The sequence below is a fragment of the Anas acuta genome, chromosome 9 (assembly GCF_963932015.1).
Source record: "Anas acuta chromosome 9, bAnaAcu1.1, whole genome shotgun sequence".
NCBI classification, from domain to species: Eukaryota; Metazoa; Chordata; class Aves; order Anseriformes; family Anatidae; genus Anas; species Anas acuta.
The window spans coordinates 21458967-21603145 of record NC_088987.1 but is presented as its reverse complement, the minus strand read 5'-3'; the positions used below and the strand labels follow the sequence as shown (position 1 = coordinate 21603145).

Here is a 144179-nt window from a genome sequence, read left to right as displayed (position 1 = left end):
CCATCGCAGGATCCCGAGGGAGATTAGCACCGTAACAGAGGCACAAACTAATGCAGATAGCTCTGAGTTGTTAGGCATATTGTTTACTGCTGTTTTGAACATGCTTTCTTAATCCACCAACAGCAAAAAGAAACTTTTGCCTCTGATCTCTGAGCTGTTTTCTTTTAGCTGCTGCTAGGAGATGCAGCTTGCAAATTGGGATGTTTTGGCATTTCACTAGAATGGATGGATTCAGCTTGTCTGAAATACAATTTCTATCGGAGCCTATCAAGAGGAAATACCCATTTATCTTCCCTTCATGCTGGCTGCTGTGTCACGCACTGAGGACAGCATGTTTTATTAGCCCAGCCTTGTACCATTCCTCGCTTGAGTCAATCATGCGAGTTGTGGTGGCTTGATTATGAGCAAGCAATCCTCTGCTCGTGCTCGCAGTTTCATTTCTGCCCAGAGAACAACCTGGGAAAATGTAAAATAAATGTCTGTGTGCAAAAAAGTCCAGCAACGCACTTTGTGTTGCGAAAAAGAGACAAGAAGTAAGGTACGGTTCTGGGGATTGGGGAGGGAAAGGCTGATGCCCCAGGCTCTCTGGCAAACCATAGTGAGGGAGGACAGCACCTGCCCCTCTGCTGCTTTCTCTCTGCCTGTTCACTGGGGCTGGAATTCGGTCAGGGGCACTGCTCCATGCTGACGGGCATACCGGGAGGCAGGTGCTCAGACCACAAGCTCTTCCTTGACTAGAGTCTCAGCTTGCCTGTCCTCTGACGTGTCGTTGTAGGGGGAATTTTCATAAAGTTGAGACCCTGGGACTTAATAATATGCTTTGAAGGGAAACAGACCTAAGAGAGGATTTTTGTGGTCACTGGGGCCATGGCAAAGTAATATGTATGGATGAGTCTTGTTGCCACTGGGGAAATAGCTAGGATTTTTTTTATAGCTTTCTCATTCAGATTTTGTGGGTAGCTGAAGGCCTCCATTTCCAAGGAGCTGTGTAGGTTTTGTCTCTGTGGGACAGCCTGCGCTTGTGAGAGGCTGCAAAGTCCTTTGATGCCAAAACATTGCAGCGAAAGGTGTGCCCTGGGAGGCAGGTGGGGTTCGAGGTGGAGGGGCTGGGATGCTGCTCCGGGGCCTGGGGCTTGCGTGGAGCTACAGCACTTTGTCGCCTGCTGTCCTCTCCTCTCCCACACCATGCAGCAGGGCTGTGGGGGAGAGAAAGCTCATGTACCCCACTGGTGTGTGAGGGCATGTAAGTGCCTGAGGTGCCCGACCCGTCCCAGTAGGCCCCAGGACCTGAGTCAGCTCTGGTCCAGCATCCACAGAGCTGTGTTAGCCCCGTGCTGGATCTGTTCCTTGGCAGACACACGGCTGCACCTGCCTTCAGCCAAATGAATTGTCAATAAAAACCCAGCACACCAAATTCCAGTCGTGAGAACTGTGAACTAAAAGGCAACCCCTCGAGAAATTCTAGATTTATTCTTATTTTTTACTTGTTGGTTAGTATTTAGCTATCCCTTGCTGAGCTTGAGCATGCTCGCAAACACAAACTGTGAGGCAGGCAGAAGGGAGAGGCTGATCTCATTTTAACCCCCTTTAATTAGTGCAGAAGGTAGCCTGTCGACCACGTCTGGCGTGGAAGGGCTGCCCACTGAAGCGTTGGTGGGGATGCGCTAACACGTGAGTGCAGGTGGAGCTGTTCCTTTCAGTGCTGTCAACAGCGAGCCCTGGGGAGTTTGCTCTTTCAAGGCAGATGACAGCCAGTGACAGATTTCTTAATATTTGTTACAGTTTTGATGCTTTTTAACTGTAGGGCGCATCAGGAGAAAAAGATTCACTGTTCTGAATAGCTGAACCTGGCCTTTTTGTTCCCAGCATTTTAGCTTAAAGGGATAGCTTTTAAATGTAAAACCTGTGACAGGAGATTATTTAATTAAAATTGAAACAGCTGTATTTTGAATTTGTCATGTTTCAGAGCTAGAATCTACCTTAATGTCATGATGCTGCAGAACACAGCGATTTTTGCAGATAACTTCTGTACAAAACCACAGAAAACTGTCTTCAGGCACAGTATGGAGGGGCTATTCTGCCACATTTCTCAGTTTTTATGCTTTATTTTCAGCAGCCTTCCACCCTTTGAGCTGTTTTCCCTCCCACCCCCTCAGAACCTAATGAAAATTTTATGCCGTTTTTTGACAGCAAACAGGCCTTCTGGTTTTCAGTGCTTAACCCTGTGGTGGGCAGGGAAACCTAACTCTGGTGCAGAGAAGGGAACCAGGCACGGAGCGGCCCTGCGACCTGCAGAAGTCCCTGCAGGAAATACGTGGCAGACTGGGGAAGACGTGTTCGTGGTTGCTGATCTGCGTGGCAGCCCTGCTCTCCCACTCGCTGCTTGGACTCGAGTGTTCGTTGTCCCTCATGCTGAACGTGGGGCTCTTGCTAGGAATGAGCCCTATGCCCAAACAAAAGACAACAAACCCTAGAAAGAGAAAAACCACGACTTAGGACAGATGTGCCTCCAGATACAGTGCCACAGTGACAGGGTGCTGTCTTTTCCACCGTGCTGGAGATGTCCCTGGGTGCCCAGGCAGGCTCTGCAGCCGGCTCCGTGACCCGACAGGCCACTGCTGCGCACTCCCAGCCTGGAGCCTCGCCATCATTTAACCTCAGAAATAGAAAAATGGTTGTTGTGTCTGGAAATCTTCATCAGCTGCTTTATTTTCAGTGACTGGGTAAACTTATTGCTGTATTTGTGTTATGGAGGAGAACCTGCTTTCTGGCTTGGGTCTTCCTCTTGTGGACTGTCAAGTGTTAGCAGAGACCAAACGAAAGCAACTCCTCACAGTATTTCTTTCTGCTGGGATGGAAATAACAGGAAAAGGATGGTTGTAGGTGTTCAAGACTGTCTGTTGGACCTTACATTGACAGATGTAGTACAGGCGAAAAGGTTATAATCGCTACTTAGTTTATTCAAAGTTTGAGATCCTTGGCCAGGAGATGAGTGTTGATGGAGAAGAACTCTTTTTTTTTTTTTTTTGGTCTTAATTAACTAAATTGCTATTTGTTCTAGCTAGTATTTCAAGGTGTTCTGTCCCTTCAGCACTATTGCGATGCAGTGTCAGAAGATAGTGATTTGCAACCATTACTCAGAGAATTAGGAACTTCTTGTGGATGCTGAAGCCAGTTTCATTAAAACGGCTTCTACATCTGGCTCCAAGAAATTCCTGGTGATGGTAATAGAAGCAATAGTTGATTTTTGTATTGATTCTTTTTAAACCTTTTTTTTTTCTTTTTTTTTTTTTCTTTTTTTTTCCCTGTACCAGGAGGAAGCAAATACTATGGGATAATATTATAGCTTTTCCTGGAACTTAATTTCAGGAAAGTACATATGTAAGAAATGCTAAATAGTGAGGAAGGGACTTTATCAGCAGATAGAAGATACAATTGTTATTGAGAAATAGAAGAAGCCCAAGAAATAGATGACTGGAAGTTTAATCAGATAGTAGGAGAAGATGGTAATTGAAAACAAAAGTCTCCCGGTTACAGACAATCAGTGCACTTCCAGTGACCACCTAGCTCAGCCTGATGAGCATTGCTGTTAGTTTTGAAGTGTTTTTGTCCCTCTGACCCACCCGAACATTTAAATTTTCCTGACCTGTTTACAGCAGCATGAAACAGCAAAGTGTGTACCTTAGGACACTGCACGGAGCTCCTTGTCCTGGGATCCTGGCTGTAGGTCACAGCCTGGAGCACCGACAGCTCCCAGTCATGAGGCAGTGCCACGTCAGACACAACCGGCTGGGTTATTTGTAGCAAACAACTGATTTAGTTTCTTCCCCTCAGTCCCTGAATGATCTACTGCGAGGTTTTGACTGCTGGAGATCTGCGTGTGTGAAATGAGAATGACTGTTTTATGCAAATGGGTTTCATGCTCTGGATTGCCTATAAGCGATTGAGGGAAATTATTTCTTATTATTTGCTATTTCAGCTGAATGACAGGCCTTGCAAGCCACAGGGTGTTGAGTCTGATCCCTGACTGAATAGCTCCCAAACGCACGTGGAGCACTCCATTTAGCCCACACAAACCCTCATGAGAACACATTTCCCATGCTCTCCTCTTTGTACTTTGTTCTTGTCAGTGTGTGTTTGTTGCTGGCAAGGAGCAGGAGTGCTGCCCAACCTGTAGGGCAGCACATTGTCTTCAACACACTGTGAGTACTTCCCAGCAGCATCCCCTTGATGGCAAACACGGACCCATTGGCACGGTATGGTGGGGCCAGCCTTGCCATGGTGCTTGTTGAGGGACACGGCACGGGCACTGGTGGGCTCCAGGAGGTGTCCCTGGTCCTGCAGTGGTACGGCCACACGAAGTGAGGCTCTGCCTGTGCCCAGGTAGGAATCAGCTTTCGTTGTGTTGTTTGTGTGCGTCTTCAGCAAGGCGTTGTGCAAGGGAAGGCGGCATCATTTGTGACAGTTGTAGCTCTAAATAGGAAATGATTAATATTTCATGATTATTTTTCTGTAAGGCATGATTCTGTGGAGAATGCATCAGTCTGACTCGCTGCAGAGAACGATCCTGCCTTGCTTAGCTTTCTAAATGTAGTCAGGCGCTGCATGCTAATATACTTATATTAAATGAGACCTCTCTGGCTGTCTGACTAATGCTCCGCTGCCAATACGTCAGTACAAAAGTGAGCACTTAACTTTTGGAAACTTCTGTTTCATTCTCCAGTCTCCCAAGTTAGCTGTTTCTCACTCTTTCTCTGTGCTGAGTACCTTTGATCTAGGTTTAACAAAAGGAATAATGCAAGGCAGTTCTGTGAGGTCATGAATGTTAACCGATTCCATCAATTGCAACATCTTGGATTCTGCTGAAAGTTGTTCCTTTTTTTTTTTTTTCTTATTTATTTTTCCTTTTCTTGAGTCATGAGCAAACCTCCTTTAAAATATTCCAGACAGTTTTAAAGAAAGGCTTAGCCATAATGTAGCTGGGTGCTGTTAAGTGCCATAAATTGGGATGAAAGAAACTGAGGGACAGATTCCTACTTAGGTGTATGGGTTCCATTCATTAATCTGAATTCAGTCAGACCAGAAGAAAATGAGACTAAAAGATGATGTATTTTCCCTCAGACTATTATAATGGCTTAATCCTTGTGCAAACAGCAATACTGGAACATAAATAATTCACAGCAGATTCTTCTGGTCCCAATCAGGGTTCCATTCTGTTAGACACCATAGAGAATACTACAAAAGCAGGACGAAGGAGAGTTAAGACTGCAGAGAAAACAGATGTTAGGAAGTGTCATCATTAAGGTGGTCTGTGAAATGTTAATTTTACTCTCCCTTCTACTCCCTTGCATGTGCTACACTTGTTCTTGATCACATTCATGTTTACCAGCTCAGTCTATACAATGGAGTGGGCATACTTATTATAATCAAGCAAAACAAAGACTTCTGATTCTTTCTAGGATGCCATTTAAAAGTTGGAATTTGTTTTATAACCCAGCTGCTCCAGGTCTATAAGGGCTGTCTATAGACTCTACATAAGGCAGAAAGGAGTGTGTAGGAATACAAGCCAGTTCTGCATTCATATGATGCTTGGAAGTACGTTTCGGAGAGAAATAGTTTGCCACGTTAGAAATTCTTTGCAACCTCATTGTGACAGTGTCATCCAAGAACTTTTATTTTCAGTATCCAAGGATTCAGGGATTTCGAAAATTACATAGCTGGATTTGTTTTTATTTTATGTCAAAAAAAAAAAAAAGAGATAAAATAACCCCTTTGAGGTGTGTGTATTTTTCGGTAGATATGGGCATATACTGTGTTTATTCAATGTTCAGTCTTTTCAGGCTAGTGCAGCTGATATGTCAGGCAAGACTTGCTCAGCACTATTAAAATTCATATTGCTTTATGAATTTAAGATTTACATCAGCACAATGCAAACTATGAATGCAACAGATATTCGGTAGGTCACAGCAGTCTTCAGATAATAAGCAATATTGCCATGGGAAGATACTGTATTTATCAGTGGGTTGTAGGTACTGCCATAGATGATGATCTTTGTGGCAATTAAATTTGCATGCTTGCTTTACAAATTGAGTGCCTGAAAGTCATTGTCTGGTTTGTTTGTTTTTCTTTCTTTCTTTATTTTTTTTTCCCTTAAAGAGTCATTCTTGTTAAGAGCAGTGATTGAACTTGGTTTTAATAACTATAAAAGGGAGGTTTTGTTTTGTCTGATAGCACTGGCACAGAAAAGCCTCTGCAGTTCTTTTTGGTTTCCAAGTTAATGCTGCCTTGATGCTGCTGACTATCAATGCAGTCTCTGTGCCATGGCTGCCTAAGCAGCTGTGAAAAATAACAACATAAACTTAGATTTAAGAATTTTCAATAATAATTTAAAAGTACAGCTAAAGGTTCTCATTCACCAAACACTGACTGCTTCTCAAAACGGTTAGGCACACATTTAATTTTGTGCATATTCCGAATGAGTTCGGTCTTAATATAACCGAAACATGTACTTCCAATTCTCTTGTTTTACTGCTTTTTTTTTTTTATTTAAAGCAAATAAATAGCTGTGATTCAGATACGTGTTTTATGGATAAAAATCAGGGGACACAACTGCAGTTGTGTGCCCAAATTTAATCTTAGGAGCAGGTTTTGTACTTCTGCTTCCCTACAGGTTAATTGTGCTGGGATTTGCTCTGTTATGCTTCTCACTTCGACTGATTTTTCCTAGTATTTCTCTTTTATTGCAAGCCTCATTTCATACATTTAATATCACTGTTCATCAGCCTAATTACCCCTTGGTCCCACCTCTTTGGCACAGACCCTGGAAGTGAGACTCATGATTCCTGCCTCAGCCGCCGGCCCATCTGCTTTTTCCAGTTCAGAGGCTCTGGATGTGGTCTCCAGAGGAGCATCTGTCTTCTCAGCTGCCTGGGCTCAGGTACTGCAGCTGCATGGCTGAGGACTGAAACGTTTTGTTCTCTTCCTGATTTCTACCCCATCTCCTCATGTTACAGTTCTTCCTTCCCATTTCTTCCTGTCTTGTAAAAAAAAAAAAAAAAAAAAAAAAAAAAACAAACAACTCTGTTCTACTACGACCACCACTACTGCTATTGCTACTACTAACAATAATACTAATACAGCAGGATTTGATGCCCTTCACAATGCTTAGCAGTGAGAAAGGAAATCCTTCCAAAATTGCTCACGGAGAACTGCCGCTGCACGGGGCTGAATCTGTACCCACCAACTGCTGCTGCCTCCTCCAGAGCAGAGTCTGGGGGAATGAGAAAAGCACTGTCATGTGCTTGGGTAAAAACACCCAGTGGAGGCTTATACAAAGAGTCGGTGAGCTGGGACAGCTTCTGCAGCCCTGGTCTGAGAGAGGAGCCTAGCAGTGGTGTAGTGCTGCACGGAGCATGATGTACTCCCACTGCGATGGAAACCAGCCCATCAGGAGGAGCTGAAGAAGATACCACTTCTACAGACATCTGTGGCGGTGACTTCCTGATTACAGGCAAGTGACACCAACCCAGAAGGGTTGTCATTTTGTTTGGTGGTTGTTGTTGAATGTAAAATATCCTGAAACAGCTATGTAAAATTGAGTACCTCATCAATATTACATCTGCGACAGATGATGAAAACCTCCCTGCATGGACAATAATCCATTTAGTTCATCCCGCAAGATCTCCAGTGCCAGATGCAGTATCTGGCCTTTTGATTCAGCTTTGAGATTCACTAGTGGAAAACCACAGGCAGCCAAACAAATCCCTGTTGACTACATATCTACGCAGGAGCATACGCAAGCCACGCTCTAGGTAAGGCTGACAGTAATTCATTGCTGTGCTTTGCGACCTGATTTTAAGCAGCTGCAATGAATTGCTTTTGCCTTGAATTACAAACAATTTATTTGGGGCAAACCAGGCCACTTCCATGGGATCATGCTGAATGTGGTAGATAGATGACAGAATGCCTGCCATGTTTTGGGAGATGACCACTGAGTCCTCGGGGGAGGCAGCTCACGTTTGTGAGCAGCTCCTGCTGGTGGGAGGCCCCCAGGTGACGGCACTGCAGCAGCAGGACTGCCCCGCAGTCACGTTAAGAGCTACAGGTCTGGTGGAAAACATATCGTGTGCTGACCCAGACCCTTCCCCATCACGTTGCATTGCACAGAAGAGAAGATCACTGAAAACTGGGTTGGTTTTAGGCATGGGCAAACTAGGCAATTTCCTAGGGTGGTGAAATGGAACAGGTAGAAGAATTGCAGCATTAAGTGCAGAAAGGGAGAGGGCCTGACTCTGTGAGCAGCTCAGGCTCTGTCCCTACATGGTGTCCCCACATCTGGGAAGTTTGCTTGGTCTTAAAGCTGTGGGATATGGAATGAAGATACATGTAGTGCTGGGGAAGCTACTGCCACCATCATATAAATCAATGCTGCTGCCAGCAGGCAAAGGCAAAATGACATTACCTTGTTATCACTACCCTCATTTGATGCATGTGGCAGCAGAAGTCAGTTTGCCCCACCCAGTTGAAAAGCCCTGGGTGAATGTGGGGTCTTTTTCAGTGTAAAGCAGTCTCAGCTGGAGCTTGTGCAAATGGGATCCAAAAAAATCGGTCCCACCCTGCTGGAAAAGTGCATTTCCTGCAGCCAAAGCTGTGCTGGCAGGTTGTGGCTGAAGAAACAGGAGTAAACAGCATCTATGGAGTTTATGGTTGGCTTTAAATGTATCTGGCAGCAAATTTCCGGAGAAAGGATGCTGCAGATATGGGGTGAGATGCAATAACGTGTCTGTTTAATTTCAGATATGAACCCTACTGGATCTGAATTATTAGCCCAGCACTGAAACAGCTATTTTCATGACAAGCCTTCTGTCGCCTGCAGGGATCCCTGGATACAAACGGTTTGTTTTGAGTACATTTCATTCAATTGGAAAAATAGCTTATGTTTAATATTTTATAAAAGAGGCTGTGTGTTTTATCTCTGCTGTTACAGGATCTATGCTGTCCATCTTCCATGTGTACCCATTCTTTTATGCAACTCTTCTGTTCTGAGGCGAGAAAAAATATCCTGCACCACACAGGGCTATCTTATGCTTAAGCTAGGAGCGCCCAGCAAGTCGCTCGCAGTCAAAAGCCATTTGCACTGATCTTCAGACAAGACAGCGGGCAGGCTGCTTTCTTAGGGGGCATTTGTCCCTTCCTCAACTGATTTGCTTGGTATCCTTTTCCTTCCTGAATTATAACAAGCTCTGAGACACCAATGTTGGGGAAGCATGGCAGTCCCTACACCCACTGCCCCTCTTTAAGGCCTTGCAAGGAAAACCTGCTTCATCCTCATGCCCTCCCTGGGGCTCCCCGTGGGACTCTCGCCCAGGCCAGAGCAGCTTTCCCGTCCTGTGATGTTATCTCAGCGGCAGCCTGGTGCTGGGAAGGGCACGCTGCTTCTCTGCCGCTTACCAGCCTTGTGTAGCACACAGAGAGTATTTGCCTTAGTGGAAAATTGTGGCATTTTCTCCTAATTATATGGGTTTTACTTGCCAGTCAAGGCTCTGATAGCTGAGAGAGAGAAGCAAGGCTGCTATCTAAAACCACGTGGAGGTCCAAGACAAGCGTTCTTCGCAGCTTGCAGAGGTGTTGCTAGGTGTCATTTAGTTTTCAGCCTCTTTGGAGGACTGAGGGCACTGTTTACTTTTTTGTATTTGCTGGAGAGGGGAGCAACCCGCCTAGCACTTTTTCCCTACCCCATGAGAGCCACTCAGGACCAAGCGGTCACAGAAGCATTTTCCAGATGTTAATATGGGGAGAGGAAGTCTCAGAGAAAAATGTTTCTGGTTTACTTCCAGAGGTGAATGCTGCATGTTCCTGGTTGTGATATATACATACATATTTTGTTTTAAGTAGTTGCTTCTGAGGCACTGTGGGATGCTTTGTGCCCAGCTCTATGCACCCTCGGGCTCCCACCTGTGTTGGGAGGAGCACAGGAGCCCACATGCACTTACAGGAGGCAGTGGTGGTGCTTTATTCCTGTGCCTCTTGCTGTTCAAGGCCTCTGAGGTTCAGGCCTTGCTTGATCCTCCTGTCACTGTCCCAGGGAAGCTGCCATGAAGCCGGCCAGCTCTCCCAGGCTGTATATCCTGAAAGGCAACGTCAGTACGGGTCAACCCTAAAAATGCAAACCCTCAACTGTAATGCTCATGTGACAAATATTACTAGCTATAAGTGCATGGGACAGTATGAATTTGTGCTCTCCTTCTGATGATATCATTCAGGCTTATTTTGAATTCACCTTTAAACTTTAAATAAATGGACACAAAGTGAGGCATTTCTGCCTTGTCCACGGGAGCTAATTTGGTGGTTCCAGATCCGTTTGCCCTCTTCTTGGTAAAAGTTTTATTTGGGGAGAAATTCTACACCGCTGGCTCTGCGCTGTGCTTTGCAGTCAGTCTCATTTTTTTTCTATTTTTATCACATTCGTGACCAAATGCTAAATTTGGTTTTGACCCAGCTCTATATAAATTACTGTAGCAATAGGGCTGGAACCTATGAAGTTACATACTAGGCAATGAAGGGCAAGCCTATGACCACAGAAAATGCTGTAATGGCACTGGTGGAGGTAATGATGCTAGCAAAGACAATGCAAGAGAAAATGGTAATAACTTTTTATGACAAGGAAGCAGAGCATGGCTTATTGCCCTTGTAGCCTTGGCAGATAGACCCTCACATGCTGTGCAGCTAAAGCACCCATTGTCCTAATGGCTTGGGAATAACATTTGCCCCCATTAAGCATGCAGGTGTGTGATTTCGTGCTTTGAGAATGGCTGGAGCCTCAACAAATGAATAAGAAAAGGAGTGTTATCTAATAGGTGGCAATTTTGCTGCTCTAACCCCTATCCTGCATTGTCAGGCAAGTAAGCAGGTAACAAAGCAAACGTTTGATGCCAGAGGGAGAGGGATCCAAAATCACTGAACTTTTCTGTGTTTGTGAGTAATAAATATGAAAATTAATGAGGCTTTGATGTAATTTTGGACTTGGTGCTTAGGGACGTGGTTTAGTGGGTGGTATCGGTGGTAGGGGGATGGTTGGATGAGATGATCTTGGAAGGCTTAGCCAACCATAATGATTCCACAATTCTAATTAAGGAATAGAAATGGCTTAGCCCCAAAATCATGAAGTTTCTGCAGAGCAGAATCGCAGGAATAATTTAGCAAAGGACTAAATAATGTAACTAATCCTATGTCCAACAGTGAAGCTGCTTCTACCCAGTTATTTAAAATGAAGCATCATGTAAATGTGTGAACATACCGCTCTTGCGGTAGCATCATTCACTCCCACATAAAACCTTTGTGCTTTTGTGAAAGCATCACTGCAGGTCACTTCTGGAGGACACGTACTGCAGAAACGCCACGTTTCCCTCACAGAAACGCCCATGAGCTGGGACTGGGTTGTCCCCTGAGCCCCAGGGTGCCCTGGCAGTGCGGTGCTGCAGCCTCGGGCCTGCTGGCTGCCATTTGTTCCTTCTCCCACCTAAACATGCCGGCCTCAGCCTGCTCTCTGCTCCTGTCCTCTCCTGCCAGGCTAGCTTTGCCTGTGAGGGTTATGCCCTGTGTAGAAAAGCATGAATTAAATCCACAGCCTATCTACAAACCAAGAGCTCTGACCAGGTTCTCCTGTCTGCCCCACACCCCTGCTGTCGGGGCAAAACACAAGTACAGCTCTCTTCTGTTTACTTTTTATTTTGGAGTGAGAGACAGTGCCCAGTGCTCCTGCAGTCACCAGGCCCTACCTGGGGACAGGGAAAGGGAGCCAGACCTGCACAGAGCCCTGGCTCACATCCAGGGCTGGTGTCTGACGGAGTAACTACATCAGAGGGAAGGGCTTAGGAGGGAGAGTATTATGGGAAAATGATGCAAAGGGAAGGACAAAGTAGTACGTAGCACAGGACAGAGAAAATAAAAGAAAGGCAGTAAAGTGCTCTGTGCCCTTCCCCGCTGAACCTGCAGCAGGGAGCGGAGCAGTTCCTTGAAAAGAGGTGAAAGTGAAGTGGTCACCCTTGTTTTTTTCTGAGTCAGTTTTGGTGCAGGACACGTGGCTGGGATGGAGCTCGGCCGTGTTGTGCTGCTGGCATGGCCCCGCGGGCGATGCCTCACCAGGGCGCCGCTGCCCTGCGCCCCGCTGCTTCTGGTCTGCGAGGGGCAGAGAGCCTGGCCACGCTAATTAAAACTCCTTCCTCAGTGCTCCTTGGCAAGGTGCAAAGAAATCCTCTTTTCATCCTTAATGACTAAAAATAAATCCTATTTTGGGTTTAAGAAGGAGCCGCGTGACTGAAATGAGCCGTTCAGTTTCATTCATGTTTGCTGTCTATTAATCTGTTCTCTTCACCCTCAGCAGGGTATGACTCAGAGCTTCTCATTGTCTTCCTCCCTAAACTATATGTGTTTTGACTTTAAATTCTGCCGTCTGACGCACAGCAGTGCTGAAATCATGACAGTTTGATCCAGCCAGCTCCCCGGAGACTCTTGATCTTTAGTGCCTGGTAAACGTAACACCCCTCACAGCTATGCAAAGCAGATATTGATATTTTTACACCAAATGTTGGTAAGCAGATGTCACAGGCTGGTGAAGATCTTTGAAACTCCACGGGAGGAAATACGCGTGTATGTACGTGGGGGAGGCCTGGAGATAAAAATACTATGGTGGTTATGGGAGAAGATATACATTCCTTAATCTGTTGGTGTTTTGCTATTCTTGTTCGTGGTGATCAAAGTGGAGGCTGCACTGGAACAAGTACAACAATAAATTCATTCCCTGTTGATTCATCTGCTGCTTTTACACCCTCCTGCCAGCCATGGCTTCTTGCCTCCTCTCCTGTCAGAGGCAGTGGCTGACCCCAGTGCCCCCGTCTTTGCTGGCTGCTTTTTGGGACCCGGGGCCAGGTGTGGCAGGACCTCAGAGTCTGGGTCATGATGGCAGGCTCCAGACTGGCCAGGAGCAGGGGAGGACCCAGCACTGTGCCGAACGAGGCCCAGCAGGAGACAGGGGGCACTGGCCATGCCTGGAGCCGTGCTGTGGACATGCCTCGGGCATGGCTCTCCACGGGCCGAGCTGTGCCTGCAGAGCTGTGGGACCCGCGCTGCCTCCGTGCTCCTCGTTTTGTTAATTCTTTTTTTTTTTAAGTGCAGGCAGTATGAAATCCTGAACAGGTTAATTTTGGGGTGAAAGTCCAAGTTTATTTTCTTGTTGTCCATAGCAAAACCTGTTCTTGAGGCATCCCTACGGGGCATGCAGCACCACTTCAGGGAGGTGTGTTGGGCAGGCTCGCTGCGGGCCTACAAAGCCTTCCTGCGGCGTGGAGTAACGCACAGAGGCCTGCAGCCACCATGGGCCCCTGCCTTGGCACCCATGCTTTTAAAGAACTGTGTGCAAACCACAAAGTCCCTGATTTCCTTACAGTGTTACATTTTCCCTGCCCCTTACAACTTTGGTAATGGAATTTGAACCATTTACTGTGTACTAAATTTAGGGAGGCCAAAAATGTTTGCATACAAATATGTTTGATTTCCCAAGAATGTGAAATGAGCAGAAAATAAGAAATATAATTTTGGGCCAAAGCAGAGGTCAAGTATTTTAAAATCAAAATCATTTAAATTAATCTATATCTGTGGTGACAGGAGAACTTTTTTTCTGACGAAAGCAAACCTCCCCCTTCTCATTACAAACAGAATAAATGCAGATACTCCAGTCAGATGAGGAATGAATTCTAAATGTGACAATGGCACTTACTTACTCTGTAGGAAATGCCACGTCTGTAATGAATTGTAAATTATTTTTAGTTGCCCCTGGAAACGGAGGAAGGGGGAAGAACCATCAATATTGACACAACCCCGCTTTATTTTTAAGCAGCACTGATCTTTTGGTGACTCCAATTAGATGAGGAGAGAGAGAGAGCTGAAGTGAAGGGTACAGCCTGCAGACTATTTTGGGTTTTAGACAACGGAGGCAAAGGAGCCAAACAAATGTGCTGCCTGCTGCTGTGCATTACTTCTGTGTCGCCGTAACCATCAAGATCATTGCTTTGTCCTGTGTGAGCTGGGGCAGGAGGCAGGTCTCACCGGGACTCCATGGTCTGTGGGTGGTGGTGGTGGCAGCTGGGGGTCCTTGCCACCATCACCTTCACCTTACCACCATCTTCAGTGATAACGAGCTCAATGGGTGTGACAAACCACAAAGGGCTTGGTCCTCTTGCATCTGTTTGCTGCAATGGAGATCCCTCACCTCCCTGAAGTTTTGCTTACTCTTAAGTTAACATGCAAGATGCAGGTTTGATTTGCTTCTAGCCTCTCATGATGCATAACTGCAAGGCAGAGCATGAGACAGGGCAAACCATTCAGAGAAAATGTTACATTTATTGCTGTTCTGTTCCCAGCATACACAAGAGGATGCAATATGGTCAAAATGCCTTCAGAAAAACAAGATTACCATCCTCCTATGGTTAAGCAGTTGATATTGAGCTAGTTCTAATGCAATTACCTAAATTTCAGAGATGCTGTGTTGTGATCCTACTCTTGCATAAAATGCCATGGAACTTCTAATGACAGCACAGATCAAATTTTCTGTTTCATGACTCATTCCAAAGAAAAGAGTGCAACACACACACACAGAGTACATTAATTAAGGGCCTCCTTACAGGACCACGTGAATACAATCATTAGCACAAAGCCCATGCAAAACAAACATTTTGATGTGGAGTAAAATTGACAGCTCACTTGTGGCTAGCCTTCTGTAAATTTTATCCACTGAACCCAAAATAGCCACGGCAGAGCACTAAGCCAAGTGTCTGACTTCACACACTGTGAATCTCAAGTGAGAGGCTAAGGAACAGAGGAAAGCATCGTGCTGATGTGCCAATTAATCTGAGCTGTCTGAAATACGCACTGATGCTGAGGATCAGGGATAGGTGGATGGGGGCAGTAGGATGACTTCATGTGAAAGAATTTGCTAGACAATTGTTGGGTGTTTGGTCATGGACTGCACAAGAAAGGGTCTGTTGGAAGCCCATGCAGAGGTACAACAAAATTCTTGAAAATATGAATATTTTTTCTTTGATTTTTTTTGATTATTTTGATCACGATGGCTATTTTCACAATGGGCTAAGGTATGATAGCTGTAGTTATGTCTAACCACACATTTTGTGGGCATTTGGAACCCAGCTGACAGGACAGGTGCTGCTCAGCAGGACCCTTCCCAGGTGGTCAGGGTCGTGCATGGCTCATGTGGACCCTGCTCTCTGCCTACTGATGCTCCTCTGTCTCCATCATCAAGGATGTCACCATGGGTCCTAGCAGAACTTCTGGTTTAACTCATTTCTTTCTGGGTCCAGCCATCAAAGCAGGCATTTCAGGCTGTGCCTGGGTCCTGAACAAAACTGCTGCTGAGTTTCAGCACCGACAAAGATGGGTCCTGTAGTTTACTAATAACTCCATGTGAGGCGAAATGAGAGGCTCTCCATTTCAGCCCCAACAAATGCAGCATAGACAGTCCTTTTGTCTGTGCTCACAGCTGCAATTATTTCTACCTTGTTGTTCTTATGACAATTTAATTCTGTAACATTGATTGCCTTGGAAGGTATATTCATCCTATTCATCATTTTTTTTTTATTTTATATATATCTTGTGCTGTAAAAGGTCAAAATTGTCAGGAAAGATTTATTTTTGGGGAAAAGGAGTCCTTATCTAAAAGCCAGAGTAAAAGAACCTTTCTGGAAGAGAAGGGAAGCAGAAGGAGCGAGCTAAAACCCAGAGCAGCACCTGAAGCAGTGTGTTACATTCCATGCTTCCTGACTGATGGCAGACAGGTACTTACTCACCCTACTGATCTACGTGACCACGTGCTGGCCTTTTGGCACTGAGGGTGCGGACACTACACTTACACCCGAGGAGTGCTGCTGGCACGGCTGGGCCATGGTGCAGTGCCCATGCCTGCCCCGGGGGGGAGCAGGGTTGTCCCCCCCTGAACCAGCAGTGGGGTTCTTTGTGCCTTGTCCCTCCCTGACATGCTTCAGTCTGTCCGTCTGAAGGTTGCCATTCCCCTACTGCACCCAGCCCTTGCCTTGTCTGGAGCTCTTGGGCCTGTTGTGCTGGATGGGGAGGGCATGGACACCCCGAATTGTCCTTGCATTGTGGCAGAGCTGTCACTGTGTGACCAGGGCTCACCCAATGGTCACCCAACAGCTCACCCAAGGTCTTACCCAACAACATCTCACCCAATGGTCACCCAATGACTCACCCAACGGCCACCCAACAGCTCACCCAACACAGCCATTGAAAGGCCACCCCGTGCCCTGCAAAGGCCAGGTGCTTGGTGCGAGCATGGGGCTGCCCTACGCACTGACCCCACGGACCCCCGGCAGCCCCTTTCACCCCGCTGCACCCAGGGGTGTCTCAGCAGCGGGTTGCGCCCAACGTGCCCCACTGCCGCATCCCCCCTGCTTTCTGGAGCCGAGAAGCAACAGGCGCTGCCTGCCCCCTATACACAGTTCCCTTTTTTCCTCCTATTTTTTTTATCCTCCCTTTTTCCTTTTTTTCATATTTTTTTCGCTTTTTGACTTTTTTCTTCCCTTTTTTTCCCCTCTTTTTTTATTTTCCCCTCTATTCCCCTTCTTTCCCCTTCCCCGCTTTATGCCAGCACCCCCCCTTCTTTAGGCCCCCCCCAGTCCCACCTTTGGGTGTTGGGGGGGGTCCCTGCTCGGCGGTGGGCGGGGCCCCGCGGGCGGGGGGCGTGCCCCGTGGCGGTGCCGTCAGCAGCAGGGCGGTATAAGCGGGCGCTGTCCGGGTGCTGAAGGCGGCGGCGGCGGCGGCGGCGCGGCCAGGTGGGGGCTGCGGCGGGGGGCGCCGGGGGGCGGCCGGGGGCTGGCAGCGCCCCTGCCTCGCTCCTCGGGCACCGCTGGGGTGGGAGCCGGGGAAAAAAACGAGAGGGAACAGGGACGGGAGGGACGGGGGGGAGCTGGCGGGGTGGTGGCCGATGCGTGTGCGTTGAACGACGCGCACGGTTGGGGGGACACGGACCCGTCCGTGGGTCTGGGGGGTGTTGTGGGGCCGCTCCCGGGTGCTGTTAGGGGCCATCGAAGCTTTCCTGGGTGCGTTCGTTGGTTTGGGAGGTGTTGCGTTGCTGGCTGGTGCTGCCACGTTGAGTGTCGCCGGCTCGGCGTGGCACTGGGGCTGTGCCTAAGGACAAGATGCGAGGTTACCTTGGAGGCGAACGCGGTGTGATGAGCCCTGTGTGTGTCCACAGAGCCCAGCTGTCATTATGTGCGTTCAGAACTGCTGGCGGTTTGTTTGCTCTTCCCCTCCTCCTCCTCCTCCTCACCCCGTTCTGATTTTGTTCGTGTTTTGAGTCCCTTGCGGCATACCGGGTTAGGGAGGCTTTTATAACAGCAACTTTGCTGCAGTCACGCTGTGTACTGCAAAAGTAAATGGGAGGAAGAGTGCACGATGTGTTTCCTTATTGTCATGGAAAACTGCTGTTGGATCCCCTCTCAGACTCTAAAGGACTCATCTATAGGAAAGCTCATGAGTTTTCATAGCAAATTTTCACTGCAAACGTTACATCCACATCAAAAAAGACTGCTGGGAGAGAAAGGGAAAGAGAGAGGGAGAAAATTACTGCTACCATGGAAACATCCCAGTACGGAGATTTATTGTTTTGTCTCTTTTCCAGGGAACTTCTGTCAGTCTGCATTGCCTTTGTGCATGTTAAATTGTGAAGTCAATCTCCTCGTTTTATAAATAGAAACTTGTATATTTGTTGGCCAAAAAATGATTGTGCTGTCTGTTAGGTTCTAGTAGAGGAGAAAAAAAAATGCACTCCCCTTCCAGGCTAGCTTCACGATTATACATATGTAGATAAAACAACCATTTTAGCATATTGTCCTTTGAGAGGCACAAAAGAGAATATTTTACTATAGATCCTAAAGATAGGTAGTCTAAAACGTCTTCTGTTTTCTCAAAAAAAAAAAAAAAAAAAAGTGAAATTATGTCTGAGAAATTGGGGAGAGGAGTCCCCTCACCCTGAATAAGGCAGTATATTTAATTTTATGACCTGGACTCAAACTTTTGAAATAAATCATTTCCAGCTCCATTTGACAAAGGCTTTTGAGAATCATCTATGAATAAATTAGAATTGAAAATTGATCTAGAGACAAATGTAGTCCAAATGTCTAGAGAGGAACCACTAAGCTGCTATTCCTGCAAAGGAAATATTCCATTGAGCAACATCCTTATGGAACACCAAACAAAACTTTGTGGGGCTACACACGTTTTGATATTAATTGAATGATGCTGACTCTTACAAAGGGTATAGCAATACATAATTGTGTGCTGTGGAGGAGGCTGAGTTCCTGGTCTCTGTTAGTGGGATGTGCCTGGCAGATAATTATGGAACAACTCTCCCTTCCTCCTTTCTCAAAAACAATAGAGTTTCTCCTCTTCTTATCAAACTAACTCTATTAATAACCAGTTTCTCTGCTAGAAAAATCTTAATTCCATTTATTTGCTGCAATAGGTAGCAAAGTTGTTTTTTTTTTCTTTTTTTTTTTCTTCTTTTTTTTTTTTTTTTCTGCCTCAAGATATATACATTTATATATAGGACTAGTGCCTTTTCTGTGATTGATAGCAAATTAAGGGATGCGTTGGCTTTGTTTTAGGGCAAACACAGACCTAGAGGGTGGGACCTTCTAATCAGCTGTTCTGAAGTAATGCTTTCTGAAATCAATTCCCAAATGTATGCAGACTTGAGTATTCAAAAATGTCTGGGGAAATTGTTTTCTGTTATGGCTGTTAGCTTGCTCAGGCATACTGAGGTAAAAAAGCGGCTCTCTTTTTTAATTATTAAGTCACATTACGTTAGGAACAAAAACAGCGGAAAAATGTACAATTGAGCTGAAATGAGCATACTGATGCTCACTTTCTACGTGCAGCAGTAGGCAAACAGCAGTATACGTAGCTCTTGCAGCCTGTCATGAATCACCAACTTCTCGACAGGATGGTTTTACCAAGCCAAAAACAAAGGAGCCAAACCAGGTCAATTAAGCAAAGTGGTTTCTATCTTTACCATTTCTTTCTCGTTATTGTACTTTATTCATTAATGTAAATGGATCAGAAAAGAGACTAATCTGTCTCACGGCCCCAGGATATGAGCTCCCGAGCATCTCCTAGGAAATAAGTGACTGCAATTTTTCACTTCACAGAGCGGAGGGTGCTCGGCTCGCTGCAGGACTGGGCTTGTGCAGCTGTAGCCTCATACGCAGCAGTGCTGTCATTTTGTTAATTCAGTCTAATGCATATTTTTCCCACTTGTGTTCCTTTAAACAGAGTTTATTATTGGCTGGCTTAAACTGGACACACTGATGAGACATGGGTTTCTTTTGATGTATTCTAACTGAATTTATCTCATTTATACCAATAGTCAAGCTTCTGCTTGTCCTGGGACCTGATTCAATTTCTGCTGAAGTGAAAGAAAGAATGAAATCACCCCTCAGAATCTATTTACTTGAGCCTATTTCCAAAATTGTCATGGAACATAAAATAATTGTATTGTACCTGTATGATAAATTATAATTTGTCCTTTATATAGGGTATTACTGCCCATGGGAAGATGCATCACTCATAGAGCCCCTTAACTAAAATTCAGCTGCTATACAAATAAAGTTTTTGCTTGTTTGTTTGTTTTTATGAAATAGCAAAAAAGGAAGTAATAACACTAACAGTAATAACCGAAATAAACCTGCAAGTTATTTTATATGCCATGTTCTCCACTTCATTACATTAATTTTACTGCAGTCTAGCACTGTTCAGAGGTATTACCCGGACAGTAAATGAGATGCCCTATGGAACAATCTCACAAAATAATACTGTATGCAGTTTTAATATTAATATGTTGAGCTGCATTTAAATATATGGACATACTGTCTTTACCATTTGAAGCCTTCATTTTAATAATCCAAATGACATCTGGAATCCTCTATTGACATTTATTTAGCTATATAAGATTTTTATTTTTTACTTTGGCACTGCCATTGGAAAACTGATGCTCATAAAGTAAATTGAGCATAAAGATAAGACGTTTCTAGCTTTGCAAACCAATCATTTGCAATAAACTGAGGAGACAGGAAATGTTCAGAATATCTGAAAATAAATTTCCATTAAAAATATCTTCCATATATGAGCTCTATTAATATTTCATGAAGAATAAAAACATGTAGTACTAATATTCTTCACAATGAGTTCCTGTTTAAAATAACAATCTCTTTTTTACCTCTCAGTTTGCTAAGTTTGTCTCCATATATTAATTATCTCTTTTTTTCTTCTTCTTTATTTCAAGGAAATATACTAAATATGGCAGAAACTAAAACCTTCCAGCTTGGAGCAGCCTCCGCTGTCACCTTTTTCTTTGCCCTAATCTGTTGGGTTGATGCAGCTTCCTTCCAGCAATATCAGCTGCTTCAGAAGGACCCAGACTATGTAATGAAAAACTTACAAAGGTTTCCAAATCCTGATATGATCAAAGCTTTGGAATACATAGAAGATCTTCGCAAGCAAACTAACAAGGGAGAAAGCAGCCCTGATTACAACTCCTATCAAAGTGTCCCATACCTCCTGCAACAGAAAGAAAGCAAAGATCAGGTTCACCTACCAGAAAATGTGAGGGATTCTTTGACTGAAGATGAGTCTCAGTGGGTTAAGGTTATGTTGGAAGCCTTGCGACAAGCTGAGAAGGAGTCAAAAGTTGCCCCAAAGGAGAATAAACCTTATGGTCTGAGTTCCGATAATAGTTTTCCAGCTGGAGTAACAGATGATTATGAGGCTTACAAGTGGCCTGAGAGGTGGCAAAAATACCTCAAAATGCCTATTGGCCTCTATGAAGACAGTTCAAGAGACAGTCCTTTCAAGCGTACCAATGAAATAGTGGAAGAGCAATACACACCCCAAAGTCTTGCTACACTGGAGTCAGTGTTTCAGGAGTTGGGGAAGATGGCAGGACCTAGTAATCACAAGAAAGAGAGGCTGGATGAGGACCAGAAATTGTATGCAGACGATGAAGATGATGTGTATAAAGTGAATAACATTGCCTACGAAGATGTGGTTGGAGGAGAAGATTGGAATCCCATAGAGGAAAAAGTGGAAAGCCAAACGCAGGAAGAGATAAAAGACAGCAAAGAGGAAATTGATAAACATGAAGAGGAGATTGATGATGAAATGAAGAGATCAGGGAAACTCAGCTTCCCTGAGGATGAAATGAGAAGAGAGAATAAAGATCAAATGTCAGAGGATGTTTCAAAGCTAATGAATTATTACCTGAAGAGGCTGGTGGGCAATGCTGGAAATAGGAAATTAAGGACTGGAGGAGAACTTGAGGAGAAAAGAGCAGCCGCATTTTTGGATAAGCAACTTGATCCTCAGTCTATAGCTCAGTTAATAGAAATCTCAAGGAATTTACAAGTTCCTCCTGAGGATTTGATAGACATGTTGAAAGCTGGGGAAAAAAAGCAGCTTCAGAGCGAAAGGTTGGAAGCTGAGCAGGAAGCAGAGTTCCCAGAAGACCTTGATGAGATCGCTGAAGCTAATCTAGGACAGAGTGACATATTTAAAAGTAATGTAAACTCTAAAAATGGGTACATGAAGCAGCCTCTTAATGCAATTCCCGAAAATTTACCTGAAGACCTCAATATTGAAGACATAGTCAGTCTTCTGGGAACTGACAATTTAGGTAACCAGAATCCCTCCTACTTACTAAATCATCTTAATCAAGAAAATGATTTGCCAAGACTGCCTTACATTCCCAGAAGATTGAAAGGACGCCCATTTCCTAAAGCTGCGTGGATTAACGACTTGGAAAGGCGACAAATGGAGTATGAGAAACTGAATGAGAAGGATGAAGAGCTGGCTGATTACTTGGCAAAGATGCTGGCAAAATATCCTGAAGTTATCAATACGAGCCAGATGAAGCGAGTTCCCGTTCCAGCTTCTGAAAGCGACCTGCAGGAAGACGACCGGCTGGAGCAGGCCATCAGAGAGCACCTAGGCCAGGTGGGACCACAGGAGGCCGCGAAGCTGGCATCACTCAGCAAAAGGCTCTCCATGGCAGGGGACACCGATGACACGCAAAACAGGCAGTATCTGGATGAGGATATGCTAGCAAAGGTGCTAGAGTATCTAAAACAGGAGAAATCAGAGCTTGAAAGAGATCACATTACTAAACGGGCAATGGAAAACATGTAATTGTTCCCCAAATATGATTTCTCTCCCCAATGTGTTGACTTCTATCCCAATTCAGTTGTGATTTACTCCCACTCTCCCACTAAACAACTTATGGTAGACTACTTACCATTGAACAGTCTGCATATCTTTCTCAGAGCTGTTATCTTGTTTATTGATATACTTATGTATGTTATAAATGATGGGGCAAATAACAAATTGCTTCAAGTGTTTTAAGAAACAATTTAATGAAATCAAGTAAAACTACAATATGTAAACAACTGACCTTTGCATTGTTAATAAAACATGATAAATGAAAAGTGACAATTATCATTTGAAATTTTTAAGATTAATTGGATTATTTTGTTACTGTCTGTAGTGTTTTTTGTGGAGTATTGAATAAAAAAATAAAGCATTATATATATAGTTTTATTTACAAGGCTTTTTTCTATTCAGTGTTTTATTGTTGATGAATAAATTATTTCTGGACAATAGACTGTGTTTCTTTCTGGCACTTGATAAAGTCATAAAAATTAGAAATCAAAACATATTTTTACTTCTATGAACATTTTTTGAAGTCTATTATTTTACTGTGAATTAATTTGGTTGAATAATTATGTTTTTTCTATGCTGTAATACCACTGACTGGCATTATCATCAAGGGTACTGAATACCTGAAGAGCTTGCTGAGGTCAACCAGGGCAGTAACTGCATTAGATTTTTTTGAAAATTGGTCCCCAAATCATTAACGATTTTGTATCTCTTGGCAGAGGGGGAAGATAAATGATCTGTCTAAGACAGACAGACTATTGTGAAGCCCTAAAAATATAAAATTGAACCTTCATATCTGAACAGGAGACAGGAGGTTCTGCAGATGGGTTCCTTGCCACCTTTAATGATGGGTACCATGCAGAAAGAAACAAGCCCCAAGGGAAGCAGAGAACTAAGACTGCTGGTAACATCCCTTTCTTGTCTAACAAAATGGTTGCTAAATATACTCAGAAGCATACACAGAACCTTTATTATTCACTACATTACGTGATATTCTGGACACATGAAAGGTCTCTTGAGCGCCTGTTAAGACCTGTAGTGGATGTTCTGGAAAAGCTACAGCTCTTTTCCAGAACTAAATGTGCTTGTGTAACTCTGTGAGTCATACATGTTTTTCACTGGGGTATCTCAGCCATAAGCATTTCCAGGATTACAGTTTAAAAGTGGTTCTCCCTGAGGTATTCTTCAGCATCTCATCTCTGCTAAGTGGGGTGGGGATGATTTTTGGCGAGGTAATGTCTAATGAAGCAAAGTACAAAGGCTGCAGAAATAACACTTCATTTCCAGTGTCACCATTACCCGGAGCAATTGTAGATGATAGGAGTTCAGCCAGAGCGCTTGCTTTGGGCCACATTAAAATTCTTCTCTTCCTTCTTACTTGAATGAGTCAAAACATTAAGTATAGAGTTGAAAACATGCAAGAGTTAAATTCGCATCTGTACTCTAAGGAGGGACAAACCTGTTGGCATTCCAGCAGTAATTGCTTGTGACTCTGGCAATGTATTTTACTCAAAACAAAAATGTGCTTTAAAAATATACATGTATCACTTTTATCACTTTACTTCTTAACGTTGTCATTCTGCTTGATCCCAATACTGCTCTGGGCAGGGCTGGGCAAACCCCTTGGTGGGTACAGATGCCTTGCTGAAGGCTGTGCTGTGCTGGGGCAGGACCACGCAGCAGGATGCAGAACTGCAGGAGCTTGTGCATGGATTTGGCACTCCTAGCCTCAGCTGGAGGCATACAGGGTTACAGATGGGCTGTTCAACACAAGTGATGAGCACCACCGGGACACCAGGCTAAACGATTACAAATGTCTTTAGCAGGGCTTGGTCAAAGTTCAGCAAGGATAACAGTAATCTTGACCATGGCTCTTGTGTAGGTCCTCATGGCTAAACTAGATAAAAGTTCATCCATTTTTTTTTTTCTCACAGTTTGAAAATCAATAATATTTTATTTTTATTTTTTTTCTTTTTCTTTTGCTGCCTTCATTTATTTCAATGGTGGCATACAAGGCTGGTTTTAAAAAGGAGCATCTCCACCCATGCCAGTGGCAGCCGAAGCAAGCCCCGAGGAGCAGCACCCAGAGCTGTACAAGTTGCTATGGCAGCCCAGCAGCGCTCAGGCTGAGCATCACACCGAGGACACGGTCATAAAAACTGCTTGGCAGTCTCAACCTTTGTTTCTGCTTTGTGCTAAGATGGCACTCAGACAGCCTCTGCTACAGCCCTGCTGGCCCCACCACGGGTGTCAGCACTGCAGTGCACAGGCTCGGAGCACCACGTTCCCTGCAGGGCCCCTAACGCCAGGGAAGCTCCCAAGAGCCCAGCATCTTCCCGAGGGACTTGGCTCAGAGTGCTTGATGTTTTCTTCAAGTAGAGAACAAAGCCAGCAGGCTGTAAGGTTCATGGTTTATGTTTATGTTTGTTTGTTTTGTTTTTAAAGTTGATGTTTGAGCTTGTGTCGGAACTATGATGTTTGACACCAGATGTTAACTTAGCGGTATTCCTACTGCTTAGCTATCTCCCTGTCTTGGAAAGACTTATTCCAGAGAAGGATGAGGCTCACGGGTCCCATCTCAGCTTGGCCATACCAGGCAATGATGTACTTCCAGGTACAAGGTGTGCGGCGGGCCCTGACGAGATGCCACACAAAGGAAACATGGTCGGGCCTGACTGATGGTAGTTCCAAGCCCATCAGTCTCATTTCCCTTCCATCACAGCTCATAGCACTCCCTTCCCCTGGGCTCCCCAGCAGTTGTTTGGCACAAGTGCTGCCTCCTGGCTCATATTCAAGGAGAGCACAGTGAAAAATGTGGATACAAGAATGATTTGGGGTCTAAGGAACTGAAGCACCTTTAAGTCTTGCACAAATATGTGCATTACGGGGCAGATTCATACAGAGACTGCAGAAGAATAAAACAAAGCCGTGCCTCAAAGCAGAAGGGATGTGACCCCCAATTCCTCACCTTGCCATAATCTGCCTTCTTCATTGCATGGGGAGGTGGGAGACCTGTAGCCCCTTTGCAAAGAGACCTATGAGAGATTTCCTACAATATTCTCCCCCTTCAGGTTTTTCCCTTGTTCATACTTTCTGAGCACTGAGGCAGCCGTATGAGCTGCTTGTTGGCTAGAGCCCCCCCCGCCCCGCCCCGCAGTGATGCTCCTGGCCTCTTGCGCAGCTGGGCCAGCAGCAGTTTGGCATGCAGGGATGAGAAAGGGCAGGCCATTGACTCCAGCTCTTTGTTGAAGTACCAAGCTTCAGAAAAGCCAAGCTTCGGCATAAGTAACTGCACCAGTTTATAAGAACATCTCACGTACAAAGTGTGCAAGCCATTAGGGGCTTTGTTGCTTGCAGTTTGTCTTCATAAAAAGGGAAGAGTTGTTGAACTTGAAATAAGTCACATTATGCAATAGAACTACATGGAGGTGTCAAGCTGATTTTAAGTTGAGAAACAACATTAGTATCCTTTCCTCTTCTGGATGTAGGAAATAGATAGCTAAAAAAATTTAAAGAAAAAAAAAAAGAATCTGCTACTCCTTTTTCAAATGAAATGAGCAAATATCATATAGGCAGCACCCTCTTGGTAGCTGTAGCTTGGTACCTAAGCAAAGTTATCCCCGACTTTGCAAGGCACCACAATCCAAACACACGCCATGGGATGAGAGCTGCTCCGTTAAACCAGCACAGAGCCGCCCCCTGCAGAGCCACGCCGTGGGGCCCCGCTGCTCCAGTGCCCACAGCCGCTGGGCTGTGATTTTCTGCGCTTTTTTGTTTTCTTTACGAGTGTAGTGGGACAAAGCCATGCTGTTAGTAATGCACACAGACTGCATAATCCACAGCAGACACACCGCCAAGCCATAGACTGATTGTTACAATTATGCACAAAATAACGTGACCACCCTGCAAGCTTTACTCAGCCGAAGTAAGGAGGAGAGTTTTAATTCCCCTTTTGTGCTACGATTTCACAGCATCCTGGATGCAGCTGGTTTGCACGCTCTGTTTATCGGTGGCTTTTGTCTAGGAGATAAAAACCTTTCTGCTCAGATCGTATTCTTAAAGGCTGCAGTAACTTTCACAGTGTTCTCACGGTTCACCTCCTCTCCAACAAGAAGGCTGAACAGATTCTGTATTTGGTCTGAATCTAACAAGCTGCTTGACACGTTTCTGAAGACCTGAGGGAATTCTCGTTTGTACACACACCAGAATTCACTGTGTTAGTATCCATGAGAGTTAATACCATTTTTTTCCCTCACTAATTCACGTGTTACTTCAAGTGTTTTGTTTATATCTGCTTCTTGATGGCTCCATTATTTTGTCAGCTGGGGGCGATGAAATGACAACATTTGTTGATTCAAAAGTTAATGTAACCACATTACCTCATTTGAAGAAATTAGACTGTTGCAATTATTTTTTAAAGGGTATTTCTACACTGCAGTGAAAGGGGATTGACTCACAAGCTATGGCAGTTGTTATTGTGTCTCAAAGCACTTCACAACATCCCTTGTTTTGCTCCCAAAGCGACTCGCAGCATCTCTGACTTCCTTCACACACCGGTGGGTGAAGCGAGGCTGGGACACAGGCATCCTGAGCAGTGCTTTAATTCCCAGCTTTACTGTGGTGTTTTAGCTATTGCTGGCTGATGAGGAGCCCAATGTTTCAAACCCTGCTTCTCCCACTAAACCCTACCCAGACCAGCCTTCCACCACTGCAGTGCAAACGTTGCACCGTGGGCACGGAGCACGGCTGTGGGCAGCAGACACGACGAGCACCACGCGGGGACGGCGTTCCCTGGAGCACCCCCACCTCCCCCCAGGACACACAGCACTGATCCGTGCCTATTTGCTAAATGATGTATAAATCCAGGCAGGCACAGCCGGGTGCCAGCTGTACTTCGCATTTGTTCGGCTTCCCCGGTGCCTCCGCAGAGGCCTCGCCGAGCCACAAGGACTCGGGCTAGCAGCAGGCAGGTGCGGGGTCCCTAGCGCATAAAGTGGGAAGGAGAAGCCCTGAATCAGAGCTGATTGTCTGAAGAGCCACACTATTCCTGACTTTTGGATCATTTGAAGACATTTGAGATCGTTAATAATTCATTTGCAGATGTTGCAGAGCTCTAAATGTGACTGATTAAATGCACTTGACGTTTCTCTTGAGAGAGGCTGTTATTCCAGGAAACCACTCACTCTCTGCAAATGTCTTGGAATTAGCGTACTCAAAATTATGGGCTCACTTACAATGTTTTCCCCTTGCAAAGGAAGAAAAGCAACCTCTGCTTTGAAATGTAAGGTACTCTGGTGAATGCCTGTATTGCAGGGGTTTGAAACTCACACCAGGCATTCAGCAGAACTACTGAGCAATGACCAGTGGTCGGGTGCAGAGAGCTCTGCCTTCCTCTGCTGAGACATGCGGTGGACACTGAGCTCTGCAAGCCCACCTCAGTGGAGAAGAGCTGGAAAATTGTTGTTCGGCAACTCCCCAGCTCCTACAACTGCAGCCCTGCAATGTGCTTCCCAAAACCTTCCTGGTGTCTGCCTAAACACGGAGCCCCTGGCTGCATCCCGGCAGAAGAGGCAGCCTCTGCGGGGTGCCTCACAGTCAGAGGAGCAGGAGCTAGGAGAAGTAATGAGCTCCGTGCCGCCTTGGTGGCTCCCTGACTATGTCAGCAAAGTTGGCCCAGCAGATTTGTTTTGCTTTGTGCTTAAGCTGGATTAAATCTCTCTGGGTGTAGCTGTGGGGTGTTCCATTTAAGTGGGAGCAGAGCGTTTGTGCCAATCTGGCCACGTGTATTTAAAGACGGTGGCCCCAGCAGGGCAGTCTGTGGTGGCTGCAGAGCAGCAGGCATCCCACCCACGGGAGGCAGTGGGACTGATCCCTGCCAGAGCCTCGGCTGGGGTCACCTGGGTGAAGCCTCTGTGGGTTGCTTTCCTCCTGCCCCAAGCTGGGCACCGCAGCACACGGCAGGGCAGGCACACGGCGCCTGCTGGGCCCGTCCTCTAGGTGCAGCACATTGCAGCTACTCCTTCCATGGTCGTTTCTCATTGTCTATTAAAACCCTTTCCAGAATCGTGATTCCCTGATGTGCGTCTGTTTCCAGCTCAACAGATAGCTTCCATTTAGGTTGACATTGTAAATCCATCGCCCCTAAATTCAAAAGGAAGCCTCCCGTGCACGCTTTCCTCTCTCTCTCCTCCTTGACCCAAGGGAAGGCACTGTGCTGTTTGGAGGCACAACGCCTCAGTTCTGCAAGGAACCTGTTTTCTGCTGCGGCTGTGTGTTTTGCCACCTGCTAGTAAATGTCAGAGCAGAGAAACAAAGCACTTACACGCTACCAGTACTTGTGCTCCCACACGGGGGATGTAAGAGCCAGGCCAGGAACACCACGTACAGACACTGCAAAGATGAAAATAAAGATAAATCATTAAAGGGCATAAAAACCAACGTGCTTCACTTGTCATTTACGTGACATAACAACGGGAAATGTGTTAAAACCCTGTAAGTGGGTTTTGGGACGCAAACACAGTCTGACAGGAAAACTGTTTTCCACAAAGTTACGTTCACTCAGAGCCAACGTACGATCAATGGATTTTCTTCCTGCAAAAGAAGTGCAACAAAGCAGGAGCTTCACACCAGTGACCAGTGACTAGCACATACAAGGTGAATAAGAAAAAACAAATGTATTCTATATGTAAGCCTGCAAATACCATTATAGTCCAACAGTTAATTTAGACAGCAGAAATGTTGGTACTATATGAACTCGTAAGTCCTTTAATCTTATACATGCCACTGGACCTTCCTCTAGAAGCAGTGGTCAGGTTGAAGTTAGCTTACACATATTTTTTGGCTCTCTAATTTCTATTTGAAAGCTGTCAGCCCCCACTCTCTCCTCGCTGGGTGCTGGGAAGCACAGACCAAAGCTGGTGCCAGTGCAGCCACACAGACCCTTAGGGATGGACGATGTGTGGGGGCCACTGTGGTGTCACAGGGCTCTGCCTGGTGCACGCCTGGGCCTTCCCCTGCAACACAGGGGTCGTTTTGTTCTGTGGCCTTCTTTAGCTACTGGGAGGAAGGCTGGGGGCAGGACTCAGGGCACAGCCTCCGCCTCTGGCAGTCACCCCACATGGGGAGCCACCAAGCCAGGCTGGGTTCCTCAGTGTTGCTTTGGCTGTGAAGTCCTTGGAGACCACCCTCATGTGCGCCCTACAGAGCCGATCCCTGTTGGACACACAGAGGGCCATGTCAGGCTCCAGATCTCTCGGCTCCACACTAAGATGCTGTTTGTAGCATCCCCTCAGCCCTCCCGGTCTCCTCTCCAACCAGGCTGCAGCAGTAACCCCCAAACACAAAACTGTTCAAGTACAGGAGCACATCCATCAGCACGACTAAATGCTATTATTGGTGTGTGTGTGTGTGTGTGTGTGTATAGCATCCTCAAGGCAAGAACGGAGGGAAGTAAGTAGTTTGAACATTAAAAATATGCTAAGATAAATTGTGGCAGGTGGATCAAGTCCCCGAGGAACAATATTTTGACAGCAGTCTTCCAAGAAAATTCTGAAGTGCAATCAATGTAATCAATACTCTACTCAGACACCTTTGCCCAACCATCCAATCTACACCAACTGCCGGAAAATCAGGTTGGCTTTATTTCATTAATCCAGCTCAAGGCAACATTTTTAACCTAATGTGGTGTGCTCACTGAAATGTTCTCCTAAGACAGGTGATGAACGATGCTGTGGAGGCCTCCCATCCCTGTCACCTGGCTACCGCCACCTGCCACGGAGAAAATAAGTGGTAATTGGCAGCTTGGCCGTGTGGCAGATTGATGGAGGTGTTTGGGGAGACTGGGCAGGTGGCTCCCTGCAGATCAGCAAAGGCAAAATGTCCACTGCCAGGCCTGCAGACTCCTGTGCTGTGTTAGGCACTGGGAAGCCTTGTGTCTTTGAGCTGACACCTCGGTGGTTATCTTCTCGGCTAACTTGTTTGCTAATCAGGTTGCATAATTTCCTTTTCTGCCATTTTCCTTCCTTCTGGCTCGTCTCAGTGCATGATTCAGTAAGCTGGATTAATCATCTTCATAGCAAATTCTGAGTCTGCTTCACTGCTGAAAAACTTCTTGCTGACCAGCTCCTGCAGCTAAAGCATACAGAATGGGGAAATAAATAAAATAAAATAAAATAAAATAAAATAAAATAAAATAAAATAAAATAAAATAAAATAAAATAAAATAAAATAAAATAAAATAAAATAAAATAGAGTCTTCAGATTGTAGGTATTTTTTAGAATTAATTCCCATGCTACAGCACCTTTCCAAAGAAGCAGCCAAAAGCAGCAAAGGACTGTTTTATAAATATATAAAAGATGTGGCCTTCTAGAAAGACATCCTTCACATATCATACTGCAGAGATAGAGCAGAATTTAGCTATTATACACCAAGATTGTTGGCACATTTGCCTTACTCCTAAGGAAATGACATTGCCTTGTAGCTCACCTTTTACAGTGCACGCTTTTCTGCCTGTGCAATTCATTATTCAGTAGTTGATCTCCTAAACAGTCTAAGGCTGATGTCCTTAGGAAATGAGTTTTTTAATATTCTTCTTGATGAACATGTGTTTTGTGGCACCTGAAAATAGATGTACTATTTTTCTAGGCGCATTGCATATTTTACCTATCAAGCCATACATTTTAGTAGCTGCATCTTGCTATGTGTTAAGTTGGAAAACCAATTTAAGCAGTCATTTGACTGACAAGATGATTATTTGTCCTCCTACATACCCTCCAAGTACAAAGTTGGATTTATAGCTCGCTACTTTACATCGTTCAAAAGCCTAGGAACAGGGAACACATTGCCTTATCAATTCTTCGTAGGTGAGCACAGGAATGGCAGCGTACCTCGTAATGAAGGCCGTCGGGATGTACAGAAGAGCAGCTCCTACAGTTAAGCTGTGGTGGGTTAAACCTGTTTGACCTTCATAGATTAAGACCGAGCTGTGCAGAGACCTCTTCTGCCACCACATCTGATGACCAGCACTGGGGCTCCAGCTTGGCTGTCTCACGAGGAAAGCTCCAGCCCTGGCCACTCAGTGCTGTCACTGCTAACGCAGGTTTCTGGTGAAAGAAGCTGCAGAGAAGGCCAAGGGATGCCAGTGTCCTAAAAATATTTGGAATTGCTAAAATATTTGGCTACCTAAAACCAGGCATCTACATTAAGCTAGCTCTTCTTTCAAAGTTAATGAAAATGTTGAAAACACTGGACTTTGCACTGCCTTTTCCATAGAAATAGAATAACTTTTGTTCCTTACAACTTTCCAAAGCTTTCCTTACAAAGTAGGGGAAACTGAAGGCAGTAGCTGGGGCCACACAAGAACAGATTTGCTTTTCGCTGACCCATAGTCACCCATTTATCATTACATTCATATGTTATATGAATCAAAAAATAAAATAAGTTTCTTCAATTGAAAAAAGAAAACAACCCTCAAAACATTTTTTTTTTTTTGTTATATGTATTTTGAAGTTGTTTTTAAAGGTCTTACATAAAAATGAAGCACAAGCTGAAGGTAAGCACCATCTCTAGATGAAATAAACTGTAATAACTTTTGAAAATTTCCTTTCTGTTTAGCTTCTGGATTTGTTTTGTTGATTTTTTTATTTTTTTTCCCTCCCTTTGCAGGATTCTGCAGTCTGCTTTATTCAAAAGAGTTTCATTTTTAAGGAAGATAATATTGCTTCAAGAAAATAGAAGATCACCCACTTCTTTTAGCCCAGAAAGCAGAAAATAATCTCAATTTCTAGGTGTTTCTGTAGCCGACAGCATCTGTAACAGGGTTTCAGCCTTTTTTCATGCAAGAGAATTACTGAAGAATTAAATATAATACAAACGTACTGAGACAGCACTACAGTTCAATGCAAACTATTCTACATTTAAAATCAAGCATCCTCATCACTACAAAAGCACGATGAATCCTGTCAAGTCTGGCAGGGATCACAAGCATGTTGCAGCACGCAGCAGCCGCAGGCTGGTCCCCAGAACGACCCACTTGGCTTCCTCCACCTGCGATTTGAAATTCGGAATGATTTTCAATTTAGTAATGCTGGCAGAGCAGTTCAGCTGACTTTTAAAGTTCATTTCCAGAACACAGGCCAATTTAGCAAGTAATTTGCCGAGAGCATTCCCCTGATTGCAGTCTGTTTTTCTGTCCATTTCTGAGAGCATGAAGAGAGCAGCAAGGCGGAGAGCAGCACCAGTCACCCCAGGCAATACCCTCTAAGCATGAGATGTGACTCTAAGTGGACATATTAAAGCATTGAGATGCCAATTATCTACTTCACTTTAATGAAAATTATTCTTTTCATTTGCAGGGTGATTCTTCCCCAGACCTGCGATTGCCGTCGCTCTGATGCTAGCACCAAGCCATGAGACATGAATCATGGTGCCGGAGAACTGCTCCCACAAAGACTTCCATGCTCTCAAGTCCCACCTGACGTTACAGTGCTCGTAGGATACCGATGACTGCACATATCTGTCAGATGGAGCAATGCACGAGGGACCTCTTGGTGAAACATCTGCACGTCTCCTCTGGAGCTCAGCCCACGCGGCCAGCTGCCTGCAGCACAAGGCGAGGTTCCCCCAGGTCCACCTTTCCCCGGGGAGCACTGGCTCCTCTCCCCTGCTATTGGGCACCTCACAACTCATTTTCTGAGTGGGGTTCAGAGCATTAGCTGTTACAGAGAAAATATTTTGATTTTATTGCATTCTGGTCTCACTCTTTGCAGAGCTGTAGCAAAGTTTGTTATCTTGCCTAACCATGCTCTGCTAACATATGCATAGAAACAAATTTATGGTGAAAATCTGATTGCACTGAGCTCGGTAAGAGTCCACCACAACCACCAGCATCTCCCAGACTTCGTTCTAATCTTCAGAGCCCATGTCTGTGAAATGGTGCCTGTCCTTAAAGAAAGGTCTGCAAGTTCCCTCCTGTTTCTAATGCGTCTTTTTAATCTTGTGTTAAGATCTACCTTAACCAGCCACTAAGCTCCTAAGCCTTTCCACACTTCCTAGAAAATATTCCATTATGTTCCTATGCTTAAAATAGAAAAATTGCTCAAGATTTTGGTGAAAACAACGTAGCTGTAACAGGATGCTTATAGCTACCATGTGGGAGTTCGGTGACACAGCCCCAGGACCAGCTCTGTGCCTGGAGGTGGGGAGGTGCGTCTAAAGGGAGGGTATTAGAAAAGAACAGAACCCAAAGTACCCAGCGTAAATGAGAGCTGCAGTCACATCCAGAGACACATCCAGAGACCCAAGGCAGCTGCTTCAACCCCCTGATGCTCTCCAGGGCATGCACAGCACGGAGCAGTGCCCCACCAGCCCTGAGAGGATGCCGGCTCCTGTTGGCGGCAGCAGCAGCCTCTGCACCATTGCTCATTCACATGGGCACATGCAGAACGAGCAAGAGACTTAGGAGAGATGGCAGTGTAAACTGTTATTCAATTTCCATTCCTGTTATCATCATTCATCTGTTTTGCTGCCTGTCTGCTGCCTCCCAGGCCTGATCTCCAGAGAGATTTTCTTCTGGGGTGATTTCTTTCTGCAGGACTATCTGCCTTTCTCGGGTTGACTGTGCAAGTGGAAATGAAATTCTGCTGAAACAGATTCATTAAAAGAAGATTAGTGAGATTAGCTGAGCTGTAGCTGTGTTGTGCCTTCCCCATGTACCTGAATGTAAAGAATCACTCTACAAATGACAGAGCGAGGGGCTCGTGGGTCTCCGGGAGCTCGGCCTGCTGGGGCCCTGTCAGACAGCTATTTACCAGCAAACAGATGCGGTGCCATCTTCTACAGGTTTCTGTTGCCATACACTCACTTGCACACAGGAAAAAAAAGGATTTTTGTGGAAGGAGGGCTCGGGCCTGCTGCTGCCTCTGCGGGCCTGAGGCAGAGAGGGGAGAGCTCTGCTTCACAGCTTCGCACCCTGGTGAATGAGAAGCAAAATCCCAGCTCCTGGTCACACGTGCTGTGCTTCTTCTCTACCTAGCTGCTGCTGCTGCTGCCCAAACCGTTCCCTGCAGGTAGTCTCTGGTGCATCCCAGGTTTCTGGGGCTGCCTCAGCGGCTCACAGCCATCAGGCAACGGGTTTCCCACCTCAGACCATGGTACTCAGCTGCGTGTGGTCACTGCCACCTGCAACGCTGTGCCTGGCCACCACGGCACTGTCCGCCTTGTCCCTTGCACCCAGGCAGAGGAGGAAGGGCAGCGGGCAGTGATCAGCGGGGAGGAGGCAGACCGGGAGCTGCTGCCCTTCCTGTCTCAAAGCACACAAGCAATCCATGGCATTCAAAAGCAGCAAACACAAGCTGGTGTAAGGAAGGCTCACCAGTGCCTCGGGCTGCCACCAGCACCAGAGAGCACCCATGTGTGGGGTGCCAGACCCCAGGGCACCCTGCGTGCGCCAGAGCCAGAGACTGCACCTACAAGGACATGAGCTGGCCACCAAAGTGCCTTGCAGGAGGCATTTGTGTCCCTTGCTGTCATCCAGATGTGTTTGGCTTCAGCCAGCAACAATTCCCATCTCTAGGAGACTGCAAATAGGACATCACAAGAGCTCTGCTCTTTCAGCTGCATTTCTGGAGAAAGTGAGCCCTTTGCAGGGCTTGGAGGAAAGTTATCAGGCATTTAGGAATGAGAATGAATCAGGGATGTTAAAACACTTAGGAGAGTATTTAGGAAATATGTTTCATTACAGTATATGCAAACTCCATTTGCAGCTTGAGCACACAAGAGTCTTTACGAGGGGAATTTACTGCTGGAGATAATGAGCCCGTTTTCACCAACATGTAAATCTGCCCGCTGCTTGCTGGGGCTGGTGAACAATCAGAGCTCAGATCATAGCTACTGAGTGCTTTGCTAACAGTGTAAACAGCAGTGGTATTTGGAGTTTTGTTTAACAGATGTGGAGATTTAAGTCACTTTTACAATATCATTTAATGCGGAGTAAGCTTCTGCAGATCATACATCACTATTCAGGCAACTGTCTGTAATGTCTTTAAGCTACATCTTTAAATTATGAATAATACCTATTAAAAAATCATAACTCTTATTTGTGGTAAGCATCTCTGAGCAAAGACACCGTCAGAATAATCAGAGCCTATTTCACAAATGCAGTATCTGTCCACATCCCATGGTACAGTTTGTAGGATCGGCACACCCATTACAACAGCTTATTGCACCTCTTAAAACCAACAGGCTGAAAAGTGCTTCCCAGCAATGATCTTACTGCTTAGGAAGCAAGTTAAGCTCCTTCCAAGCCTACAACTGAGCATCTGAGAGCGTGAGAAGTGAGGGGGATGCAAATTTTAAGAAAGTCCTCTGTAAATTTGAGAAAATGATTTTATATACACAAAGATTGGCTTATCTTGGCTCAGGAAGCTTACTTTCAGATAACATGAGATGAGCGTGACATCTCCTTTCTGTCCCCATAGTCACAAGGAAGTTCAAGGAGAGGTCTGAGCTGCATCCACCATACGGTGAGGCCCTTTTGGGTGACATCCTGGAGGACATCAAGCTTCTAAACCCCAAAGTGCAATCCAGAAACCCACCCTCTGGAAACCTCTGGAAACACAGAAGTCTAGCCATGGTCCTCAGCTTGCTTCATGCACACAGGCTGGTAAGCTTTGAACCAAATATCCACCATCACCGCCTGCGTGAGAAGCCCCCCTAGGTGGGTGAGCTTCCTCAGCCAGTGCCACCAGTCCCTGGCCGCTCTGGGGCAGGGACACCCGGCGTAGTGGGGCAGGACCACGGCACGGCCACGGCGGTACTTCTCACAGAGGGCTCCTGCTCCCCCCATCTGCCCCCAACCGCTGGCCCCGGGTGGCTGGAGGGCAGGCACGGCCACAACCCCAGAGCTTCTCTGATCACACCAACTGAAGGCAGCAGCCGGCCGTAATGCAGGCTTTTCCTCTAACCACTTTTCTTCTAATCGGCTGCATAAAGGCCAACCACGACCCGTGCACCACAGAGCAGGACAGAAAAGCTGCGCAGAATTGCCAAGTTGCAACCAGACGCTTATTTAACCTCAGGAGTTTCATTTTCTGACTGCCTCAGAAACCGTGGATAAATATAAATAAAGGAGCAAAGTGAAGACCATTAGCAGAAGCAGACTTTATGAGATTTCACACGCCTTTGTCAGGAATCCATGCTGCACCCGCTGTGGGTGCTGCAGTTGGCAGTCCGATTCGTACAGGCCTGGCTCCTGCCTGCAAAGGCTGTCCAGCTGCAAGAAAGCTGACTTTGAAAGCTGCACCCAGACCTGCCCATTTTCCATGTGCACCAATGTCCGACAGCGTAACAACAGACTGAGGGGGTCAGCATACTGATGCCAGTGAGGCACACCATCTTTTCCAAGGCTGTAGCACTGGAGACTCCCTCCTGCTCTGAGCCCACTCCTCAGGCAGCCATTTCATGTAATCCCATCCACAATGCAGCTGACCACCAGGCAGTCCTCGCAATGAGGTGTGAGGGCAGGAGACCAGTCTCTTATGGGCCACAGGCTCCTCCAGAGCAGGACTGAACCCCAGGCAAACGTCCTGCTCACCACCTGGAGAGCCAAGTGTCCTTTTGTTCTGCGTTATCTGGTCCCAGGAACCTACCACTGCCTTCTCAGGAGCTCAGTCCATCCCAGAACACATTAATCTGGAACAAGATTAAAACACTTTCTTGAGAAGGGGTACGAGGTGTTCAGTCTTGTGAAGGTGTAGGAGATCCAGGGCCTGGTTAGCAGCCTCCTGCAGCAAGCACTAGGCTGGCATGCCCAAAGGCATTGTTGCTGGTACCACTGGTACCTCAGAGCACTAGGACAAGACGTAAGTGCCTCTGGGTTTCTGCAGCACACAGAAAACAGACCAGTTATGCTGTGGGACCACTCTAGGCTGCTGAAGGAGGTGCTCCTTGGGTATCAGTCTTAGGTATCGGTAGGTTTTGGTAACGCAATAATTTTTGGATATCTCATGTTGATGGCCAGTCTCCCTTTCTGGCAGCTCATTTTTCCGCTGAAGAAGCCAGCTGTCGACATGAGGCTCATCTGTTTGGAACATTAACTCTCTTTAATTCTCACTTTCTTGGTGGGCCTTTGCCATAGAAACCTGCCGTAGCAACAGGGAGGCAGAACAGCAGCGGCTCAAGCCAGAGGCGTTAATGAGGCAGCCCCAGCCACTCTGCCCACAGCATCAGCTCGTGCCCTGCCTCCCTGCTTTCCTTTTTTTCTTCCAGCAGGGCATCACTAATAGATGAGCATTTCTAGCAGAATCAGGCTGTGGGGCAGCTGCATTGGAAAACTGTTTGGCACCGCTTTGAAAGGGCCCTTCAATGTAAGTGCAGGTGGCCTGGCTTACCTACACAGCACGCCTGAGGGAAGTTCTTGCAGCTGTAATGCCTTGGCCTGGCCAGGGTGATTTCTGGTGTTTGTTACCGTGGGCACAACACGGGCACTGGAGGAGCCAAGAGGAAAGAATGGGATCTGAAGCATCTCAGCATGGGCTCCGGAGTTGCTCTGCACAAGCGAGAGAGAAACAAGATTGACTCAAGACCCTGAAAACAACCCCATGAGTTTCGTGGGGAAAGAACATCCTGACCAAACCATGTCTGAGCAGCCTGAGTCCAGAGCCAAGCCAAAGCCATGCTTCCCTTGCATAGCCTGTTCATGTCCTACCAGCCTGGAGTTCAGGTCTCCTGACAAGACATCTCCACAGCTGCATCCCCTCTGGAGAGCCAGCAGAGAGCCACATCCCGGCACTGGGATGGGCACATGCTGCCATCGCTGGTCTGAGCATCCTGTATCTTTCCACTCTGACTCATCCCATCTCAAACACACCTTGCACGCTGCTGCCAGCCTCACACCATGACTCACATGTGAACCTACACCTCCCTCACTTTAAATCCTTCCCTGCCAGGTCTTTCATTATCTGCTTTGCTGCCTCTGGGATAATCATCCAGAGGAAGAGCCCGGGTGGCCTGCATCTCCAAGTGCCTCTCCTCTGCTCACCTATCAGCATCAGGGCAGCATTACCTGCTAGAATCTGACCCAAATTTACAAACCTGGCTTGTAGGGAATAGGGAACAAACAACTTACCCACCCTGTCCTATTCTAGGGGATCAAATTCTTTGTCATTATGTGCTGCAGAATCTGCAGAATTTTTATTACATATAAACCCACAATTGGGCAAGAAAATGCTTGCCTGGTTTTGTTTGTTTATTTGCTATTTTGCTATTTTAGTTTTACATTTTAATATTTTCTAACTCTTGCCCAGTGATGAACATTTCTGCTCCAAGATGAGCAAGCATTTGTTTTAACGCTCTGACTGAAACTCGGCCCTGAGAGGGTTCGAATTAAAGCACATTCATTCAACACCCAATCGAAGAACCACAGGCTTGACTAAATGATTCATTCCTTATGTTTGATCTTGAAGACATTTGGAAACTTGGTTTTATAAAAGGCTGCAATTTATGAAGTCTGTTTTCTCCTAATATAAAGACATGAATCTGCATTTTTAGATGAATACTTTGAATACATTGAATTAAATAAAGGAATCAGCTTTTACTATACACAGAACATTCTCACACAGATCTATGAGAAACAGGCAATAAGGATGTGAGAAAGAAAGATGGTCCTGCCTGAAGACAATTATTGAGATTTTTCTCACAAGGATAAGATGCACAAGCCTGCAACACGATGTGGCCATGAGCCTCTGTATTTTAATCAGTTGCTAATCGGGTAATTCAACTGAGCAGTTTGCTTTGGAAATTTAAAACAAAACCCCCCAATTCTCCCCAAATGAAGGTGATCTACTAAGTGCACTGGGGAGAACTTACTTTTTATTTGTATATATATATTTCCCCCAGAAGCTCTAATAAAGGCAGGAAAAACTTCAAAAGTCACCCAACTCCAAACTGCTCCTAAAGAGCTGAGATTTCAGCGTGGCTCTTCTGCAGCCTCCCCCGAGCACCGAGGAAGCGAAGATGCCCTCAGCACCTACCCACTGGCCCTCAACGAGGCTACAGATGGAAAATCTTTCTGGCTAGCTGGGAGGCTTGCTGGAAGGTGAAGGTAAAACCTGAAGAGCACTTCAAAGTTGAGTATGACTTCAAAGAGCCCTGCTGGGGGACCTGCACCTGCAGCTTTTCAGGCTTTGGCACTGTTTGACTGTTTATCATTAAACCGTTCATTCAGCCAGCCCTGTACGATAAGTCCTTTAATGGATCTTAGGCTGAAGAAGATTCAGCCTGCAGACATCAAAAGTAAAAATGCAATCTGTCTTTCTTAAAGGAAGCTTTGATATACCTTAAAATGCCATATTTTCAGAGGTGGTTTATTATCCACCCTTTTATCCTTCCCGGGGGCTTTTCAAGACTTAATAAATCCATGAGTTCCCATTGACCAAGCACAGCAGGTGCACATCTCAGAGCATCTCACTGGTGCATAGTGTGGCTCTGGCGATCTACAGCTGCAGCACCATGCCCAGGGTCTCACTGGAAAGCTTTCTCACGTGGCTGTAAGTCTAAGAAGCTCACATCATAGAAGCGTCTGCAAAATTTTCAACCAGCCTGGTTCTCAATGATTCAGTGAAACTGCTTATACCCACCAAGGACTTGGCTCAGTGTTATTAGATTTCAAAAACTAAATTGAAATATATAAAAAGCTTTCTTGGTTTTCTGCCCATCCTTGTTATATAGCCTCCATTACCACAGTATTGAAGTGCTTCATGATTTTTAACATACTTATGCTCGCAGTACCTCACTGGGATGGAGAAGTGATGTTTTCTTTCTTTTACAGGTTGGAATCCAAAAGGACGAGGCTCCAAATCAAGACTCTCAAACTCAATCCTTTAAGTGCTCCTGAAAACCCACCGAGTCCTTGGTCAAAAGTTTAACTGTCTCGATGCTTGGTGCTATCATCTTCCTTTCTGGGTACTTTCTGGGTACTAGAGTTCAAGAAAAACCACCCACCAGAAGATCAGTGCTTAGGATAAGAAAGAAATCAGATGCTCTGAAATTATGAAAGCAAGTCAAATCACACAATCCTGTTTAGGGCAATCTGGCACATCCACACTATTTCTCCTAACAAATAGGCCTCTTTGGACCATGTGGAAACCTGTTGATTTTTTCCCTGGGCATGATCAACACCCAGGCCAGCATGTGTCCATTGGCATATTTTAATCCTGCCTTACTTTCTCAGACACTTAGTGGGCAAAAGTGGAAGAAAGTTATAGATGAAAGAGATATTATGTGGTTGTGTGACTGTCACATAATGGAACACCCTCTCTGAGTAATTGCGTAAAGAGCAGTTTTGTGGGTTTTATTGAATAACTCAAGATAATTTAAGCCTTCATAAAAGGATAATGAAAATAAAAAATAATTCTTTTACAGGAAGCTGTCTCCTCATATGCAGAATGCTAGAGGCACAACAGTTATGAATGTATTTTAATTTTAACATTTTTCAGAAAACTTCGCAACATTTTAAATGGAGGAAATTTTGCTCAAACTACCCAATTATTCATACCACAGCCGCAAGTTCTGAATGCTGTGCGTATACAATGCATAGCTGAATTCAGTATATGCATGGTATACATGCATAAAGGAAAGGAAAATCCCTGTTCCAAAAAAATATTTCAAACCACTTAAGAGAAGGGGATAAGAGTTTGTCTCCTTACTACCTTACCTACACCTGCATCACCTTCCTCCACTCATATACTTAACAATTTAAAAACCTGATTCTTGCCCCATATGCTCCTAGTAGAGGGCTGTTGCAGAGCCACTCCAGGATCTCATCAATATCACCTAAAGACTCAAAATGCAGAAGTTACATGCCGTTACTTCTCCTTTTTGGAAGGGGACAAATAGAATCAAGAGATCCAGCCATTTACTCTGACCTACCCAGAATCTCTGTGGCAGAGCTGGAGAGTTGGTGTTGGGTCTCCTGCCTCCCAGTCCTCACTTAGCCAAACAACAAGAGTTGTTAAACAAGGCACTGAAGATGAAAGCAGTGAAAACACACCCACAGCCACAGTGTTCAGATTTAGGGACTGGTCCTCTGGTTTGTTTTAGCTCTGTTGGACTTCCCTAAGAAAACACCAACACCTCATTTTTCTCAAGGTGAGGGTTTGGTCTGCAGTACTATTGTTACTTTTGTTTGGGAAAAACAAAAAGCAAACAATGACAAGCATAATTCCGTTCAGTTCTTGCAAATGCCACGCTCGGCGGCAGGGAGCCAGCCTCTGATCTCATGTACACCGGGGCAAAGCCATGGCAACAGCGCTGCTGAAGCACAAGAGCATCTCCTGCTGCAGGGAGCGCGGCAGCCGCGCGTCCTCCTTCGGCAGCAGCTTGAAGCAAGACAGCCTTGCTCAGGAAGAGGGAAAGATCTAGATTGCTGCTCGGGACCACCAGCAAGGTGCAGAATCCTGCATGATTCGGCTTGGGCAGTGGCTGCTGCCCGCTGGGAGGTGTTGTGGGGAGCGTGGCAGTGCTGAGTCAGGCCGAGGGAAGTGATGCAGCCAGCAGCGTCAGCACAGGACGAAGTTTCTTCTCTCTAGGCAGCCCTTGTGCTTGTTTTTCATCCTGCAGAGCAGGGCCCCTTTGCACCTTTCCAGACAGCAGCTGAACTGTCTGTAACAGCAGAGTTTCGAAACGCTGTTCTTTAATGATGTTTCTCTTGTCGCAGATGCTCTGTTCAGTGCCAATGACACAAGACGCTGTGTGCTGTTGGCAGCAGCATGAAGTGCAGCAGAGCCATAAAGGAGGCTAAGTGCAATGCAGCAGCAGGTTTGGGAGGGCAGGACAGCCTGGCTGCCACCTTTGTCCAGCAAATGGCCACACATCGGTTCCCCACGCCGCCCCAAGCCGAGCGGTGACCTGCTGTTTTCTCTGTCTGAGGTGGGAGGACAGGGCCGGCCATAAAGTATAGGTAACCATTACACCGGCCTGTCTAACAGATCAAGTCATCACTTTTCATGCTTCATACTTTCAAGAAATAAAGCCTATGTATCACTGCAATAATCGAGAGCACGAACACTTCCAAGAGACACAGCTACTGTCATTAACTTGTCCCTCCCTGCCCCTTGCTGTGCCCTGTGGCCCGCCAGCAGTCACTGAACGATGGAGTTACCTTTCTGACCCAGCTCTTTGCTTCTGACACCTTGCACATCCCTGTGGTTTAAAACATAGAGCTCACAGTCATCTGGGTCCATCTGCTCAATTCCAATAGTATTTCAGGCTTGTGATGGTAATAACTTCTTTGAGTAGTCTCATTGCACGTGTGTTTCCACCTACACAAATAAGGGATACCGTATTTGCAAATACAGTAAGAACAGGGCAGTTTTATAAGAAACAAGAAAATCAGGAACCGAAGAGGATATTTGTCTTACCAACAGGGCTGTAAATCATGGGCTACCAAAATAGTTGAACCATCTTACAGCCCCATGTTAAATTACCTATCTAGCGTTATTTCATGACTCATTTCACTTGTCAGGTCTGGACAAAAAATCTTTAATTCTTAACAGTAAAGCTTAGGTAAGAGACTGAAGAGCAGAGGACTACAAGAGAATAGTCTCAGATTCAAGACCTAACAGCATTTTGGTTACAGATACCAAATCTCTGGGCTTACCTGAGACACTCAAGATTTGTAGGCGCATCCCACCATTCTGATGGTACCCGCATGGTATTTTGCACCAGGTTTTAGAGGCGGTGCAAGGAACGAGAAATTTGTCTGCAGAATTTCATCCAGAACAATGGAAAGAGCACAACCAGACTCTCCATTCAAGCCATGACCCTATTCTGTACTCGTTCCCTTTCCCACCACAGAGACCTCACCATCACAACACACTGCAGGGCTTTCGGGGAATGTCCTCTTGGTTCCTGTGCTGCCCCTGTGCAGGCTACGTGACCTGACAGAGGGAACATACTCATGCCTGGTCAATCAAAAGGGAAGAGAGAGTATGCTGGGCACGTTGCATCCTCTTTTATTTAGTTAATATCCTTAATTTAGATAGATTTGCAAGCATGTTTTCAGTGTGGGTCACAGCTGCCCACCAACATGTTGTTGGGATCCACAGAGATACTGGTGAGTTTGCATAGATTATAGCATTTCTCATAGAAGAGACACAAATACTTGACATTTTAAAGGTATAATTAGCACTCATTAAAATATCTTCATTCTAAAAGCAATTGTAAGAAAGAGAAATACAGACTGGGAGCTTATAAAATTTTATCAGTTTTCTCATCTCTTTTGAGAAAAATATGCCTCAATTCATTATGCAATGCTATAGTAAATGTTGGAAAAAACCTTGTGGGTTGATTACCAGAACAGCTTTACTCCAGCCTCATTAGAAATCTAAACAACTTCAGATTTCCCCTTCTGAACAGTAAGGTTGAAGTGCAACACCAGAGTTAAAAAGTCTTCGGCTAATTAATGAATTAGCTGATTGCATTGGTTGCCATAACCAAGCATTTCAGCACAAAGCAGCAGCATTCAGTCATAAATAGAGTTGAGCAGGGTATGGCATGTGCACATTTGCATAAAGGATCTGAAAGGTTGATGACTAGCAACTGGCACTGGAATTTGCTCAGATTCATTAAGAGCAAACTTTTGTGCAAATTTAGGGTAGAATATTGAAAAAAACACCATGCGGACTCATATTAATTTGAGGGCTAAGTTAACCACAAAGAGCACAACCGAGAGTCAAAACTCAAATCCAAATTCACTTTCCACCAAAGCAGCATCATTTCATTGCACTAGATTTTCGAGATACGAAAGAAGTCAAAAATATTTTCGCAGAACTTCATCCATATCAAAGGACAGAGCTGCCAATGGTTGGTTGCATGCCACACGGTATACAGACAGCATGGGCACCACCATATCATCCATCACACACCGATCTTTACTCAGACTACAGAAGGGCAGCCTGCCCGACAGCCACACCATGCAGCCCTTGTTCCAGCACGAGGCGGGGCTGTCACCTACCAACACAACAAGAAGCCACCTGATTCAATGACAGGTTAGTTCCTCTGCCTGTATGAACAGGAGCTTCGTGCATGGACAGCACTGCAACGGCATCGAGCTTGAATGTGTTTCAGGCTGGAGGTGGGAAACAGAGCCCAGCACAGGAATGGAACTGGCAGTATTTTTTGGACCTGTGAGAACTCTATTATGTTGGCCTGAAAAGGGATAATTTCTGTGTTGCTAAAAGCCTTAATCTGAGACCCGCTGCAGTTAAAGAAATTTGTCTCTCTGGTTTCAGTAGATGCTGCAACAAACATCAAGTAAGGATTTAATTATCGTTATTAAGAATCGAGAACAATTGCATTAAGAACACCCTTCTGTTGAGTAGACTTCATCTCTGTGCAATTCAGCAGTTCAGTGAGCAGCCTTTGGAGGGCAGAGGACGTATGTTGTAACAAAACAAGTCCATCAGAGGGGCTGGGACACCTCACCGTGTCTCTGCCAGGTTATGCTGGGGCAGTGCTCCAAAGGCTGTTGTCCCAGTAAGAAAAGCACCTAGAGAGGCTCTCAGCACCCACCTCAGAAGCAGAAGGACTACTATGGACACATCACAGGCATGCTTTGCTAGCTCCTGTTTTTGTCCAGGATAATTTCAGAAGTATTGCCAGTCAGTAAATCTCACACGAAGAACCAGGTAACCTTGAGACGGCTCCAGCACCTACCCATTCAATGCAGACCACTAGTACAACAGAAAGGATGTAGCCAGAGAGATCCAAGCTCATGGCATAGATTATTTAGCTAGCATTTTTTCCCCATATAGTAGAGCCACGCTTCCTTTCACCTTCTACCATCAGTGTAGACACACAAAGTTCAGCATCAAGTACCTTATTGCCTCTGCAGTTGTTAACTTGCTTACATGAATTTCCTAATGGCTTCCGGAGACAGTTACCTGTACACATCTTCATCCCCACGCCTTCAGTTCACCAGTGCAGTACCTTACAAACAGCCTGCACAGCTCAGTCAGGCCTGCCAACTTTTCTAGGTAGCCTAAAAGTTAGGTACTCCATGTTCAGTATTGCAATGTACGCATTCCCTTAGGCCCATAATCTTAATCATCCTTCTAATATTGGGCTGCTGGTGTGGGATTTAGGTTTCTTTGTTTATCCCTTTTGTTCTCATTTCTGCTCTTTGGAGTGGGTAAGTGCTTTTGGATTGATCCAACTCACTGTGCTTTTTCTTCGCAGCCTGACGCCCGTCTTTATTCTGTGCATCACTCTCAATAGAGGAACAGATCATAGACTCATAGACTTGCCTATTTTTTGTTTTGTTTTGTTTTGTTTTTCACAGCAGTTAGGTAAACACAGAAAATAGAAATGAGCTATTCACCAGGAATGGCATATTTCTCCCTTCTCTCCATCGTAAACATGCATTTTCCCCATGACTGCATGTTTCTAACTTACAGGTCAGCCTTTAGTCCAGACCTATGAGCTCGTGAGGACTAACGCATTTGCTTCTCATCCCAGGTACAGACACATGTAAGCAAAGCACAGGTCCACACTACTTGCATCTGTAAGATAAGCTGCGTACATGTAGATAACCTTGAGGAAAACAAAACAAACAAAACACAACAAAACAGAAGAACAAAACCAAACAAGACCAACCAAACAAAACCGAACACCAGAATGGCAGAATGGTAAGTAAATGAATTCATTAATCACTCTGTGGTGGCACTGAATCCACAGGAAGGGAAGGAAATTCTTGGGAAACTATTTTGATAGTTAGAAAATAGTCTTTGATCCTACTGGGAAGCCTAACAGATCAGCTGCAGATTATAGTTAAGGATGTCATAATGGAGACGAGCCAATAGACAGCAAGTTGTGAGGGTGTTATGCCAAAGCAGTAGACAGTTTTTTCAGTAGTGTATAAAGGGCATTTGTGGGAAGGGTTATAAGGAGATATTTCTTAATCTTTTTAGATTAGAATGTACAGTTCAAGGCATTTAGAGAAAAAAATAACAATTATTATTTTTAACTATTTGCTGTGTTTATAAGCTTTTAAGTGCTTTATAGAGACCACTTTTAAATAGTGCTTTGGCTTCTGGACAGGAAAAGATCACCTTAATTATTACCTCTTTTCCAACTAAAGCTTAGCCTTCAAGAGGATAGTGCCCAACCTATTCTACCTCGCCAAATCACCCAAAGTGGGTGATCAGCTCAGGCTATCACGAATTTTTGCCAAGATTTCCCAGGCTGAAGAACTTGCTTGGCAAGAGGAAACGCATCATGAATTTCCTTCCCTATGGGATGTGAGACAGCTCTGCAAAAGACTTTGACAGCATTCCCTAAGAAGGGGTTCTTAGAAATTATACTGAGTTGAACATAGCATCTTCACGGAGGGCTGATGGTACACAGCATGCCTACCGTGATATCCTTCCTTAGATAGCAAAACCACAGCCCTGCTCTGGAATGAAGGCAGCCAGAAAATAAGAATTTCATTGCTACCAGAAGATGTACATTATGTTATTGTTAACCTTTCTCTGAAAATACCTGGTCATCTATCATATCTTAAACAGTTCTGTAATTTGAAAGAAGTCCAAAAGTAGTTTAGGCAGTTAATTACCCACTTGAAGTGAAAGAGCAGAGTGTTCCTGCGTACTTTCCCATAGCTCTGAGGTGGTCAGTAACAAACTGTAATGGGAACTCATTAACAGCTTTCTAAAAAAACCCCAACTCTTGAAAGAGCAAAGAGAAACTGTGAGCAAAAAAGAAACGTAAGGGGAAAAAAAGAAGTGTACTCTGCCAACATTCAAATATCTCACGTGGTATTTGAACGTGTTTGGAGATGGTCATGTTTAGATGCACAGCTCATCAAACACAATTGTCTAACAATGCGTGGTTCTGCCATTGCAGGTCCCATTGTGGATCCCAAACAATGGCCCCTTTTCCATCATTTCATCTTGGGAAACAAAACCAAAAATCGTTGTTCGCATTAAGGAGCTATTTTGTTAAGCATATTTTGAAGCAAACCAAAAAATGCTGACTTGCTCTGATTTAATTTGGAGAACTGGTAATAACTGTTTCTGCAAATATGTGGTGAGAAATGCAGTGCACCTTATTGATTCACAAGAAAACAAGGAAAGGTGGGCCCAAAGCTGAATGTTCTTGGCCAGCTCCAGATGTGAATATAACTAGAATTCAAACACATTTTTTAAGTGGGATTCTTGCATAAACTCACTGGAAAAATAAGTGCAAGCCAAGAAGGTTCAGAGAAAGGCAAACTTCTTAAAATTCTCTAGACATGCAGGGTGTCTAAGTCAACATCTTAACTTATTCAGCAGGGCAAAGATGTCATGCAACAAATAGGAATCTTATATAACACACTCCCATTTTTCTACAACACAGATATTCTCCATAACCCTTTAAGTATCTGAGAAGTCAAAATGGCAGATAAGTTTTACTCTTGGGTACCAAATCCCTATCAAAGCAAAAGCAAAAATACCACAACAACACAGCTGTGGTCCATTGGTAAAGCTCTTAATATAAGGAAACAAAATATAAAGTATGTCAGGATTTTAGGCTTTGCACAGATCCGTAAGTATGGATCCCTGACATTCATCACAATAGAAATGGTATAACTTTTTTTGTTGTTGTTGTTGTTGCTTGGTTGGGTTTTCTTTGCACTGTTACAACATAACAGTGTTGATATTTGCCCAGGTCTTAAGGCAAGCTATCTTCAGAGAAGCAAGATAATATTCCAGGAAAAATAGTGATTTAGAATTTGAAATCCTGTTTTTCTTTATCTGTCATTCATTTTCTTTCCAACAAAGCATTTTTCAGAAAAAAATGCACTTTCTAAAACATCAAATTAATATTAGGCTAATGTTAGGCTAACATCTTAACTGGCAAACATCAGTTAATTTCAATACGTGCATAGAACTCTAGACCAGCTGGGAAACCAGTTCAATAATATGCTTCTATCCAACTTAGATTGATTAATGTACAATTTGACCTTAAAATATATATATTCCTTCATATTACTGGAAATCTTGTGGCTCTGTACAAAAGAGAGTAAACATCACAGGATTATTAAATTTATACCTTAAGGTGCAACTGTGAAGAATGGGTACTTAGCAACAAGAAACAGAGGAGCACAAGATGTTCCATCCTAGTGGCACATTTTGCAAGGAAATAGAAAAGCTCACACCAATCTGTAATGTCTAGGCCAATGAACTGATCTCTACGAACAGCCCCAAACTTGTAATCAATAGGGAAATGACCAGACTTAAAAGCCTGTGTCTGACGAATATACCTTAGCAGCCCAAATTCCTTGACATTTGTCTCCTTACCATCACCATCTTTTCCAATTGGATTTAAATGAGTAATCTCAGTTTTAAAAGGTTGGTTCGATATTTCTGTTGGTTATTAAGGTCGAGGAGTCAAGAGATGAAAACGCTAATTTCTGCCAGCAGATTGCCTGACATTTGAATAAGATTGAAAATTCCATCAATATGGCACATTTTTCTCAGCAAAAGAAGTTCACGTAACTTCTCAGGCATCAACCAGCAGAAGCCAACCCTGAAAGAAGAAGAAATGACAATCACCTGGATGCCCTATACTGTGTAATCTGTTCTCACTTGGATGTTCACACAAATGGGAGTTACGGATTATACATCAGGATAACAACCCAGGGTCCCCTCCAATGCAAACTTCAGATCTGATTGGGGAAATTGTTGGAATCTGGAGGGGATGAACCCAGGGATGCAGCTGAAGGGCCAGTCAGGGAAATAAATCAGACATATAAATGAGAATAATCTCAAAATGAAGCTGATTACTCATTTTAGAAACTTAAGTGGAAAAAAGAAAACTTTTGAAATTACTCCAGAATTACACAGATATACGAAAAGCTGAGGACTACTGCGCTTTTTGCTTCAAGACTGTTTTTCCTTTCCAAGATACCCTAAGGAATGTAGATGATATTAAAAAAATATCTAGCTAACCTGCATCACCAGCACATTAAACAGAGAAAAGAAAAAAATAGAAAAGAAGAAAAATTTTAACTGATGATTAATTACCAGATATTATTCCCTTCGGCATACCAACTGCACAGTTTCTGCTGTTCAGAAAGATATTTGAATTCTTTCTCCAATTGATTAAGGTGTGATTAAATTTATAATAATACTGTCCATAGCTGAGGTTTCTGTACTGATAGTGCTGAACATGAGAAGCAGGAGTTTATATACATATATATATAAAACTAAGAGAAGAATTTGATTTCAAATTTGGTTTCAACCAAAACACTACAAACAGAATAATCACAAACAAGTCCCAAATGGTGTCGCATCAACTTATCTGCTAAATATACTAACACGTTCAAGAAAACTTCTAAAAAACCTTCAGAAAGTGTAAAAAAAGTATATTTGAATTAAGAAACAACCATCTGTTTTCTAATAATTGAATTTAAAATCTCTACGTTGGTCCATTTCCATATGTCCTTGTTGCACTCATGGGATTTATGAGCTCCCTCTCGTGGCTACGTTAACAAATAGGGACTGTTTTTTTCCAACCCAGCAGTTGCTGTAGATTAATGGGTGACACCAAAGGGCAGTTTGTCATTTTCTGAAGCAGGAATTGATTTTAATCTCCTCAGCAGCTAGATGAGTCACCAGAGCTCCTGCTGAATCACCTGTCACAACCTCTGGTAGACGTTTCTTTGCTGCCTCAGGACGCGTAGGAAGACCGGCAGTATCCATACACAGTGCCACAAGGAGGCAGGGTGAGTTGGTGCCGGTGGGATCCTGCACCTCCAGCTGTATCTCAAGGCTGGTCCTGTGAAGCTGTGCAGCATGCCACCAGCCCACCAGCCTAGGGCAGAGGTGATGCTCCTATACACCATGGAGCACATCTCAGGCAGGAACTTCTGTGTCCCAGCAGTCCCAGGGGAGCACTTCTCCCTCCGTGGGTCCTGCCACTGCTTCGTTTCCAGAAGGGAATCCAGGCTGGTTTGCTCCCACCAGTGCCTGCCCTCCCGCAGGAGCCAACACCTCTGTCACTGTCAGTCCAGGGGTCAATTAATGAGCAGGAGAAGAAGCATCCAGAAGAAACATCCACACCCTCATGCAGGATGAGCTACAGGGAGAGCACAGACTGAGAGAACAGCAGAGAGATTTGCAAAGCAAATTAAACGTTTCAGAAACCAGGGCTTTCAGAGTTTGGAGGCTGAGTTGAAAACTGCGTTTTGAAAAATAAAAGGTCATATTGTGCAAGTGTATCATATGAGTTCTGGCAATAGCTGTTTTTTACGCTGACAGAAGACGATTTACAAACTTATGGTACCAATCTGAAGACAGCCATTAAAGGCATGACTAAGATTTCCCATCTATTTTTAACACAAGCAAAATGGAATGAGCAAAAATGCTGTTTCTTTCATCCTAGATTCATCTTTCCCTCAAACCAAACACACCGTCTCCAGAGACCATTTGTCATCTTGCCATTAAAAGTTGGTCTGGAGGCTTAGCAAGTTAACCCTAGACAAATTTGGTTTTGTGCACATGGCAACAAATGAGCAAATTCTGCAAATTTGCTAATTTTGGAAACCTACTTACCGAAACGTATTAGAGGCTCCACACCATAAGAATAACCATACAGTCCTGCAGCCATTAGAGTAACAGGTCCCCTATTAATCGTTTTAAACCCAGGAAGTTTGCTGAAGAAAAGTTCACTCATTAAAAATAATTAAGATTCATCAGTAGCACTTTTTGTCTTGCAGACCAATACTACCCACTAACAAGACTATCAACATCATCTGAAGTTTCAGACCAGGGGTCCCAGAGAAAAGCATTTATTTTGTGCAAAAATGAATTTCAAGCCATTTGTGGATGCTCATTTACCACAATGACATATGCAAAGATGATGCTTAAAATGCACGAATAGCTAAAAGTCTCTTGTTGCACCAGTTGCTGTCTGGCAACTATCTTTCATAGCATGTAATGTATGTGTACGTGTTGCTATCTTTCTAGAGAAAGATAGATGTTATAGAAAAATAGAGTATAGAGAAAGATGCGTTGCTGTCTTTCTATAGAAAGCATATCTGCTTTCTCTAAGCATGCTCCCCTGATTGTACAAATACTAATTGTAAAGATTAGACCTCAGGCTTCTTATTTTTAAACACAGTACACCTTCCCATCCCCTCCTTCCTCAGGACTTTTAAGGCTTTCTCTCCTTGCAGTCACCAGACTTCGGATCCAAGCTCCAAGACACAAAGCCTTAGTCACAAGACGTGTTGTCAGCCAGGGAAGTTAAACGCTTCAGCTGTAAAGAGCAAGAGACAACAAAGCTGCCTTGAAAGGCCCCTCAACCCATCAAGCTGCTGTACAAACTGCAGCACAAGCTCAGTTCTTCCTGCAAGCAATTATTTCCCATTAAGCAGCATTTTCCTTTTTCAGAGGTCTCAAAGGAAAATAAAACAACCCAAACTGACAGCCCAGAAGAAAGCCAAGGGCTCCTAAAGGCAGACTTCAGATGGAAGGAGAACAACATTATGTCAAGTGCTCCATGGCCATGAGGAGCTGCTGCCTGCAAGAATGACTGCAGCACCAGCCTGATCTGTGGGCGACCTCATATTGCCTGTTTTCTGGTGTTTATGGTGGCATTTCACTGCTGTGCTGTTGCGCTCAGATCCCCATCGCTGGGGACTGCAGAACGTTTTCCACAGCTGTGTTGTTCCTGCCTGGGGCACACCTGGTGATGCAAATAGAAATTAAAGGTTTCTCCCTTCACTTCCCACCCTCACCCTCCTGTAGATTAGGGGCTGGGAGGGAAAATGAATTTTAGAGATCACTCCCACCAACAGATCCTAACACAGGTAATTCTGCAAATAGTTTAATTTTGAGCTGAAAGCACAAGCAGCAGAGAAGAGTTTAATTTTGAGAAAATTTTAAGTGAAAAGCAGATCCAAAATGACATCTCAAAAGTACCTATTGCATCAGGCTGTTTGTCTAACCCAATCCTGTGCTGGGAACACTGCGGAACAGGCTCGGAGCAACGCGATCACAGCGATAGCTGGCATTGCGCTGTGAATTATGAACTGCAGATGCAGAGTTTGGATAAGACTTTCAAATGCTGAAAGGCTACACTTGGAATCTGATTTTCCAGAAATCTAACTGTTTTGGCACATTTTAACTCTGCATATGTAGATTATTATTAATTTTTTTTCTTCACATCAAGGCAGAAAGAACTAGGTAGACTAATAATACACACATTGTAGAGATAATGCCTTTGGGGAAAAACAATACTTTGTAGCTAATTTACTTAGGAAGGTAAGTGATATTCGTATCCTTGATTAGCTAGCATGATATTTAAAGATGCGGCAAATCCTAATTTCATTACATGTTATGAAGCAGATATAAGACAAAAACCTGTTTAATAGTTAAGCCTGTTGCTATAACAACCACATTTCAAGGACATGGATATACAACACACACACAACAACATCCGCATTAACAAAATGTCTCATTACAACTGAACTTTACCTGGCAAAAGAACCAATTAAATTTGCTCAAAAAGAAAAAAAAAAGAGGGGGAGGGGAGGGGAGCACGGGGTCTTTTGTTACTGTCAAGAGAGTCTGGTCTTTAAACTCCAGGTCTCTCCAAGAGAAATTTGCTATTTAATTTTGAATTTGTCTCTAAATATTTCCCCTCCAAAGAAAGGAATACAACCTCAGTATTGCCACCTTAGTCAAGCAGACATTTAGGTATCTGGCTGTTTCCACTTAAATGGGTGGGAACATTGCTTTTGATGCACATTGTGCCATGCTCAGAAGACGTGTTCTTCCAGCCTTTGTCCACAAAATTGAGAAGGAAGAGAAGAAGCGAATGCTTAACATAACATAGCAAGTCAGGCAAGGAATTGGTAGATTTTTTTTATCTATTTATTAATAAATCAAGTAGTCATTTGGCACACCTTTTTCCATCTTAGATATTTTTTTAGCTGCCCACAATAGAAGGACAGAAGGCATAGAATAATACAATTAAAAAGAGAGAGAGAGAGAAGAAAAATTCCTGTAAGTCAAGCTCAGACCAGCAGAGCTGAGTTTTCAGGGGAGTTCAAGAATGGTAGACGGTTTGTGATGCTCTCAATAAATATGAAGGATTTTTACAGGCTAAAGAAGTTGCTCTACTTGAAAGCAAGAACGCACAAAGGACTGCTACACAGTAAAAGCCACTGATTGGGGTGCTAGGATTGTTACCTCAAAATGGAGAGTAAGAACAGAAACTTTCACGTAATACTTTCAGCCATTTGCCTGCTCTAAACAGTGACACTACAAAGGACAGTGTTTATTTTCCACTACACAGTGATTATTTCCATCGCACAAGGAGACTTCAGTTCAGACTTCAAATATCCCACAGCTAGAAAGACCAAAAGCTATTTGGACCTAGTTTAGGAAATAATTATTTTTGGTATAAGTATTCACAAGGAAAGTTCCAAACGCATAATAACATTGCTTAGGGGGTTGATAATCATATTACTTTGTATAAAGGAATGCATATATAGCTTCCTCCTAGTTAAATCTGTTCTTTGCATTGCCAGTCATGAAAAACACTGGTGGAGAGATGAGTGCATGCACACCTCTGATTTACAAATGACTTGACATTTCTGTATGCTATTTCTCTGATCAGGGCACCTCAAACAATACGGCTCCAACAATAAACACAAATGACTTTGACTCACTCCATTCCCTCCTTCCCCTCCTCAGTTTCTTGGATTTCAATATTTACATATTCTAGGAAGACAGCCTTCAGAAGCAAGATTAAATTCAGAACAAGTTTCACAAAGCTTTCCAGAACAGTGACTTTGTTAATAATAAGCAGAAAATACAGGTTTCTCTATGGCTGTCTTTTACCTTCCCCTTGAAAATAGCTGCTGTGGTATGGAATTAACGTTATTGTTTTCATTTGACTGGGCATCCTTTAAAGAAACAACAGCACTGGAAGCAGAAGTTGGTAACTATTTAATATTGTTCAAGGTTTCTGGTTTGAACACACACCATATAAGTAATAAGGCAGTCTGCCAAAGGCAGACCACAGAAAGAGATTTAACAATAGAAATTACCTGTTTTTTTGTTGTTGTTGTTTTTGTTTTTGTTTTTGTTTTTGAGTGTAAACGCAAGCTCTGATGTCTGTTAGACTCAAATTGTTTACAGCAGAAGGCAGTAAGAATATTATGCCATCAGTGACGAAAAAACGCAAGTTGCAGGCCGCCTGCTTAAACATAACCAGCCCCATCCCTATGACGTGCTTCTTGGCTAGATGAATTTGCAATCAGCCTCTAATACCTGTTTTTAACTTCAGAGGCTTTCAGGCCCTTTAAGCAATCTACTTATCAATTACCAGGCATACTCGATTCTTCCATTTTGGAGGACTAACAGGAGGAGCGGGGAAGGTTAACTGTATGACAAAATGTGTTACTGCAGCTGTCAGAGTCAGGCTGAACTCCTAACCAGGCCATGTGAAAGGGGGGTTTGCCCCCTGATTTCAAAGGAGATGAGATTCCACCCACTGACCTGATGCATTAATTCACAGGCATAATGTGGAAGTAGAAGAAGCTGCTAATGTGTAGAAGTGATGCTAATGACAGTAAACAGAAGCCCTAAACTCTCAACTATTTACTCAAAAATATGCTATAAAAGTGAAATGAAGATCAGGAAATCTAAATCTGTGGTTTTAAATTACAGGACCCAATACAACCAAGTTAATACTTGTGCACTCTGCTTGATTCCTATCATCTAAAGCTCACAAAAACCTAAACTAAACATATAAATCAGGTTACTAATTAGCTTCTGTCTAATTACAGGAAAAGCCTAACAAAAAGGGAGGAAATTGCCTCATCATTTCACAGACATTAACAGGCAACACACTCACACCTGTATCTAGGATACAGCCATTATCTTCTATACCACACTCTTTTCTTCTTAACAAGACAGGTGTACGAGAAAAAGTAATCTTTTATTTAAACCAGGTGATATATCTGGGAAAAAAAAGAAAAAGCTATCAGGTATATCATCTCTAGTTCAGCTATTTTGTAGCCTCAGGCATCTTGAGGCCAGTGAAGAGCTTCAGAAGAGCAATGATGCTTGCACTGCAGTTTCTCTACAAGAAAAGCTTGGATGCAGCCAAGACATGCACCAGAGCACAGAAGCCTTCAGGTCCCTGCCAGACCAGTGATGTGTGCTAGACATGTTATTCCATTTGCTTCCCTTTTGGAGTGCTGTATTGATTACCCTGGTGTTCATTTTCCTATCGCTAGTCTCCTTTAGTCCCCAGTGCAATTTTCAAATTACAGGCAACTGTGAGAACAGCGTGCACAAAGTGCCTGATATTAAATGTCATCTATCTCTACTAAAACCTTTTGGTTATTCAGTATAAAAACTGGCAAGAAGACAGATGGCAACCTTGAGATATTTCAGCAAATTTTATCTATTGTCAATTATTTATGCCCCCTTTGGTTACAGATGTGAGATTTTGTTGTTGTTGTTGTTTTGATTTTTTTTTTTTAATAGTTTCCAAACCAAGGCTTTCAGTACTGGATTCAATTACAGCTAAGTCACAAGATAAAGTTGGGATAAATGTTGCCTTCCTCAGACAGACTCTAGTGAGGCCGACCATCTACCTGGAAGGCATAAGGATAGGGCTGAGCTCCAGCTCCAGCTCCAGCCCAGCAATGCAACGCCAAGGGCTGCCTCAGGGCCTCCACCATGCAGGATCACAATGATCCTTTCTGTTTGTTCCATCAGCAACACCACTGAGTAGTTCTTGCTTCTCAATGAAAAGTGGAAATAAAGGGTTGTTTCACAGAATCTTCAGAAATGTTCAGAAATCTTTTCTATCCCTACCAAAATGTCAATGCCTTGACCAGAAGACAAGTATATGCCCAAAGTACACAACCCACAGATCTTTAAATTCCTAGTTCTAATACAATGGCTCATGAAAGCCTAGCTCAGGCGTGCCCTGCTCCCATTCTGCCCTATGAAGACAGGTTCCTGAGCAGTCTTGTTCAAGATGTTCCTAGAGGTAGAAGACTGCATATCAAGAATGTGAAAGGACCAAGCACATGGTAGGAGATCACAAAAGCCAGCTCATGAAGGGCATGGACATAAAGTTGTGAATTATGGCCTTCACAGTATGCTGCCCTAGCACAGAGCTGCAACCTTTCACATGGAAAACACATCCTTTAAACGTTCACTTATATCCAGGGATCAGCATTCAGAAGGTATTGCCAATAGCCGTGCTGAGGGAGCTCCAAGAGCTCAGCACAGCCACCCACGCTTCGCCCACCTGAAGGTCTGGCCCTCTCTTCCCTCCAGCCACTAGAGGTCAACCCAAGCACATGCTTCACAGCACCCCAGCTCCAGCTGGTGCAGGAGCCCCAGGCTGTGGCAGGTTCCCACCCCAGTGTCACCCAGGCACTTGTGGCCATGGGTTGATGAGGTGGGTTCGGGGCACTGCTGGCCCCCAGGAGAGGGTCCTGCACTCCTCGTGGAGATCTGGAGGCACCACCAGGGGCTGAACAGCCCCATGGCTGCCCTGGAGCCACATAGGCCTCATCCAGCCTGAGGAAAACGAGGGGACGCAGGCACCTGGAGGGCAAGCAGGGTGACACACAGAGCTTGTGAGGGGGTGAGGAGTCATGATGCTCTTCTGAACTGTGGCTGATGATCTGCTCAGGCTGAAATATAACCGCAGGAAACCCACATCTGCTTTTATGCAGACCACTTCCAAACACGCTTCATGTGTTATTCAGGTCCTCCATGAATCCCAGAGACGCTAACCAGTTCTTACTTCAGTGCAGGCATGCTTTTTCTTTTTTTCTTTTTTTTTTTTTTTTTTTATTATTTTTTTTAATCTGCCCTAGGACCTTGTGTGACAATCCAGCAGTTCTGATTCCAAGAAATTAGTGGGTAGACAGGCTGGTTCAGTGCAAAACAGCTCTCCAAACGTTCAATAGCCCCCAGGAAACAGATATATTATGGCAAGCCTAACACAACTGAACACTGTTTCAAAACGATGTCTGTCATATCCACGGTTTCACTGCTGCAACTTGATAATTTCATTCCAATTTGAATGTTTATTTTTCATAGTGTGCTGCTGAAGTTACCCATTTCACCAGTCTTTTTCCAACACAAATGCACAATAACATCTGGCTAACCTTCTAGCATCATCAACAACCATTTCCAACACCCCAATTAATTTTGTCACCTTCCTGTATAGCCTTGAGCAATGCAGGAGGTGGAAGGTGCTGGTTCAGCCTCCACTGCTAGAAAAGCACAATTCGTCAACAGGTTTTTCTCAATAAATGGAGATTTAAAGTTAAGGTAACAGCAGATTCAAGTTGTTGCTGTCTTATGAAAACTTCTATCCTAAATGAAAATATTATTATAAGCCTTAGTTTTCTCCTTACTGACGTGCCAGCATTATAAATGAACTATCAGGATTGTGACTTACTATAGAATACAAACTGTGACATATGGTGATAGTAATAGCTTTTCAATTTCTTTTTACGACAGTAATCCCATTTTCTGCAAGTAATTATATGTATTTATTACACACTGCAAACTGCTTCATAGCTTTAATAACTTGCTATCTCACACTGCTTCCAGAAACCAGAATCCATATTCAATTTTCACGTCTGGAAATTTAGGACAGTAATTGCACTTAATTATTAGAAATTTTATAAGGTCCTTGGTATTCTGTGCCTATTTAGAAGAGATTGCAAATTTAAAATTATTCTCTACATCAGTAAAACATACCCTCATCTTTGACTTTTTTCTTGTCCTATTCTGCAGTTTTTGTTGTTGGGGAAAAAAAACAAAAAAAAACCAACATAACAAAGAAACTAGGAATATGGTTCTTAAGAGACCACAGCAGAAGTACACATTGTTTTCTAGAAAATAACTTCCTACAGCTAAAGAAATGCTCAAGAAATAGGTATTAGTTTAGAAAGTCTTTAAAAGACTTTTAAAAGACTTTACACTTTCTGAACTCTTTCCCAAATCCTAAGAGCAGACCCAACAGATACCCCCACAACATGCTTTTGGCAAGCGAATGTTGGCCACCCTTCCTGCTGAAGCTTGCCTGCTGTGCACCAAGGATACAGAGGCTCCTGGGGCAGCGAGGTGGCCAAATATTTACTGCTGGCCAAATATTTATTGCTGGCCTCAGCAGCAAAGAGGGAGTTCTGAGCTCCATCATGGCCCTCCTTCCTCAGCTCTCCCTAGAGGACAGGATCTAGAAAGGGATCCTGGGCTGTGAACATGGACAGGACTTCTGCCTGGTGGGATCTTCCTGCACACCCAGTCTCCTGCTGCTGTCCCTCACTGGTACCCACAGTAGTTCCTCAGGTGACACGCTTTGTCACTCAGTCCCCAGATGATTTCCTATCTTTTCTCCCTGTTGAGAGACCCCGTTTTCAGTGCTGGGAAAGATGGTGAAAATAACAAATGCAACTTCAGCAAGAAGAGGCACAGGGCGTTAAACGAGGAAGGTTTCTTCCTACATCAGGCCACGGTTCTCATGTATTTCAGGCATGACTTTAGCCACTCCAAAGTTTTTTTTTTCTTTAAAAAAAAAAAAAAGAGTTGGAAAAGCCTTCTCAGACCTCATGAATCATTCCCAACTAATGAGAGTAAGATGTGGTTCGGCTATCAAATAAACATGTGTTATCTGCTCAGCCTTGGCGGACGTGACTGCATGGCTGCAGCTCATCAGCAGTGCCTCAGGCTTCCAGCGATTTGAATAAACAGGTAAAGATTAAGTTTCACTTTGCTTTTTTACTGTTGTGTGTACTGATTTATCTGGTAACTGAAAATCCTCAAGGAAGCCAGTGCTAAATGCACTGGTGAGTTCCTATAAGGTTAAATTCACCCTTGTACCTGTAAGATTTTAGTAATTTACAGAAAGAAAACAGTGTTCTGAAGGTAGGATGAACTAGAATCACCAATTATAACACATCTGGGGGAAAGAGGAAAAGCAAGAAAGCAAACAGTGCTTTAAGTTTTTTGTTTGTTTGTTTTAAGTTCTCCTGGCTCTTCACTTCTGTCTGCAGACAGATACCAAATGCTTGGAGAAACGTATTTTAAAAAGTTGTGGCTCTGAAAGACAGCAGTCATGGTCGTGTGTATGGATGGGAAGGCATATCAGAACGCTCACACAATCCTGGCAAGCTGTATCATTGAAAAATGGGGCAAAGAGCTTCCACAAAGATACTCTAAAGCAGGCAAAATTCCCCCTGACGCCACCAAGACTGCTGCTTAGATAAAGGCTGATGTCTCAGATCATTGGAAGGGAAAGCACATTGGTGAGCAAATTTAATCACATCAGAGACAGTTCAAGCAGTCCACAACAGGAACATAACCATAGTGATAATAATTAAAAATATTAATCAGATGTATGACTTTTGTTTGTTTATAATTTCAGCAAAGCTCTGTATTTCACAGCTTCATATAAAATAAGAGCTTTATGCATTTACACATCTAACTTAGGAGCAGAGTTGGCACTTTTCCTAAATCAATATATTTTTTTCCCAACACACCTGTATTTAGAGAATATTAATAAATAAAATAAAATATGTGCTTCACCTAAATGCAACTCACTTGGGTCTGTCATCGTGGGTGGATCAAATCAGCCAGTCCAGTGACAGCCCTGTGACAACCAAACAAATGATGGTCATGGCCATTGTAATACATCAGATATTACAGAGGGAAATTTTTCCCATCTTCTGAAATGTAAATATAACTTCTGTTCTACAGATGTGTGGAGATGTAACCAAGCAACACTTGATAGCTCGTAAGCAAATTCTAAAAACATCTCAAGGAGACTGCTTTCCATTTTTAATCTGTCTGTGTAGAAATAAGTGATCTCAGACAACTGGGGTTGATTTGTGACGGCGTGCAGCACGTTATCTTTGCGAAGAGCAGGGTTTGGATGTCTAGCATTCCACCGTCACCAAACCATCCAGGAACCAAGGCTTTATCCTGGATCCCCCCCTGTTCAGACCATTCCAGACCATTCCTGTGGTTTCACTGGCAGCAGTGTTTGGTTTGGTCGCAGCTGAGACAAAAGACCCTCCCTCTTCTTGTGTGTTTCTTCTTCTTCCTGTTCCTGCCCCTAGCTGGGCAGCCCGACCTCTCCCTGCCTGCCAGGCACCTGCCTCAGCAGCTGCTTGGATTTATCTGACCAGAAAACTTGCGAGGCTTTTTGTTCTGTTAAATTGCTTCCTACACGTCCAAGCTGGCACCAAATGAGCCAGAGGCAAAACAGCAGGGGAGACATGGCTGGAGTGGGGAAGGTGGAGATGGAAGAGGTGGAGAAACACCTTCCCCACTGGGCCTCCCACATTTTTCTGCCATGCTGAGCCACCAGGCAGTGCCTTACCTACCCTACCGGGAAATAGCATGGACTGAGAAACACATTTCCCAGGGATGGGAGAGCCGGGGGGGACATGGGACTGGAAACTGATGCGTCTGAGAGCAACCTACAGCTTTATTATAACTATTCTTCTAATAGTTTTAGGCACAAATTTTTGGTAGTCTGGGGAGGAACAAAGACAGGAAGTACTGGCATAGTATTTCAGCCAATAAATATTTGCCAGTGTCCCCTCCACCTGATTTTGTTGTGCGATAGGCTAACAGACTTTCATTTAAAGTAAAATTAAAATTTCCCCCAGCCTCTCTTCTTACAAGCTGCACAGAATGGCTTGGGAGCTGCTGTGCTCTGAGCAATGCTTCATACACCAATTGCATCTCTCTTACCTTGTGCTCAGCTCATCATAGCCACCTGCTGTTTTCTACATCGCATTGAGACTGCGTGTGGAGCAACAGTCCTCTTCTATATACTTGCTCATATGCCTGTCTCTCAGGCTGGACTCCAGCTGGATTGTCTGTATGATTAAAAAAAATAAAAAATAAAAGGATAATAGAATGACTATCTTGAGGAAAGAGTCCAGCTACTTGTCCTCAGAATACAGCCTGTTGTAAAAAAACAAAACCAACAACGACAGCAACAAAAATGAACACAGTGAGGAAGGGTTCCTTTCCGCATGTGTTGTTTTTGGGGTAGCGAGGGTGTAACAAGCAGCAGGTTGAAAAACAGTTTCCCCCAGCAGTTTGATGTTTCCTCCGACAGCCTGCCTCGCAGCTGTGTTTCAAATTAAACGTGACAGACAAGTGATGCCACCGCAGAGGTTTGCTTGTGTGATTGATAGGAGTATTGTTGCAATGACCTCAAGGAAACATGCACAGCAAAAGACTCCTTGCTATTTGGTAGTGCTCTGTAGTACGGTAAGAGCTTGCAGCAGCTACAGCCTCCCTGAGATCTGTCAAGAAGGCTTACATTCATCAAGCACGTAACCGATGCAGTGCACCAGACAGCTTGCAGGCCACTTGTTTGCAACAACAATATCAAGCTCTCACAATACTATATCTATACCTCTGGAGAGTCAGATAGAGATAACATGATCTTAAGAGACAGGACTCTTCGCTCTCTGTCAACCGACCGTTCAAGTAAAAACACCAGTGTAGGATGTTTAATGCTTCATCTGTGTCCAGCACAGTGACATATATATCATTTTAGCAAGAACATCCCTGGATGATGAAGTAAACTGAAATGTTCACATTAAAAAATAACGAAGGGAAGCTATTCTTGGAGCCATTTGGGCCACCAGATTCTTCCTAAATGGTGCAGAAATATCAGCTTTGAATAATTAATACCTGAAGCAGGCGATTCTCACTCAGGAAAAGGAAGCAGCATAGGTTGGTCCTCCAGTAGTCCTTCCTTCCAGCAGCAGGAGTTACCTTTGGTACTGCCTTTCACAGGGGACTGCAGAGCAGCAATGACAGGTCACAGCCACGCTTGGCTCCGGGAGGGAGGGTTAAGGTCTATCAAGAGGGCCTGTTGGAAAGAAGAGGGTTCATCATGCAGCACAGTCCTCCCAGTCCAGGACCTCAACAGTCCTATCAGTGCAAGTGCTCCCTTCTTTTTCAGATCTGACCACAAGTCACACACCTGCACATACAGACCTCAGGGATCACCTCCAGATGCTGCTTCTTAAAAATGCTGGTCTACATTTGCAGATCCATTTGATAACAGAGTTGAAGACCCACTTCAGTATGAGAATTTATGATGCTGACCAAGCACGGAAATACCAAGCAATTAAAACAGGTCTCTGCCTTGGAAGTAAGGGTGAGAACCAGAATACAACCCCATGTTCAAAGCCTGCATCTCCATGCAAGACCCTCTTCCTCACAAAACTTGGGCAGAGACTGCAAAAGTCGAGGGGCAGTTTTCAGCTGAGCTTGAAACTAGAAAGACATTCTGGCAACGCACATACATGTAGCTCTGAGCACAAATGTGGCAGTGAGGTACCATGTTCCTGCAGGGAAAGCGAGCTCCATGACACTGTGTAACTACACAGCAAAATTTTAGGTTTTGAAAAAATGGATTTCTAAAATCACTCACACAATACAAAGGCACATGAGATGGCAAAAATACCTGCATATTCTTTTTTTTTTTTTTTTTTTTTTTTTTAACATGCTCCCATTTTTTGTACCATGTAAATGAGGTTTACAGTCCAATAAATGCAAAGTGGGGGTCAGCTCAGTGGATGCTCTCACATGAAAGACTATCTTAAGGCTTCTCCAAGGTACCACGTAAGAACTAGCAGCTTTTCTCAGCAAAGAAAGTCTGTGTCAGCCCTGTCCCAGCCTGCTGCCCTGCCTGGTTCAGCATTTACAGATCAAGCACAGACTGCTTCCACAGAATTTCGGAGAACTGTTGATGCACAGCATATGGGGCTTTCAGTAGCTGAGAGCCCTCATAAACTGGGAAATACTGAGGCGGTACTTTATTTTCTGTCCCATTAGAATGAAAAGGCAAAACCTAGATAGGTCTAGGAATAAAGCCTATCAGTTCAGAGATCCCATGTATTCCTCGTCTCTTCCAGGAGACTACAGTTGCTCAAATCCTCAAGGCTTTGTTTTTTAAAATCCAATCTCATGTGATGCTGGGTGCAGGTCAGGACATGAACTCCAACAGAGTTAAGTCTATTCAACTGAGGGGATAGTTTAAATAGCAGGACGCACATCCTGGAAGGGACAGTGCTGGAACCAGGAAAATAACTACACCAATGACTAAATCTTGAGCCTTTAGGCAAAACAAATGACCTTTCTCCTTTGGAACCCAAACAAAAAAATAAATCTTGCTCCACATTAGTGACATATAACAAATAAACTAAATAATAATAATGACCCTCTGTATTATTTTTTTTTAAACAGATTATTATTTCCGGCATAACTCCGTACAAAAGAAAATAGTGGTTGGCAAACAGAAGGGCTGATCTGAAAATGAAATGCTCTCCTCCTCTGCTCCTTCTAGTATGGATTTAGGTCTTTTCTGAGGAGTGTCCAGACTCAGGAGTACAGCTGTGACTAAGAGCAAGTGTAAGAAATGAGTCATATCAAGATTCCCTTTGCTGATGGACTCCGTATAGCCCACTTACTACCAGCCTAACACCCTATTATTTCCAGCAGGGCTGACAGGGACAAGCACTGGACTCTGTTAGGATTTGCCATGTTTATGCTGATAAAACCCCTCCAGCTAAGTCTAAATCTTGGAACATCTTGGTTCTTTTCAGTAGCTCTGTCAGCCCACGCACGCCTGCCCATGGGCTTAGAAAACAGCCATAAACAGTATCCTGGAGCGATCTGGAGAGTGAGAAGTCAGCCAAGGAGCAGGGGTCTATTCGGTCTAAATATGCCATGTCAGGATGATAGACTGTACTGGGGAGGAAAGACCTAAGTCCTGAGCTCTAGGGAAAATACAAGAGCCATAGCAAACCCATTTGAAATAAGGTGTGCTACCAGAGCAAGGTGATCAGAGATATTACATTATCTTACACCTTACATTAGCCAGAATACATGAAAAATATGCTTATTATACAACACAGTGCCACCCCCATTGCCGAGCCTTTACTACATCGAGGCAACGTGACAAATTTGCCCTTATAGGCATTTCTTTGAAATGCTGTGCCATAGAGAAAATGGTGAAATCATGGTCAAGTCATACAAGACAGATGCACTTGCCCATTACACAGCCAATTAGACCAAAGCATGCTACTGCACAGTGATGGTACCCAACAAGAAGCTAAAGAAATTTTCAGGCAGTTCCAAAAGAATTTCAGTTAATTACTAGCAAGGACTTGTTATAGCTGACATTGAGTGTATTAGAGGAAACCCCCAGTGCTTTAATGTGAGGGTGAGATTCGCTTCTGGTTGAATGAGTCAATCTGGCCTATAAACTTTGGCAGCTTTTCTTAGTTGGCCATAAGCAGGGAAAAAATTGAAAGTCAGAGGTCAGGAGAGAAAACAATCTTTTTGAACTACTGACCTCGTGGCAAAGTCTAGACTTTTATTGACTCCAACATTTAAAGTTTATTAAGCCAATGAAAGCATCCAATGACTAAAAAGAAAAATGGACAAGTCTTTGCCCATGTCTGAAAGAGTTTTAAGTGAGAACATCATTTCTTTTCTTCTCTTTTTGCATTTTGAAAGGAGGAGGTTGGCTTGCAGTCTGGCATGGATACTCTTTTCCATTGCCATGGACCTATTTAGAAACTTGCTGAAGATAAGAGCCTCCTATTTCCAAACAAGACCATCGATTAGGTAGACAAATTTCTGGCACGGTAAGAATTGCCAGGAACAAATACTCATTTCATTTTTACAGAAATCTCTGCAGTTCAAACATTGTCATGCCTTTGAAGCTGGGGAAGTGCTCTCTATAGCACTTCAGCAACTCCCATGAGAAATGGGAACAATATCACAGGGAATAATGAGGGATACATGCATGACACCTGCAGCCTTGGCACACTCGTGCTTACTTTCATACTGTCTTTTCCAGCTGCCATCCCTAAGCCTTTCCACAAAGCTCCCTACGAGAGCAGCTAGGATAACTCCACATGTGCAGTGCAGGGATAACAACCACCTTTGTGGTTAGATTTGAGACCCCTAAGGATTTATTTTATTACAACTCCAAACCATAAAGATTTCACCTGCAAGTAGTTCAGCTTCCCAGAAGGTGGGGGAAGGAGCCTCCAGAACCACGTTTTGTTGCTGTTGGAGGCAGTTGGAAGTGCCTTTCTGAAATAAACAGTTTTTTCCTCAAATACCAGAGTCCTGAGTGATTTCTGAACACCACAAATATTGGCACACTGCCTACTGCTTCCAATAAGCTTCTAATTACACAGTAATGTATGGAATATGATGCAAGAGGCATATTTGTCCATTAATATGAATGCGATGAGACCACACAGAGTGTGTCTGTATGGATTGCTAGACTGACTTGAGAGTGATTGATTGTCTTAATTTCAGCTTTATTCCCAGTGTTCAGCATTGCTTGGTGTAGGGCTTGGAATTTAATAGGATTTGCATCTAGAATATTAGAGCTGAAAGCTTTCATCTCATCTGAACTTCCCGGAATTAGTTTAAATATTTTAAATAAAAAATGAAGCAGGGGAGAATGGCAAGGAAGACCCCAAACACAGTGGTAGAGCTGCCCTATTTTGAAGGATTCTGAGAAAAAGGTGTGAGAGTTGAGACTGCAGACAGATACAGTGTCTGCCTTAAACAATCAAACAAACAAAAGCAAAAAAAAACAAGCTCACGGACTTCCTAATAATGAGGCTGCATGAACAAAATGAAACAGTTAATTGCACATTTTTAAACTGAAAGAAAACTTCTGGTGCAGTGAAACAAGTGTAACCCCATGGTGCCATTACCTGAGCTCCCTATGGGAACTAAGGAGAGGGAACGGGCTCACAGGGGGTGAGTCTCCGTGTCTTAACCAGTTACCACACTGGTCTGGGCCTGCACATGATGGGTGCTCAGACCTGGTCCGAGGGCACTGCATGAGTTTCTTCTATTGAGTGTTTTGTTCATGCAGGTCTGCCTGCAGCCAGCCCATCTATACAAGCATAAGACCTATGAGGGAGCCTACAAAATCCTCACGTGGCAACAGCTATTTTCTGGCAGAGTTAAATGCAGAGAAAGCTGCAGGGTGCAATTGCCTAATCAGGCTGCATTAAACCAAAACCCACCAGCCCTCTGTGATCTCCAAAAGCCTACTGCTTACAGCAGTCAGTGGTTTGTCAGACTCACCACACATGGATCAACTTTCCATGCCATCTATGCTTCACACCAGCACCCTATGTGACTATTTCTGCCTGGCTGTGCATAGGTAAGATGGACATTTCTAGCTAGATACGAAGGGAACATGCCCTATAATCTATTTTTTATAAAGCTTCTTGGGAGAACAAACACCTAGTACTTTATATCCCTGCTTCAAAGAGAACTAAGCTTTCAGAAAGCCAAAGCGTTAACATTTCCCTAACTACGGAGTGAGCTTTCTCTGTAGAGAGCCCAGTAAATACAGGTTTTCTCTGTTTTGTTGTTGTTGTTTGTTTTTTTGCTTGCTTGTTTTTAAATAACTGTGTTGTGATGTTAGAAAACCATATCTGATACCTCTAAAACCATAGCTGGTATCAGCTATTATTGTAAGACTAATAGAAAAGATGGGTGGAAAAGAAGGATGGCCTATGGGAGAAGCATCAGCTGGAAGGTAGAGGAAAGGTGGGGAAAGATTAGCTGGCAAGAGAACAAGTTAAAAAGATGGAGTGAAGGAGAGAAAGGAAGGAAGAACAAGGAAACTTGAAGCTTGGTCTGCAACAGATACAGCCCTGTCAGCAGAGAGAAGATCCTGGGGACAAAGCAGAGGGAGGCCAGGCAGCTGAGGTGGAAAAAGCATTGGTGCAAAATGACACAGAGACGCCTGGCTTGCAATCCAAAAGCAAGCAGGCCTGAGATTAGGAAAAGGAGCACAGGCAGCAGATAAGGGTCAAAAACAGTGTTATTATGGGAATTGCCAGCAGTGACAGTGAAACAAGGAGGCAGCAGCAGGCAGGGGTGGCTGCAGGGGCTTTCTGAAAACCACCTAGAATGGTGGGCATCTTCTGGTGCAACTTGATCTGAAAGCCAATACTACAAACACGTTCGGTGCCTTGAATTGCAAAAGGACAGACTGGAGATGCCACTGGCTGCAGAGAGCAGGAGAGGCGTGGAAGAGAACTGAGTCCTGGCTCTGATCTTGTGCAACGAGCATTTCGGAGCTGATGCTCAAGGCCAAGAGGACTGATTGATTATCATTAGGAAGTTGTCATCTGACTGGTATGGGGCTTTAGACATGCGTTATCTTAGAAATATCTTACCCTTTACTTTCAATAGTCCCCCACACTTAAGTCTTGTAAACAGTCCACATACACTTCAGTCTTGCAATGAGCTCAGGACCTTTTTTCTCAGATCTTGTTTTTTTGATACAGTTCAACAGCTTTTGCACTCACTGTCATATACCATTTCACGTGCTCTTTGGAGCAAAGAATAATCTGTCACCACCCTTTCACCTACAGTGCTCAGTATTTATCCAGTCACTAACTGCTGCACCTCTCTCGCTCTTAAAAACATTCTTTTTTCCCATCTTGCATGAGAAGCTCGCAGCTTCTCACAACTGAGCGCCATGTAAATATTTATGTTTCAGACCAGAAAGTAAGCTTCAATAGGACACATTTTCCTTCCCCACCAGCATAGATGTGGGGAGGGGCAAGAGCCGAGCTGGGAAGAGCAGGAAGGACATAACTAAGCTTGTCCTGAAATGTTCTGTGGTTGTGTTCTCCTTCCAGTTTGCCAATATGATGGCCTACTCATGTGCTGCCACTGGGATCCTCAGTACCACAGCATTTACACACAGCCAAGGGCTGTAGGTGACACGGGCAGCAGCTCCCACCTGCCCACCTGGCATAGGCCAGGAAATTGTTAAATTGTTCCTTACAGGGACGGGATGTTTTGTGTTTCACTTTAGGACCTGCCTGAGCTCCTTCCTGCGTGCTCTGCCCCGAGCCGAGGAGCAGGTCAGGAAGAGAAAAGTGGCTGTCTGCTGCCCAGAACACCTTCTGCAAGTAAATGAAGAGAATTGCTCTTAAATAGTGTTTTCCTCCAGAAAATCTCCTGCAGATGGCAAAGGTGAAGCAAAGGAATAAGTGACTTTACAGAAGTCACTGAACAGATTGGTAACAGAACACAGAAATGATTCTATGTTTTCAAACCCTCTGTCTGTAGACACAGCAATCAAGTATTTAGGAGATTATGAATGGTAGGTGTCAGGGTGACATTTCTCTTTCAGAAGGAAAAACATACCTTTTTCTCACCCATGCTGACCTTCATAAAGTTTTGCTAAGATTAATTCACTGAATATTTTTCCTACTGTTTTCTTGAAAAAAATAAATGTTCAAACATGCTGAGATATTTTCCCCCTTCACCCAGTACTATTTAGTCTCTTGTAAAAAAAGCAAAGCGTTGTCAATACACTCAGGCTTCAGAAAATAACTTCTATTTATCTTTGAGTATTATCACCTTTATCTTAGTGTTGAGGTGGGCAGTTATTTACCCACCTGTGGTCTGCAGATACCTATTTTTATGTAGCCCAACTTCTATGTTGATCGCAGCAGTGGGCATAGATTTCTCTCCCTATTTTTTTCTCTCCTCCCAAGCAAAGCAGATGCTCCCAGGACAGCACCCTGCACAACCTGTATTCCTGCAGCATCAGGGATTCTTCTTTTCGCCACTACAGACCCACGCTGTGCTATTTATTATGGTTATTACACACCCAACCGCAAGTCATACTGTCAGCTCATGCCCTTGCAGGTCATTTATCCTCCAGAACTAATCTTTTCCGTAAGCCCTTTTCCTTTGACCACCCACGTGATACTCGTGCAGACGATTGAGGTGACCTTCCCATTGTGTGCTTCTGCTACCTGGCCTTAGCACCAGCACTATTGGTCCGGATACACTCTGAGGCTGAACGGGCTGTGCCAGGGGTGACTCCGTCCCTCACTGGGGATGCTCCCAAGCATCCAGGCACTCAGAAGAAGAGGGTGGCACTCTGCAAGGGCTGGGCACCCGCGGAGCGAAGGATGCGAGACACACGGGTCCCTTGGCAGCCTCTGTCAGCGTCTGCGCAGCCCAGCTTACACAGCTGGACCCCGTTTACAATTCTGAAAGGATTTTTTCTTTTTTTCTTGTTTGCTTGGCTGGCTGTTTTACTTTCAGATCGCTTAACAAACAGGAAATAAAGAGGACATCAAACAAATGACAAACAGAGCTCCACATACTGCCCCACTCAGCTGGGAAGCTCAGTGTGAGTCTTTGAGGGATGGGGGTTCCAGCGTCTGTGCCTCCCTGGACGCGACCCACTTCTTCCCAGCCCTTCCCTTTTATCCTACGACTATGAAAGAACTTTTTATTTAACCAGCATGGGGAACCCTTCAGTTCAGCTGCCTGAAAGCCAGACCACTACTTAACTGAAAACATACGTGGAAAGAAAAGAGAAAGAGAGAGTTAAAGAGAGGAATACAGTCTTCATTGCCTCTGTGGACCACGATGGCATGTGGGGGAGGCAGCTTCCAGCATATTGACAAAAAAATCCAACTTATTGTACAGCTGCCAAATCAAGCTAAAATGAAATATTTTTGATGGAGCAAATGATACTTGCTTAAGCCCTGTGCAAAGCCCCAACCTCCCACCAATTTAGTGATTTCAGCCTTCACTCTCATACCGCACAGCTGTCTTGAATGAGCAGGCACCAACCATTCCAGCCCATTTCAACTAAAATAAGAGTGTGGCAAAATTACTCCAATTTTATTTAGAGTTACTTTGATCATAAGGGTATTCTGCCCAAGGCACTGCCTCAGCAGACGGAGCTTTTCCAGCCTCCTGATTTCAGAGGCCCCTATAAAATCAGGAGGCTGAAAAAGCTCCATCTGCTGATTTTCTAGTGGCCTACAGAATCCATGAACTTCTGGTTCATCACCCTTTTTACGGAGTGGTGCCAGAAGCAGGACAAAACCTTTATCTCATTACAGACTGTTAGAGCATTTTTTCCCCTTCTATATGGGAAATTCCTTGAATGCAGTCTCACCATTGATGTGCTATGGAGGAAGTTATTAAAAAGCTTAGTTAGTAAATTCTGCAGCCACGTTTTCCCTGTGGAGTGGACGTTCCTCTGCCTATTTACCCAGAATAGTATTTCATTCAGTTTTGGGCCTCTCACTGCAAGAAAAATTGAGTTGCTGGAATGCATTCAGAACAGAGCAACAACGCTGGTAAAGGAACTAGAAAACAAGGTATAAGAGGAGCAGCTGAGGAAACTGGGGCTCAAAGTCTAGAGAATAGACTGAGGGTAGACCTCAACACACTCTACAACTACCTGAAAGGAGGTTGTAGCAAGGAGGCCATTAGTCTCTTAAGTTAGTCAGCAAGCAATAGGACACAAGGCAACAGCCTCGAGTCAGCACAAGCACATGTGCTAAAGCAGGGAAGAACAGAGTGCATGGAAATGTATTCTGTGTTCTTCAGACTCAGGTTGCCACATCTTTCAAACTAGATTTAAACTCCATATGAAGGTTAATGATAGCAATAAAATAAATCAGCCCTATTATAAGTGCTCCATCTTAGTCTATTAAGTTAGTAAATCTATACTACACATATATTATGCAGTCATAAATATCTCTCCATGTTTATATTTTAAACACATAAAACATAATTCACCACGGCAGGAATTACTTTGCATTCAGTAGAGCTAAAGGCAGAGCACGGTCTGATGCCAGGCTCTTGCCACCCCTTTCCACCTGAACCTACACCAGTATTTAGAATTTGAGAGAAGCTTTTCCAAACGTTTTCCAAGCTGTAAATACATCAACAGCATCTAATTGGAGAGCTCCTAGAGCGCGGTTCTGAGGGTTGCCTTCAGAAGGGATCCTACACCCTGCAAAGCTGGACCTTCCTTGGGCGTGCTCAGCTCTCACTTCTCTAAACTCACACAGCTTCTTCCGAAGGTGAGCAAAAGCCACCTGGGTATGAGCAAAGACAGATTTTACCTTCCTGTGTAAAATTCATGTAGCCTTATAAGACAAGAATATGACAGGTTTCTGAAAAGGCTGGGATATGCTGCTCCATCCTCATGGCAACTGGAGGAGCAACTGGAGCTGTACCTGGGCAGACAGTCTTTTTTCCTAATCCATTATGTGCTGTAGGCAAGTTGTTTGCATTGTTGCATATGCAACATCTTTGAGTGATTCTGCAGCATTCAGACTGGTAATGAAGGCAGGGGAATCAGAATCGGAGCAATAATTAATCTGAGAAAGAGATCCCTAGTTAGCACGTGCTCTGCAGTAAGTTGTATGTAACGATTATTTGACTAAATTTCTATGACCTAAGCTCACAGATCTTAAAGAATAGAGGTTTCTGTTCTTAAACCTTCTTACAAGCTTTTGACTAAGCACCCTGACCTGTCATCAGCACATACATGTATGATGGACAAGTCACATTATACCACAGCATTCCTTGCATGCACGTACAGGGAGGGTATTTGCCTTAAATGTAGCCAAACCTGAGCCCTAAACTCTGTTTCTTGCTATGTTAGCCCACTTTTTTTTTTTCTCTAACAAAGCGATATCTTCACCTGGTGAAGATATCGCTTTGTTAGAGATACCCTTGAAATCAATGGAGTTACTCACCGGTAGCAAAATCACTACAGAAGGATGCTTATTTTGCTGAAACGCTGTTGATGGCAGGACCGTGGCGCACACACTCTGCATGCCCCCATCTCTAACACTTTTATTCACAGGTTCAATGACAAACGGGACATTTAAAAGAATCTAAAGGAAAATAAGGCTAACTGTCCAGCACCAGCCCTCACTGGTATAGTTAAGCTGATTACATACAACTGACATTACCCTGGCAGCCAAAGCCCAAGAGCACAGAGTTTCAAACTTCTTTTGCTGCTCTGGCTTATTTCGCTCAGCAAATCTGGTAAACTGCATTAGCAAAGGCACTTTTTCTTCTGTAAAAGACCAGTCTACACAAGGCCCGTTTTGTTAGTACAGCTATGCTGGCAAATCCCTTAAGCAGAGGCAGATCCCAGCAGAGCTGTAGATGAGGGCCAGAGTTCAGATTCATAAATCAGAAACCACTGGGGACCAGCTGAGACCTCATAGCTGCCTGCGAACCTGCTTTCACTTGCAGCAAAAGCACCTCGATGCAATAGTTTTAATGTCTTTTACCAAAGCTTAAAATGGCCTGTATTTCCTGCGAACTAAGAACATATCCACGGAACACATACTGAAGCTTTCTTTATGCAATTTGTAAGTAAAGGGACACGAGCACCCGTGGAGCAGCCAGGAGAGGCAATACCGATCCTCCTGCTCACACCTGCCCCAGGAAACAAAAGCTGGCTCTGGCTGCTGGACATGTTCCATTTTCCATCCTTCAAGTTCTATTAGATCTTCAGATCAAAGTGTAGCGGGGCTTGTCATCTTTTATTTTGTTGCTTTGCAAAGCTCCAGCTTTTGCAGGCTACGTTTCAGTCTGCTGTGTTCTGCTAAAGCAGCTTACAGCTCGCCAGGGACAGAGAGCAGCTCTCCCCCATGTTTATATCCTACCAAGCACAGTGTAGGTAATCAATAAATCAGAGATTGCCTCAATAAAACGTTGTATACGTTTCATTAAATCATTTAAGCATGTGTGTAAGTAACTGCATGAAAAACATCCAAGTAGAGCACTGCAGAACTCCATAATGCCAAAGACATTAGGGAAAGGGAAGGTGGCCTTTGAAAAATGGATGGCTAGAGAGGTCGTGGCTTTCAGCCACGCTAGAGCTCTTTGCTTCCAGTGTAAAGCACACCAATCATTCCCCCTGACAGGAGAATTAAAAAGACAAGAGACTATTTAAGTGGTGGACAGTTCTCCCCTCCATACTGATACCATATTTCAGTAGCTTTTAAACACGTAACTGCTACATGTTTGGCTCTTCACCTGCCATAACTCACGAAGAAATGCTGGGCAGGGCTGAGGCTGGCTACTGGAAGAAGCAATAATTCGGATAGCCAGCAATGACGGGCAGAGAAAACGCAGTGCTACAAGAGAACACAAGTGAGTACTTGCCCCAGCCGTTACAAGCACAAAAATGTGATCCTGCAAGACTGAATCTTTCCAAGGTCTCAGATAGGGAGCAATAGGGAATGAATAAGAACAGAAACCCATGGGGTAACACCTGAGCACCAGATCTGCTGCCCATCCCACTGCAGTCCCTGCTTCTGATGGGCGCTCCTTGCCCTCGCAGCAGCTGCACCCCCCCAGTGCCTCCTGTCCTTCCCCAGCAGCAGCCAGCAGGGCTTCCAGACAGTTAATTAATGCAGACACTGGGGACACAGCTCTTTTGCTACCACTATGACACTACTAGCATTACGGACCATTCCCCTTGGCTAAGGTAAAAGCCTATTTCTGGCTGCTCTGCAGCCCTGCTCCTGACTCTGGGCAGGCTGAGCAGCATCTGGGGATGTGGACTTGGGGTCCTATTCACAATCCCTCCAGTATCCTGCAAGAACAAAGCTGGTCCCATTTGCTGCCATCGATCAACAGCAATGCACAGAGACCACTGAGAACCTAAGGGCAACGTCTGCTAGCCTACCAAGTACCCTGCAATTTAGAGCCAGTTTCAAGTGGCTGCAAGTTCAGAGCCGCATCTCCTTAACAGGAGTGGAAAAAAGAAAAATCCCTGCAACCCTGTCCCAGCTCTTGTCAACTCCATGGGGCACCCATAGGGTGAGCCCCTCTGCTCTTTTTGGTGTGGGTATCACAGCACAGCTGCGTACAAGCAACAAATGGGTCCAGATGTGGAGAGAACATGGATCCAGACCAAAATGGGACCCAGGAGCAGAAGCTGCTGGCCCTCGTAAGGACTGTGAGGAAGAAGGACGAGCTGTGCGTGTGCCTGGAGGTCCCACACCAGCACTGCCACACACAGGGTGCTCAGAGCACTGAGGTGGTGCTGCTGTGGGCTCTGGGGTGATGAAACCCAAAGCGTTCACAGCACCGCTGCATGGGAGGGACGGAGTCAGCACATCAGGCACTCCACCAGGAAAACATTCAGAGATGGTTAAAAATGCTCCAAACGCTTTAATGAGTGCTTATGATTTTTAATATCTGCATGTCAGATCTTCTTCTTATTACTATTCCTTCTCTTTTAATAAGTATAAAAGGACAGGGAAGAGCTAAGATATTTCCTGATGTATTCTGTTTCCCTTTAGATAAATAAACCTGTAAACATTTCAAAAGATGCTCAAGTTTTTGTTTTCAATACACACCACCCATGTCATTTCCTCTCAAAAATACGCTTGTGGGAATGCTCCACAGTTCTCATATTTATATTCAAAACAGACAGCCTCTGACTGCAAACCAAAGCAGTCTATAACCAGCACCTCTGCACATGACCAGGTCTCACTGATGTGTAAGATATACCGTCTTCACTGATACAGAGTCATACATTTTTTCTTCTGCAGGTTGTAATACGTTTCCTAGACTGCTGATGTGTGATGCTTCCAGATATTTACTGGGTGTTTTGCTACAGACACAGAGCTCTGTCAGTTTTTTTTTTTGTTTGTTTGTTTTTTAAAAAAGTACAGATTAAGTCATACTGGCATTTTTTCTTTTTGATAGTTCATAGTTATTTGATAGTTATCTCAGAACAGAAATGATTCAGTCCCAAGCACTCGTTTGTGCTACTACCCATTTAATCTGTGCTAAGAGTGCCCAAGTATAACTACAGCAGAAAACCCAAGTAACTCTTCTGCCCCCTGTCACCTGGATGCACAGATTTAACTTCAGGATGTGCTGTTTAGCAGTTGTGTCAAGTGGCTCTGGCAAGATCCACAAAAACAGCGGCCAGTGACTAGCTTGTGCAATTCTCAGCCCATCAGAAGAGCTCACCTTCCAGGGGCCAACACACCAGAGGTGGTGGAACTGAAGGCAGCAGCACGGTCTTGCCACTGAAAGGCTTGTCCCTCCCTTCACCTTGCTCTCTGCTGATGGCAGCAGAGCACTTACTGACATTAAAATGAGTGCCAGAAAAGAGACAGCATGCTGGATTCGAAGTGCATGGCCTGCAGGTTGAAAGGCTGTTGTTGGGTTTGTAGATTGAGTTTAATGCCAGTTGGTTATTCTGTGGTATGTCCAAGGAGGGAACATGACATCATTCATCCATAATTCCCGCCCCCCCCCCTCTTTTTTTTTCAAGCTATTGACAGATCTCTGACTAATAAACAAGATTCATTGTGTAATACTACCTTGTTTTTATTCAGTCTGGCACCAGGTTTATTATCTATTTCCATCAGCTTTTTGTTTGTTTTAAATGTCTACAAGAGGCGGATTCCTTAGGGAAAGAAAAGAAAGAATAAAAGTTAACTCATTTCAACTCTGGAGTTCCTGAGAGTTTTTTTAAAGCCTTTTATAAAACAAACAGATGAGAGGAAAGGTCTCTGGTGCTCATAGGATGTGAAAGTAACCTTCAAAATGTGAGTCAGATATAACCTATGCAGTAACATCTACCTGAGCTGGCAAAGAGCTCGAAGCAATAACGCATGAACTACTGTCCAGTTCTGCTTCTGTAATAAGTATCCACACCAACTATTTCAGTGCTCAAAGACCTAAAAAGGGAACAGGGCTATTACTCCAGTGATCTGTAAAATACCACGTTGTCAATCTCTAATATTGAAAAAAGTCCCACATAAATTCCATTTCCCCAAAAAGACAAGAGACCACGTTATAAAAATATGAAATTAAATACTTGTAGGCATTGTGCTATGCCTTCATATCCTTAATTCTCTCGTAGATAGTGAGGTCAAAATTGTAGGCTTTCATCCACATTCAGAAATGTAAGAAAAACGTTAAAATCGTCCTGTAGCCACTTGGCTTTCAAGGGGTGTAAAACAGATTGCTCTAAAGCTCACAGTCAGCTTCTGAGACAAGGTCAGCAACCAAATGTTGCAACCATCACTTCAGCACATGCTAAACTGGGCCTGACAGGGTAAATTCTACAGAAGCAAGTCGGAGAGGTTTTGGCTGCAGGGGTGTTCCATGAAATTTGCTTATCATTTACTCATTTGCTCAGGGTAAAGGCTCGCCCCCCAGCCCAAGCTGATACAGAGAAAATGATTACTGTAAAAGGCATTACCTCATCATTAACATCAAGGGACCGCACGCCTCTTCCCATATTTGTTACTGAAAACCAGTAATAAGTGTGGGCTGTGCAAATAAAGCCAAAATGGCAGTCCAGATAACCAAAGGAATTGTCACAACACAGGAGAGGTTCCCTCGTATGACTGTACCCGTAAGGGTACACCTAAAAAGCAAGTCTATTTCCAAGCTTACTTCAATGGGAAGAAAAATGTAGGCTTTTAAAATACTGATTGTCTCTCTCTCAGCTATTCAGGTGAAAATGCCAGAGTGGAACAGCAAAAGGAGAAGTGTCAGTGGCAAGAGCTGTACTGCAGCCCTACATTTAAGAGCAAGCTTTGATCCTGTGCATGTAGGGTGAGATAAGAGAGCAGGGTGGTGCTCTTGTTTTAGGGGCAGGACATGCTGTAAGCTCCCTTTATCCTGAGCAAGCTCTGGATTTGCATCCAGCACAGCGCAATGCCACGCTCAAGGCAAGGAACCACTGCACAAGTCTCCCACCGTGCGCCCCCAACCTGCTCTTGTCCTCAGGGATCCTCTTGGATCTGTAAACGTAAGTAAAGACAAGACAGTCCTGTCTCCTGTGCAAGATTTGCCTCAAGTCAGAGCCTGGGTTGATTTCTTCAATAACAAAAACGATAATACACATTTCTGCCCCTAGTGACTATGATGTGCAGAGAAGGGAGAGGCAGAAGAGCAAGCCTTCACACACGCCGTGCTCTCAGCAGCATTCCTCCCTGCGCTGACACACGCCGCCCTTCCGTGGCACCAGCCATTCATTAAGTCAGAAGGCTTGGCTTTGCTCTCTAGGTAGTTAATAAAGCGTGCTGTGTAGAGCTGTGGAGCCCTGCTCCAGGCACAACCCCTATGACAAGCTCTTCCTTATTGAAATCTGCTCCGCTGTAGCTCAATTTTGTTTGTACAAGGACTTCCAGAACTTCAGAGAATAAAACTTGTGCAGTGTTAACAGCTCTTTGTGGATCTCTTTTTGATCTCCAGTTATCCAAGGTCAAGCTGGACAGACTTGAGAGATTATTTATCTGGTTGCAGACCACTGAATGCGCTCCATTGGTACAGCTCCCAGTGTGCTCTGTAGAAATTTTAACTGACTCAACTGACAGCTGAAATTTTGCCTTGCCTTTATGGCCAAAAAGATGAAGAAACTGAGCTCTTCTATTTTTCCACAAAGGCTCCTTATCACTGAGATTGCTCTCGCCATTACAACAGTAAGGGCTGTGCAGTACAGAACCTCGAGGCTTACAAGAAGTCAGTGCAGACAAACCATCTCTGAACCAGACGGAAGAGGTCTGGTGCAGAAAACCCACCACAGTTCCTGCCCCCATCTCTACTTCCCTACTTCAAAAAGAAAAATAAGCAGAGAGCAAATAGCTACCCAGCCATTGTCCCATGGAGCTCGTCCTGTCCACCCACACCGATCTCGGGGCAGCGTGGGGGCTGTTGGCTCCCCGCCGGGTCCCTCGCACCAGCACTGTGCTCACAGCAAGAGCTGACTTCTGTCTTGAGCACCAGCTCTACCTAGAAAGGAAAAGAAAGAGCATGTTGCCCTGCCGTTTCACAGGGAACCAAAGCTAGCACAACATATCATCTGAAGACTAAATGTTTACTGCCATCGGATCCATCCATCTTCTTTGGGAGGAGCCCTTTTTGCCAGTCTCACTTGTGTTGGTAAAGGGGCAGCAAAGAGTCTTTTATCTGAAAGCACGTTTCCCTGGAGATCAAAAGTATATTCTTTAGTTTTCAAATCTTCCCTCTTTATCCTCACAGTTCCCATATACGGGAAAAAAATGGCAAAGTGTTAGTGGGGTACGTATAAATCACACCAACCACTGATCCTCTTATCCAGTAACCATAACACATCAGATGCTGAGAGTCTTTCTCCAAGCGAATAAAATAAATTACATTTTGCTGGCCAGCATACCAAACCTTATGTTGGTTATTGTAAATTACTGAAAGTGCAAAGGTATAGTCTTTGTGTGCTCTTTTTGGAGTGTGGAACACGAACATCAAAGAAGGCAGTTATCATAGCTGCCCTCTCTGTCTCTGCCTTTGACAATAGACTGATCTCCTCCAATTCACTACAGAGTTAAAAGAAACAGAATTAGACAAACAATTTGAAAAAAAAAATGAAAAAAGAAAAAGAAAAAAGAAAAAGAAAAACACTTGCTACCAAAGACAATAAATTATCTTTGTTATAAGTATCATAACTAAATATTTTGGCACTAAAATAACTGATTATGGGATAAAATCTTAAACAGAGCTTAAAAAGAGTTGAAGAAAAGGATACGTGCCGTATGAAAGTTTTTAAATTTCTCAAAAACTTGAATATTATATCACCTTTGCAGTTGATCAAAAACAGAGAGAATGTCATCAAAATTTCATTTATAAACCATAAAAGATTATTATCGTTCATGTGAAAATATTAGTCAGTGTGAAATCACCCAACTTCAAGACAATTTTTTTTGGCCAAGCTGTCAGAAGTGAGCTTGCCTCTCTCTAGGACAACTCGCACGGAGCCACTGAGCTGCAGTCGGGATTCTTCTAAAACAAACCTGCACTTTTTGCATTCTTCACCATAAAACCATGAGAATCCAGCTCTTTCTCACCATGAAAAATGTGTCACAGCCATCACTGCCAGGTGTTTGTCCCATTCAAACTCATAAACCTGTTTTAATTTCCAGAGTGCCACAAAACCATGCATGGCTGTACCCTGCTCCAGCCCGAGGACAATCTCAGAAATGAGAATGCTTGCTTGTGCAAATTAGGCTGAAGTGAGGAAGTAAAGCAACCTGAGAATATTCATGACATAACTTGCATGGTCTATTTCTCATCACGACAGAACAGAGGATGGCTGCAGTTTGTGCTTTAAGCTAGTTTTTCCCTGAACAGCCTGATTTGTGCTTTCAGGTCTCTGCGTCCTTTCCCAACAGGTCGATGAGATTCAATGCTTGCCGAGACTCCTCATCACGTTAAAACTTTACCTTCTTTCAAGCAATATGCATGACTCATCAGCTCAATAGTCATGACAAATAAACCAAATTTCCCATCTGTGCCACTGCAAGCAAAGGCCACTTAAAACCAGCACCTACAGATGCTGCTTCGACACAGCGCAGCAATTCCAGGGCCGAGGAGCTGCCCACCACCCTGACCTCCTCCCAGCACAGGGTTGGAGCAGCTCCCTGCTCTCTCCTGTGCTTGGCTGAGAGGCAAACAATGTGAAAGTCACTCCTGTGAGAAAAGAGTGGCTCATCTCCCCGTCAAGTAGGGTGTTTTAATTATGTTTCTTGGTTTAGAGAGGCACCAAGATGACTTTGTTTTTATAAGTGCTCTGGAGCCTGAGGCACTCGTTTGTATTACGGTTGGGTGCTTTTATTGTATATTGTGTTTTTAATTGTTCCTTAGAAGAGCGAGCAGTTTTCCAATGAGTAAATACATTATTATTATTTCTGATTCCATAATTATTTGGATCACTGTGGTGCATGTCAGCCACATGACTTGTGTGTATCTTTCTTTCTCCTCCTCTCTCAAAGGATTCTGTTGTTTGGATTATGCAATCATTTTGCTAATACCAGGACAGATGGCCACAATGAAAACATACAGAGTGCTCCCTCTGATAGATACTTGCCAACATCAACAGGAAAGAACAGAATTAAATTCATGAACTTTAGAGAGAAAGCACAAGCTTGTTCTTGAGCAGGGAACAGTGTAATGCTTTTATGTGCACAGCAAAAGCCAACGACAACCTACAGACATGAAAGCTGCAAGACTAGAACAATCCAAAACAGGGCCCCAAATAACCTTTTGCATCCATATAACAGGGCGTTGCAAATCTCCTGTTTGCCACAGAAGGCACAGGTTGGACTTGGATAGGATGCAGCATGTTGGAAACATCCTAGGAAGTATCTCCTGCCTCTTGCATTTAGCAGGACAGCCTCGTCCCATCTTGTATGATCTGAGCAATTAACTGATCACACACCTTGATGCAGGACAGCATCTCCCCAGTCTCACTGAGTTTCTATAAGGACTTTTGGTTTGGGAAAAACAAAGGCTGAGGTACCACCTCTTGAAGGCTGCCAAGTCCTCACTTTGCTCATACGTTTGCTCAGAAGCTGAACGAGCCATGCCTAAACCACTGTTGCTTAAAAATCTTCCCTGGCAGAGCTGTCACAGCTCCCCCAGTCTATTTGCTTTGCTAGACCCAGCCGCTGGAAAGGTTTCTTAACATCAAACTTAAGTCACCCCCACACACATCATCTAAGCCCATCATCCCTCACCCTTCTCACAGTCCATTCCCTTCCCTTTTCAGCAGCCTCGAAGGCTGTTCCTACATCTCCCTGCTGTCACCTCCAGAGCAGGCCACAACCTAGGGATGCAGGATGGAGCAGCACACACCATAACAGCTCGTCGATAGCTTCTGCATCAACCCCATAGCTTGTGTGGGGCACGGGTAAGTGTGCGTGCCACGTAATGCGGCATGGACAGGGGAAATTGTTGCCTATCCAGTACTGAGATGATCTGGATTTCAGCTTGAAGACTTGCAGATCTGGCCACTAAATTCACCAGACTTCAGTTCCCCAAAGGAAGTCTAACACACTCGGAAAGTTTCCGTCCTCCCGATCCAGCCAGTTTCCCAGGGCATAACTGTTTGTTCTCGACCAAGAGAGAGGCTCCTAGATGTCACTTAGCAACATCAGCAAATCCGTCTCTTTCTCCATGGAAAGAACTTGTGGTGCAGGAGGCCACTCAAGAACAGGAAGATTAAGTCAGAGAATCCCCACCACCAATTGCAGATATCTTTTTTTAAAGACTGAAAAAGAAAAAACAGAGAAGTTAGATTTCACTCTGATGTTCCTGACACTACCAAAATTATGATGCTCAATTGAGCGCAGCTGATAGGAAAAGGCACCTTGAACATAAAAAAGTCAATATTTGCTGTGTTAAATGGGTGGTCTCTGACACTGCCCTCACCTGGTTAGAGTTTGGCACAGAATTTAAATCCCAAAGTCTCAAAATAATTAACCCAAGCAAGGTGTAAGGAAAAGAATCAGGCATCATTGCCAGAGTAAAGCTCTGCAGTTCTTTAAAGCAAGTGACAAAGACCAGACCCTGCTTAGGCCAATACTCCTCGTCTTTGCAATCAAAATGCAGATGCATACACTAACCAGACACTCTGCCAAAGCTTTCACCTACATATTCTGTGGATCTAAACCTCAAGATGAAATGTAAAAATCCTAATACCATGAAAATGTCAATATAGATTTCTCTGGTGTTAAGCCCAGTGTTCACATGCCCTCACAAGCACACTGTGGAACAATATTTACTGATACAATTATATTATTTTCTAATAGAAATTGGTAATATAGATTTGGATCAAACAGAAGTAAAACACCATCATGGAAGTTCCTGCTATGAATCACTCAGGGAACTGTCTGCACTGAAATTCAGATCTTAAAGCTTTTTCTTTTGGTCTCTACCAGATAAATGCAAAAGGCATTGATATTGAGGAGACTTTCCCTCAATTTCTGCATGAATTGGATCAGAACAGTTTTTACAGTTCTGCAACTGCATTTCAAGCAAAATCCCTGCTGTAAATAGCAGAAGGCAAGAGGCTGTGCCTGTGAAATGTGTGATTCAAAACAAGAACTCTGCTGTGAACTCTATGGCTCTGCCCTTGCACAAATTCCACAGCTACAATCGTTTGAAACAACCAACACTTTTTAAAAAAGACGACCGAGTGTGTTTGTGCTTGTTCAAGTGGCTCATACTAACTAATGTCAGCTTTTTGTGAAACTGAGCTTCTACTGGAGAAATATAGCCACTGGCCCTTGCTATCCAGAAGTAGGGCAGATTTTGGAGAACAAGTATTTGCCAAGGCCAGAGACCAGCCTATAGTAAAATGCACGCAAAGGCCAAGGTTGATCAAAAACATCGAAAATTTCCATTAAAAAAAAAAAAGGAAAAAAAAATGAAATAAAGGAAAAAAAAGGAAAAATAAAGGAAAAATGTAATGGTTGCCAAGATCTACAGAGAATAAACAGAATTGCAAATAAATTCTCTCTTTCGGTATACTTATAAAAACAGTGTACATATCCATTAGTCCATCCCACCAGGCCATCTGCTCTGGGCTCCAGCCATGGCACGGAGCCTCCATGCCCTGGGATGGTCCCTGTGGGAAGGGATGCACCTTGGCACAGTGCTTCCCTCCAGAGCAGCTCACTGCCTGTGTTTATGAGCATGGAAATGGACACCAAGAGCAGGTCCATCACCAGTGAGGATGGACCAGCAAGCAGCACAGATACTCCCCCAGAAACCAAAATAGCCTGAGGAGCTACACTGCAAAGAAGTGACCAGAATCAGCACCCCAGTCAGACAGCTCTGGAGCAGCAGCGTTCCTCTCAGCAGACACCTTTCCATGCAGGACTATGTCTGACACTACAGCAAATGAGTAGAGACGAAGGCAGAGTCCTGAATTTATATGGCCCTGTTCTGAGAAGAGCTCAGGCAACTTCCCATAGGGTCTGTAGTGCTTGCAGGGTGGTGATTTATTGCTGACCAGGAATATTTTTCCACATCGTAACATTTTATAACAGATGTTTTATTATATTCATTCCCATGCCAACCCAAAGAAAATGTCACGAACTAAAATTTAGCAAACTAGAATCCTGAGAAAAACTTTTTTTGGTTCTTCATTTCAATCTTCATATTCCTTCCCTCACTTATTCTAGCTATCATTCCTTTGTTTTTATCATTTTTCATAGAAAATGTTTTGTTTTTTTAATGAATACATATTTTGTAACGAAAAAAATTTAGAAAAGCAGCCAGCTGCATTCTTATTCATTACTAGTTCTACAGAATATCAAGTAAAATAGAAAGATGACATGTCAGCTAAGTTTATTTTCTCCATTTGACTTTTCCCAACAAGTGCTTTTCTGATTTGAAAGTTTTGTTTTAGAGTTCTTTAATGGGAACATTTGAAGAATTAAGACAATTAAGATGACTGTTAGTGATACCTTCCTCTAACCTTACCAATTCATCACAGACATTGGAGGCTGACAGAATCCCACTCATTTCATTTGCATCAGCAACTCCAAAGATTTAAATCATATATATGAACACAGCAGTAAGAGTTTACCTCATGGCTATAACACCACTGTTGGCAGTGAAGGTGTATTTAATTTCCTACAGATCACACTAAAGTGTTTTCCCCCCTAATCCATCAAGTGAAGCTTCCCATAAAGGTACTTGTTAGCAACGGGACTCATCTCCCTCTAGCAATTATAAGCATGGCAAAATGAAGATGCATTTCCCACGTAAATTAAAATTGTTGGTATGATTGCAATAGTTGTATCCCCAAGAGAAGCAGCATGTTGGAGGTAGGGGGATAAACAAATATTCTAATCACATCCTTTTGAAAGCTGAAATTTCATTTCAACATCAGTAACTTTTTAATTCCTTCTTAGTTCAGTGGGAACTATAAAAAACAACAAAAAACATGTCCTTGTAGTTGACTACTTCTCAATCTGTGATGATATATTTGCATGTTTATTTTCTGTCCTATAATGATTGGTTTAATATATTTTTCCTTTTTGTTGCTGTTTTCACAGTGCATTTCAGGGACCAGCGTTCACTTGATTTCTGGCTGATGAGTGATTACCCCAGGGGGGGGAGTCGATCTGCAAATCCTACAAACTAACTGAGTTGCATTCCTTGATGTTTCTAGTCTCACTGGCAGTATTTTTACCACACTTCAAGTCCCCACTGCAGACAGCGTAACAGTTGTGCGGACACTTTGCTTTCTTAAAACATTTGAAAGCTCCAATTATTAAAAAACATTTGGCATCTTTCACTATTGCTTTATTGATTGGTTGATTATTATTTTTATTTTTTTTTTAAGGGGATGCAGTGAGGAATTTCAATTTTCAGGAGAATTATCTACTCGCCACTATCCCAGAGGTCACCTAATAATTCCATTACAACACAACATATTTAGCATATCGCCATAATTTGGTGGCTCTTTCCGTACCACTACAGGAGCTGCTTTCTCTGGTAACTGAAGATGTGTCCTATATGCAACTGTCACATGAGCAACTGAAGAAAGATGCACAGAACCAAGGGAGCAGAGCTTTCAGACTGGCCCAGTACCAACTGTCGTAAGGAACACACCCAAAATGCAAACTCTTATCAACTGCTTACTAACCATCTCCACTAGAGATGTTTCAGAAACACTAAATCTGTTTCAAAAGCACTAAAAGTGAAGAAATACAGTAAGTTCATATTTACCCAAGGAGAACATAAGAATATACGATGTCATTTTCTCCTCATATGGAAACAAACGTCAGTGCCCATCAAAACACTTCTGGCTAAACCTTTTTCATTCAATAGACTGTTAACAAAATTGCAAGTCTTAGTGAAGATACCTTGCATTTAGGTAGGGTAGGTTTCTGAGGTCTCAACTGAAGTCACAGAGAAAAATCCTAAATAAAGAAAGACCTGACCTCGGGAACATGAAAATGGATGTCTCAACAGCTCTGCTTCACAGACACTGGAAGGTTTGATCTTGTTCCAATGGGGAATTTCAAAACCTTAAAGGCTGTTGCAAGATTGAGTTCGTTGTTCCTCAGCCAGCTCTTGTTAGCATAGTCATAATAATCATAACCAGAGATTTATGTATTGTCTTTTATCCCCACAGAACTTAAAGCAATTTGTATGTGATTGCTGCCATAAAAAGCATGTATGAAAAAGAAAAGTCTCACTCACACTCTTCACTAAGCAAAAGGGGCCAGTCTGCACTGAAGCATGACAGCTGTTCAAGAAATCACAGTGTTGGGCTTTAAGAATAATTATGAGGAAAATATAGCAACTAATTGAACAGCAGAAGAGTTTTAAATAGGCAAGTTATAATTATTATAACTGAATTTGGCTAGAAGATGAAAGCAAACAGGCAAGCCGTCTTGTCTGAGAGGATGTGTAAAAATCAGCGCGTTATTTGCAATCTTGAGAAACAATTCCAGTTGCACTTGCCTCTACAACCCCAACTTTAATCAGTGGGAACAGCGGTAGCTGCATGCGGATCATTGGAATTACTGGTTAAGTTACCACTTCACTATAAGCATCTTCTCAAAGACCACCAAAAGCAGAAGAGCAATGTCACAGCAGCAGGGCAGTTTGCACATCAGCTACTACTGTTATCATAGACATGAAACTGGATTTTTTTTATTATTATAATTTTTATTTTACTGTTAAACACCAAACTATTCAGCTCTTTAAAGAATTTTTGGAGCAGAGTTTTCATATCTATAAAGTCAAGCAGCAAAGAAGATGAAGACAGTTGACATGATTTCTAATGAAAAAACCTTTATCATTCACACAACTTCAGAGGATCCAAATGCCAATCTCACATCACCTGGGGTTTAAATTCGTGGACAACTCCTGTGAGAGCTCCCACGGCTGCAGTTGGATTCCCAGTTCCTGATGTTTGCCAAGCACTTGAAAGAGATGCTGCAGTGCTTTCACATTGAAAACACTTTAAAAACTATTGTGTCAAAGAGCAAAGCAGAGAACGCTCTGACAAGGAAGGAATTTCCAAGAATTTACTGAGTCAGGCTTCAACTGAACTCACAGCTTCTGAAGTAGAGCTTTTGCTTGGAGAAAAACCAACTGCTTTGTAGCAGAAACAAAGATGAGCTACTTGTGAAGCAATACATAAGAGAAATACAGCACCGAAGCAAGTGGCAATTGCTGTGAGGTTTGATGGGAACTTTGCCATTGTCATGTGAGAAATAATGTTTGTAGGAGGTAGTTCTCACCACTGTGAGCACTTGTGCATTGAAGGTGAAAAAAGACAAAAATAGTGTAAATGATGGAAGATTGGTTGGCCAGATACCGAGTCTTCTGAATCTGTTTGAATTTAAGCAGGAATAACTAAGAAAACTTATAACTGGAATACTCTTGCATCAGGTTTAGCTGCATTATGAAGTCATGTGTAAAACAACATGTAAAAGATTAGTCAAATCATCCTCTAAGACAGAGAGAGGGTTCAGAGGTGGCCTAAATAACGTTCCTCTTGACAAAGAAAACGCTAACTTCGTATGCAGACAGCTTACTAATAGACAAGCTGGACATCAATAATTTGCTACTAATAGCAGAGTCAAAGACAAAACCAAATCACCAGGCACAAATTTAGGGAGAAAAAGTTTTCAGATGAGAGATGTTACCAGAATATTTGATCAGGATGAAGACAAAGCAAAATAATTTTAATATGGGTTAAAAACATTAATAAGAATGTTGTTATTGATAAGAAAGATGTCATTTGAAATTTTTATCCATAGTCAATATAATAGCGTAATCAGGTGAGATCCTCAATAAAATGAAAGAAGTTTTTATATAAATTATACATATTTATGTATTTGTACATTTACTAGAAGACATAGGTTAAATCTACCCCATAAACAACAAAACAGTATTTTGCCATGATGAAAACCTCATTTGACTGACAAAAATACAAAGCTTAAGGGTTATAATAAGAATGTACCTCTCATCAGAGGGAATGGTACCTTTTGTAACACAATAATTACCAATCAGTGAAGGGTAAAATAGCTTTACCCAGCCTACACACATTTACTTTCCACAAGTAATGTAAGTAATTTAAGTGTTCGCTTACCTGTAAGTAATTTACATGTGTAAGTCGACACATATTTACATTCTTTCCTCTTTTTGTTTCTCTTCCTTTTGTACCAGAATGATGGTGACAAACTCTACATGCAGATTTGTCCATCTCCTCAGTATCCTCAGTCAAAGGGGAATTTTAGAGGAGATTTAAAAGTTTCTGTGATAATAGAATGAGACAGTCACTACAAAAAGCCATTTTTGCTCCCTAACTGACACTGTTTAGTATATCTTGGCTGGAACTGATGTCTGAATTTGAAATAGTTCAGATATGTCTTCTGTGTCTCTTGCCACATAAAGCCTAGATAAAATGATTTGTCCATGTCGTGCTTTTATTATTGCCTATTTCATTCAAACCAGCAAAGTATACTGGGACTCGCTCTGAACCCAATGCTAGAAGTCACACAGCTGAAGTGGTGCAACAAAAATGGAGAAAACAAAAACACCACAGTTTAAAAACAAACAAACAAAAAAAAAAAAAAAACAGAATATTGCCAGCACTGATAATCTCTCAACCCAGGCAGCTTCACAACCACAATTAAGGAATTATGGAATTAGGGAAAGGTTTAGAAATGGTGAAGCAGCTTCAGGCAAAACCACATCTTCTCAGGGAAATAGTTTCATATCTTCAAAAAAAAAAAAAAAAAAAGAAAAAGAAAAAAAATTAAAAGTTTTTAATGCAACTCAAAGGAAAGAGGGAAATGGAAAGCAGACTCCAAGTGCAGTTAAAAATGCTGTTTCCTTTTTTAACAAAAGGAGCACAACCATGCCTCTGCTCTGAAAACAGCACTGTTCTCACAGGAGGCTGGGAAGTTCCCAACATCACTGTGAAGGCTGCCTAATGTTTCTCATTAGGCTCATATGAATTCTTGGCTAGTGAAATCCCCAAGGAGAAATTAATAAGCCTGGGTCTGGGTAGAAAGAGAAATTGAATTCTGAATGGATACTTCAGCAGTGTGTTACGAGATCTCCTTAACTACATTTGAAGTCTGCTCATCACACACTCTGTGACCTCTACCAAACACTTTCCCTATACATGTATCCTAAAGATTCACTAGCAAAAGAAGCTTTTGTATCACTAAGTTGCTGAAGACTGTTGGACTCTTCAGCAGACTGGTGATGGAGCTGAACTCAAAGCTGCTTAATCAGGTTCTCTTGGTTTTGCTTCTGAAGGATGGTGTCTGTCCAGTTACCACCGTGAAGGGGGAGAGTCTCTTCTCTGTGTCCTTTATATAATTCCTGGGGCATTGTGCTTTCCTGTACACTTGCCTACAAAAAGTGAGATTTCTCTCTCAGGCAAGAAAATAATGCTCCTGCAGCAAGCCAGCTCAAACCCCTCTTCCACTGACCTTCTACCAACACTTACTGGTATTGCTAAGTGCACAGGGTTCAACAGCACATAGACTTGAGGCTTCACACTTTGCAAGGCTGGGCTCTTGAACCTGACAAAGCCAGGAAAGCACTTAAAAGGACTGACCTCTGGAGAGTTCATTCGCTGCAAAAAAAAAGTGGTAGGATGAACTAGAGAATGAATTGGTTTCTGGCATTTATTTTGCCCACAGAAATTAATCCAGTCACTGCTAAAGCTCTCTTCCAAGAGCTTCTAAAGATCTTTGTTGTCCGTTTTCAACTAATGGGTTTTATACAAAGTTACACAGTGTTTTGAGAACTGAAGAAACTTGCCCCATCCCACCAAAAATGAGTATCTAAAAAACCAAAAACAGAAGAAAACACTTTTTTTTTTTTTTTAATCTGTAGGCAACTTGCACCTAACTTCAAAAGGAAGCCACTATTAAAGCAAGCCCTGTTATGCAAATCCTCAGCATGAACAATATGACAAATGGCCCAGTTCCCTTTCTAGATGCGCACATGAACACGACTAACTGTGCAATGTGATTTTATTTCAAGTTGTCTTTACTTATACAAAAAATAGGTAGAATTTCATTTCCTTTTCCATACTGACTATTCCGTTTTTGGCTGCCACAGAAGAGATTAGCTGTTTGTTCCTACCAGCAGAGTTACGCAGAGGCGGCACATGGCCATTAGCCAGTGTCATGAGCCAACAGCTACAATGAGGTACTTATCCCAGTTGTCCATTCTGTAGGAACAGAGACAGGGAAGCACAGCCTTTTATTCATGCAAAGAAGCAATTTTACTATAGACTGCTAAATCTCTCATGCCAACATTCAGCCAAGTCTAAGAATCAGCAGTAATTGGTCTTGCTGCTGATGGGAGAAATGCATGCTCAACGTGCACATGACACATCACTAAATCAAAGCTCTGGAGGTCAAGAATGATCAGAATCAACTGTTTCCATTCACCAGATCAAATAACTTGTTCTAGTTCCAGCTCAACAGAAGAGTGACTTAGCATTTTATCTGGCTCTGGAGAGGACAGCCTTCAGTCAAGTGAATTCCTTACTTAATTACTGAAAATACCACAGCAGCCCAGCTATAACCATGACCAAACTGCACGATTCCTGCAGTTTAGTTTCTTTACAGGGGCCAAGACCAAACTTTCATTTTAAAAAGAGGAAGGACAAAAGTGATACGAAACTAAAGACAACCCTGCATATGTTTGGAAGAGATGAGTCCTCAAATGACACAGAGGAACTTGAGGGCAGAAGTGGAGGAAACAAAATGAACATACAAGAAACGTGAAGAAATTTATCAAAGTATTTTACCAAAGTACAGCAGCAACTTAGATGGCGAAAAAAATTTAGAAGATGGTATCAACTCCAAATTTTTGGTAAACAGCAAAAATAAGAGAGACATGAAAAATTACATATAGTTAAGCAGCAAGTGAAGGTGTGAGATAAGGTACCTAAATTACAGGTTATGTGATCCCTGTGTTACTCTCACCAGCCGACAACTAGTCCTGCTAAGAAATGCCCAGCACCCAAGGGATGCCTCAAAATTCAGGTGACTTGCAATGGCAGCAAGGACTTGATAACCACCACTACCTGCTCCTTAAAGAATAAAAGGGGTCTAGGTTTGCCCCCTGTTTTTTAGCTTGCTGCTGAAACAGGTACAAATTTCTGGAGTTGATGAAAAGTTCCACATATTCAGGAATACAGACCTTTGTATTTAGTACCTGCAGTCCGACGAGCATCCCTAGGTCACTGAGAGATGGCTCCAGAGCTCTACCTCCCTTACAGTGCACAGTCCCTACTCCTGCACCCAAAATCTCTCTAATAGGATCCATTCTGGGATAGACAACCCAAAGGCAATTGGCCATGGAGACAAAACTGGGACAGGAAGAACTTCAATCACAAGGTTGCCACAATGACATTTCAGTCTTTAAACTTTTTTTCAGATTTTTTTTTTCCAGTTTTTCTGCTCAAGTTGGGTGACAACAGCTGTGGGTTTGGGTTTTATTTCACTTGAGACTTTGTAGATGGGATCATCCAAAGAAACTAGGATTTTCTACCAAAAAAAAAAAAAAAAAAAAAAAAAAGTTTTAAATAGCCTAAACCAGACCAATTTTCATGTCAAGGCTGCCTTCAGACTTTGTGCATAGGTTGGGTGATGCAACATCAAATTTTGTTTGGACAAGATTTCTGTCCTTGCAGTAACAAAGAGCAGAAGACAGTAAGTGGTCTTCATTGTGGAAATGTTAGCAACTGGGCAGTTTCAGCCTGACCATTCAACTTTCTTTCTGATTTTCAATATTTCTGCACATTGTGAAAAGTACACAGGAATCTGCCTTCTTGCCAGTAGCTGAATGAATCACAATCACCCTCAACAAGTAAAGCAGGCTAAATATAGACACAAACAAAAAACATTATAGACTTGCCATGAATTAATTTACTTGCATGTTACACAAGATTAAACAGCAAACAGAAGGGAATTCATGGAAGTGACAATGATTTTTTAAAAGCTTAAAAAGAGTTGAGTTCTGCATTGCAGTTGAAAGCAATGCTGATTCTCACGTGAACAACTGACTTTGCAAATATGTACTTGAACATGACATGATATAATTTTTACTTGATATAAGATTAAAACTTCTTCTTATGACCCTTTCTGAAACTAGAAACAATTAAGTGACAACTTTTTCAATGCTGTGGAAGAATCAGATGACTTTTTTTTTTTTTATCTGCAATTCTCCTTGGCTGGTTGAATAGTTTTCCATCTGTGCAGAATTATTTTTTTTTTCCTCCCTCTGCATAAAGATCTCTCCCCAGTTGAAACAGGCCAAAACATAATGAATCTCATGCAAGACTATATATTCCAAGATTTTCAAAAAGTTTTTTTTTTTAATATAAAAGCAGCTCAGAATTAAGGACTCATTATCAGACATATAGAAGGTAGAAATATAATTTATTATTAGCAGCTGCTAAGAGACAGCTGTGTAAACTTTCTCCTGAATACTGAAGGTGGGTTGAGCAAGAGTTTGATTTACAACACCAAAATTTCCTCTTAGTTGTTCACTCTGCCATATATACGTCAGAGAACACCATGGAAAAATTCTGGCATGCCTTCAGTTTAAACCATTAGTATAATACTTTGACTCGTGCATCTCTCACACTATAAATGTTTTGCTAATGTGATACAGTGTTCGAGAGGAGGACGAATCGTCGCTGCAAGCAGAATTTGCATTCCACTTACAGAACCACCCTTTGTGTACCCCGATAGCTTTTCTTGGATCATAGGTCAATACTCTTAGCGAAAACTAACTTTATAAATGCAAATCTATTATTAAAACCAGGCAAAATGTATTAAGAGGACATTCGCCTTCGCCTTAGTTTCTTCCATTGCATCAGGGACAGAACAGAGAATTAAGGCTATAATTATTTTTTGCTGCTCTGTGGACCAGCTCATTTCACACAGAGCGACACTGGGACTTTGAACACCCACATGGAAGAGCAATCACCAATGGCTTCGATCATCAGTAATTTAAGCATAAAACCAAAGCAGTCGCAAACAGCTGAGAAGCTCTAGCTACTATTCAAAGCTCATTCTTTACCCATTGTGATCTGAAGCAAAAACAGCTGATTTGGGCCAAATTCAGAATAGTTTGGCCTGGAACAGTGCTGGATGCAGGAGCTTGTTAATAAAGCTTGTTTTTCCACAGAAAAAGAATAAATTGTAGAAAATTTTCCAGACCTTCTGCGTGCATTGCTAGAATAGCTGGATTACTTTAAGCCATTTCTATTATTAATAAACTGCTTAATTAGCTTCAGAAACCAAGATACTTTCTAAAAAATAGTCATTTAACTGATGTTTGTATGTATGAAAGACACACCTCTATATGTATTCATATATATGTATGTAAGTATGAAAGAAGGAAAAAACAACATTCTCCCCTACTTAGATATCTACTATCCAAACATAAACTTAATTCCCCACCACCACCACCATGAAGTATATTTTTTCTGGAAAATAGGAAGACTTTGGCGGCTGGTTACAAGCTGTGATCTTGATAACAGCTGATGTCAACATTAAATCACCTGAGAGCAACTCAGCTGACTCAGGTTCAATGCATTCATTGAAGCTTTATATAAAACCAGCTGCATTCAAAACATGAGCCAAAGTTTAATTGAAACTGGATAAAAACAAAATGTAAATTCACTGAAAATTACTGCAGAAAAGCAATTTGACCAATTGCTTGTACAGGGTGAATGTGAATCCTTTCAGATGCCGGGAAACTATCCTAACCTGAAGGAGGGCTACCTGCAGTTTTCACAGTCTGCAGAAAATCAAAAGAACCTGACTTGGATTATTTAGGCAGCTTAGTTTTAGGAATGTCCATATTAATGCAGAATAAAGCTGACTAACTACATCCATTTATTACAAAATATTCACTTTAAGAAGTCTGCCAAAGCTCTACAGAAGAAGTTAAGCTCTACAGAAGAAGTTAGCGGTGTGCTTCCAGCTGTGTTATGCTTCATGCCACTATAGGATACTAAAACATGTCCTACAAATTACATAGCCCCTAGTGGATATGCTAAATCTATTTTCCAAGCCAAAGTCTTCATTGGAAAGCTTCATTCCTGTAACACACTGGCCTTCCCTGCATCAGAGGGTTTTGTAAGACCCTTGCATCACACAGACCAGCTGAAGATGTTCTTAAAGAGGCTGAAAAGGAACCTCTTCTTTAAGTAGCAGAAAAATAAACTTGGTCCTGTCCCTGGAAAATTTCAAGTAATATTGGGTTTCTTCTGCTCCCAGAGGAGAAAAAAAAAAAAAAAAAAAAAAAAAGTAAAAAATACTTGGTGTGTGTTTAAAGAGTGTTGAGTACAGCACACTGGAACCTTTCAACAGTGGCGCTTTCAGACATCAAATATCCACAGATCTAGCTGAAGAGAAAGCCCAGGTTGTTATAACCCTACATCCTTCTCTTACTCCCATGGCTTCACATTCACAGCTTTTTCCTGCACCTTTAATACACTGCTTACCAGTAGGTTTTATTGACAGCACGGCTTGTGGCACGTTATTTTCCTAAACATAGTCTAAAGACACTTAAGGGTCACATATTCCACTTTCAGGTGACTTTCAGACTCAGGACTAAGCAGAGCTGAGTCTGCTTCTTTGATGAACTCCTCACTACAAGTCAGTTTCACCTCTCCCAGCATATAATTTTCTAAGTAATGTCCTTCCAGTTAAAGAAATATATGAATCTTCATTCTGAATCTAAGCATGCTTGGACTTTGGGTAGCTCTGATCAGAAATGAATGCCTCAGATTTACTTCTAATTAAAGTAAGACTAATTAAATTTCACAGTTCCCTGTGGCTGTTTTTCCCAGATCTATGTGCAGCATAACAAACAGCTTCTTCAAACAATTCCAAGTAGCTGTGGTATGTTTGTAATTGTCTACCGCAGCTCAGAACCATAAAAGGTATAATGCAATATTTTTTTCTACCCCCCTTTTGGGGCATATTAAATAAAGGGATTTTATCTTGCTGCTGCTACTGCTCATTTTGGACACATTGTTGATCCCACTACAATTAACTCGAGTTTTCCCCTTCTGTCTCCACATCAGCATAAATGACAGGGCAGGCCCAGCAGGAGGGATACGCAGGGATAGAACAGCATTTAGCCACTGGCTATTCTAAGCGTGCGAAGGGATAAAGCCTTACATGCCACAAGCATCTTGTCTCAAGGGACTGCTGGCTTGGAGAGAGAATGAAGTCTTCTCATACCTCTGGAAAATGCACTCAGCAGTCTTGCAGCCACACACCGGGCTCTTACAGCAACTTCAGCTGCTTAAGAAAGTGCAAAAGCATTCTGCATTCACATTGCTGCAACTCTGCTGGGTCACCCTCAACTCACCGCCTCACCCTAAGGCAACACGATTAGCTGTGTTCTAGGTAGGCAGCTGGCACCGACTGGAAAAGAACCTGTGTAAACATGGTGTAAGGAGAGGTTTTCAAAAGCATTAAACGGGTAATCCAATAAAAAGGAACTACACCAGTTGCACAAGTGATCAAATTTGAAATAGCTCATTTTAAGAGAGTAAGCAACTTGTGAAAGTAAGGATGTGAATTTCCATGACAAACACCTAGCTGCCATCCCACAATTACAAGCCCCAAATGACATCTGGCTTCACATCTACTGCGTTCTCAGAGGTGCAAGAGAGAAGGCTGCATTTATCACTCAGCATTGCTCACATACACGCTGATTTATAGTTATATTTCTTCCAAAAGCCTTAGCTGTGTTTTGGTCCAGGATAGATGGCCAGAAGAAACAAGAAGTCAAAATCAACCAGAGCTGAATATAAACACATGTTCACAAACGTCTGATCAAATTTATGATTTCCATTCAGATGTGCTATGTCTGTTTTACAAGGACATTACAAAACAAATACTGAATTATTTAATCTAATTTTATGTTCCATGACGTCTGCTGTTGCCCCACTGTAAAATATGGTCTGAAAATTCACCATTTCACCACATAAGAGCCTGGAAGAATTCTACCTGCTTTCCAGGTGCTGTATTTACACATCTATACCCTGCATAATATTCACAGAGGCAAAAATAGACATCCTCATTACAAATACCTATAGCAATGATATTTGCATTTGTTTCTTTTTGTTACTATACAAAGAAAGCAGGAAAGAGTAAAGTTGCTTATAGGTACAGCTGCACAATAAATCCTGTTCTGGAGGGATTTTGCAGTATGTTGAAACTTGATTTCTTTCTGACTGGAAATTCTCCAAAGGAATGTTTTTCCATAGGAAAATGCTGATTCATCAAAACCAAAGCATTTAGCAATTGTAAAAAGCCAATTACCGTGGAAGCCTATCTTGTACTGGGAACGCACCCAGGCTCCTGCCAGCTTGCCCGCGTCTCTGTGCTGCACAGATGGGAAACCAAACCATTGTGAAACTAAAGATAAAAAGCTTGACACGGAGATAAAAAACACGGACAGCCCATTAGCTCCTGCTTCCAACGTTCCCTAAATTTTTTAATCCAACACAACCAACCTGGAGAAGTGCTAGGCTAGCAGAGCAGTCGGGGTGCTCGGAGTGTGGATGGACACTGCTCACATTGGGACACTGAGACCCATTCCCTTCACCATTAATGTTTAAGTGCCAGAGAGAGACCTTTTTCCCTAGCCAGAGAATTTGGTATTACTCCATTTGGGGGAAAAATCTACTGAATACTAAACTTAATAAAGCTAATTGAAAGGATCATTCAAATATGCCAGTGGGAAAGGACAGATCAAACAACCATGAAACTCACATCAGGGAGCTGCAGGTCAGAAATGGACCAGCTCTCAGGCTTGCAATGTGCAGTTCTGGAAATCCCATGACTCTGCTTAAACCCCTTATCACGCCCTGAATGCCAGTGCACTCACTCACACCCACAGAAGCCAGAATGAGAAAGGGCTCAAAATTACTGCTTGGAGCTCACAGCCTGGGTAACAATAACTTGCAAAATAAAGTTTACAGGGAAGGTCACAAGACATCTCTCAAAATCTAGCTAATTATTATCTACATACCAACACTATGGCAAAGAGCTTGCACTAAAGGAAGATCTTGTCCCAGTAATAAACACAGAACCGGTGTCTGTGTCATTGTGAACAGATCTGCCAGCCAGTGCTCAGGTGAGGGCTCATGGCTCAGCACATCGTTAGGAGCAAATTCCCTTTTTCCTTACTAGCTCTTTTGATACATTGGCATTTTCCAGGGCCATCACTGACTGCTACTCAGTCATTGTCTCCCCCCCTTTAACAGTGCAGGGAAGGGCTGTACAACTCCCTGCATGCTGAGAAATCCAGCTCTGTCTTCCCACTTTATTTAATTTGGGTGATGCTATTCAGAGCTGGAGCCAGTGGCACCAGGGGACCACAGGAGCGCAACCTAAGCACACCAGAAACAACACCAGCTCCTTCAGGAACAGGATTGCTATTATGGGCAAAAGCGTTTTCAGATTGGTGGTGATTTTTGATATATCTGTATGACAGTAATGCAGGACAGTTTTTGGAAAGTGGAGCTCACTACTCACTAAGCAAGCTGTCTTGCAGGGAGCATATGAACATGGTGCCCCAGAATTCAAAACAACTGTCAGAGAGCCTTAATGGGACAGGGGGAGTTTAATATTCCAAATCAAAAACAAAACCAGCAAAATTCATATACCCAGGACAGCATACTATTGACTTAAATGACTTGGAAGTTGCAGTTTCTGTTTTGTTTGGCAGTTAGATCGTGTTTTGTCATTTAGATGCACTAAAAGATGTAATCATGAGAATTACTGTAATGGAATTAAGCATAGTTAATATCTACTGGCCTGTATCTGGGAAAGCATCTCACAAACACTCAGTTCTCAGCATACAACTGAGAGGCTACGAAGTACAACTATGTCCATTATAATTCTGAAAACTGGCATATGCAGCCTCAAGGAACTTACTGAGTTTCTCACTAGTGTTAGAACCTGTACCTTCTAATGTGGCATCCAAATTATGTAATTGGCAATTCATCCTCTTTCTTTTTGTCTTGTACTTGAGGTAGATTTTCATGCTTGTCCTTTTCCAGTATTCTGGATCCTTGCCTCTCCTGAGAGACCCCAAAGACGTCCCCCCTAATGGCTCTGAGATATCCATAACGCAGAGGCTGAAGCAAAAATATTTTGGAGCTCTTAAAACATCGTGAAACGTCAGATCCACAGGATGACTATTACATAAAGAACCACAACCTGACTGTAACAAAGAAGAGCACTTCCACAATGATCTGAATCCTTTCAAATAAATATTCATCTCCCTCTACAGCCAAAAGAGAGAGAAGGCACCTTTTCTAGAGGAATCCATCTCAGCCATGCAGCTTCCTTCTCAAGAAACTTCTTTCCCCATACTGACTAGAGAACCCTTCTGTTCACTCAGCTATAGTTATCCTTTGCGAAACTGCTCTTCAGAAGCCAAAATAACAATGGAGATTACAGAGATAAGGAACATTTCAAAGATTCGAGGAATCTTGTCAGAATTTTGTGCAGCCAGAACCCTACAATGAAATCTATAGATTTAGTTTCCAAAAACCCTCAAAGCCCTCCAAGAGTGACATGCCAGCGGTCTCTACAAGGAACACGACTGAGTGCAAGAGGCAGGGAGATAAAAGGGACAACAAAAACCTAATAAGATTATAATGTAGGATTTCCACTGCTTGCTTCTAAACTCGTCTTATGTCAGAAAGTTTGACCTTTAGAGAATCGTTTCTTGGAACAACTCGTTCTGGAGCACACAGGGGAGAGGATGTTCTGACCCCTGTCCTGAAAATACACGAGCTTGGCTTGGTGCAGCTCAAGAAGAAACTCTAGTGGAGCTGCTAATGAACAGTTACCGCCATATATAATTGAATGCAATAATCCTTGAGGGAAAAACCACCAGGAAGGGGGAGAAAATAATAATCAAAAGAACATTCAATCTAGCAGACTGACATTGGACTCCAATAAAGGGATATTTTTCAAAGCTTTATTTTGTTAAAGACACCCTGAAGCATAAATATAAAAATTGATGTGCTTTGCTAATACATTGCTCTTGTTCTGCTTGAACCAAAAATGCATCCATTAGAAAAGAGAAATTCAACCCTAGCTGAGCAGTAACCATAAATATAATAGAAACCAGGATTAAATTCACTGATATTTGAGGCCAAAGTCTTCCACATGACTCTCAGGCATTGATCCAGAAGTACATAATTATGAGAAAGGAAATTCCTCCTAATCCTGTCAAGTCCTGACTCCTAATATCTCCATTGATTTTTAATCTTAGTTGTCCTGGGTATGATAGAGTGGAGCTCAGTTTTATCAGTTATCTACTGACACAGCCAGGAATAGCCTAGCAGCATGCGTTACAGCACACACGAATCTGAAAAGGATGTAAAAACAAGACAATCATCAATGAGTTTATGAACCTGAATTCCATGCATGCAATTTGAAATACATAGCCTGAAGTATAAAAAGAGTTTTGCCTTTTTAAAAGCAATGTAAGTTTTGTGGAAAAAAAAAAAAAAAAAAAAAAAGTAACAGACAAGAAAGGTACTTGCTCAATAAATAAAACCATATTAAAGTAATGTACTAGAGGATTTATGGATTTATTGTGTCTTCCTCTGAAGACACTGTCATGGTCCTACCATTTGAGACAGAGAGCTAATTAGACGTGATTATATGTCTCTGTGTATAGACATAAATAGGTACCTTTAGCACAAATACTTACAAGGCCCAAAGGCTACCCCATCTTGAAAATTTATGGAAGAAGTTACAGGAGTAAAGTTACAGATTTCTCAAGGCTGAAGAGTATCCCTTGCTGTTGGTTACGTGACATGCAGATGCCTTGAGATGTAGCACAGCTATAGCCAACTTCCTCTGAAAATGAAGTGGCAGTAAAGATGTTTACTACCCTCTTGTTTTAGGAGAGGTGAGGTAATAGGATTTTAAAAGAACAGTAGGGAGCAAGGGCCTGCCCCAGTCAACCCTCTCAGGTGCTCTACCTCGAGCAGGCCGGCTGGTTGCCACAGGCAACCCTGGCTGAGATTTCTTCCTGCGGCTGCTCTTGGTTAAAACACAAGCAAACAAGGACAGAACAGTTCATGGTCTCATGTCCTGTTTTCTCACTAACACAGATCCCACTGACAGCCATGGACCGGCTCCTGAGCACCAGAACCAACAGGGTGAGCAGGAATACATGTGGTCCCCTGGGGCTGGACCCTTGCTGCAGAGGTGGCTGCTCGCTTGCTGCACTGCCACCCCTGGTCCCCTGCGGTGTGAACAGCATCTGTGCAGCAGCTCATGCAAACGGCCCAATGCTAAATACCTGCTGGATCAATATTTTAAAGGATCTGCTCTGAGTTTCAATGCGGTGGTTGCCTCATCTTGGGAAAACGGGAGAGAGCGGGACTGATGTTGTGATGGAAAGTTCTTTGGCTGACTTTGTGGGGGGTGGTTTCCATCCCTTTGTGGAGCCGTGGTTTATTTTGTTTCTTGTTCTGTTTCTTGATAGCTTGCCAGCGTCCTCTGGGATAGATTCTTCCTCAGCATTTTCTGAATCTTTGTCAGTACAGTCCAATTCCTTCTCCTCCCAGCTCTCATGCAGGCAATGACTCAGCCCTGGCTCTCACTTTCCCTTTGTTGAACTCTGCGACAATTTTTTCAGCTGCATTGCTATGCGGCCAGAAGAAGTATGTATGCACTGTGCCAAAAAGGAATTTCAAACAACAGAAAGAAAAAGCAAGAAAGATGTTTGTTTGCTTCGTATTAGAAGATCTGTGTTTTATGTCTCAAAACAGTATGCTCAAAACCTCTGGCATTTATCTGCCCGGGACTGGTGTGACCCAAAGGATGTTCAACTATTGCTAAATCTGCAGAAAGTTTTAGCTGAGAGAAGTTATGAATAGTCCTCACAATTCATAGGCCTCATCACATTATCAGAGGACACTAACAAGCTATATTTTAGACTTGAAAAAGGCTAATGGTGAAGTGAGCTGCGGAGGTGGAGTCACGGATACACAAGGTGGGTTAAGGCACAAGTCTCTTCAAATTACCAGTCTGGAACTGCTTAATAAAATAACCCAGTATTGTTATTAAAAGCAAGGACATAATTAATGAGTAGAATTTCATTGAGAAAGACCATAAGGAGCAAAGTGATACTGCCAGTCAGGAGGAGGATAGGGCACCTGGAGAAATCAGGAGCCACTCTAAGGTAAATTTAAAATTTGCCTTTCAATAGATAAAAGCAGATAATAAAGTCCTTGTTCAGATAACTGTGTTCCTTTTTCACAAATAATTTCAAACTGAAAACACCCAAGGAAGGACAAATCTTAACCAACGTGGGACAAAGTGTGCTATCTTGACGGGCAGTAGAGGCAACGTAGGCACTGCGATGAGAAATTCTGAATACCACAGCCCCCAAATCAATGCAAACTCTCAAATAAAATAAGTCTCTGTACAGAACGAACCACATCATTGCCTGGTTATTAAGAGCTTGATGCACCCATATTTACTAAGTTAAGGAAAAAATTGTCTCTCTGAAAGGGGCCTGAGACAATCAAATTCCAAACTGAAGTCTTCATTCAGGCATAGTAGAATAGCCTGAATATTTTCCAAGTTTCAAATTTTAGGGAAAAACTTATAAATTCAGCAGAAGGATTTGATAAGCTGTGCATGCATTTTCTTTCCTCCTCTTCCTCAGACCAGTTTTGTCACTGAGTTGCAAACTGCTACAATATTTTACTCTGAATGCCAAATATCAACACATCTATCTCATGGGCAGAGCTCTGGTTAACTGATTTTGTAAGAACTCAGACTCAGAGATCAAGCCTTGCCTTGGCTTAGAAGCTATAGATTTGCTTGTTTTCTTCAGAATTATTAGGACCAGGTGCTGCTGACATATCAGTACACAAGACCCGTCCCCTTTGCTGTACTCCTATAAGCTTTGTTCTCTTGTAGAACTTTACCCATATTCAGATTCCTAAATCAAGGAAGACGTGCCATAAACAGCTCCTCCTATCAGCATCTTTTCTAGGTCACAGTCAGGCTTTCACAGACATCTTCCCTGAGATGGGGATGTTGTTGCCACGGCCTTTCCTTCAGATATCACTTATATAACAGCGCGATCTGGGTGGTGACGCTAGCCTTGCGCATTCCCGGCCACAGCAGGACAGTGTGTGAAACGTGCACCCGCGAGCAAACAGTGATTCAAGTTACAGTAATGCTCCACTTGGGATCTCGATCTGGAGAGGGGCCTGAGCTAAAACAGCGGACAGATGCCTGTATTCTCTGAAGATCACGATTATTTGTTTGTACACAAAGCATCGCCAGGATACTACAAGGCTTTTCCTCCACCTCCAAAACAATCAGCTGCCAGCTTGTCTGAATCCATTTCTGTGCCATGGTTGAGGCTGCTCAGCCTTGAAAACAAGAACACCTTTATTATAAAACTTACCTATCTTTTTGCTTGGCTGTAGGGAGGGGCTGGAAGAGACAGAAATCTCTCTGGTCCATTATTTCACTGTCAAATTGTTTAAGAACCAGTAAATATTGATTCTGTTCCTGCCTTCCAGCATTCCAAAAGAGCTAAATTATTAAAGTGGACAAGGAGGAGGAAAACAGAGGCAAGTCCTTCTTATAGGGACTGAAAAACAGACAAGCTCATCTCATACTTACTGTGGACTAAATGCAACAGCTTCTGTTACCTTGGTATAAACATCAACAGCCTCCGGTTGAACAGAAGAGAGTGTTCAAGAAACTATGATGTTTACACCAAAATGCCTCGCTTTTGGTGAAAAGTTGATTTTGATAAACAGAGTAGTTCCAATGAACTACGACATTATATAGAGGTATGCAATAATGTACTGAAGACTATGATAAGGACAATCAGATGGCTGCAGTACTAGAATTGTTGATACTGTCAAAGTCCAAGCAATGATCTGTGCAAGGGAGGGTGTGGGAAGAGATGGTATCTTCTACTATCCAAGTGTTGATAAGTTAAAGGAAAACCTATAAGTACAGGAGATGGAGCAAAGATGCCTGAGATTTGATACATTTTTTCCCAGCTACTGAGGTTTTTGTTTTCAGATTTATTTTTTTAAATATGATTTATAGCACACTACACAGTCACAATTATAACAATGTATGGTATACATGTAGTTTAAAAGAGACCAAAATTAAGGAAGATAAATCCAAAAAGTGTATTTGTGGATGTCAAGCTACAGAAAGGCTCACCCACAGTAGGCAGGATTGTCTAAACCTCTTCCAGTTTTAGGAACTTAATTTTATTTGTCTGGCAGATCTCTAAATCCCTGGGCAACCTATGCATAAGCCAAGTAGGTCAGCTGTTGGCAAACACGAGACCACAGGAGTCAAATGAGCTGGTAAACTCTGCTCTGCCTCACTGCCAATCCTGAGCTAATGGATGGGAAAAAAATGGTGAATTAAGGAATGTGTTCATAACACAGACTGCACAAAATAGATGTTTGCAGTGCAACATCAGAGACACAGAAATGACACTTAACACTCAGTGTGGGAACTTTCCATCTTTGCATGAAAGATGAATTCACATGAAGGAGTAATTATGGCTCTGAGTTTACTCATCAGGAGCATTTAGGGATATAATTAGCTGCCTGTGTGTGTGTGTGTGAAGGAGGGGCAGAGTTTTTTTTAATGTGTTTTTTTTTTGTTGTTGTTGTTGTTATTTTGAGGGGGCTTGTTTAATTACAGTTAGACAGATAACATGAGGGGAAAGAGCAAGAAAAAGGAACTAAAGAGATGTAGGACTAAGAGCACAAAAGGGTGCCATGTCAGGGAAAATGACTTATCTTCATCTGATGAAATAAGTTATTCCCATTTAGCTTGAAGCTAATTTTCCTCCCAGCTCTGCATAAAAAAAGCCAAACTATTTTTGGTGACTATATTAGGGGAGACTGAGATGGCTTTTAGGCTCAATAGAAGAAAGACAATTCTGTTATTTGGTGAGAAAAAAAGAAGTTAGAAAAGGAAATCCAATTATAAACTTAAGCTTCAGCATTTAAGATGAATAAGCCATCAAGTAAAGTAACACGAAGTCAGACCTATTTTCCTTTCAGGATAAACTGGAGGGAGCTTCCACGACTTTACTGAGGAAAGAGGAAGATTCTGCAACTGCCTTGCACAGCAGGCCATTTTGTATTTACTCTACTAATTTCTTTAAGAAAATTCTGCAAGAAATCAGTGAGACTGCAACAGGTTTCCTCCAGTGCAACGAGGAGCAGAATCTGGCCCCAGTGTCAATCTCTCATCTCAGCTTTAAGTGGAGATATTTCTGTAGGAGTTATGACTGACGAGCTGAGACTTTTTTGGTAAAGAATCGTGGTTTATCTCAGCTTATTTGAGAGCGCGCGCCAATTGATTCCAGGAGGCTGTATCCAAATGCAGATCTCTTTTTTATTTAAATTGCAAGTTGCAAAGGTCATCACCCACAATCCTGATGGTTCTTATTAGACATGGCCAGGTCTATAAAACTGCTTATAAACAGTAAAAGCATGTCCACTGTTTGCGTTGGTTCCCTGCCGACATTTCATGCGCTTTAATAGGACAACGAGATGAAGACATCAGTCTTTTAATGGCAAGTGAATACAGTAATCCCATGTTGGGAAGGAAAGGCATTGAAACATTTTCCAAGCACAGTGCAAGCCTCTGAGGTGCTGAGCAGTGGGGCAGGAGCTGATCGTGTCCCCACTAGGAACCAGGGCCTGGCTCCTCTGCCACCAGGGGGGCTCAGCAGGCAGGAGCAGCCCAGGAGGCCTCTGAGCAATATGGCTTTGCTGCTCCTCACATCACAACCGCATGTGAACTCAAAATGCTTCAGAGAGAAGACAAAGGGAGGGGACATATCACCACCTTTGACTAAAATATATATTATTATATTATTATATATTATATAATATTATATAAATATATAATATTAAAGCTTTATCTTTGAGGCTGGACCGGTTGAACCAGACGGCCTCCAGAAATCCCTTCCAGTCTAACTTACTCTGATTCTGTGACGTTTGAAACTGTCCCACATGTGATATCAACAGCTAAGGTAATTCTGAACCCTTGCCTCCCAGTGCTACAAGACCTAAGTCAAGACTTAAGTGCCACACAGTCATGATGCCCCAGATGTAGGAAGCTCAACCTCACAGCAAGGCCCGTAGGAGCTACGTAACCTGCCAGAGGTGGCCTTTGGGCACTGGCCCATGGCCACAGAACAGCTCATGAGCCACCAAATCAGCCTGTAGGCCTGTAGGAGCTACATAACTTGCCAGAGGTGCCCTTTGGGCTCTGGCCCACAGGCACAAACCAGGTCACGAGCCACCAGATCAGCCACTGCAGCACGTGCCTAACAGTCGCACCACTGCCCCAGCAAGCAGACTGTCCAGGAATCTTTGTTTCAGGGATGTTTCAGGTACATGTAGTCAAAATAACACTGATTTAAAGCAGCTGCCCTATTTTTGCTACTCATATTTTTTTTTTGCAACTCACGTACTCATATTTTTGCTAGCTCTATACTCATTTTATTCTAGGAGCTACAGAATTTCAGAGCAGTTGAAAATCCAAAATGCAGTGTTTCTCCCCTGCTTCTGAAAGTCAGTTTTTAAAAACAACAGCAAACAAACAAAAAGCAGCATGGAGAGCCCACAAGGGGCTGGGCTTGGCAGTCCACAAGAGGGAACATGATGTATCAAAGGAAGCCTTCCCTGGTAGGCCCACATGGGTATGGTCACTCCAAGTGACCCACAGAGGCACCTTCCCATCTAATGTCTATTACAATTATTACAATTATGTTGAATGACTTTCACTGATATAGGCAGGATATATGAAATAAATCACTACCATGACGTCTCACCCTCATTTAGTACCAAAGAAACACATTTTACTTTGTTGGGTAGATAAAGTCAGAATGGACAACTGAGTTGCAGTGGCCCCTAAAACTCACTCTAGGTACACTGTGCCCCACTGCGATGGGCATGGTCAATAGCAAAGGCTGTGGAAACCACAGTGAGAAACTCTTCTGAAAAGTTCAAGTTACAGCAAATATGGGAGCCCAGGGAACTCTTACTACATTGCTAAAGCTGTAATTTAATGTTCAGACCAAAATCATTGGACTGTGCATTAGGGAGACAATGTGGTCTGGAGGTTACAGAAGAGGGCTGGGAACCACAAGTATCCTCTTGGGATCCTAGCTGAAACGAGCTGCTCGCTGCATGGCTTGAAGGAAGTCACTTAATCTGATCTCTGCATCTCTTAGTCAATTTAGATATAAAACTGGACAGAAAGCAGAACATGACTAAAATTTCCTGGTGCTGCAGTCAGGCCTTATCTGTGGAGAAGTCTTTTTGATAATTTATTATGGGAGAGAATATAAGAGAAGTGGATCCAAAAAACATCTAGTTTCTTAACAATTTAAACAAAGCACTAACATCATCATCCTTTTTAGTGTTAAAAAAAAATGTATAAATTGTACAAGAAACATTACACTGCTAACAGTGCCCGGATAGAGAGAAAGGAAAACGTCTCAGTCTTATTGCCATTGTACCACCCATTCATTAAAAAGATACCTGAGCAACCAGATTGGCTTGGGATGCTGATTACAGAGTACACATTTGGAATCATTTGGTCAACAGTTTGCAGTGTCCATTCATGAGAGAGAACCAGGCATCACAGCAAAGAGATGTGCCACTCCACTGATGGTCTGTGGAACGGGCAGAAGAGTCCTACCAGGTCAAAGGCCTTCACAGCTCCAAAGCCACTCCACAGCTATGTGCACTGGTATTGTTTTACACCACTGCCAGTTTGAATGCCCACGATTTTCTTGCTATAGTTGGAATCTGATTACCAAAAGGTCTGTTTTTATCATGCTCAGGGTTTCCTGGAATCCACTGATCTATTTCAGCTCTGAAGTTAGCAGATCATGAAAGAAAAGTGACCTCCCCTCAGAGCATAAAGTGAGCTAGGTAACTATGATTTCGAAACAGACAAAAAAAACACACGCAAACCAGCCATGTACTGAAACTTCAAACTGGATCCACGCCTCAGTTTCTTGAAAGCTTCAAGGATTTTGGACTGGAAAACTGCTGACAGGAGAAACCTGTGAAGCCATCGCTCCAGCTGCAAATTCAAGAAGTTGAATCAAGCAGACGAATTTGGTTCAGGTCCCTACTTTATAGGGGGATGCACCCTGAACACATTGAAGTATACAGAGAGCTCATCGTAGATGGATATTGTAGCCCCTGAACTTTCATTTACTCTATATCCTAGCCCTGTTTACTTTCTCCTGATTACAGGCTCCCCAGCAGAGTCCCACGTGCCTGCCCGGTAATGAGAACATTGCAGTAAAGCTGGTAGGCAGGTGTTCAGCTTGGAAATTGTGCAGGAGCCCAGATATCCTCCCAGGAAATTTTACTTAAGAACCCTGCACACAGTTTGAAAAGCATATGAAATCATTCAGAGCATGTTAGGCTAGGTGAATTGAGAGCTGCACCAGGATCCAACCAAAATTAACCAAATATACACGGAGCCACGGAAGGGAAAGCCTTAGCTCCAGCAACATTTTCCCCTCTGTTTCACATGTAACATAGTGCCACCTAAAACAAAACAAAAAATGTGTCTAATATTTTAATTGAATTTTTATTATTTGTATGTTATTTTAAGTTCTTTAAAGCATATTTTTAATATTTTCTTTAAACATTGTATCAAATGAATACGATGGGAAAACATTCCACAATAAGCATGCATTCCCCCTCTGCTCACAAATGGCTTATAAAATTCATCAGTAACATTTTGGCAATCAGAATTATTTACATAGGAGACGGATGACTAGGCATGGGAAAGCAGCCTTTGTTCACATCAAAGGACTACACACAAATTCTCACATGGTACAGATACTCATTTTTATTTACAGACAAGAACGATTGAGTAACTCGATACAAACATGAAGAGTAAGAAGTACAGTAGGCTGAAAGGGGAAAAATGCTGCATAACTTGCCCAGTGTAGGAAAAGTTATCCTATTGCATCATACAGGAAAGTGTTGCCTCAGAGTTCAAGCAGGGGCCGTGAAAGCTCAGATCCTGCACTCTCCCTTTAGATGTCTGGCAGCACCAAGGAAGCTGCTAAGTGACTTTTCTCACTTCAGCTACCTCAAAAATAGGACTTATATACTATGAAGGATTTCAGAACAAGAAACAAACAGACCTTTGAGCCAAAGACCAGCTTATTGTCTGCAAACAATGCGGAGAAGAGTACCCCAAGGCTTAAACAGTTATCCAGCTTCAGCTAGTCTCCTGTTCAGGCTCCCTCCTATCAATCACCTTTCACACCACAAAAAAAAGCCAGTTCATTCAAGGCAAAAAACTGGGCCTAGAAATCCACTTTTAAAGGTATGAGATCTTTCCAAGCCCAACAGGGTATTTTGTTTTTGAGAATTAAACCCTGGAGCAGCACCGAGCACTAGCTAGCACCTCCAAACTTGCTAGTTCACACCTCTAAGGTGATCACAGCTTGACTGCAGAATTTTTAGGAGCCTGGTTTTAAACAGAAGCTGTAGCACACTAGCAATACTAGTGAACAACAACCAAAAAAGGACCAGTAGTACACAAACCAGTAATTCAAACACTGTAGGTGTTACTCAGCATTACAACTGGATTGTAGGGGTTTTGTGTTGTTTTGTTCCTCCATCACAAGACTCACTCCCTCCTGTTTCAACCGCTTTTTCCATTATTCCTTTTCTAACATAAATATGTAGATACATAATTTGTTTGTATTTACCAAGGACAAACACAACCAAGACACTTCACATCACTGATTTCTCCCTTTGGGAAGAGTATAATAGACACCATCGTGCAGCAGCTGGTAGTCACGTTATTAACATACTACTGGAAGACACTCAGGTAATCCTGATGCAGTAGGATAAGCCATGAAAGGAAGCATGAATGCCATATGAAATGAAACAGACAGACACTTAATTCCTGGAGGACCTTTCATTCTTTTCCTCCCCAGATCTGGTGCAGTCCCACGTGTTCCCTTCCACTGATAAAACCATCATGCATCAGACAGGTACACGGTCTGTTTGATGACAACAAATCTGTTCACTGATTTCCTGATTCATGATCATCCACCCGATGGATGCAAACTATAAAACCACAGCTTATTCCCTAATTCTTTGGGACAGTTATTTTTTACTTCTTATTTTGCCAGCTAGATTTTTATTTTATTTTTTTTTTTTAATCAAAATCACAGTTAAAATAATCTGCAGGTTTAAATCCCACATAGATAATAAGTCAACAACTTGACCATCTCTGATCAAGGATGAGTGACATGTGGATGGGAGGAGCATTTCTAAAGCCAAACGTGCATTTAGAAGTAATTCATACGAATTGTTTACCAACGGAAGAGATGTGTTTACTGTACAGTCAATGTTTGATCTACTTAGACAAAACCAGTTTATAGGGAGGGGGATTAAATGACTCATTAAAATTGCAATATGCTTATTTTTTATTCCCATGGAATATATTTTTTAATTATTTTATAACCACTACTTAAAGTATTGGATAAGCATACTTTTCTTTGTTGCTGATTTTTGTTATTATTTTTAAATGCAGACCACCAACCTGGGAAATTAACTTTCTATCTTGACTGCATAGATATAAGGTGATGATCTAGAAACAGAGCATCCCAATTGCTGATTAAAAAAATAAACTTAAAAAGCAGAGGCTTTTTTTCCAAGCTATCAGCTGCAGTAGCAAGGTACCACAGGTGCTATAGAACCTATCCTATCAGGTAGAAGATGCTGCTTTAGGTGCAGGTTGTTTATTTGCTGAACAGTTTTGACAGGAAAAATATTTGGAGGTGTAGTAGTAAACTTGCTTTCCTCACACTGGCGATAGCTGGAAGTTCAAGGATTAACTGGACCATTCTGTCAGCTTACAAGGGACCCAAGTCTAACTTTTTTGGACTCCCTCAGCCAGCTGAACTTCCAAAAAGGAAAAGATATTACAGAATATCCTACACTTCCTTCAGCCATTCCTGTAGGAACTATATTGTTTTCTGGGAAAAAAAAAATTAAAAAATTATCAAAGAGCATAATGCTCGCTCTTGGTGGTCAAAGAACTGTGGTGTACTATATGAAATTAGTACCTTCAAAGGAGCTACTGAGTGGGTTGGACAAAAAGGGGAATAGCAGCTCCTTTCAGGATTTCCACAGCCATCATGGGAAGACAATTATCAAAATTTAGTCCTAATTTCAGAAACATCTTTGAGAACTTTGATTCAACATGAAAAAATTACTTTTGTATATAAAGCCATGATACTACAAATCTAATTTGATCTGTGTAAGATTTTTTTTCCAGTTGTCAAGCTTCAGTGATTGCACACCCAAACTTTGTGCCATCTGCACCCTGCTCCCACTGAAATCAAAAGGGATACAAAACATCCTTTACCCATTTGAGGCTGTGCTGCTACTGGAGTAGCCCAGATAAGTCAAATGGACATTTTTTCTTAGACCGCAGCAGTTGTTCAACACATGTAAATTAGCCTTTCCCTCAGCTTTGTGCAAAAGCAAAATTTGTTCCTTGCTCTGTTTCCTTGACCTGTGTGGTTAATACTTCTGTCCTCTATTAGCAGGATATGAACACTCTGGGCTGTTGCAAATCTGGGTAAATTCATAACAGTAAATGGGGTTAAACTTATTTAGAAGTCTGATCCTCTCTCAGCACTAACAATTTGTACTGAGTTTAGGTGACAAAGGTTGAGAAATATCAAATCTAGAAGCAACATGCAATGCAACTTGAAACTGAGGAGTTATAACTTGGTGAACTACACCCCTCCCCCCCCCAAAAAAAAAAAAAAAAAAAAAGATTTGGAGGTGAATACAAATTCAGTGTGGGAGTAAAATGAGAGCCAAGATCCTTGTTTTCCCCAAAACTTCATAAAACCCTTAGCTTTTGACATAACTTTACTGGGTACTGCAGTGCTTCAGCCTGCTTGCCATATGTAAGTCCATCAACTTCCATACAGGTGAGGTACGTTTTTTTACTGGAGAAATCTTTTCCCTGGCTGAGGAAAGAAAAACTTACAACAAAGCAATAACCTATTGTTAAGAAATTGCATTAACTAACGACAGCATGAACATCTTCCTGAACCAAGGGAAAGATTTCATTATTTTGACATTGAAAAATGTCACAATTTCTCTGGCAAGGACCAAACAAGATCTTACGATAGAAGATGTATAAAAATAAAAAATAAAAATACAGCCAGGAAATCAAATGTCACATCATGCTGACAGTTTAGTCCACTTTTCATATTTTCACTGAAAACAAAGACACTAGCCGCTAATTTAATTCTACTTAAAATATATTAGCATGCTGAATAAAAAGTGCAGCCTAAGATAAATAAGATATAAATAGATTTTTGAAGATAGCCCAACTTTTTTTTTTTTTTTGCATAATTTAGTATTTTTATTGATTTGTTTTCCCTGTCATCTATTTAGTTCTGTTGCTTTAGTTCAGACAAACAATTCTTTCTTAGCTATATGCAGACATGGATCTGAAATGTTTGCTGCCAGCCGTATACCACTAGATCTTAAGTGTAAATCTTTACTCTCTTTTGCCTTAAAAATAAATCTGAACATGTACATACATTCAGTCAAGGTCAAACTTGTTATTGATCCAGAGCTGGATGCTAATATGTTGGTGTTCTTGCCCAAACTGTATTTTATACTATTTTACCCATGATTTCATGCTTAGAGAAATGTGAATAAATACCAATTACTCCCTCCATAGCACTGCCCCATGCAATAATTCCCCTTAGTTATTTTTTTTTCCACACACTCAAAGCATTCACTTTGTTGCCAAAGAAAACATTTAGAAATTGACTGGAGTCATTTCTCAATAAAAGCAAATTTTCTGCCACCGGTTGAGCAGTGAAGTTCTTCTACCTTCTCCTTAATTTTTAGATATTCTGTGTCTAGTTGATAGAGAAAAATGTGTCCAGACTTGTGCTGTCATCCTAGTTAGCTCCTGAGTACACAGAAAGCCAACTATGTCAAATTAAATATTATTTAAGACAGAATACTTTAGTTTCTCTAGAGCAATACCCTAAAGCAAATTTAGAAATAAAAATAAAATCAAGAATTTTTTTCTCCTCTGCTTGTTTATCAAAGACTTTTTTCCCCTGTGCAATGTAGATATACCAAAGAGATTAAGAAAATTTTTCATTGTGGGGCTATTTTTTTAAAGGAAGTTTTATTACTAGTTAAGAGGCCAGTGGCTCCAGATGGGTTAGCTACCACAGACTAGAAAAAGTAAGCCTACTGCACAAACATCAACAAAGGAGGTAATCACAAGTCAGAAAACAGAAGAGAAGGCACACACAAAACCAGCTTCCAAGTCTGCAGACTATACTGATTTATCACCATCCAGAATTTTGATGACCACTCTAATTCACAACAATATCAAAATATTCCTCCTTGTCTTCTTCCCATTTCTGGGTGTACATAACGTGCTTGCCTCACGTCTACAACCTCACTAGGCTGTGTTGCATCCTGCAGAGCCGTGCCACAGGCCAGGTCCCAATCTCATGGGCAGGCTGACCTCCCTGGAACGCCCTGCAGAGTTTCAGAGCAATAACTGCAAATACACTGACTACTTTCTGCTCTTCTGGACGGCAAAGTGTGGGTCTGGGGGTAACCCAGTGGTGCCCACCAGCAGGACAAGAGGAAGTCGGCACAAACTGGAACACAAGAGGTTGTCAGAGCATCACGAAGCACTTCTGCACTGCGTGTGTGGCCGAGCACTGGCAGAGGTTGCCCAGAGATGACATGCGGTCTCCTTTCTTATAGATCTTCAAAAACCGTCTGGACAAGGTGCAAGCAGCCAGCTGTAGGTGCCCCTGCCTGAGCAGGGGGATGGAGCAGGTGAACTCCAAAGGCCCCTTCCAACCTCAGCCATCCTGTGATCAAAGGCTACACGATGCTTTCCCAACACACAGAAGGTGCCGATCTTGTTCCCCGTTCCAGCATCACGTTAAGCATACGTATGCAGTCCCCACAACACCCCTCTGCTCTGGAATTTCAGGACTCTGGCTTGGATCTAGCCATATTGCTGTTGGGGGGGTCACAGTTCTGGAAATAAATCTCAGGGTTTTCCTCCGCAGATTAAACAAAAAGAAAACTATTCTTCACGTGAAGAATAGTTAAGCAGAGAAACTCCATTATGGGATGCTGCAGGTGTTAGAAGTTTACAAGTGTTTAAGAAAAACTGCACAAGTTCATGAAGGAGATTTACTGAAGGTTACTCAATACACAGAAGCTCTGTCTTGCCCAGCTAGTCTCTGAGCTGCAAACGGTGGGAGCCTGGGGGAGTACTTGCAGGACCTGGGGGAGTACTTGCAGGGAAACCGTAGGTGTTTATTTGCTCTTTCACTCTTCACATTCATCCATTTTCAGTCACTGTCACTGACAGGATAAGGGTTGGGTGGGTCTCTGGATTTAAATGAGGGCCCCTATATTCCTACTTCTGGTAGGCTGGGATTTCTTCACATGCTGTGTTCTTAATCTGTTGCTTATTGCCATTAGACTATTGCCATAGTTCAAACACTGCTCCTCTCATTTAACTGTTGGATATGTGATGGCCATCGGGTACAGGATCACCACAGTATATTATCAAACTATTTTACATGCAAGTCCCAGGCAGAAAATCATGAAAGCAGTATCTGAAGATGTTATTCCTGGAGCCTACTTCAGAGAGTATACATAATACAAAATTATGTGCCCTTCCAAGTTGGCAGAAAATTGAAGAATAAGGAACTGTTCAGCTACACCATCTCTACCATAAAAGCTAGGCGCTTTTCGTGTTTGCACAGTATGTTAGTTCATTATGCAACGCGCATTACTATCGCTGTAATTCTGCCTGAGAAGTGTCAAAGTTCAGTCTAGTTATCCCTGGCAAAGGACACTGGTCAATTCATTTCACGCCAGTTGTTTACTTCTCCTTCTTCCTAATAACATCAGCTGCTTTCAGCTCTGCTGAATGATGTAAATTAGTTATTCTACACTAGAAAGTCAGTGAGCAAATTGGCCTTTGTTTGCAGCAGCCTCTCCAGTAGGAGCCATTTGCCAGAGATCACAAAACAAGCAGCTAATTGTGGCTTTCTAAAGTGCCTTTCATTTTCTGCACTAAAGATACTCTATTTCTGCTTTAACTGATAAATACTAGCAGAACTGTCCCAATGGAGATGGGGTTAGCTTCAACCCATTGATCTGAGCTTTGAGAAAGTTCAGGCATTTTCCAATATGAGATTTTTAATTATTATTTTTTGCTTTTGCAGATATAAAAGTCAGCTCCAACACTTCAAAAATGATCTGCAATATCAATTGTATTTAAAGCAGGGTATTATATTCCAGAAGCATTTTGGGAGATAATACCAAGTCACATGTTTTTGAGGGACAACAATAAATCTTCCTGGAGGAGGAGGTTGCAATATTTTCAACAGTTCTAGAAATAAAAAAAAATTGATGCTTCCATCCACACCACAGGGTATTTCTAGTTAGAAAAATCCATTCCTACGTAGACTTTGCCTACAGCATCCAACTAAAGTGTAGATAGAACCCAGTCAGGATGGCAAAGTGACTACAGAATGGTAATGAGGATTAGAGAGGCTGCAAAGGCCGGCAAGGATGGGAAACTTCAGCTACCCATACATTGGCTGGATAAAACTCATTAGTGGCATGACTCAGATTTTTTTTTTTTTTTTTCCTGAAATAGACTTTAAATAAATGAAGAAACTACCTCTTAAATAACCTCAGAAAACTCATTAAAAGTGATTCATAAATCAGCACAAGCTTAATCACAGAAAAACTGATATTTGGTGACCAGAATATAATCAATTCTAAGCTCTCATTATGAGACAGAGCACCTCAAATTTACACCACGGGAATGTTAAAGTTTATAAAGGAAGTTACAGAATAACAGAAATAGTTAAAATTCAAAAGAACAGCTCTAAGAGTATGATGATGGCATGCAGCAGAGGTTATTCAAAAATACCACATAAAGGCCCTCAGCTCACAGCCACATGACAAAAAAAAGACTCCAAAAGTAACAATAAGATGACAGACAGCATGGTTAAACATCTGAGTAAGGACTGCTATTAGAAGTTTAAAAAAATGATATTTCAAGATATGGAAGACATAGCCAGATGGAGAAAAGAGAAAAAGGAATGAGTTCTGCCAAGTTAAAAGTAAAAACACATTAAAATCTTTTCCTCGTTGGCATAAAGTACAACTTGCTATAGGTATAAAGAGGACTAATAAAAACTTTTTCAAACATACTCAAAGCCAGGAGCCTGCCAGAGTTTCTGAGTCCAACAAATCACAGAGATATAAACAGCTCAGAAGATAAGTCGTTTCAGAAAAGCTAACGAATTCTTTCCATGAGTGCTCAGTACGGAGGGGTCAGGCAGGTTCGCTCTCTAAGCCAGCTTTCCCCAGCAGCAAGTCTGAGCCGCTGTCTCAACCCGAGGTGTTAAAGAGGCAGCCTTTTCCCATCACTGGAAAGGGAACAGCAATAAATTGCCAAGACCGGAGTATCCACCCAAGGAAACTCTAACGTGAGGTTTTGCTGAGCTACTATGGTGAGGAACTCGTCACGTAAATCTCCTGCGCTTGCAGAGGAGCGCGGGCAGCGAACAGATCACAAATCTTTGTAAAAGCATTCAGTAAAAGGCCAGTAAGATATACAATAAATAACAGAATCGATAGATACATGGACAAATATCATTTATTGGGGAAGAGTCAACAAGCTTTCCTAACACAAAGCGATGCCTAATAAATCAAGAAAGGCCTTCCTCCTTTTATTTATACATGCTTGGTATTTATCAAGCAAGTTCTTACCATAAGGGTGAATAGGCAAAGTGAGATATGAGCTTTGTTACAGCGCCTTTCTCTGATTCAATGTACTTGCAAGAAAATAAATATGCCTCATCTTCTATGAGACTAATAGATTCCACTGGCACCACATTTAAGTGGGTACCTGGTTCTCTTTGGAGAATTAAATACGAATTCACAGATTTTATCAAAAAATAAAAATAAAAAAATCAGGAGATGAATTCTCTAAGCAGAAATTAAGTTTGCACGGGTTCTCTTTTCTGCGTTCAAAAGCATTGCTTATGACCAGGGCTGCCAGCCAGCCCCCTCCAGCCTGGTGAGAACACCTCTTCCTACCCCTCTGTGATGGCTGCACCCTTGCTTTCTCTGGGCTCACTGATTTTCTTTGCAGGAGGGGTAGGTGTGCACGCATGCCTTTATATAGAAAGGAGCCTTTTCCAAGAGGTCCTCAGCAGTAGCAAAACCAGCATATTTCAAAGGTTACCGTCTTGTATACACAAACAGTAACTCATACAGCACGGAGCCAGAAGCTGTTTTTGCCATCTCTTTGGTGGAGTCCAAACAAACAAAGTTCCGGAGTGTTTTGGTGTAAACAAATAGAGCAGTACAAGATACCAGCCAAAAAATCTTGGAAATCACACAAGGGCGGGCCACAAAAGCTCTAGATCCCTGAACTAGCTCAGCACTTGTAATTCATGAGCATCTTTGGTCAATGAACAAAGAATGAAATCTTAACTAGGAGAAAGGGAACACAACCCTAATTTTGGAAAAAACACTGCAGTACAGCAGACAGCCTGCGCTTTCCTCAGATAAGTTGGCAGCAGGCTTTCTAGCTGTCCACAACCAGCTAGCCCTGAGCCACATCCCATCACAGCCCCACCAAATCCCGCTTGAGAAGTGCCAACCCACACATCTCTTCCAAGCCCCAAGACAGCTGCTTGACCACCAGGCCTCACTGGAGAATAAAATAAAAATAATTAGGATTATTATGGCCCTCAAGGACAATTACAGCTTCGTTCCCACCCTGTGAGCTTTCTCACACTAGAGCACTCAGAAATTTGAGCAAAGCCCCAAGTGTTTGGGGCCAAATCCTTTGTTCTTCCAAGCACCTCAGAAAACCCACAGCCCAGCTGGACCCGTGCTGCAGGGTGGGTGCAGCGCCTCTCCGAGTGACTGCCTCTATTCAAGTGAAGTTCCCTAAAGCACCACTTTTCCATTTCACAAACAAAGTCATAACACACAGGATTTTCTCGAGTGAGTCCTATTGCCAGAAATACACGGTAAGGAGACTACATTTTGATTTAAACTATGAATACTATAGCAGAGATACAGTGCACAGCTTAGCTCTCTACCCTTGCCAGAAACAAACAAACAAACAAACAAACAAACAACAACAAAAAAAAAAAAAAACAGAGCAAGAGTTGGCAAACATAACTCTTACTAAAATACACCTCAAACTCATGGATGGTTGAGATAAAGTCAGAAAATATTTGAAACACAAACTTGGGTTGAGGCATCTCAACAAGAGCCTGATAAGACAGTATGTGCAATGGTTGGGGAGCAAGGAATATGCAATGAGAGGCTTTTTGCTGGGAAACGTGTTCACCTTTCACGCAGTCCCTAGGTCACAGGACTGAAAATGGCCTTTTGCCAGCTCTCTTGCAGCCCTGTGTTTGCTTGCAGGTAAAGCATAATTACAAGTCAGTCACCATTTCCAGCCTTGGAGAGGTGCCTGCTCACCCTTTCATGCATGCAGATACAAGAGGAAGAGCCACAAAGCACAGCAGCAACAAATCAAGGGCTGCAGCTCTTGATTTTAAGACATACAACTGGACAAAAGCAAAGGAGACCAAAATCTTTCCTTTACCCTCCAGCATGCAGCTAGGAGGAAAAGGGCTGCCTGTTTTCCCCCAAGGCACACTTGGATGCAGACAGCGTTTCAGGATACAGCAGAAGTTTCACACCTTAAATGCACCCTCCTGGAGAAAAAGCAACCTGCAATTTAGATATCCTCTAAAATATGCATCATCCTTTACAAAACCCTGCCCAATAATCAGTGAGAAGTGCTGTATAAACAAAAACTATAGAAAGTAAAAATTTTCAAAGCTTGGCTTGCTTCAGAAAGAAAAACCTGCTCAATTCATTTCCCTGTAAGTCCCCAAATATAATTTCACTTGGGAGCTGGTAAGCAGAGCCTTTCATTGCTAAGCCAGATGATTCCTGCAGTGGATGGTACCATCAGGCTTCTTGGTTAACACCTGCCTGAAGTTCCCAGCATCTCCCAGCCACGCTCATTAAAACCCCTGCTCATTGCCTTTCCTGCATTCCTATCAGCGTCATGCTGAGTGTTCAAATGTACAGAAAATTAAAGCCACCTATTGCATTCTATTCCCACAGATAACAAATCCAATTACTCATCTGTTTTTGATTTTCACAGCTGTTCATTGAGTTTCTGACCAGAGCATGGATGAGTTTTAAGCTACCAACTTAAACGTTTTCCATATGGCATCCAACCGTGCAACTTGGATTCATTCACTTTGAAGCTGGAATATTTTAATATTATTAGGGCTTTTCAGGAAATTAACTTTTACTCATGTGGTATTCCTCAAGTCAGGGATAAAAAGCTGTCAGACTAATTAGTCACCTGCCTAAATTAAGCTGCATAACTAGTTGCCAATAGCGTGCATGGAAGTAATAGAAGTCACAGACTCTCAGAAGCCTCCACTTTGCTACACGGTGCTGTCGTCTCTAAAAAACTCATTACATGAAGACTGCAAAATCCCCGCGTGCACCCATGCTTAACTTTGCTCAAACAATGCTTTTTTTTGCTTAAATTTTCTATTTTTGGTTACTGGAGCAGAACTTTTTCTGGAAAGTCTGAGAAAGCTCTCTTCATCTGTTTCTGGAACACATGGGAATTAACTTCCCCTATTAAAACAAAAGCCTAACCGCCCACCAAAATACCCCTCTCAAATTATACTGGCTATGACAGCAGCGCCATAAACAACTGAAATATCTTGCTTAGCCTTTGGTTAGTAGTTTATTATTAAGACACAAGTTTTTGGCACATTTGGTGTGCAAGTCTTTTTGACAAGGTGAGCATAACTCCTGGATGATCCGTCTCAGAGAATCTGTAGTTTGGGGATAAACAAATGGGAAACCAGCTGGCTGCACTCTCACTCAACAAGGTAGGTTACTGCAGGAGCAAACTGAGACATGAACGGGCTGGGTGTGCAGGTACTGGGCTAAAGGAAATTCCACCAGTCTTTAGTCTTTTTCTATTTTATCACATTATAATAAGAAAACAAGAGGCGAGATGTGCTGCCTTTTTTAATTTAATTTTATTTTTATTTTTTTTTCTTGTCCTGATGCACAAAGAGACTGGGTAGAGGACAGTCTTGTAAGAGCGAGCACAAATGGCTTTGCTCACCCATCCCTACATATATCCACATGAGTCAGACTTTCACAGGGCTAACATCTGGAGGAGGATGGAGGCTTCCCTGGAATATACCAGGGAGCTTCCCCAGCGACGTGCACATCCAGGGCCAGGTCAAAGACCCATCTATTTTACTGATTCCCCTTCCCAGCAGCTGGGATGCCTAGAGAAAGTATACAAGCAGCACAAGTACACAAAGATATTTCCCTAGTGTATCCTCCCAGCTCTGAACTTCCTCAGCCAGAGACTGTATCTACAAATTTGCACTCAGGAGTCCTTTGTGGCTTTCTCCTCCATTTTTTTAATCATGGTTTGAATCGTTCGGTTTTCAAAACATCCTGTGGCAAGGCATGCCACCATTTAGTTATGTTTCTATGGAAAAAGTAAGTTTTTTGTTTGTTTTAACCTTGCCAATTGATTGTTTTGTTATGTACTTATAATTCTCATGTCATGAGAAATATCAAATATGCCTTCACTAGTCACCTTTTCCATACCTCCTCTGGTTTTATGAACTGCTACAATCTGCCTTTCCCACCCTATAATTCATATCATATCTTTTCTGGGTTTAAGAATTGCATGTCAGCACTTCCTACAACTTTATGTAAGCTTCTGAACACTCTAAATAGAATGAGTGAACCAAAACCACATGGACCAAGCAAGACATCAACAAGCCACGAAGTTATTGGCATGATGATGCTTTCACTTTTATCCTCCTGGTATTGTTCCTAACAGTTTTATTTTTTTTTCCCCTTTTTTATTTTATTACTATCACAGTGAAAAATTAGTTTTACTCTCATCTCCACCTCAGTGAGGAATTATTGGGGGGGAAGGAGAGAAGGTTGGTTGTTTTTGGTTTGTGTTGTTATAGAAATTGCAGTACTCCAATCTAAGACAGACGGACTTACCCACTTAATTACTAGTACCTTACAAAAACATGATAGATGTGAGGCATAGTTTTTGTGTTGTGCTGTGTGAACTTCTCAGTGAATCCATGACTACTAATTCTACTTTTTTTTTTTTTTTAAATCGTAACTGCTACCAGTTCTCCCCATAAAAAGCCATCCTTATCCATCTAGGGCTTCCCAGATCCATTTAAGAACCAGCATCCATTTGTTACTTGCTATTCCTTTGGCACCAAGGCTGATTAAAGTCATATTATGAAAATTCCGAGCTGATGCATATTTGAATTCCTTCAGAACACCAGCACTATACTATTCGGCCTTGACAAAAAAATAAAAAGAAAAATATTTTATCAGTTTGTTCCAAAAGCTCCTGTTGCCATCTCCATTTGAGTGTTGCAAAACCTCTGTGAGAAATAGCTCAGCACCCTGCACACACCCGAGAAAGCACAGCGAGTGTCCTGCAGAAAAGGATTCAGTGGATTCACAAAGAGGGCTTGGAGCCATCCTGAGGTATCACGTAATTAAAGGGCTGTGTTAACCTTACAAGTGTAAATGCCAAATTTGGAAGGAGTCAAGATCTTTCCTGTCACACACCAATATTAATGCTGACACCGTTTATAATTCACCAGAAGTTTCCAAGCTGGCTAAAAAAACTTTTTGCTGGTCCTACGTGCTGTAAAGGTTTGAAGACTAAACACTGCATTTAACTATAAGCAAGACCTGGTACTGTCACATTACTTGTGACTAAGGAGAAGATCAAAGCAGCAAAAAACCTCAGGATCGTGCAGAACACCTTTCCAAAGGAAAACAAGCTATGAACTGCTTTGTCCTTGGGCTTTTTGTTTGTTTTTAAAAGGCTGCTAAGCTTAAGTGGTATGTTACCTAAAACAACACAGCAAAGCCAAAGACCACACATTTTCATGTCTAAATAAGTTTATGTTGCAATATAAATGTTACAATATGAAAGCAAGGTTTTTCAAGGTTTTATAACGAGGGTTATTTCAGACAAAAAACAACATTGAGCTGTTCCCACAGGAATCTTTCTTTTCCTGATGCCACGTTCTTTCCACCTCCATCTCTTTTTCATTTAAATTCTTTCTTCTTACAATCACATCTCAAGATTGCTTCTTTGCTTAGTAGATGCATTTTGAATAGAAAGAGCTAGCCCAACCAGAGCAACAGCTGTGCTTTGTTGCAGAATTTTAATTAAAAGGAGCAGCTCCTGTTATGGCCCCCATTTTCCCAACCAGTAACCAAAGAAACTCGTTCTCCAGTTTAACATCATGTTTTAGTGTTGTTTCTGACATTTAGCTGACATTCTAGTTGTATCCTTTACTCTGATAGCCATCATGTGCCTCCTGGACAGACATGGCCCTTAGCTCTGTCTTTACATGAAAGAAAGAAAACAAAGCTAACAAGGACAACCCATCTAATGTAATAGTTAGGCATCTAGAAGCAAAGAGATTGGGTTTTTACCTTAAGATATTTGTTCTCTGAATGTCGTAGTGCTCTTGCACAAAGCAAAACCACTTTCGAGCACCCCTGCTCTGCCCAGTCCTGTGGCCAGGGATGCCAAGTCTTCTCAGACGGTGACTGCCAGGAAAGAATTAGTTCACAGCACCAAATAATCCCCTCTTAATAAATCACATCATAAGGATCCCAAGCAGATCCATGCAAGAAAAAAAAATAATCCAAAAACCCATCTCCAGATGTAGAAAGCTTTGTGCAATTTTGCTAAATCTAAAGTCTCAATCCATAGCAAAATAACTTTCCACTAAGCTGAAGTGACATTTGTTTCCCTACAGAGAAAGCTAGGGAAAGGAAGGATTTCACATCCCCTGACTTATTTTGTCAGGTTGAATTTGATCTTACCCACATCACCAATTCAGACACCGAACACAGAGAGAGCTCCAGGGGAAAGGCAGCCAGGCAGTTCATTACAGGAAAAAGAATTTTTTAAAATGTAAATATCACTGAATTGGAGGCTAGTATTTCCCACCCTACAAGGCATGTACATATACTTAAAAGCAGCTGCCTCGTGGTAAATACCTTAAATCTTCTCTGCTGCTTAGAGAGCACCTTATCTCCTCCACAAGTTCATACACACATCTTCTTCCTCCCTGGTGGGTTTCTAAAACCTGAAGTCCCAAATAAGTTGCTTCATACAAGGGTTCACAAAACATCTTCATCTACAGTGGCTCAACACTGACATCCCACCTCCTCTACCAGAAGAGCTGTAAAAGACAACAACCAGAGAACAGAGAGCCACACGCCAACCACACTGTACTCCTTGCTGCACTTGCACGCCAGGCCCCGAGAGCAGAAGGCTCACGTTCAAAGCTCCAGGCACTCCAACAACCTGAACTGCTGCCACCCGGCAGCTCTTCTGGGACTGCTTCGCCGTGAACTGGCGAGCCGCTCGCTCTCCCAGCACCGTGTGCTCCCCTCGCTTGCACAACACATTTCTCTGCTGCTCCCATGGGAAATCGGCAGTCAGGCCAGGAACAGAGCGAGCCAGGGAAAACTCAGAATGCCTTTCTATTCCAACCTGGAGATATAAAAAGCATCAGCCGGCTCCTTTCACTAGCACGAACATTCAGACCTTCACATTGTTAGAGTGCTTAATTCCTGTTGAACTAAGGCATATAAACACCTACAAATCCAGTCTTGGCCGACTTGAATGGTCTTTAGTTTCTCTTTGGGCATTTAATCAAGTCCCTAGGTCATCATATAATCAAAGAAAAAAAAAGAAAAAAAAAAAAACAACCACCAGCAGAGATGATTTTAAAGAGGCAGCAGGAACTAGGAATCCTAAGAGCAGCATCCGTACCAAGGAAAGAAGGAGGCAGCAGCATCTCTGCATCTTTTAACACACTCTCCTTGTCCACACTGAAAGGTAAAGCTAATGGTTGGGCTTTTTTTGTTGTTATTATGTTTGCTCAGACTTTCTGCTCAATCAAGAAAAAGTCAGGTAGACATTAAGTTACAAGAACCTTTAAGATATAGCAATGAAATACAGAAGTGCAGCTTTGCCTCAGGATACACAAATCACACAACGCAGGTCAGTTGGACATAATTTCTATACATACATGGAAATGTGGTCTGTGATGTGACTGCATAATCAGGCCACATGGGTCATTATCAAGAATTAAATAAACCAAAGGATTTCACAAAGGGCACAGAAATGATAGAAGTGTAAGGAGCTTGAACAGACTGGAATTCAGATTTGTGATGCTTTGGGATTGAAACAGAATTTTAATTTCAGATCTACATCTTTAAGACCTGGTAGGTCTGAGCTATGTTCAATACTGAGTAGCTGAAGAAAACAGATGTTAGTGCTCCCTAACACTGGAGAAGGTGAATAGCTGGGAAACTGAATGAAAATCACTCTCAATATCAACCTTGTATATCAAGGATCTGGAGTCAGTCCCACTTACTGATGGAGAACATGAGAGACATTATAAAAGCATGTGGGGTCCTTGCATCCATAGTCATGTACCCAACGGGTCAGAAAGGTCCCTTCCACTGTGCACAGCCAGCCTGATTGCCCTCCACAAGCACCGAGCATCTAAAGAGCCTGCTTTGCTACTCGTGTGCAGCAATCTAATCCCATCCCATAAGAAGAGGGAAATGTGGTCTTTGTCAGATCCACGTAACTACCAGCACTGCCCTTAACAGACCCAGCAAATTGGATTCTTCAGGATTGCTGCACGTGAGCAGAGCAATTTCATAATCACTGGCTTTAGGACAATTTAGGAGTACTAAACAGTACTCCTAGCAGTACACTAGGGACCTATGGCATAAACCCTGAGGCTACCACAGTGAATACCACTTCGAGCAGCCCTTCCCAGATCCTTCTTTGTGGTTACACAGGGCAGTCAGCTGTCCCGCCTGCATTGCACCTTTAATATCCACAGAACGATAAACTGCTGGGGGGTTCCAAAGGCTGGAGAGGCCACAGCTCTCTGAATTCAACCCCGCTGCTCACCTGACAGCTTTCCTAGAGGACCCCACAGTGTTCCACAGCTTGCAGTGGTGCTGGGACACACCAAGCAGCTAGCACATCGACTCAAAAATTTCAGCCACCAAGTTCTGCTCAGCTTAGAGGTAGCATGAAGATAAAGGTTCCCTTCCACTTTTGCTGAATAGAAGGATGCAGACTGCACCGGCAGAGAGTAATTCCTTTAAAATGCAAGTCTAATACCATAATGTGATTATCCAAGAAATTTTAGCTGCTTACAACATTAGTAATAAAATAGTGGATCAAGACATTGTAAGTATTTTAAATAAGCTTTTTTCTGTGTAAGTAGTTTTTTTTTTCCCCACAGATAAACTATGCCTGTACAGCTTAAGAAGATAAGAATGGTTATTATTTGATTTGACCATAAAAGCTTTGTAGCACAGTATCTCCAAGAATAACCTACAATGGATACACAAGGAATAGAATAAAAGCAGAGGAAGCACAGAGTAATGCTTGCCCAGAGTAGTCCCTCAGCATCCTGATATTTCTTGTCTAGCATCTTTCTCAGCCAGAGACCAAATTGTCTCTGGCACATTTTGATGCCAGCTTACACCTGCACAAAGCCATGGCTCTCCTGCCTGCAAGAACTGGAGGGAATGTGGTGGCACCACTCATGCTCCCACCAGCAATAGCAATACATCCTTTTCCTTTTACCTCCACATACTGCTCCAGTGTTATGGCAACACAAACAACAAATAGAAAGGAAGACAATGTGAACTTTGAGCATAATTGCCATCATCATGACTTAAATGAAAAAGAGATATGGGAAATTTTTAGTGCGTTTCCACATTTCCTTGAGCATCTTTTGCCAGTATTTCAATAGATCCTAAGTCTCGGTCTCTGCCTACACATTGCTTTTCACAGGCAGATCCCCAGGTATTAATTATGCTCTGGCAGTGGTTTTCAGAGAACTCTTCATACATCTCCAGCAATATTAGAAAACCAGTGCCCAAAGGCCAATCCACTGATGATGACTGCAATTTCTCCCTCTAGTCTGCTGCTGAGATAGCAAGCAGCACAAAAGCCTGGGAAGCAAAGCAACGGGAAGGGTCCATTAATATACCGTGGCTCTCAAAGAATGGGTCATTGAAAATAAACCTATGCATTCTTTCCATCTTCAGTTTGCTATGTCTTGGTGTCTCAGCTGTCTGTATTCCAGAAGACTTACTTTCAACACCTCCAAAGACAATATATACCAGAGACCCCAAAAATTTGTACTCTGCCACATTCTGCCATTCTCACAGAGACATTTATGTTCCACATGAAATATCAGAACAAAGCAGCACACCTCACTTACCACCTTTGTTCTCAAATCACCCTCCAGGTTTTTGGCACAATCTTTCCTGCTAAAAACAGAGGTTTTGTTCCTGAACTGTGTGACCATACATAGATATAGATGAGTGTACAAACACGCATAAGCCAAGTTTACTGAAGAGCATGAAAGATTTTAACACCTTTCACTACATTTTCTTCTTAGAACTTTTAATATTCATTTACAGATTATTAAAATATTTATATGCAAAGCCTCTCTCTAGGTTAAGTGATGATAGCAGGGGTTATTAGCTAAAGGGACTTACAATCAGCACATCTTTCTAGCTTTCTAGAAATGAAAAGAAAACAAAGAAAAAAGTTTATCTTGGATTTCTTGAAACTAGACTTGGCATAGAGCCAGTTGTGGCAGCAGGGTTGTTGAGCCCGTTGTGGCATCTGCAGGTCTGCCTCCTGCTCCCCCTTGCCCTGCACTTCACTACTCATCTGAAGCAAACCTCAGAGCTCCAAGTGCACCATCATGAGACATTTTGGACCAACCAAGGATTGAAACACTGACCTCCAAAGCACAAAAGTATGAGTTCTTCCTGCTAAAACACCAGGCTCTCAAGCAAATGCATCCCATATGCACACATCCTCTGTGAACTGGGCACAGCTGGGGATACACACCACATAACACGCCCACACACGGATCCATAGGTCACCCAGCAAAAATGTGGGATGAACGGCTGAATACAGTGTTTGAACACAGTGACTCATAGCACAGCTTTTCTGCAGCTATGCAAAACACTAGAAACTTCTCAGCCACCCCAGAGAAGTCAGCAGCAAAATTTGAGTTCTGCAATCTCCTTGGGCTCCCTGGCTTGATCCTCTCTAAGCACATTTTCCTGATGCATCACAATCATCTATAGACAATTATCCCGAAAGCTCAGCAGTCCTGGGGATCTGCAAAGTTCTTGTTAAGCAGAGGTGCATTTTTACCTTCTTAGATGCTGTAATACACCTCACAACACTAACAAATTCCTTGAGTGGAAGAGCCTGACTGCTTTCTTAGTGCAATGGGATATTCCGGTCCACAAAGAGGCAGAAAACTTTGCCAACAAGAGATGTGAGAAAGAACCAAAAACATACCTTCCAGCTACAGGAGCTGCACTAAAGATGCCTTCCTCCCTTCCATGTTCTGAGAACAAGGAAGAAAATTGTGGGAGAAGGCCTCAGGGCCTTAAATGGCCCTGACCAGGCACACCTGGGGCCTCACCACAGAGACATGGTCCTCACAGCTGGTTCTGGCTGCGCGAAACCCAGAACAGAGCACAGGGAGCTCAACCCGCAGCTGTACAGGGACCAGTGGCCCCAGCCTGGGCAGGAGGTAGCCCCTGGGCCATGGGCAGGGGTGGAGGAGGCTGCAGGAGAGGCAGGCTGGGGAGATTAATGGTGATTAGTGCCCTGGAGGCCCTGAAGGGAGAAAAGCACTTGTGGCCTCTGGGAAGTAAAAGGAGATCTCATTTGTTAGTACTGTCTCTGAGCTTTATGTCTCAATGCTTCTGTTGAGACAGATTCCCCTTAAAATTGTCCTTTGAGTAGCGATGCAGATGTCAATGACTTATGTGTACTTTTAGGCAGACAGGAACATCAGCTGTGCAGCAGGTAAATGCATTTAGTGAGCTTCCACACTTCTGTAGTGCCACAGGATCAGGGCCTGGCAGTGGCCTGGCAGCTCATGCAACAAATCCTGTGGTTTTGCTCACTAGATTTATGAAAATGTCTCCATGCAAGCTGCTGTTTTTCTCTTGCCTCTGTTTGTTTACAGAGAAATCCAGGAACTGCTGATTATCCTGGCTCCCACAACTTCTGTCAACTAGCAAGTAAAGCAAGTCACATATTCATTTACAGATGCAAAGCCAGTACATTACATATTGCCCTTCAAGTATCAACAACTCCTAACGTACACAGGAATAGTTCAATGGCTGAGCATCAACTTGCAACAGATCTGAGGTAGCAAATAGTAAACACCAATTGCTAGGTGAAATTCAGGCAGACAACTGCATGCATACAGAATGGCTAGGTACCTGCTACTTCCACTAAGGTAAAAACTGTGTAATAGTTCCCTTTAAGATGTTCATATGCAAAATACTCAAACTGATGAGCTCTGGGACATCTTAGTAGCTTAATGAACTGTTTCACTTTTTTTTTTTTTTTATGTCTAGTACAGATGTGTCACACTGTATGCAGTGGGGATAAAATGATTTTATTCCTGACACATACAGACAACCTCTGTCTGTTCTTAACTGTGGAGAGCAGGGGGCTGTTTGTTTAAACTGTAGGCTGTCTGTTGGCTCTGATTCAGCCTCCCAGTTTCTCTAGTGATCATACTTGACTTGATGAAAGACTGAGATATTTCTAAGTCTCACGCCAAGATGTCCAAGCCCCTATCCAAACCAGGAAGGCCCCTGTCCTGATCACTTCAGGTTCCACAAGCTAGAAGGAGTCAGCGCTTGTGTAGGAAACCTCAAAACAAAGCAGCATGTTATAAACTGAGAGCTTTCCTATTTCTCTCACATTGCTCCCCACTTCTGAAGTTCAAGCCTTCTTATACATTATGTCCTATATTTTCATCCTTCCTGACTTTTCTGAAAGAATTTTTATTTTTCCCAGTAAAAGTAGACCTGTAAGAGAATTGAGCAAAATTGTGAGGCCAAACTCTCTTTCCCAAACTGGCCCCAAAGCCTAAGTTTAATAGTTGATGTTTCATAGGATTTTTCTCTGACATTCTGTCCATTGCACCTTACTCAGTACTAGCAGCTACTAAGAAAAAGACAAAACGTGTTCTCATCAAAACTCTTAGGTCTGTTTCCAGTTAAGGGTGCAGTAAAATAACATGTCATTTATAAATTGGATGGAAAAACCCAAAGAGATTTAAAGAGAGACTGGTTTCTTCTTGGAAAAATAAATATCATCCTAGCTCCACCTTTTCTTCTACACACAGGACAGACCAAGAAGAGCAGGGGAGGTCACATGGCTCTTTCTGTCAATGAGATGAATATTTCCTTTATGCTTGCACTAGAAAAGTTTGTAGCTAGCAGCACCTTTAACAATCACATTAAAGCAATGAGTGAGATACAATTATTGTCTTCAAATTGTTTTAAATATTGACAGAGGTGCCACATGACTAAGACCTACCTACAGTCCATGGCCAATGTGACCCTTGTCACCCAAACCACATAACTAGATCACGCTGTCCCACCTCTCTGTTTACCACATCTCCTCTCCTAGACTGCAAGTTCTGTAAGATAAGAGCAGCTTTTTTTTTTATCCCTCCCTTTAGGAGCTAGAAAATGAGGCCCCACCTTGACAGATTCATGACAGTAACTGCTTTTAGTCAAAAAATGATTTACAAAGTTTAAGTAAGTTGGCGTTTCCTCAAAAGTAAGCAAAACCAAAATGGCTTTGACTTGAAACAGAGCTGCTTCAGTAAAACATTTGCTTCTCGTAAACAGGGAAAGAAGAGAAAGGATAGGATATGTGATTTCCTGATTACATCCAAGAAGATGCAAGCTGATTTCTATCAAGTCCTGAAGGTATCTACATCTCATATCAGATGAGATATGCCTGGCTGCCGGGGTTCAGGATAGCAAAATCTTAGAGTGTCTTGATGTTAGTGTGCAACTTTATACAAGTTACAGTCATTGGAGCAGGAATTAAAATCCAGTATATTGTTGCCTATATGTATTTGCTAACCACTGGGCTAGAGAGTATTTGTCATATTTTGTTCTCTGGCTCAGGAAAAACATAGTCTATACTGTAAGGACATAGGTCCAATGGGAGAAATTGCGAGTGTACTGCCCTTTCTTCCTAAGACACTCAACAGCACTGTTAATTCAGTGGAATTGGATTATCCAGCTCCACCCAACCACAGATTGGAATTGACTCAGGGATTCCCAGTTTCTGGCCAAATGCGTTAACTACTGAGCTAAATAAAAGGGAACAATGACTGTCAAGACAAAAATAAATCCCAGGAGTAACTGGTTAGAGAATTTGACCTGAATTCATAAATAGTTCCAGGATGACCTAAATACCATTTTCCCAAACTTCTTAATCGCCAGCATTTTTTCCTTGCTTTGCAGACCATTCGGCTCATATGGAGTACCTCACTGTATGCATTTAAACATCAGCAAACATAAGAAGATAAAGTTTTATTTTTATACAGCTTAGATAGAAAGGAACTCACTTTGGGATTCATTAGTCCACACTTATAAAGCTGTCATTTGGTTTTCTAGAGTGACCATCATTGCAAACTTATCACTGCAAGTAACACAGCAGACAAAATGACCACAGTCATCCTCAAGAACAACATTCTCCCAAATTAAAGGTCACAAAACGCCTGACAGAATTGCCCTTTTCATAAGTCACTGGAAATATTAAAACTCCTGAGAATAGAGGATGACATGGTATCATCCTCAGACACAAAGCAAAACGAAAGGGCACCTAATTAGAGGTTCACAAATATCAACAAGGCAAAGTTGAAGGAGACTTCAGCCTGTGGGAAAGAACAGCTTTCAATTGCCACGTGCTTGAGGTCATAGCTATGATCTCTACCACAAACCATCCACGTCTCTTCTCCACCTCCATGGACATGGCCAACAGGTAGTACAACATGGTAAGAGGGAGAAGTGTTGGCTAAGCATCTCCATGTTGTTTTTTATCCTACAAAATTAAGCTTTGTAAAGTACAAGCAGACATCAGAGCTATTTGCATTAAAGACACAGCAATGATAAAACATCCATTGGATGCACTCAGTGCATCGTTCACCAGGCTTTTCAGAGCTGGATGGCAAATATTATCAGTTAAATAGGGCTTGACAAGCCTAGCAACTGGAGGATTTACTCAGATGGGGGATACGTAATTAAGCAATAAAGTGTACCATGCCACGCTTGCTGGGGAGTAATAACATGCCTCAGGGGGCATTAAAAACTGTAAAGCTGCAAGCAATGGCACCCGAGAGGTGAAATTATGAAGAAAATCACAAGTGTATTGCTCTTGTTGTGAGCCTGGTAGTTAAGGGCCTGCCTGGCACCCACCGGGCCATCCTGGCCTGGCCTGGCAGGACCTTCCCCTCAGCCACGCATGGAGGCAGCCACTGCCACAACCAGCCTGCCACCATACATGGGCCCCCCCAGCGCAAAAGGCCTTAGGTGGAGGCACTGGGATGTCCTCAGCCCAAAATCCCACTGGAACAACCCCCCAGTGAAAATCTCCCTCCTAGGCCCCAGTAGCACTTTAAGGTCTGTGCAGCACTTGCAGCCCTGCACCAAGCTGTACCTTGTCCAGAGGCAGTAATTCTCATTTCATTTTTTGTTTGTTTGTTTTTCATCACCTTACAGTTCCTTCTGGAAGTTTAGTGGCATAATTAAGAGAATGCTTTCCAATACCTTTCAGTTGCTCCATGCCTATAAGGAATATGTCTGGAAGGCCACATAGAAACACCATATGAGGGCAACCAGAAGGCCAGGACATGTCTGCCCTATTTCTGCAATAGTTAAGTTTTAATTCCCAACAGGTTAACCCCTGTTGGGGTCAGAAGGGGTGCTGGGGTGCCCCAAGAGCCCCCTGCCTGCCCTGCACAGGGAAGGGCCATGGTGTTGGTGTGGCACCACTGTGCCAGGGCAAAGCAGGAAGAAAACTGAAGGGGAAAAAAAAGCATATGTGAAAGGTACACTAAAACAAGCTATGGTATTAACCACCCTTTGGGGAAGTCTGTGACTGAAGGCAAGGAAAAACGTGTGAGAGAAGAAACGAGTGACTAAGGATGGCATCACGTTGCAGAGCACCCTAACAGCTGGCAAAACACTCAGCAGTTCATAGGAGAAACCCTCCAGCAAGACAAGCCAAGAACAAACCCCACATTTATCAAGTTGACAAATATACAAAGTTAACAAATTAAGATTTGTTTTACTACTTTAATTTTATTTCTACTATTCTATACAAGAAGAGACCTATGAAACGCAGGTAGTTCTGGGGAGAACAGGGGACTCCATGGAAACCAGAGCACTGGGCTGGAAGACGCTAGATGGAAGGAATTGGGGCAAGCAGTTATGTGTGCAAGGATGAGCTGTCCTAACAAGTCTTCAGAGCTTCTATTTTAAACATTTAACCAAAGAAACCGCTTCCTAAACACATTAGCTGTGACTTTACAACTCAGCATGGGTTCTCCAACTCATCCCATTGTGCTTTAACACGCACATCCAGTGACTGCATGGGGAAATAGTGAATTTCAGGCAATCTTCAAAATTAGGGGAGCAGCGACAGCAACTATGCACTTGCAAAATAAGCCAGTTCCTGCATACTTAATCTCATAGCACTTTGGGTATACGTGAAGTCATTATTTACACACACAAATAATGTCACCAATAACATGGAAAGATCAGGAGAAGAGGGAAACAAGGCTAATGTGGGTAGCTGACATTAGAGCATGGTGCTGTTTTCCCTGTCTTGCTGGCTGCTTGCAACCCAGTCTTTCCCTAGGGCTTTGTAGCACAGTGACTTTTATGGACTAGGGTTTAGATGGAACAGTTTGGCCTTCAGATGCAACAATAGCTTACGTGCAAGACTCCTTAAAAGCATGGGTCTCTGGAGGGGAACATGAGGATGTCTACAGGAATGAGTTGGCTGTGGCCCGAAGCAGCGGAGCAGATTTGTGTAATCCTATCCCTTATAGACCAAAGAGAGGAGTTAATCATTTTCCAGGCAGTGCTTCAAATTGGATCACTAGGGATATCTGTGAGGATTCCAAAAGAAATGTTCCTGACTGCCATTAATGTGCTCCCAGTGACGTATGACACACACACACAAATCAGCAGCTAGCCTGGAAAAAAAATCAGCTTGTGTGCAAAGGTGCATTTAAAGCAAATGACATCACAAGGGACCCATTAATTTCCAGGACAAATAATGACTCCTACTGCTGTTCCACGTGTGCCCCAGCAAAGGGGCGCAGGAGCTGGATGCAGGGCATGCATACAGTCCAGCTTCCATCCTTGAAAACTCCAAGGGGCCATGCTCTGTTTCCATAACACTTTTTACATGCTTACTTTTATGAGTCTCTTGATGACAATCTAAATCCTGCCTGTTCTTCAATAAACCATTAATCTCCCAGATAGAGTTCAGGGAAGTTGCTGTGTAGCAATAAAGTGCGTGTTTCCAGAGCTCAGAAGGAACAACAAAAAAAGTGAAAGGGAGTGACATTGTTTTTACAAGACAACTTCCTGGCTTGGGTTTGAGGGGCATGCAGGGTTATCTTCCCTAAATACTACCTGGAGCCTGCCCCCGACCTCCCTGAACTGTAATGCCACTTTGCAGGTAACATTCATGAGAACAAAATCCACCTCTCCAAAATAAGAGTTAGTGAAAGGAAGGGACTGGTCATTTGCTGCATGAAATTGCCACCCTGATGGCACAGGGACAACGTTCAGAGCTCAGGAGCCTGGGAGCCTTTTGCGAGCAGTAGTACTGGGACTGTGCCTTGGTGAGCAGATCCCAGGTGAGGACAGTCAGTGCTCATCATGGCTCTGCCAGTCCACCAGACCTGGCATGGAGGTCAGTGGTTTCACTACCTAACTCATATTGCCCAATTCAGATGCTATCTGTTGCTTTTGCAGGCTGAAGCATAAAATGTCTCCTCTTTATCTTCAAACTGCCTCCTTTCGGTGTGCTGAGGGTACCAGTCTCACAGAGACAGCATTGCAAAAACCAGTAAATCCCCACATCAAGCTTGGCTAGTCCTGTCCTGGGTTTGCATTTGAACTGGTGACCCACAGTAGAAGTAACAAGTTCTGGGCCCCACTTTATAACAGGAAAAGTTAACACAATCACTTGTGCTTCCAGGCCCCTATAAAATTGATGTTAACCATATGTCAGCATGTGAATTGCATGTAGATGTTAGGAAAGCACGTTCCACGCCACTCAGAAGAGGTGGTAGCAGTCAGCATTAGAAGTGCCAAGGAAGAGAAAAAGTCATGCTCGACCTGACTTGACTGCCATAAGCTGTCTTCAATGCAGAAAAGAAAAAGAAGATAAGGATAGGGCTGAAAAAAAAAAAAAAAAAATCAATCAAAAAAAAAAATCCCTGGGCTACAGCCCTACAGAAAAATGGTAGTGAGAGGAAGACAACAGGTACATCAGGGGCATACAGACAGAATTCTTTTTATTGGCCTTTCCCAGTTCAAACTGGCACAGTTATCAACAGAGAAAGAGGGAAAAATCACTTTCTGTCTAGACATAAACACAAGGACAAAAGGAGCCTCGTCATTTTCCTCCAAATTCTTATGTCTGTAATCCTTCCCTGGCATACATGTATCTCACAAATATTCCTATACAGGATGCTTTTAATCTTGCACCTTTAATCTGCCTATTCCACATGAACATTATGTTCTTGCTTTTTACTGATAATAGTGCTTCACAGGACAAACAAAAGGTCATGGAAGAGAAACTTTGGAAAAAAAAAAAGATCTTTTCACTACCAAAACATGATATTTCCAATGCCCTCCATAAGCCTTAATACAATAGTAATGTGTAACTGTAAATATTCACCCAAACACAAAATATAGCACCTTTAGCCCACCTGAAGCAGTAAAAACCTTGAGCAGCCAGCTCAAAAGCAATATTTTTTCTTGCCACTGCAGCACAGTGACCATTATGATGCTGAGTTGTGTCAGCAGCCATTTTCATCTCACCAGCAATGACTCTCAGCAGACACAAGTTGCTCAATCCTTTTCATCCAGTCTTTCATTCACATTGATTTATAACAGCTTAATGAATATCAGACAAAAAAAAAAAATCACAGTGAAAATTTGAGGTACACATCCTGTCCATAGAGTACTTAATTAGATGTGACTGAAGTTAATTATGTTTAACACTCATCAGCTTGACCCCAAGTGAAAGCACTTGACAGAGCTGTTGCTGCTCTTCCTTTGGTGAAAGCATGATGAGCAGTTCCTCAGTAAATATGGGTAGGTGCTACCATCACAGCACCCATGAGCCCCACTGTCATTTCTTAGATGACATTCACCCATTTAACCAAAGTCAACAGAAATATAAAGGTCATCATCAGCATCCTCTAGAGTAAAATGCTATGCAGCTGATAAAAATCAACAATCACAGCACACATGTACAACCCAAGACTTCCCACAGCTTTCTCTTGCAGGGCTGTGTGTGGAAAGTCACTTCTGGAGGAGCATCCAGGTGGTGTTGGGCTTTTAGCAGTGCCAGCACCGCTGCCTGCTGCCATAAGCGTCAAGAGTGTTCCCTGCTTCCCTGTGCAGCAGGAGCACAATGCCATCAGGCTGGAAAGCAGTTAATGACACTCATTAGCCTGCTGTTGCTGGCAGGAGTGGCAATAGCAGTGGTTCATTTTGTGGCATTATGTATCTGGAAGGAAAAGGATGAGATGATGCTCCACTAAAGTCTTGAAAGATACAACACTGGGGCTTGTCTAAAATTCATATATAATCTATCTGCTACTCTGTAGCTCCATACCTCTTATTAAAAAATAATCAGCAGTTCTTTTCATTCTTCCATTTTACAGGAGACCTTGATCAGGTTATCGTGTTCTGAGGAGAGAGAGCGAGCAGGGGGATATCCATCCTTAGAGGCACACAGTTTACATTTCTTCCTAAAGAGAAGGAAAGACTGGTCTTTTGTGTATTCTCTAGGATGGAATTCAGAATCCCTTGTGAACATTGAGTGTCTCACATCCTCTTGCCTGTGCTGTGCAGCTAATATTTTCATTGCTGGGATGAGACACAGCTGTCCCAGGGAGGGCTAGGCTGGGGAGCAGCACCAGAGCAGGCTTGCATTTGGAGGTAAGCTGCAGGGGATGGAGACATCAACTGCTGGCCCCAGCTGAACAGCTGGCGGTCATGCCAGAGGAAGTTCTTTGTATTTTGTGGTTCCTTCTCTGAGTGAAAAGAGAAACAAGTCATCTGTCTTGTCTCCCTTTCTGTCAGAGCTCAGCACCCTGAGATTCTCAACGCAGTTATTTTACATCAGCCTTAGGCAGCAAAGAGGTGCTCTTCTGTAAAGTTTATAAAGGAGAATATTAGCCAAAGCAAGCAATTTTCCAGAGTACCACAGTGAACCTGGAGGAGGGAAGGGATCTGAAATTGGTCTTTCATATCTCGGGCTGCTGTCCTGTGCACTGGCACCTCTTCTCTCGTGTCAGTGAAGCAAAAAAGCCCTGCTCCATGGCTCCTGCTGACCTAAGCAGACCCAGTGGGATGAGCTGCACACTTCCAGACAGTCAGAGATGCTAGCAAGCATCATTTGTTGCCAGTGGTTACTTTAGCATCTAATGGTATTAAGGAGGGCAAAAAAGTTCATTGTTCCTACGTGGGCAGATTTATTTATTTATATCATTTCTTTCATCTGAGAATCGCAGGCATTTCGTGTCTATCAAGAACACATCATATTCTCACAGCCAGGAATTTAAGTAGCATTATCTGATAAACAAGTGAATCACAGGATAATTAAACAGGTTACTCAGGAAAAGGGATGGGAAAGCAGCTTGTAATATATACCATATCGCCTCCTTCTCTTAGTCACTTGTTGAGACAGCGAAAAGCCTCAGTCTAACCTGGCCTCATATCAACTAAAACCCCACCAAAGCCCAACAAACCAAACCAAAACAAACAAGCAAACAAACAAAATCCACTTGAAAACTGGTGCTCATGGTTCGCATTGATTTGGTATTATTTGTGTTATTTTTCATTTTCTTCCTTTTGTTGAGATGGATACAGAAGTGTCAATATACTTAAGGGCTAATATACAAAAAGGCTTATCTTGCAGCTATTTTGGCTGTGTGCAGTAGGAACTGCAGCGGTACATAAAAATGGAAAGAATACAAAATCAAATAAACCAAATACACAGACAAATATGATCAGTGTTTTAAAAAACAATAGCTTAAACAATGTTGTTTGTTTTTTTTTTCTTCTCAGATCCAAAAATTCTAAATCTAAAATGCAACCATGAACATAAATAATCTTCCCACTAGAACAACAAGGTCCAAAAATATTATAACACAAGAGCAAGTCAACAGCCATGGGAGAGCTTGGTCCAGCTTTGGCACAATTGTACCTGGCACAATTGAGTGTACTGCTCTGCACCCCCTTTGGCCATCTTCATCCTTTGTGAGGTTTGGAAATACTGAGATGAAAATTAAAGCTGGGTGGTTTAATCTTCTCCAAGATTAAATGGATGTGATAAAAGTAACTGACACTCACATTTGGGGACTTGTGTGCTCCTTGTCCTTGAGCAATACACCTACTCTTGTCCAACTTCAATCACTCAGCACTTGGAGATGACAGTAACAGTTTATCTGCTTCCTTCCTTTCCAACCCTGTGAGAATTGATTTGATTGTTTGGGTAGGTGTGGGCGCATGTATGAGAAAGAGACAGATCTAGGGGAGCCCACTGCGAGAGGGCCAAGCTGGGGAGAGAGGTTTTGAGTTGAGATGAAACACAGGAGGCTCCTGGCCTCACTTACCACGGTCTGTGACTTGCACTCCAGCCCTGGGAAAGTGAAGTCTTCTCCACTTCGTTAACCTTCCCTCCCTGCTTAACTCTTTCCCTGGCCTTGTGCACGGGGAAGGGGGAGGTTCTGCATTTCCACATCAATTATTCAGCAGGTTTGAGCTGTTGAATGAGTAACCTCACAGGCACAGCTGTATGGCATCCGCTGGTGGGTTTTGGGACTGAAAATCAGCCAGCTACCATCACAGACTCCAAAGCAATGATCTTGAAAGCTAGGGTTTGTATTTACAGTAGGTCCTGGAAATAAACCACACGAGTCTGCCACACGTGGCCAACGTTTCCTGGTCTATCAAAGGAGGTATGTGTTATCTATTCCAGCAAGTGTTTGAGGCACAGCACTACCAGGAAGTGGGAGCCTAATTGCTGTGTTCTTTCAAGAAAGTGCATTTGTAAAAGTAAAACCATCCCAATTCAGTTCAATTACAATCAATTATCATTGCCTTCAAGAGAAGATCTATTAGCTGTGAATCTGGTTTAACTTACTGAAGCACACTGCAAATGTCTATTATTTTTGAGAATGAAAAAAAAAAGAAAGGTTATTACCACCTTTTTCTCCTTAGTAGCCAAGCAGATTTTGAGACAAGCTTAATGGGAGCAATTTTCATCTTTCTGTCCATAGCTTTTCAAGGCTAGCAATGTTTCTTCTATTTCAGAGCACTAACGACCTGACAGCCTTGGACACCAGGCTGTCTTCAAGACATCATTACACTCAGTTGCACATGCAAATTAACTTTTAAAGCCTTTTTTTTTTTTTTTTTTTTTTTTTTTTTCCCCTAGTGCCATCAGAATACTTATTTGGGCAAAGAGAAATGCCCTAGTAAATGGATACATGCCCAACTATCACATATGCTCTCTGAGCCCCACAGGCCAAGGATAGCTCCATAGCAGTCCACGACATGGTGGTCACAAGTTCATGCTTACCAGCTCGCTTCAGTGTAAATAGACCCCAAAGCAAATGGTGTTTCCCTTTGTAGCAGGGAATTTAACACAAGAAACTGCTGGAATAACGTAGCTTTTTGATCCACAAAGTGGAGCTGTAATTTACATTTTCCTCTGTTTTTCCTTCTTATCACCAGTGCTGTCAGACACGGTTTGATTCATTGTTGTGGCAATGGAAACACTGAGCCGCGTGGGTACATGTGGAAGATGCAGCATTACTGACCTGCTTTTCCAGGACATGGTGGATGTCCCAGGAGATTACACTGCTGCTTGCATAGCTGATGGGTAGCTTTACGTCCACAGAAGCTTTTGAGCAGGCTCCAGAATGATTTGATAGGGAGGGAGTGAGGAGAGCAGAGTACAAGGGAACAGGTTTTGTGGGAAAGTGAGCAGATATAACCTTATAACAACATGATTTTTGAAGCAGTCTAAAATTCCCCCCATGCAAGTAGGTCTCAGCCAGTGCCTGTGACCCCATCCATACTGTCACAGCTTGGAGGAGATAGGGAAGTGCAAAGTTGCCTCTAAACACTTCCGCCCTTCGCTGGGAGCCAGAATCCTGAATCCTCCCCTGTCCCTGCTGCTGGAAATGACAGAGCAGCAGTGAGACCCGTGGTCACAGCTTGTGGCAAAGCCAGCTACGTACCACGGCCAAGTACTGGAAGTCAGTGGGAACAACAACCCATGTCAGATACTTGCAGTAACCTCAACCCTATCCCACGCAATTTGCTACAGTGAAGAAAAAAAAAAAAAAAAAAAGCTTTCACAGGAGCTTGTCAGTTTTGCCAGCCTCTTCAATGGGTAGGCAGTAGCCCCAGGTCTCAGGTCTCTGCAAGAAGATTCAGCATCACTGCAGCCCTGCCTGCACGTGGGCAGGAGCTGGGAGCAAGGAATTTGCCCAGCACAGAGCCTGGGTAGCACAGGAGTGCCCAGCCCAGCCTGTGACCATCCTGCAATGCTGCGGTGCTGCCAAACACAAGGAGTCCTTTCCAAAGAGGCTAAGAAAAAGATCCTGTAGCGATTTTGCTCAGTCCCATTTCTTGAAATCTATTTGAAATTGTGAACAAACACGGACACTTTTCCAGGGAATGTGTTTCTTTATTTAAATAAAAATTAGTGCCAGTAGAAACAATAAACCTTAAATACATGAGACAATTATATACAACTCAATGTTAGGAATTATATACATCAGGTTTTTACAGATACAAATACATCTATACCAAAGTAGGAGGATGAAGGAGAAAGCAATGGAAAATGTGACAACTCACGCATGTCAGTCTCGTTTGGAAAGTTTCAGGATTCAAGTGATTCCAGGCAAGGTGCCAAACTGAATTTGGCTTCTTTCAAAACTTAAAACAGCCCCTTTTGGAGTAAATCTACCAAAAAGCTTTATATGGTCTGATCCAAAGTTCACTGAAGTCAATGGAAAAACTCCCGCTGGCTTCAGGCTGAACTGGATCAGGCCCCTTCCGAGCACAATGGAGCCTTTGTTCTGCGGCCTGGGGGCACCTCTGCAGGATCATCACACCGCATCAGCCCTTCCAGCCAAGCACCTCTCTCCCTCCGAAACGAAACGGCAGGCAGACAGCAGACTCTCGCCTCAGCTTGTTCCTGCTCTTCAGCACTCATTTTTCAAGCTGTCTCTCAAGCTCTAATGCCAGTGGATAAATCACAGAGCTATTTTAACACAGGAAATATCTGGAGACATTTTGCAAGCGTTTCTGCTGTGCAACACTGTAGATTCAGGCTCTTTAGCCCTCATGCTTCAGAATTAATCCAAACATACTAATAAGTTATTATAAAATATAAAGTATGATTGAAATAACCATACATTGCTACAATATTAACATTACTTCCTTTAACAGTGCAATAATTTAGTAACTAAGTTCACAAGCATTTGAAAAACCACAGTACCATTAAATTAGGGGGGGAAGTTTGTGGTAGTTTTAAAAACTAGTTACTAATGACTTTAGAGAAATGCATGTGTCACATGCAAGATGGAAAAAAAAAAAAAAAGACATAATGCAATGTTTATCTACACTGGCTTAAATAGAGCAGAAAGGCCAGATTATTTAGTGATGTAAATGGGCACAGTTTTACTGACCTCAGATGGAGAATATGACTACAACAGAGAAGCACAAAATCTTGTGCCTGTCCCCTAAAGTCAGTAGGATGTTGCTGGTGACTTCAGTAGGGCCAGGATTTCACCCCCATTGGGTTAAATTCTATTCCGAATTCCACCCATTTTTCAAGGGATGTAAAAGAGCAGCATTTGTTCAAGCCTTTCTAGATCTTGCACCTTGTAACAAAGATCTTTTGATTTTTATTTTTATTTAAACTTATAGATCTTTGCCTTTAGTGATCAAATATACATGTCTTTAAAAAATACAAAAGAAAAAAAAATCCTACTATTAGCTGAGTCAATAGGTGGATTGCAGCAGAAGTTGGCATACATGAACCAGCCAGCACAGGTACAACTTAAGCAAAGACAGATGTAGTGGCATGGATCTGAACCTAGGCTTTACAAACGTCCTGGAAATACAGAGTCTCCTTTCCTCTTTTGTTCCCCTCTTTCATTCTTTCTGTGCCTAAAGTCAATCTCCAGCCATGCATCAATCTTCCTTCAACACCAGCATCAACAAAGTTTCAGCCTTTGAGGCCATTGAACAAATCTGCTGTTGGGTGTAGTTTGTTATAGGAAGAAAAAAAAAAGAAAAAAAAAGTAAAATTAATTCTAGTCTATCACAGTTTTGTGTGAATGAGCATCACCATCATCTTTTACAGCCAGGTTCTTGTGCTAGGGTAACTTCTCTAAACATTTCCCAGATATTTTCAGAATTCTGAAATATGCAGAGATATGCCAGGAATAGTTACCTCATCAGAAAATATATATGTATGTATATATATCCTCCTTGTTCTTAGCTCTTATTGTAGGAAATAATAATGGAGAAAATAACATTAAGCATCCCAATTATGTGCAAGTTACATTTTGGAGCTTGGTACCACTGCTTCCTTGTCCTGCTAGCTCTCAGGAAAGCCTCGGGCCCCAGGGCACAGATACTGGTGGAGTTACTGGAGAGCAGGAAAGTTGAACCACAAGTTCTTAGTGGGAGCTCCACTCATGCTTCAGCTGCTGACCAAGGGAGCCCGGCAGGTGCTAGGAGTTCTTGTGGATGTTTTCTGCGGAGCCCTCGCTGCTCTCGTTGAGGAGTGTTTCTGACACTTCCCCCAGCTCAGCATCCAGCACTTCCTCCTGGATGGTGAAGTGCACGTCTGGGGACGAGGACTCGGAGCTCACGCTGCTGCCTTCCATCGAGCAGATGGCACAGGACAGGGATGGCACCATGCTCTCCTGCAGCATGTTCAGCATCATGGGGATCTGCACAGACTTCAGCCCCGATATGGTTGGTAGAGGTTTCACAGCTTCCCCCCATTCTCTCTCCTCATCTTTGTAGAGCAGAAGCAAGTTCGACTTCCTCTCTTTTCTTTTGGATTTCATGTAGCCCAGCATTATCCCTATCAGGAAGATCCCATAGAAAGACATGACGATCAGGATGTAGAAATACTCATTGCTGTTGTTCTTCTCTGTGTTGCGGGATTCAGCATTAAGCATGGCTGAGGTCACGTTTGCATGGTCCATCTTCAGCATGGAAACCGTATTACCACAGCTAAAGCCTGAGGGAGAATTGGTGTGGATACAGAGATCAAACTTCAGATCAAAGATTTAAAGAAACATCTAAAGAAATATACCCCCAAGCTATTCTTTATTACTTGTTACTGCAGGCTTGCAGGACACACCTGATTGAAGCTTGCTGTCTGTCATACCTCTGCAGTAATATTGTAACCGAATGAACTGATACCCAGATAAAGAGAACATCAGAGGGAAATAAGACACTTATATTAAACCATAGTAAGTAATATTCTGAAGTATAAATCCCCCAATCCACATAAATAAAGAAAAAAGAAAACTAAATAGAAAGAGTCTGCCAGGCACTTAAACATAGTTTTGTACTATTTGACCATGTTTCCATAGGGGGAGAAAGCTTATAAGTGTTATTTTACTGAATGGTGCAGGAAAAAATCAAAAAGCAACTTACGTCGGTATGCAAATAATTCCTCCCTTTGCAAAGCTCAGGAGACCTTTCCTCTCCCAAATGCCGGGTGCTCTGAAAACTTTCCTCTGCTGCAGTTGGAATAAATAGCTCTCAAGAAATGTTTCATCACGTGTTTTAGAGGCACAGTTTATAATAGTTTTGTGTTGGAGTCAACAGATGAACTTGAAGGATTGCAGTTCAACCCACTGAACTCTTAACAGCTGTGAAAAGAAAAAGAGTTGGGAATTCAGATTTTACTCTTTCCTAACCAGCTCAGCACCGGCTCTTTCACCTTCCAAATCTGTTCCTTTCACTGCCATCCCAACTGCTAAGTGTGACCTGCTGCCCCGGGAGCTACTGTGCAGCAGGAAAAACCAGCAAGCCATTATCCTGTGCTGGTCATAAATTATAGAAAATATGCATTTGGGTTTTATAGTGGCTTCTTTCATGTCATTTACATGCCTGCTATGCACACAGTTTTCCCTGAGGAGACAAGGGAGGAAACAGGTTATTTTCTTTGCCTGGGACTGGTGACAGAGCCTTGCCAAGCGTGCACAGAACAAAGTGGTGACTTGGGTCTCACGCTGCAGATCCACTCTGCGTGGGGCACAGGGCTGTGGAGAACAGGGCGCTGGGTCTGCAGGGAGGTCTGGAGGATGGGGGGGGTTGCTGGTGCCATCCCACTTCAGGCATCCAAGCAGCATTGATGGGGTTTTGGTTCCTCACATCATCAGTGGAAAGACACAGCCTCCTCCAGAGGGCAACTGCGAGTTAGCAGCTCCCTCCTCCCTCCGTTTGTAGGAGGCAGCAATTTCACAGCCGGCCTGCTCCTTATGCATAAATCGGACAGGACCGTGGAGTTAATGTGGATTTTAGTGTGACGGGACGTTAACCACTTCTGGGCAGAGGTGAGTCGCTTCTGCTCCATGAGTCACTGCTGTACCCACTGCAGCCTCCTGCGGGGCTGAGCAGCACACCCTGGGCTCCCCGGCCTGCTGCAGAGGGCAGAGCTGGGATGCAGACTGGGATGTGCAGCGTTCCCACATCGGCTCCGTGGTACAGGAGGCGCTGAGACCCTTTTCAACACGTAAGCAACAGTATAGGCCATGGGAAGAAGGAGGCCCTGCTTGCACCTTGGGGATTTCACTTCCTTATCCCTCTCCATCCCCATTCTTCACACACAAAACCCAATTAGTCAGGCCCCACATATGTAATGTGAATGTCACCCCTTCTGCAAAGCTTCAAGGATGTTTATGTAACAGGACACTCCACTTCCAGAAAACAGTTGACTGGTGCTGGAGTTTCCCGATGGTAGGTCTGGTTTGTTGGTTTTGGGTGCTGTTTTTTTTTTTTTTGAGTTCCCCCCACCCCACTAGTCACTTGTGAATTCTTTGCATAGATGGCAAATTCTTTTCCAGACTCTGCCCTCACAGTCCCTCTGAGGTAAAGGCAGCTAGGCTTAACCTCTCTTAACATGTAGGAAAAAGCAAGGGAGAGCAGTTAAGCCACTTTAAATGAAGTTAAGAATTCAAGAAAAGACAGAATTCTATCTGTTGGAACCAGGATTTTCCATTGTTTCTCTGAAAAACTCCATAGAGAAAAGAAAAAAAAATACATTAGCCAGATTCCCTTCTCTGCCCCTTAAAATAGAGGATCCGCCCTTTAGGATGTTGGTTTTATCTCCCTGCACATTCCCATGTGATAGCTCAGGAGCTGTTGATGTTGGACTAGTGTCTATTGGGATTTCATCTGACAAAATCTGTCTGCAGCACCAGCTTGCCAAGTCTGGATACTTCTTCCCTGTTTCTGACAAATTACTGAGCAGGCAGCAAGAGCAGATGAACTGGTGGGCTGAAGCACAACCCAGAGCAAGCCTCTGGATTTTCTGGCTAACTTTGAGAAGTTTTATTTCACCTCTTTCTCAGCTCCATGCAATAGATACTTTCCCAAAGAGTGTATTTGTTGCCATATACTCCCCTATTTGGCTCCAGAAGTTTGGAATTTGAGAAACTTAAGGCAATGCATCAGGTTTTTAGTAACACCCTTCTATGCAGGACATTCAGAGAATGGTGAGGAAACACCCGAGATTGCTGGGTCAGTGAAATTCCACTCAGCACGAATTCCTTCTCTCTGACTATAACATCCCAGTAAAACATCTCTGAAGCTGTGCGATCCTGAGAACAAGAAGAAATAAAGCTACTGCTGCTACCAGTATTACACAGAGGATACAGGCCATCACCCACCTGAACGCGAGCAGCAATCTCAGACATCCCGACGCACCAACACCCCTGAGCTCCCACAGGTGAGCCAGCAGAGCAGCAGGTGGACCATCTCTTCTGCAGGTGCAAATAGGGTCTCTTATTTGCTCCAAGGCATGTAGGTGAAGCTCTGTACAAAGACACCCAGGTGAACTGCAGCACCCAACAAGGACACAGGAAGACTTGCCAGGTACATCCGTACATGCATGCAATCCCCTGAAGTCCAATGGAAAGAAGACTGAATTGCATAATTATGCATAGCTGTTGCTGAAAACTCTTTGCAACTATATTTACTTTGACTAGCTGATGACAACAACTCTTCTCCATCTGTTAGGCCATGATGCTGAAAAATGGTTTAATTTTAAAAAGTGCTGGAAGGAATCCCTGAGCCTTCTTACAGAGATAAAGAGGAGGGATAGGAAGACATTGGGGAATAACCATCTGAATAACATATGCCACTTGTGTTCTGGTGCCATGTCAGCTTTCTCCATCTGTACCCTGAACTACATTTTTAATCTAAAACAACAACAACTAAAGACCTAGAAAGATGAAAATTGTCGCCTTTCAACTCTGCGTTTCAAAATTACTTTTGTTACAAGTTATATTTTGCACAACATAAAACTGTCATGGGAGAAAAAAAAAAAAAAAAAAAAAAAAAAAAAACCTTGCTTGATTTGAAGTAATTTTGGTTTTGGAGTTAAATTTACTATCTATTTCTTGTTGCAGGTTTCCCT

The 144179-nt window shown here is 42.9% G+C and overlaps 2 protein-coding genes and 2 long non-coding RNA genes across 12 annotated transcripts; 1 reads left to right on the top strand and 3 right to left on the bottom strand.

Moving 5' to 3' along the window:
• Positions 1-8796: 8796 nt before the first annotated feature.
• On the top strand, positions 8797-22668 carry SCG2 (secretogranin II). Of its 2 annotated transcripts, none has more exons than XM_068692123.1 (2): positions 8797-8894; positions 20369-22668. In XM_068692123.1, exon 2 carries the CDS (start codon positions 20383-20385, stop codon positions 22264-22266), a length of 1884 nt encoding a protein of 627 aa, XP_068548224.1. In that variant the 5' UTR covers positions 8797-8894; positions 20369-20382; the 3' UTR covers positions 22267-22668. The 2 variants fall into 2 exon arrangements, with proteins under 2 accessions (XP_068548224.1, XP_068548223.1); XM_068692122.1 differs by lacking the exon at positions 8797-8894 and adding an exon at positions 16726-16859.
• A 9695-nt stretch (positions 22669-32363) lies between these two features.
• Positions 32364-136285, bottom strand: LOC137861076 (uncharacterized). 8 transcript variants are annotated; one of them, XR_011099353.1, is made up of 7 exons: positions 125706-125762; positions 62336-62455; positions 62041-62221; positions 61084-61211; positions 59926-59974; positions 42450-42609; positions 32364-37838 (listed from the first exon to the last, which is right to left on the bottom strand). It is a non-coding gene; the product is annotated as an uncharacterized lncRNA (long non-coding RNA). The 8 variants fall into 8 exon arrangements; XR_011099358.1 differs by lacking the exons at positions 32364-37838; positions 42450-42609; positions 59926-59974; ... (2 more) ...; positions 62336-62455; positions 125706-125762 and adding exons at positions 86991-87283; positions 88490-88618; positions 133189-133994; ... (2 more) ...; positions 135845-135960; positions 136108-136285; XR_011099354.1 differs by lacking the exons at positions 62336-62455; positions 125706-125762 and adding an exon at positions 136108-136229.
• Positions 74359-77972, bottom strand: LOC137861087 (uncharacterized). The gene is made up of 3 exons (XR_011099369.1): positions 75814-77972; positions 75552-75637; positions 74359-74846 (listed from the first exon to the last, which is right to left on the bottom strand). It is a non-coding gene; the product is annotated as an uncharacterized lncRNA (long non-coding RNA).
• Positions 136286-138170: 1885 nt separating the features above from the next.
• On the bottom strand, positions 138171-141415 carry KCNE4 (potassium voltage-gated channel subfamily E regulatory subunit 4). Its single transcript, XM_068692198.1, has 2 exons — positions 141191-141415; positions 138171-140768 (listed from the first exon to the last, which is right to left on the bottom strand). The coding sequence occupies exon 2, from the start codon at positions 140740-140742 to the stop codon at positions 140251-140253; it is 492 nt and encodes a 163-aa protein (XP_068548299.1). The 5' UTR covers positions 140743-140768; positions 141191-141415; the 3' UTR covers positions 138171-140250.
• Positions 141416-144179: the final 2764 nt, after the last annotated feature.

Coding starts and splice junctions, on each gene's coding strand:
- SCG2 (XM_068692123.1), top strand. CDS start 20,383: ATGGCAGAAACTAAAACCTTCCAGCTTGGAGCAGCCTCCGCTGTCACC.
- KCNE4 (XM_068692198.1), bottom strand. CDS start 140,742: ATGCTGAAGATGGACCATGCAAACGTGACCTCAGCCATGCTTAATGCT.